Source organism: Cricetulus griseus, chromosome 6 (genome assembly GCF_003668045.3).
Source record: "Cricetulus griseus strain 17A/GY chromosome 6, alternate assembly CriGri-PICRH-1.0, whole genome shotgun sequence".
Lineage (NCBI taxonomy): Eukaryota > Metazoa > Chordata > Mammalia > Rodentia > Cricetidae > Cricetulus > Cricetulus griseus.
Window position 1 is genome coordinate 51822183 of NC_048599.1, and position 144179 is coordinate 51966361.

A 144179-nucleotide genomic window follows, 5' to 3' on the forward strand; every position below is an offset into this window, starting at 1 on the left:
AAACAAACCATGAGTTTTCTTTAAGAAACTTGCGATTCCAATGTTGAGCTTGGGAGTAATGAAGGAATTAAGGTCTACACAGGCCACTTTTAACTGTGTGTCCTTTCTGCAGATCCCAACTCTCATCAAGCTTGTCACTCATATCCCCCAACGAGGGCACCAACCCCTACTTTCAAGACTTCGATATTTCCCCTTCAAAGACCTTTAGGAATTCAAACTGTCTATCAGAATAATTTCTATGCCTCATTATATTAACAGAACACCAGACTAACACCAGTCTGCTATTTTTGCTGATAATTTATGAATGGCCTTCCAAGAATCTTCATAAACATAACACTGAACCTGGGCCAGCCAGATGGCTCAGCTGGGGTTGGTCCCTGGGACTCACGTGGTACAAGTATAGAAATGACTTATACAAATTATTTTCTGACCTCTACATATATGTTGTGTCATGTGTGTGCTCCCCCATGGCCTAAAATAAAAATGTAAAGTAAAAAACCAGTGTCTTCCATCAGAGTCTTCTGTTATCAGTTTGCCTCTGTTGTTGGGACACAAAAATGGGGCAGATACTCAGCTGAAGTCCCACACTGACTGAACATGTCTTCACATACTGCCACTAACCTCATACATTTGGTGCTTTTTGCGCTGTTTTTTAAAACATTTTTTTAGATTTCTTTGTTTTGTTTTATGTGTGTGAGTGCTTTGCCTCACATATGTAAATGCACCATGTGTGTGATGCGCCTGCAGAGGTCAGAAGGCGTAGAGCCACCATGTAGGTACTGGGAACCAAACCCTGGGTCCTCTGCAAGAACCATGAGTGCTCGAGACCTCTGAGACCTCTGAACCATCTCTTCATCCTTTGTTTTGCCTGATTGAAAGGCCTGTTAGGAAACAGCTTTCCTATGCCAATGATGTCAGAGTGTAGAGGTTAAACCTTTGACCGACCAATTATTAGACAACAAAGTCTCAAACTAAGATCACAATTTGATGCACTCAGTCCTAGAATCATTTTAACCTTATTTTTCCTTCTTTCTCTGTTTCTTCTGTCTGTTTAACAAATATCTTTCAAGTTTGTATCACAGATGAAATGGTGGGGCAGCAGAGTGAAAAAAAATTTTTTTTTGAGACAGGGTTTCTCTGTTTAGCTTTGGAGACTGTCCTGGAACTCACTCTGAAGATGAGACCTGCCTCTGCCTCCCGAGTGCTGGGATCAAATATGTCACCACCACCACCCGGCAGCAGAGTATAATATTGAAGAGCACAAATGCAAGATTGTTTTTTACCCCATGTACATGCTCTCTCTCTCTCTCTCTCTCTCTCTCTCTCTCTCTCTCTCTCTCTCTCTCCTCTGTGTGTGTGTGTGTGTGTGTGTGTGTGTGTGTGTGTGTGTGTGTGTATGTGTGTGTGTAGGTCAAGGGTTGATTGGGTGTCTTCCTCAATCACTCTCCACCTTACTTTTTGAGATATAGGATATAGTACTTCATCTAACCTATAGCTCATGGTTTTTGACTGGGATGGCTAGCAAGTGAATTCAAGGGTTCCTCACCTGATTGGCACTGAATATACATCTGTATGATTTCTAATGAATTTTCTATGGGTGCTGGGGATTGCCTCAGATCCTTATGCTTATGCTGCAAACATTTATCAACTGATGCATTGTAACAGAAACTGTGGTCAGCCTACCTAAGCTGCAGTCGCCCTGCCCCTGGTGCCCAGGCCAGCCCACATAAGCACACGCATGAGCGGCAGGTACTTCATCCCAGAGCCAAGCCTGCCTCTACTCCCAGAGACTAAGACACACTGACCAGAGACACCAATGAGGAAAGGACAACACAGTAGAGTCAGCCACCTGAGCCAATAGGACCTTGGGAGGGGGTATAAAGGCAGGTCTAACTTCCTTAATAAATGAGTCTAGTCTGCAGCACACTCTGCTACTTACTGTCTGCTGGTGCCTGAGTCATTGGTGCTGTGTCTTCTCACCCCGTCCCCCAAGGGGTGTCTGAGTAGGGTAACTCTCAACAATCCATCTCTCCAGGCATGTTTGGGTGTTTGGAGTCCTGGTTTTGATGGTTAACAGCCATGTGATCCTAACCAAATGTTTCACTTCAGTTTTGTCAAATAGAGATGATAAGTCTATTTCATAGGGTGGTGTGAGGATTAAAATATTTAGTATATAAGAAATTCTTGGGATATAATTGATCCTCTAAAGTATTAGCTAGGGTTTGTTGCTTAAATTTTTGATGCCCAATGGGAGTTAACTAGGAGGACAGTGGATTGTGGGGAAAAAAAGAACTTTCTAGATAAATGAGTATCTTATTTGAAGTTCCCAAGGCAAGAAAAAGGGCATTAAGAGAAGCAGATAAACTGACAGTGGCTAGTGAGATAGGAAGGACCAAATTATTCTGGGCCTTATAGATCATAAACTGTATAGGGTTTTTATTTTAATCGTGAAAACTAAGAAAATCATTCGAAGGGTTTTAAACAAAAATCTAATTCTCTTTTCTAAAGATAACCTCTGTTACTATGGGAGAGAACAGCTTGAAGGTAGGCAGAGAAAGGCTGGGAGAGCCAGTGAACCAGTAGGTACACTTGACAGGGGGTAATTTACAGTCTTGGATGGTTGGCAGTAGAAGAAAGTGAAATATATAAGGCCAAAGGCTTTGAGTGCTTGTGGGGAGGGACTGTGTGAAATATAAGTGGAGGGAAAATGCCTAGTGGCATTAGTTCCACTCTAGCCTTTGGTTACTGATGGGGCCATTCATTAGGAAGAATACCAGAAGAGGAAGACGTAGGTGAGAAGAGGAGAGGACTCAGTGCTGGGCCATTTAGATGTGGGCTATGGAGGCAGCTCACAAATAGATCTCAGTTTTGAGGAAACTGGATACCTAAGCCTGGAGTTTAAGGCAAAATCAGTCTGTCTGCTCTTCAGTGCACAGAGTCAAAATGGAAGTCCTCTTCCAGTTAAACAAGACAAATTTAGTAAGTGGTGGAAAAGGAATCAATACGTGTTTACATTTCTCCATCTTCCTCTTAGGAGTATTTAGAGGCAAGCAATGACTATTCAGGCCATTCCTGTACTATTTTGTATTAAGAATATGTAGTTTACAGTCAGCTGGGGATAAAGAGTCAGCTGTAATGTACAAGAGATCAGCACCACTGAAGTGACCCTTGCTTTATTGGGACAAATGGTCCTCAGTAGCTAAGGCTGAAAAATCAGCTGTGGTTAAGAAGAAACCAGTACCGCCGGGCGTTGGTGGCACACGCCTTTAATCCCAGCACTCGGGAGGCAGAAGCAGGTGGATCTCTGTGAGTTCGAGACCAGCCTGGTCTACAAGAGCTAGTTCCAGGACAGCCTCCAAAGCCACAGAGAAACCCTGTCTTGAAAAACCAAAAAAAAAAAAAAAAAAAAAAAAAAGAAGAAGAGACCAGTACCACTGAATGAGTCTAGTCTGCAGCATACTCTGCTACTTACTGTCTGCTGGTGCCTGAGTCATTGGTGCTGTGTCTTCTCCAAGGGGTGTCTGAGTAGGGTAACCCTCAACAAGAGGGCATGAAGAAGCTGTGGTCCAGAGGGCTACCAAAGCTGCATCTCAAGATGGCAACCAAATTTGGAAATGCTTGAGAGTCTTCCACATGGTAGCAGTTGTAAAGATAAGAAGGGTTCATAGAGTGGATGAGGTTTGAGTCCCTGAAGAGAGGACTCGAGAGGCCATTGGTAAGGGTGCAGCCTCAGTTGCAGTGGAGCCCCTGGCATATTCAAAATGCCAGGGCTATGGGATGACAGTTAAGAACAAGGGTAGGTGTGTAGTAGTGCTAGCCTGAGCTTATAAAATGAGCTGTGTGTGTGCTTCAAATCTTGGACCCACAGAGGTGGGGCTATCCAAACCCTTTGGCTCTCAGAAGACCATAGTTAAATCCCAGATGCTGACCAAACTATTTACACTGGTGGGCTTGGTTTTTTATTTGCGTTGATTATGACTGTGCCAATTAGCAGTGTTTCTCTGTGTTCTCTGCTTTGGTTCCTGCCTTGAATTCTTGCCCTAACTTCCTTTCATGATGGAATGTAGCCAGAAGATAAAATTAACCTTTTCCTCCCCAAGCTGCTTTTGTTCATGCTCTTAATCACAGAAAACAAAGTAGGATACTAGCTTCAAGAATAGAACTAGTGGTGTGTATAAGAATGGATTTCAGAGTGACTAGCTATCAGAGAAAGCATAGTCACACAATGGCAGTCTGCTGGCCAGAGAACCTGTTGGAACCAGTAGCTCCTCAGTCCAAGAAGCTCGATGCCTCAAAACAACAGGGATGGATTACGAAGTCCCAGACCAAGCCTGAAGCCCTGGGAAGTATGAGTCTGAATTCAAACGCTAAAGAATGTGGCATCTAACTAACATCCATGAGCAATGGCAGCAACAATGAACTTGTCTAAGCACTATCAAGCATGAGCACAGCTGTCAGTCTTTCCTATCCATCCTATGCTGATCTCAGCCTGGCGCCAGGCTTGCTGTTCACTTTGAGAATGACTTTCTTATTCACATCATGGACCCACATGCTAAACATTTATGGAAGAAATATCCTCAGGGACAGAGCAAGAAATGTACTTCCACCAGTTTTATAGTCTCTCAATTCAGTAAAGTTGACAACCAAGTTCAGCCATTACAACATTTTGTGTGGAACGTTTTTTTTTGTTTTGTTTTGTTTTGTTTATTTACACGTTTATTTTCTGGTTGTATGTCTTCCTTAGAGGGTGCCCTAGCTTACTTTCTATTGCTATGCTAACATGCTGACCAAAACTAACTGGGGAGGATAGGCTTACATGTCTCACATGTCCTGATCAGTCTGTCACAGAGGGAAGTCAAGGCAGAAACTCAAGCAGGGGTCATGGGGAATGCTGCTTATTGGCTTGATCTCCATGCCTTCCTTGCTCAGTTTGCTTTCTTATACGACCCATCACCACCTGCCCAGGGGTGGCACTGCCCACAGTGAGCTGGGCTTCTGCACATCAATCATTAATCAAGAAAATGCCCCACAGACTAGCCTAGAGACCAATCAGATGGAGGCATGTTCTCAACTGAGGCACCTTCTTTTCAGATGACTTTAGTTTGTGTCAAGTTGACAAAAATCTAATTAGCACAATAAGGTATCTCTTAAGGCCTTTGGTTAATTAATTTTAATTTATTCTATTTCCAGTACTAAGGATTGAACCCAGGGCCTTGTGCATACAAGGCCAGTCCTCTACCACTAAGCTATATCTCTAGCCTTCTTATGGTTTATCTGAGACTCTGACATTGCTGAGCTCATTCTGTAGCTCTGGCAGGCAGGCAGGCCTTGAACTTGTGACCTTCCTGCCTGGGCTTCCTGAATAGCTGGGACTATAGGGCTGTGTCAACCAGGCCTAGCTAACTTTTAACATCAGATTTTGAAAATTGTAAAGTTCTTTATATGTTTTGTATAATGTCCTTTAATACACATGCCTATAGCAAATCTTTTCTCCCAGTCTGTAACTGTTTCCCTTCTATTGTGTACTCTCAGTTTTTAAGAGTATAAGAGTCTTAAGTTGAAAAGTTTAAGCATCTTTGCTTTGAGTCATTTGAAGTGAGTTTTTGTTTCAAGACAGAGGAAGAGATGTGGTGGCAGAAGTACTTCCTGGGAGCTGAATGCACTTAATTGTGGGAGCGATTGTTTAAGTTTTCATGAGGTCCCAAGTGTCAGAAGCACTCTTGTGTTAAGAATGTCCCACACTAGGCATGTTGGTGCCTCAGCACTTGAGAGGTGAGGAGGAAAAACTGTGAGTTCAAGGCCATCCTAGGTTACATAGTGAGACATCTGTACCTACTTCCAATATTTTAAGGCCAAGGAGGCAAATGCCATATGGCCTAAGCTGCTTGGAAGCCACTATGTAGCTCAAGCAGGCTTCAAACTCAGTTTCCCTAGTGTTAGGATTATAGGCTGAGTGACCACACATTTAAAAGAGGTGTGTGTGTGTGTGTGTGTGTGTGTGTGTGTGTGTGTGTGTGTTATAATACAGGGCCCTCCACAGAATAGTATCTGGTGTGTAACTTTCTTTCCTAGTCCTAGAAGGCCAAAGCTAATGTGAAAATTAGCTGGTAAATTATACATATTGAGATTTTTTACTCTTCTTAGAAAAGAGTAAAACACAACCTTGTGATCCTCCTCTTTCCTTTGCTCCAGTTAAAACAAAATACTTTCCTTGAGGTGGCAGGAATTGCAAGAGTTTGTTCTTGAGCTGTACTGGGAAATGCATACTGGAATTGTATTAGGAAATTCACACCTGAATTGTACTAGGAAATGCATACTGAAAAAGGAATTTTCTTCCTATTTGGGATCCTTTGGGAAGGCTGAGTCCCAGAAATGCCTATAAATAATAGCCAAGCCTAAAGGGAGAATCATCAAAACTTTATATACTCCTACCCTCTCCAACACACATAATCCTTTTAAAAATATTTTTAGCTTTTTAATAAAATATTTATTTTGTATGTGGGTGTTTTGCCTGCATATGTGTCTGTGTACCACTTCCATGCAGTACCCATGGAGGCCAAAAGAGGGCATTGGATTCTCTGGAGCTAGAGTTACTGAGGATTGTGAACTGTCATATGGGTGCTAGGAGTCGAACTTGGGTCGTCTGGAAGAGTAGCCAGTGCTCTTAACCACTAAGCCATCTCTCCAGCCCCCTAGAACACATAATTCTTGATCTTCACCCTTCTCCGTTCCATTGTTATTTTCTCTTAAGCTTTATGAAATGTCCACACAGCCTCCAGGAGACCAAGAAAAGGTCTCTTTATGTAACCTAGGCCAGTCTCTGACTCTTATTCTTCCTGGCTATACTTTCCAGTGCTGGGATTGTAGGGTTAAGTCATATTGCCTAACTAAGTTTCGTTTACTTATTAACTTGTAGAAATTCGTATTCTGGGCATGAGCCTTTTAAAATTTATATATTAACAATTCCTCTTTCATCTTGTAGCTTGCTTTTTAATGTTCTTATTGGTGTCTATTGTAGTTTGAATGGAAAATATCCCCACAAGGCTCTTGTATTTGAACACTTGGTCCTCAGATCATGGCACTGTCTGGGGGAGGTTATGGAACTTGTAGGAAGGGAAAGCTTCCTGGAGGAAGTTTGCCAGTGAAGGTGGGCTTTACAACTTGGTCCCACTTCTTGTTCTCTCTCTGCTTCCTGTGTGTGGGTGAAATAAATTCGTTCTCTACTTCTTGACTGCCAGGGTTGCCTCCTGCTCCTGCTGCCGTGGCTTCCTCATCATGATGGAGGCTATCCCTCCAGAACTGTGAGCCAAAAACCAAAACCAAACCAAAACAAAACCCCTAAGTTGCTTTTGTCAGGGCATTTTATCACAGCAACAGAAATGTAACTAATACAGTGTCTTAGATGAATTGAAAAAAATTATGAACAAAAATTTAGCCGGGCGGTGGTGGCACACGCCTTTAATCCCAGCACTTGGGAGGCAGAGGCAGGCGAATCTCTGTGAGTTCGAGACCAGCCTGGTCTACAAGAGCTAGTTCCAGGACAGCCTCCAAAGCCACAGAGAAACCCTGTCTCGAAAAACCAAAAAAAAATTAATTATTTAATACTTTGAATTGCCACATATATTTTCCCCCTTTATGTTGTGTGTGTGTGTCTCCTATTTAAGAAATCTTTGCATATTGCAAGTCATGAAGAAATACCTTTACACTTTTTTCTAAAGACTTTAGTGGTTTACTTGTGACTTTTTAAATGCCTGAGCTAGAAATTGTAAAAGTAAATTTCTATTCAGATTAGAAACTTACTTTTTTTTTTTTTTTTGAGACAGGATCTTTCTATGCAGTCTGAGCTATCCTGAAGCTTGCTCTGTAGACCAGGCTGGCTTTGATCTACCTACCTCTGCCCCCTTCCCTGACTTAGTTTTTTAAGAAGGGGAATACTGTAGTCTGTAATATGAGTTTTAAAGGAGTCAACCAGCAGCTTTCCACAGCAGGAACACCAGAGAAAATGATTACACAACTCTGCTGCAGTGAAAGTGGTCCCTACTAAAAAGGCCATCCAGCAAGCTATTCAGAAATCACGTTTTGGTTCAATAACTAACAGACTGTAAAAAAGTCAAGTTCAGGGCTTGGGATGTAGCTCAGTTGGCAGAGTGCCTGCCTACTGCTCACAAAGCCCTGGGTTCATCCTCAGCACTGCATAAAACAGATGTGTTCCACATCTGTCATCCGGGCTCTTGGGAGGTTCATAGTGAGTTGGAGAGCAGGCCAGAATGCACGTGACTGTAATTAAATAACTTGCAGGAAAACACTGAGACAATCTCAATTAGAATGTGGGAGTCTTTATCTCCTGTCACAGGAACATGTAGTCTTCCCGAGGCTCATCTTCTGTGGTTTAGATGTGCAATGTCGTCTATAGGCCCATGGGTTTGAATTGATCAGCTGATGACAGTAGTTTAGTATGCTGTGGAACCTTTAGGAGGTGGGGGCCTTGCTGGAGGAAGTGGGTCTCTGTCGGGGGCAGGCTGTGGGGTATTATAGTTGCCCCCACTTCCCGTCTTCTCTGCTTCTTTACTGAGACCTTGATGTGACCATCCCACCTAGGCTATTGCAACCATGCTCTTCCATCATCACGTATCCAGGCTATAAGTGAAAACAAATCTTTGCTCTCTTACTTTGCTTCTTGTTGGGCACTTGTTAACACCAACAACATTGTGCTCTTCCTTCACTGCCAAAGTCCATAAAGATTAATCACATCTGGTGCCTTTGCTTTCTCATTTCTACTTAACTAACTGGCCCAGTTGTTTGCTGTACATCTGTTCTTAGAAAACTGGCCAAAAAGCCAACATGTGATCTTATTTGTCTCTTGTCTCTACCAGTGTATAAAAACTATGCTTTTAATGCTCCCTAGAACCAGCATGTCCAAACTGATTTTTTCCATTCCTTCCAAGCCTTTTCTCTCCTTCCTTATTCTGTTGAGATACTCAGGTTGTCAATAGCGATGCACTCATGTCCATAACATGGGTTCATTTTTGTCTTTCTCTTTTTTTTATTTTTTTCTCTTTTATTTTTATTTTTCCAGTGGTGGTGGTGCTGGGGATGGAATCCAGGGCTTTGCTAGGCAAGTGCTCAGTTAACCACTGCTTCCAAAACAGACTGAACATACCATAACCCAATTGTTACCAGTAATAAACTAACATACTTCCTGGACTGTCTTCCCTATTAAATTTTTAGTCTCAAAAAACAAGTATAAAGAAACTTTAATCTGCCGGGTGTTGGTGACACACACCTTTAATCCCAGCACTCGGGAGGCAGATGCAAAGGATCTCTGTGAGTTCAAGACCAAGCTGGTCCACAAGAGAACAGCAGCCTCCAAAGCCTTAGAGAAACCCTGTCTCAAAAACCAAAAACCAACCAACCAACCAAACAAACAACAAAAAGAACTTAAATCCTTGCAACTCTAGCTGAGGTATTTACAATCTATTAAGTGAGTGCAGGTAGCCCATCGAGGCAGAGAATGACCTGAATTCTTTGATCCTTCTGCCCTCACCTTCCAAATGCTGGAATTACAGGCATGTACCAACATGCTGTTTATAGAAATATCATATTTTTATTGGTCAGTGTATTCATCCATTTTCTATCAATAACAAAATATCTGAAGTTGAGTAGTTTATAAAGAAAATATGTTTATTTATTTGACAGTTTTGGAGCCTGAAGGCACCAAACCGGGAAACCTATGTTTGACCTCCAGTGGGCGGGTGCCTTCTTGGGCTGCAGCACGGCAGAGAAAGGGTAAGGCAAGCAGCTGCATATCGGAAGGAGCACATGTGAAGGGATCCTCAATCTCTAATTACCTTCTCTCTTGGGAGCTACTCAGGGTCCTGGAAGAACTATATTATTTCCTTCTGAGGACAGTGCTCCTTACCTCATCACCTTCAAGTGGGCCCCACCCCTTCAAACTACCTCTCAACATTGCCACACTGGGCTCTAAGGTCCCGCATGGAACTCTGGGAAGACACACTCAAATCATAACAGATGTCAACCATTGAGAAGCTAGAGATAGGGGCTGGAGAGATGGCCGACTGATTAAGAGCATTGGCTGCTCTTCCAGAGGACCCGGGTTCAATTCCCAGCACCCACATGGCAGGTCATAACTGTCTGTAACTCCAGTTTCAGGGAATCTGACACCTATGATAAAAACAAAACCAAAACAAAAGCTAGAGATAAAACCTTGTGTAGGCTAATAAAAAGGTCTTTCTACAGGCTTCTTCATCATTGACACACTAGACTTGGCTTTTCATCAGGTCAAACTGCCACACCTCAAGAGCACAATGTTCCAAAACTAGAGTGCTGGAAACAGGTCCAAGAAAGCAGCCAAAATATCTGCTTTGCACCTGTCTTCAGAAACTGGTAATTTAGGTTTCTGTTAATAAGTACTGCTGCTTGGGAAAGCTGTTCACGTATTTCTTCATCGGTTTGTAAATTGCTTTGTAGAAAAGGAGGATGCTAGTTATTCAGTAACATGGATAGAGCTGTAAGAGAACCAAGACTGGAAAGCAGTCTGCAGGACTCTCAGGCACAAGTTTATGCCTCATCTTTAACACACTCCTGTTTCTGCAGAGACAGCTGGGGAACATCTTGTGCACTGTGGAGAGCTTAACCTTCCAGGACCAAACATGAAATATGTCTTGAGGAGGTCCTTAGGAAACTTCGGGAAACAAAGATCCTTGATTTATAATAAGAGCACTGGAGACTCACAGCTGTGAAAGTGAGACAGATTATTTTGCCACCTTGCATAGCCAGACATCAGGCTAGAATGGCAGGCACACTGATGTAGCCAGCTGGCTACAAGAGGACAGCTTTTAAACCCTAGAGCAAGTCCCTTCCTCCTTTTCCCTACTTGCTGAGTAATCAGTAGGGAATGATCTTGCATGCTATCTAGGTCTTACAGTTCCCTTTATTGCAATACTTGTCCTTTTCTCAACAAAAACTGGGAGTCATCTCTGCATTTTACATCCTGTTTATCTTAAAGCTTATCATGTACAGGATCTTGTCACTATTCTGGCAGGTTTTGCGCCATTTTGATTAGGGTTCTATTGATTTGATGAAACACCATGACCTAAAGCAAATTGGGGAGGAAGGGGTTTATTTCACTCATACATCAATATAATAAATAGCTCCTCATTGAAAGCAGTCATGGTAGGAACTCTGGGAACTGAGAGAGTATTCAGAGTAGCACCTGGAAGCAGGAGCTGCTGCAAAGGCCATGGAGGGGTGCTGCTCAGTGTCTCTCTATGTCTTGACCAATCAACTTTCTTATAGAACCTGAGACCACCAGCTAGGGATAACACCACCCACAGTGGGCTGGGTCTCTTCCCATCAATCATTAATTAAGGAAATGGCCTACAGCCAGATTTTATGGAGCCATTTTCTCAGATAACTCTGGCTTGTGTCAAGTTCACATAAAATTAGCCATCACCCCCCACACCCGGGTGAAAAATTTTCCAGAAAATACTCTTACAGACTTACTCAAGCAAATCTCTTAGCCGATCCTAAAGCCAATGCAGCTGATAACGAAGATTAACCATCAAGTGACTTCATGATTAAATCAGTGCTTACTATTTTGAAAATCCTAGGTGTGGTGGTTTGAGAATATCCCCATAGGCTCAGATGTTTGAATACTTTATATTCAAACTGGGTTAGTTCCCAGTTGATGGCACTGTCTGGGTAGGTTTAAGAGGTGTGGCCTTGCTGGAGGAAGTATATCACTGGGATTGTTTTGACATTTCAAGCCAAGTGACATTCCCAGTTCTTGCTCCCTGCTTCCTGCTTGCAGTTTAAGCTCTAGATTGGCTGCTCCAGTCATCACGCCTGTCTGAGGTGCCTGCTTCCCCACTGTGACGGTCAAGGACCATTATCCTTCTGGAACCTCAGCCTAAATAAATCCTTCTTTCTTTAAGTTGCCTTCATCATGGTGTTTTATCACAAGAAAGTATCTAATACAGTGAGCCTTGGAGGAATTTACTTGCTCTATGTTTTATAAATGAAACAACAAAGTGTAGATAATAGCCCATTTTTTTTCTAACATAGTTTACTAAAAAGTTTAAGCTGATTGTTGGGACTATTCAAAACAAAAAATATCAGTGCTAAGAACATGGCCAGGGCACTGCCAATACCCTCACTCCCCCTCAAAAAACCCCAAACACCCCTCCCAGAAAACAAAACACAGATCTTGCCTCAAATAAGAAAGTTTATTCAGGAACCACAAACACACAGTTCAATATGGTATCAGTTTCATTAAGTTTTTGTAGTAATAGAACAAAGACAGCCATAAATCAAAGCCCTGTCCTTTCCTAGATAGGGTCTCCTGGTGTGTTCTGACTGGCTTGCAACTCATAGAGACCCACCTTCTCCTATCTCCCACAAGCTGAGATTAAAGGCTTGAGTCAGCCTGTTTTTCCACAGCAGCCTTAAACTGGGTGTGGTGATGCACGCCTTTAATCCCAGCACATACCAGACAGAGGCAGGAAGACCTTTGTGAGTTTGAGGCCAGCCAGGGCTACATTAGTGAGACCTTGAGTCAAATAAATCATACACATAGTTGTCTGTCCCTCTTTTATTTTTTTTTAAAGACAGGGTTGTACTGTGTTGCCCTGGGTGTTCTGGAACTCACTCTGTAGACCAGGCTGGGATACACCTGCCTCTGCCTCCTAAGTGCAGTGATCAAAGGCATGAACCAAAGAGTCATCTTTTTTAAAATTATATATAGGGTTCTGCCTGCATGTATGCCTTCAGGCCAGAAGAGGGCACCAGATCTTACAGATGGTTGTGAGCCACCATACGGTTGCTGGAAATTGAGCTCATCAGGACTTCTGGAAGAGCAGCCAGTGCTCATAACCTCTCTCTGAGCCATCTCTCCAGCCCCCACACAGTAGTCTTTAAGACCTTTTATTTTATGTATGTTTTATGAAGTGCATATATGTGTAGTACATGTGTACAGGTTCCCACAGAAGCCAAATCTCCGAGGAAATGGATTTACAGATAATTATGACCTATCCACTATGGATTGTGAGAACCAAACCCAGGTCCTCTATAAGAGCAGCAAGTGGCCCGGCAGTGGTGGCGCACGCCGTTGATCCCGGCACTCGGGAGGCAGAGGCAGGCGGATCTCTGTGAGTTCAAGGCCAGCCTGGTCTACAAAGTGAGTTCCAGGACAGCCTCCAAAGCCACAGAGAAACCCCGTCTCAACAACAACAAACAAAACAAGCAAAGGGAGCAGCAAGTGGTAATAACTGCTGAACCATCTCTCTAGTCCCTCAATGCACTTTTAAAATACACTGGTAGAAACATCTGCTTGTCTGACATTGGTGACGAATATCTTTAATCTTAGCACTCAGGAAGTAGACAGGAGGATTTCTGTGAGTTTGAGGCCAGCCTGGTCTATAGAGTGAGTCCTAGGGCAGTCAGGACAACGCAGAAAAACCCTGTCTGGAAAAACCAAACCATCTGCTTGACAGGTCACAGGAGAGCAGCAGAGTCTAATACAGGTCTCAGGTATTATCTGTACACTCCCAGCTTCTGGGACAGCAGAAGCTAAGGATCTGTTTGTACAGCTCAAAAGGATTTACATTAGGTTACACATAGAGGTAGGTTGTTTAGGGGGCTAAGACAGCAAGGACATTTTGCACAGGGCCTCTTTATTTCTATTTTCCACAATTGAGTTCTACTCAATCACAGATGTGGCTCTGTGGCTCTCTGTTTTCCTGGGGACTTAACAGTACTGCACAAGGTCTCCAATGGAGATAGGTGGTCAGGTGTTGCTTTCACTGACCAGTATTCATTCTTCAGGGCTGGATCAAGGAGCAATTTCCACTTTTAAGTGTCAGTTAATATTTTATTGGACCCTGTGGCATACTTCTTCTTCTTTTTTTTTTTCGAGACAGGGTTTCTCTGTGTAGCTTTGGAGCCTATCCTGGTACTTGCTCTGGAGACCAGGCTGGCCTCGAACTCACAGAGATCTGCCCGCCTCTACCTCCCAAGTGCTGGGATTAAAGGCATGTGCCACCAACGTTTTTTTTTAAATTTTTTACTTTGCTTTTTTTTTTAAAAGATTTATTTATTTATTATGAATACAATATTCTGCCTGCATGTATCCATGCAGGCCAGAAGGGGGCACCAGATCTCATTACAGATGGTTGTGAGCCACCATGTGGTTGCTGGAAATTGAACTCAGGAACTCTGGAAGAACAGACAGTGCTCTTAACCTCTGAGCCATCTCTCCAGCCCAGAAAGTAGTTTCTTACAATGGATTCTGTTTCTGGTGAAGATGCTACAAATACCATCAAAATGATAACACAGGATTTCTTGGTCATTGTGATCAAATATGTGATAAGAGGCAACTTAATGGAGGTGAGGTTTATTTTGGCTACACCTTGGCAGGGAAGGCATGAGAGTGGGAGCCACTCTTGGCTGCAACAGGAATGTGAGGCTACTGGCTCATTTCTAAGCAGATCAGGAAGCACACAGGACAGGAAGCTGGCCCAGGCTATAAATATGAAAGCTTGCTCCACCCACTCAACCAGCACTTCCTCTAGCTAAACCCTGCCTTCTAAATGTTTCACAACATCTCAAAACAGCACACTAGTTGGGGACCAAGTGTTCAAACATTTGAACTTGTGGAAGCATTTTAAATCTAAGTTTTAATACTTGCTAAAGCACAGCAAGGTTCTACGGTGAGCAAAATGGTATCAGAGAGCATTCCATGCTCCTGGGATGGGGGAGGTGGTGGCTCAGTGCTTGCTGTGAAAATATGAGGACCTGGGTTTGGATACCCACATATAAAGCTGAGTCCAGCCCAGAATCCCAGGTAAGGACTTCCAGGCCCATTCTGCCTACTCACCTGCCTATCTATCAGCCACCCCAACCACTGTGCTGCCCAGGTACTATGTAGAGTTTGACACAGATCTCAAGGGCACCGCCAGCAGATCCACTCCACCATTCTGCCTGCCCAGCAGCCACCCCCCACTGTGATGCACCCCGTACTCTATGGAAGATAACCTGGGACTCTAGATTTGGACCACAGCCAGCTTATTACTACACCTACATCAAGATACCTCAGGACCAGGTGACACGCCACGTGCCTGACCCAAGATAAGGACTCCAGTGTGGTCTCCACTTAACCTACCTCCAATGGAGGAAGTTGTGGTATCCTGTGCCCCATACCCACAGAGCACTGCCCACTCCAAATGTGACCCCATCCCCTGCCACGTAGGACTACCTCCAGAAGGCAGCAAAGGCAGCAAGCCCTCTACAGACTTGATGATCAGCAGCAAGAACCTTATAAGCCTACAAGTTTACTCCTGTCTCAGAAGTTACATATATCCCTACCTGAGCTGAGAACACTTCTGATATCCCATTTTCACGTAAACACCGAGGGACCCTAATACTCACTACCAAGATCCTCCGGCTGGACACAGCTTGTCAGGCAGTGGTAACAGCAAACAAAGATCTGAACACCGACTCATGGAAGTCGAGACAAGATCAAGCAACACCGCCAATAACCTGACCCTAGATGCCTAGGTTCCATCTCTACCACACAAACATGAATAACCAAGACAATATGTCTCCTCCAGAAGTGAGTACTTCCATAGTAACGCTCCTGGAGAAAAGTGACTTAGTTAAAGCACAAGGTAATGTTCTCAAAGCAGCAATTATAAGTATGTTCAAGGAACTCAACCAAGATATGAAGAAATGGCCAAGACCAAGGAAACATAAACAAATGAAATATTGAAACAATTCAAAATATGAAAATGGAATTTAATAAAAAGATAGAATTTCTGAAGAAAAGCCAAAATGAAATAAACTCAGAAAGTCAAACAAAGAGATCAAAGAAATGTATTCCCAACAGATTGGATTAGGTGGAAGAGAGAGTATCAGGATGCACAGACAAGGCAGAGGAAATAAGTCTTACAGCAAAGGAAAATGTTAAAAACAAGAAATAAAGCACAATATGTGGGAAATCTGGGACACTATTAAAAAGACCAAATCCCAGCACTCTGGAGGCGGAGGCAGGTGGAGTTCTGAGTTAGAGGCCAGCCTGGTGTACAGATCGAGTTCCAGGACAGTCAGGCACCCAGAGAAACTGTCTCAAAAAAAAAAAAAATCCAAAACAAAACAAAAAACCAAAAAGACTAAATCTATGAATAATAGGTATAGAAGAAGAAGAAATGCAGGTCAAAGATACAGGTATAAGAGGCATACAGGAATACCAAAACCAGAAATGAAACTCTGTCACAAAATGGAAACACTAATTATACAGTACACAGGATACTGCAAATAACAACAGAGACCAAGTACATATAAAGACAGGCATACTAGATTAATGCTTGACTTCAACTGGAGCTTTTAAATCCAGAGGCCTTGGTTCTACAAGTTCTAAGTGACCACAGATGGCAGCCAAGACTACTACACAAGCAAAACTATCAGTTATAATCAAAGGAAAAAGAAGTTTTATGATTAAAAACAGATTTAAGGAATTTACGCCCACTAAGTATAGGATACCAAAAGAACAACTTCGGTCAGAAGAGAGGATTAAACATACCTAAGGAGGCACATACATAATCCCAGAACAGTTAATCATCACAAGCTTAAGAAAACACTACAGCCACACAACATAATAGGAATAAAGAACTGTTCAACAAGTCTTAGTATTAATGGTTTCAATTCTCCAATAAAAAGATAAACTAATAGACTGTATTAGAAAACAGGATCCAGCTAGGCACTTGGGAGGCAGAGGCAGGCAGATCTCTTGTGAGTTTGAGGCCAGTCTGTTCTACAGAGCGAGTTCCAGGACAGGCTCCAAAACTACAGAGAAACCCTGTCTGGGGGGAGAAAACAAAACAAAACAGGATCGATTGTTTTGCTGCCTCCCAGAAAAACACCTCACCATCAACAATAGACACCTCCTTAGGGTAAAAGAACAGAAAAGGCATTCCGAGCAAACGGACCCAAGAAGCAAGCAGGTTCAGCTATTTTAGTATCTGACAAGATAGACTTAGAATACTATTTGTTCCCCTAAGTCCTTTAATGAATCTTTTGAGAGGTAACACACTTTCACATTCTCTCTAAAATAATGTACCCTGTCTTTGTGCCAGGCAATTCACTAGATGCCTGTTCAGAACTAGAGGCCTGTTTAGAATCCTGCCTCTAACACTTCAGTTCTTGGTGATTTAAGGCAAGTTACTCAGCACAATTCATCACTGAAAAAAAAGACAGGTATTGCTGGGCGTTGGTGGCGCACGCCTTTAATTCCAGCACTCAGGAGGCAGAGGCAGGTGTATTTCTGTGAGTTTGAGGCCAGCCTGGTTCCAGATCGAGTGCCAGGACAGGCTCCAAAGCTACACAGAGAAACCCTGTCTCGAAAAACCAAAAACAAAACAACAACAAAAAGGACAGATATTGTTAGCCTTAATAATACCTGTTTCATAGAATTATTTTGAGCACTGAATGAGACACTGTGTTAACAGGATATACATTTAATAAACAGCCGCTAGGGAGCTAGAGAGATGGTTCAGCAGTTAAGAGCACAAGTTGTTCTTCCAGAGGACCAAGGTTCAAGTTCCAGCACCCACATAATAGTTCACAACCATCTATAACTCCAGTTCTAGGAGATCTGATACTACCCTCTTCTGGTCTCCTCTGTTCTCTCCAGGTACCAGGCATGCACAGAGACAAACATGCAGGCAAAATACATACATACATACATACATACATACATACATACATACAGAGAGATAGTAAATTTTTTAAAAATGGCAGCTATATAAAGTTTTGTTTTTGTGTAGTTTTCTGGGTCCATATGGAAGAACATGAGGTATTCTTTTACTAATAAGTTTTCAATATAAAGTACAAAAAATAAATAACATTTAGTGTCTTCTGAAAACTTGATCCTTCAGACTCTCTTCATGACTTACAAAATGATGTGAGAGGCTGGGATGCAACTTGGTTAACAGAGACTCAGTCTGGCACACAGTAGGTCCTGGGATTAATCTCCAGCACTCCATATGTAGTGGGACATGCCTGTTATCTGATTGGGAGGAGGGGATCAGGAATTGTAGGCCATTCTTGGCAAACAAATGCTGGGCAGTGGTGGCACATGCCTTTAATCCTTCACTTGGGAGGCAGAGGTCTCGGAGTCTGGGGCCAGCCTGGTTTACAAAGTGAGACCCTAGAAACCCTAGAAAGCCAGGGCTGTTACACAGACGAACCCTGTTTCAAAAAACCAAAACCAGCTGGGCTTTGGTGACTACCATCTTGAATCTCAGCACTCGGGAGGCAGAGGTAGGCGGATCTCTGCAAGTTCAAGACTGACCTGGTCTACAAGAGCTAGTTCCAGGACAGGCTCCAAAGCCACAGAGAAACCCTGTCTCCACCCCCTTCTTCTCCCCCCCCCCCCAAAACAAAAACAAAGCCAACAAGTAACCAAATAAGTAAAAAGACATATATTTATAAAACAAAAATTAGTAGAAATGGGGAATAAAAAACATACAATAGGCAGGCATGGTTGTACACACCTTTAATCCCAGCACTCGGGAGGCAAAGGCAGGTGGATCTGCCAACCTGATCTACAAAGTAAGTTCCAGGACAACCAAAGTAACCCTGCTTCAAAATAAATAAATAAATAAATAAATAAATAAATAAATAAATGCAACAATACAGCTCTGGATGGTACATTTATAGATATTAATCTATGCTCCATGCTTCTAAATTCTCTTTCTTAAATGTCTTGGCCGGTAACACAAAGAGAAAGGTCTGCAGATTGCAGACTGGCACTAATGGATTAAATTTTTGGTGGCATTGTTCTCGAATAAAGGTAAAACTGAATCTCTCTCTCTCTCTCTTTTTTTTTTGAGACAGGGTTTCTCTGTGTAGCTTTGCAGCCTATCCTGGTACTCCCTCTGGAGACCAGGCTGGCCTCGAACTCACAGAGATCCGCCTGCCTCTGCCTCCCGAGTGCTGGAATTAAATGTGTGCGCCACCAACGCCCAGCTAAAACTGAATCTCTTAAAGTCCAAACAATGGAATGAACATGGGTCTTAGGAGTCACCAAATGGCCACTTAGTGGCCTCTGTCTAGCCTTAAACATAAATGCCGGCTCAAAAACCACACATGGGTCAGTGGGTCAAATTCACAGTCCTTTAGTTTAGCATTCAGAGCTTTCTGGCCTAGACTCAAACTTTTTGTTTGGTAGTGCTATGGATATTCAGGGCTTTGCTACTGACAGGCAAGCACTCTATTGCTAAGCTGTATTCTCAGCCTTCAGAACAACTCCCCTCCCCCTCTACTTTTTTTCGAGACAGGGCCTATCTACATAGCTCTGGCTATCCTAGAATTCACTATATAGACTAGGCTGGCCTTGAACTTAAAGAGATCCACCTGCCTCTGCCTCTCAAGTGCTAGGATTATCCAACTGAAATCTGCTTCATCTAGCAATTTATTTTTAAAACTTTAACTTTGGTTAAAATAATGATGGCTTAATGTCTGGAACCTGAGTGGATAGGTACATCAACCTTTCAATAGCACATTTTATGAAATCAGGTACTGAGATATGCTTTAAATATAATTTATACACTAGATTTTAAATAATAGTGAGAAAAAGAATGTGAAACATTAAACTATTTTTAAATCACATATAACATTGGCATATATTTGATAAGACATTAATTTCACATTTTAATGTAACTACAACAAAATTATATTTAACATATTTCTGCCTGATGGTGGTAGTTTAGGCAATCATACTCAAAGCTTAGACACCACTATTGATTCTTCTCTCCGTCACTCCACACTTAGTGAACAATATCGATTACGTCTAATAACAAGTGTTTTGGGGATCCATCTGCTTTCTCCATCTCTATGGCTACGCCAATGCTCCTCCATTCCTTAAGGCTTTCAACGTCTTCATCTTACCATAGACTTTTCTTTCTTACCCTTCCTTCTCTGCTCTCCTCAAAGTCAGCCACACTGACCTCTTTGTGGCTCTGATTTCACAAACTGCACTGTCTTCTTCCCAGTCAGGGCCCAGTGCAGACACAACCTCAGGTGAGACCACCTCTGGCCAAGAGCCAGCACCTTGTCTGCTTCCTCACAGTTTGGAGAACTACTTTATCTAGTTATGCTGCTTTCGTTTTCCTTGTGAAACTATTTCGGGACATTATCTCTCTTCTTTGTTTTAATTTCTTCCCTTTACCAGAAATGGGAGCAGAAGCCAAGTTCATTGTTGCTAGTTTTATCTTTTCTAGCACACAACAGTATCTGGCAGAATGGGTGGGTGTTTCAACAACAGTGGAATACAACGTAATTGCTGGTTAGACAGGCTCAGAGGTTTTACATAGTCTACAGAAGCTTCACCCTTTCCCAGCACATATCCCTCTCCTTGGTTTGACTTTCAGTGAGCACATTACCATCCTGCAGGTACTCCCCTGACACATTTGACAGTCACCTTTGCCATCTCTTTCCGACCTTCTCATCCAGTCAAGCCAATTCTCCAAATTCTCAATTAGCAGTTGTGATATTCTTCATTTCTACTTGTGACTACCTCAACCCAAGCCATTATTGCCTTCCACATTTCAATATCTCATACCTTGGACCTTTTTTTTTTCTTTTGCTGAATAGTTACGTTACCAGTCAAAAACATCAACTCATTCACGTGAGTTTGAGGCTGTCACTAAACCTCTATAGGCACATCTCTGGGAATGTTTAAAATGTCTTTTTTAATTCAGTCTCCCCACTGCTTGCCTCTTAAACCTTTGCATTACTGTTCCTTTGGCTGGAGGGCCTTCACCAATTCCCTTACTAAAGGCAATTGCTTCTGTGGAGCCATGATTCCTCCTTCCCAGGTTTTTTTTTTTTTTTTTTTTGTGTGTGTGTGTGTGTGTGTGTGTGTGTGTGTGTGGTGTCTCCCTCTGAAATCACACCAAGTTCAGCAGCTTTCCTGCCATCATAATCATTGATGATGTACACTTGTTTATATCCTACAACACGAGGGCAAGATTTTGCAGCCATCATTAAATATTTACTCAAAATGTTAAGGAAAGACATAACAATTAAAAAAAAAAACTGTAATAGCTGGACAAATTGGCATACACTTTAAATCCAACAGGGAGGCAGAGGCAGGTGGATCTCTGAACTCAGTACGGTCTACATTTTGAATTCCAGGAGAGCCACAGTTTCACATAGTGAGACTGTCCAGAAAAAAACAAACAACCACCCCCTCCAAAAAAACAAAATCCCCACAACAATTAAATATTAAATCAAAAGAGATAGAACAAACTACTATGTCCTCCCCATACTATTTACTTGCTTCAGCTACGTCACACTGATTACTAACTTTCACCATATTAGTAAAAAAGGCAAGTGGAGACACAATGGTTACATATTTGAGCACACACACACACACACACACACACACACACACACACACGTGCGCGCACACAATTTGGATCTCATTCAAGTCTTTTTGCGCTTAGGATAAATTGCTGGAAGTGTCTCAGATATTCCCATTCCTAGATACCGGATGCCAAAAGTTCCATGGGGTAGTGCACTTCCTTGTTAAACATACTAAAAGTGTAACTTTGGAAATATCGTGTAAGTTAAAATTTATAAGACTTATTCTTCACAAATTACCACCTCCCAATAAACTCTGGGTATATTAAAAATGAAACTCAACGCCGGGCCTTTAATCTGAGCAATCCAGGAGGCAGAGGCAGGAGGATCTCTGTGAATGCGAGGCCATCCTGGTCTACAAACTGGGCTCCAGGGCTACACAGAGAAACCCTGTCTGGGGGAATAAAAAATCTTGACACGGCAGACACAATGTGTCACTATTACAACATTACAAAAAAAAAAAAAAGAAGCCGCAGAAACATCCTCATCACACATGACCAGTTTACACCAGGTGAAGAGGACACATCTATTGTTCTGCACTGACACCTCAACCAGCGACTCCCGGTCTACCTTACAGGACCACTAGAATGTAAATCCTAGGATCCTAGCTGCCCTTCCGCCTGCCGGGGATCTGCTACAACACCCCACGAGCAAGTTTAAGCTCCGAGCGTCCCGCAGTGCCCGCCTTTCACGTGTCACGCCGGGGAGAAAGGACGCCCAGCGCACACACCCCAGTCCCTACACTTCCCGCCCCACCGCACGGCGCGAACACCCGGCCGCGCACATGGCCTCCGCAGCGCTCACCCCGCTGCCGCGCAGGCGCCGGGCGAGCCGGGACTTGCGGTCGCCCAGTGGATCATTCCGCCGCAGCCTTTGTGTGGCCGAACGCTACAAATGGCTTATTTCCTTTCTCTCTGTTTAAAGTCAAAATCAGACCCTTTCGTCCCTTTCTCCCGCCGGAACGGGGCCGGGGGAGGGTGGCGGCACGCCTGCTCCCGGGGGCAGTGGGGCGGAAACCGGCGCGGGCTGGCGAGGCCGCCGCAGGCATGCTGGGAGCTCGCCCGCCGTGTCCCTCCGCGCCGACGGGGACTTTTCGGTGGGGATTTTGGGCGCCGACCAGACGCGGCATTTTCGGAAAATAGCGCCCTGTGCAGAGAAGCGCTCTGTGTGTGGCGGGGCCGCGTCAGCCCTGCCGGCTCCGAGGCCCCGCGGTCCCCGCACCTCCTCCCGCTGCTCCCCCGCCGCCGCTCCCGAAGCTTTTCCAGGTCAGTGCGGGTCTGTGTAGGGCCCTGTTACCACCGGATGTGGAAGTTGATCTCTTCGCTGGTAAAAAATAATTCCACTTCCCCCGGAACCCAGATCATCCCCGCGATTTCCTGTTTATTGCATTAAGGCGCCGGGTTTCCGGGGCTCCCGGCCCCGCTCGTTTGGCGGGGGTCGGCGGGGTCGGCCTGGGTGTCCGCGCCGCCGCCGCCGCGCTTTGTCCGCCCGGCGCTTGGCTTCTGGGAGGGGCGGCAGACATGGTGGCGGCCGCCGCCCCCTCCTCGGCCAGGCGCCGCGGCCTCCTGCGATCCCTACGGGCCGGGGCTGCGGTGGGCTCGCCATGGTCGTGGGGGTCCGGGCCCATGGGGCGGGCGGCTGGGAGGGCGGCGCGGCCCCCTCCCGCTCCTTTGTCTCGGCGGCCTGAACGCCGGGCCGGGCCCGGGCCGGCCGGGCCGAGCCGACGACAGGCGGGAGGGCCGGGCCGGGCCGCGCTGGGGCTCACGGGGCCGGGGGCGCTCGGGTCTCTGCGGGAGCAGCCGGCCCGGGGCAGGGTAGACGGGGGCGCCCCGAAGGGACGGAGCCTGCCACTCTGAGTGGTCAAGACATTTGCCCCAGAGACTTCGCCGCCGGAACCCACGCGAGCGCGGGTGCGGGAAAGAAGCCGCGAGTTTCGTCGGGCCAGCTCTTGCCTGGGCACGGTTCGGTGTCGAGTGTGCTCTTGTGAACCTCTCCCACCGAGTTGAAGCCGCGTGCCTCGTTTGAGGTGTGCTTCTCCAAAATGAAAGCGAAGGCATGGCACCGGCCTAATTGCCGTGTTTCCCCTTGAAGCTTTTGCTTTTTAGCGAGTTTGGATTGTATCTAGCAGACATGCCTGTTTTAAGCAGGGGCGAGACCACAGAACTTCCGAAAGGGAGCTTCATAACGTGGAAATAATTTTAAGTTCTTTCTCCAGACACTGGTTTGCTGTCTATTCAGGCAAGTTACTTTCTGAAGTGTAGATTTTTTTATCTGGACAAAAACGTTGGTGTACTTTTCCTTGTGAAGTAGTTACCATCCCAAAAGTTAAAAACACACCTAATTTATTATGCAGAAGATAGTTTATCTCAGATATTCACCCAGGTTAGTTTAAATCTGATAGATTTTTGACTCGGGCCTTCAGACTCTATGACTTTGAATTTTAAGAAAACTGATTGCTATTATCCCTGTATTCATTTTCCTTATTTTGTGAAGTCAAAAGTTGTTTTATTTGTTAATTCATGATTTAGGCAAAAGTCATTGTTTTGCATTTTTGCAAATCTTTTTAGTGCCTAAACAGAAAAGAGATTGTTGAAATCTATTTTTGCATGCAGTCTTGTGATATCACACCACACAACCACTGGAAAACACTGTACTTAATGCTTTTATTCTTTTTAAAAAATACGATACCCCGTTTTCACCATGTCAGTACAATCAGGATATTGTACAAGACAAACTTTAAAAAAATATATATATGAATGAGAAAATGATCCCTGTATTTTGGGAGAGAGGGTATGACTCTAAAAGTTGGTAGTTTAGATACCTAAGCATTACAAATACAATTTACCAATAGTCTTCAAATCTCAGGAACGTTTGGAAATGGTCAAAGTACAAGACATTTTGAAGTTCCGGTTCGTGTTTAATGATGTACACAGATAATAAAGCAGATTTATAAGCACAGTAGATGTGCTTGTAAATTTACAGGAGTGTGTAAATTTCTTTCTCAAGTGGACCTTTTAAAGCACAGGCCAGGCGAGCTTCAGACTTGAGTTGAAAGTGAGACCTTTGCTGAAACAAAGCATAAGTGATATGCACATGTAAACCCTTAGCTTCTCTTCTCTTTTGAGTCAGTCTGGGTTTCGTAGGTGTGGGTGATTAATGTGTAAAATTTCAAGTTTAGGCCTCCTGATTTTGGAAGGAAGCTGAGTTTGCAGTGGTTTCTTGTGACCTCTAGTCTGAATCTGTTGGTTGGCTTTTCTCTGCTGTCCCATCAACAGGAAGCATCTGGCCATTCTTCATGTAATTGTCAGAAAGTGCCAGGTACATTTTTAATGTACCTATTCATATAAAAACAACCTGTTCGTGTAATAAAAGATTGGCTGATCGATGGTGGCACACGCCTTTAATCCCAGCACTTGGGAGGCAGAGGCAGGTGGGTCTCTGTGAGTTCAAGGCCAGCCTGGTCTACAGAGCTACTTCCAAGATAGCTAGAGGTGTTACACAGAGAAACCCTGTCTCAAAGAACCAAGAAAAAAAAATTCTAGTTAATTTTACTTGACTTTGATTGTTTTAACCCCTCCCCTGTCATTTAAAAACCCTTAGTGTCTCTTCAGGTATCAGATAAGGCAAACATTACAAACTGAAAATAATGTCACATGAAATTTTAAGTCAGAAATTCATTTTTGAGAGAGTTAGGGGTTTCTTTCAAGTTGCTTTGTGCCAGGAAGTGCACTAATGGGGTTCAACCTTATTTTACTTGGAGATATTAGAGACTGTCAGCATGTTCTTAGACATCTAGGAACTTGTTTATAGAACAACAAATAGGAAAATTTGACATCTGTATACATTATGTAGTGATCAAATTAAAGTCCTTAGCATTTCTGTCTCCTAAAGTATGTGTGTTGAGACCCTTTCAATTCCTCTGCCTAGTTTATAAAATATATAATTGTAAACTATCTTCACTTGAAGTTAGGTAGCTTTCATGACCCCATGGCTTTACAGCTAATAATTATGTTTCTATAACACTAATGTCTCAACTTTGGGTCAATAATAATTAGCATTTTTACTTTTCTGAAGATGTTTGTTTCTTTAACCCTGAAAAGATACATTTAGTGTCAGAAGAAATTAGAATTAGGGGCTATTTGTTTCTTCAGAACATCAGCACTGTAGTGTTGTCCAGAAAGGTTAGTGCGTCTTGCTTATGTTTGTGGCATTGAGTAGAGACTTAGACTGGAAGTAATTTCTCAAATGATAAATCTTTTTTTTTTATTATTAAAGATTTTATTTATTATGTATACAGACTTCTGCCTGCATGCCAGCAGAGGGCACCAGATCTCATTCAAGGTGGTTGTGAGCTACCATGTGGTTGCCGGAAATTGAACTCAGGACCTCTGGAGGAACAGTCAGTGTTCTTAACTGCTGAGCCATCTCTCCAGTCCTTAAAGAGGGTTTTTGTTTTGTTTGTTGTTGTTTTGCTTTTTTGTGACAGGGTTTCTCTGTGGCTTTGGAGGCTGTCCTGAAACTAGCTCTTGTAGATCAGGCTGGTCTTGAACTCTGCTGGGATTAAAGGCGTGCACCACCATGGCCCACCAGATAAATCTAGATTTTATTTTGACATAGTAAAAATGTGAAGAGTATCAGTTGAAACATTGTTGATAACAAGAGCTTTTACAGATTTCTATGTGCCTTAGTTGTCTTTGTATAGTAGGGATCATTCTGGTGCCTGTCGTGGTGATGGGGATTATTAAGTGAGTTAGTGCATATATAAAGTGGTTAGAATGATGCCTTAGGCCAGTGGTTCTCAACCTTCCTAATGTTGTGACCCTTTGATACAGTTCCTCATGTGGTGGTTCCTCAACCATGAAATTATTTTTGTTACTTCATAACTGTAATTTTGTTACTGTTATGAATTGTAATGTAAATATCTGTTTTCTGAAGGTCTTAGGCAACTCCTTGAAAGAGTCATTTGACCCCTGAAGGAGCCAGAACCCCAGGTTGAGAACCACTGCCTTATATAGTTAATAGATCAGTAAGTTTTACTAGCCTTTAAAAACAACAACAACAACAACAAAAAAAAAAAAAACAGGATCTCAGTTTAACTTTCAGTTTGCCCCAAAGTCATCATGCATTCCAGATTGGCCTTGAATTTGTAGTAATCATCCCCTCAGATGCTGGTATTACAGGCATGAGCCACCATGTCCAACATAGTTACCATAGGGTCTCAGCCACACTATTCAGAACTCTTGCAATCAATAATTTTGGAATGTGTGCGTATGCACGTGCACACAAATATATATGCATATGTTTGTATGTATATGCAAAATAATGTTATGTAACCTTTGGGAGGAGTCCAATAGACTATCCTCTTTCAAACAATCTGTTTTAGCTGGAAATAAGTTTTTAGGCTAAATGGGACATGCTAAATGACTTGCTGTCAGTTCTGGTAAGATTGTTTTATTTGCTTGCTTGCTTACTTGTATATGGGTGCAAGAGGGCCATGGCACTTGGAGATAAAAGGACAATTTGGGAGCCATTTCACTCCTTTGTGGCAGAGATGTTTGCGCTGTGGCTGGAGAGATGTCTGGTTGAGAGCACTTGGGGCTCATTCAGAACATTCTAGTTTAGTTCCCAGCACCCATGTCAGGTAGCTCACAACTGCCTGTAATCTAGTTCTAGGAGATCTGACCCCACTCTTGCAAACATTCACGGGATACATACATCCTGTCCTGTGCATCACACATTAGAAAAGACCCTTTACCTACTGAGCCAACCCACTAGACACTGTGATTCTGTTTTTTAAATTAGGCTAAATACACTGATACTGTAATCTTATTATACAATGCAGTATCTTTTTCTAGGAGATTCTTCACTGTCTACTAAAGTTAGGTGTTTCAGTCTCATTACAGTAGAGAGTAGACTACTGCTAATCTGGTAGTATATTATAGTAGTGATTCTTTTAAAAAAAATAAGTGTGGGGGGGTACCTGAGTTGGCTTTCTATCACAGCCCCCTTCCATTTGGTAGATACAGAGAAGTGGTTAATTTTTTTTAAAGATTAATTTATTATGTATACAACATTCAGCTTCCATGTATATCTGCACACCAGAAGAGGGCACCACATTTCATAACAGATGGTTGTGAGCCACCATGTGGTTTCTGGGAATTGAACTCAGGACCTCTGGAAGAGCAGCCACTGCTCTTAATCTCTGAGCCATCTCTCTAGCCCCAAGAAGTGGTTATTTAAGGCCATGAAATTTCAGTATTGGACACTAGACTTAAGGTCAGTCTCTTTCATGATGAAAAACTACCTGCTGGGTGTGGTGACTTACGCCTTTAATCCAAAGCACTGGGGAAGACAGATCTCTTTGAGTTCAAGACCGGCCTGGTCTACAGAGTGAGTTCTAGGACAGCCAGGGCTACACAGAGAAATGTTATCTCAGTGCTCCCCCCCCCAGGAAAAACATCCCCCCCAAAAAACACCCCCCCAAACCACCCAAATATTCATTGGATGTTAGCTGCCTTGCTGTATTTCCCTTGTGTCTTATATCCAAACAGGAAACATTGGTGTATAAATGATTTAAAAGTTTTCCTTTATATTCAAAATGGTTTATGTGAAAATTTTGACCTTTCTTTACCCATGTAACTGATTATTCCCTATTCTCTCATGTCCATTCATAGGGACCCCTAATTTCTTTCCCTTAATATTGTGGTCCGACCGAATGTGTCCTGAAATTCATGTTGACTGGTTTGGGGAGATTAGATGATGAATATAAAACCCTTATGCATGAGATTAGTGAGATTAGTGCCCTTAAAAGAGACTGTAGACAGCCAGTTTGCCCTTTCTATGTGGTGCTGCACACTTTAAATCCTAGCAGTCAGGAGGCAGAGGCAGATGTATCTTGTTAGTTTGAGGCCAGCTTGGTCTACATAGAGAGTTCTAGGACAGCCAGACCTACACAGAGAAACTCTGTCTGGAAAAACAAAAAAGCAAAGCAAAACAAAACAAAATGCTGTTTATACTTTGACCTAGACCTCTGTGATCTTTGTCCTCAAGGACTATGAGAGATACACTTCTCTTATTTGCAAGCCACCCAGTTGATAGTAGTTTGTTTGTGTAGCTCACATTGAGACAATTTTGTCAAGCACTTTTTTTGGCAGGGGGGCGGTGGGGTGGGGAGTGGGGTGGGGAGGGGGAGAGGACAGGGTTTCTGTGTAGGCTTGGTTGTTTGGAACTCTCTGTATACCAGGCTGGCCTCAAACTCAGAGATCCATCTGCATCTGTCTCCCAAGTGCTGGGATTAAAGGCTTGTGCCACCACTGCCCTGCTTTGTCCAGTGTATTTTGGCATTAGTCACTTTCGTATTTACTTTTACTGTGCTCCCTTTATCAGACATTCCCACCACTGATTGCTTCAGTTTGACCATACAAGTCTTAGCACATGTGAGGTCTAGTGGTTAGGATTTCTTGGCCACTTTAAATTGATGGAGAACAATTTCAATAGTCTCATGCTATTTGGGAGTAATTCTGTTAATCTCATGTTAGTTTTTCTCTGATTTCTGCTATTTCTCTAACTGAATTGATACAGTTGACTTCTACTTACTGGAAAAATACAGTAAAAGCTTGTACATTGTTTACTATCACTATGGTGAATTTCAGTTCTGCCATTTTGTACACTTAATGAAAGAGGAATCTTGTTTTTCCAGGAATCTAGCTGCCATATTTAACTTTTTCTTTTCTGGTTATTCCATTATCTATAAAGGTTTATTTCCCTTGCTTTCAAATATACAGTCATAAAATGGGAGAAGAAAATAAACTTCAGAATTTCTTCCAGTGTCTGCCTCATTCCTTATTTCATTACTGTTAAGAGCCTAGGTATAGTTTTTGCCCCAGGTTCTTTTATTATTCCCTCACTGTAATACTGGGTATCATATTCAGACTGCTTAAGAGAACTTCTTTTTGTCAGTAAAATGGACTTTATCTTGATTATATGGAGCTAAGATAGATATGTTGTTTGACATTGTTTAGGAAACTTTTAGATTTGTATTATGTGAATGAGTGTTTTGTCTGCGTGTATGTACATGCATCACTTGCATGTCTGGTTCCTGCAGAGATCAGAAGAGGACATCAGATTCCAGGAACTGGAGTTAATGGATGGCTGTGTACCATCATGAATCGAACCCGTCTTGACTGTCAAGTGCTCTTGACTGCTGAGATAATTACTTCAGCCTCCTGTTGCTTGATTTCATAAAGGCTCTTAAGTTTATTTCTCTTTATTTAATATTCTATTCTTAACTCCTATTGATTATTGTCTGTTTTGTAATTCTGTTACCAGTGTCATTTTCCTGCCAATGATAAAATTCATCTGCTCCCCCACTTTTTTTTTTTTTTTTCCAGATAGCTGTTTTATATGTTGCTGGTGTCTGAGAGTGTGATGGCTCATGCTTTAGTGGAAAGCTAAAGAATGTCCATCACCTGTACACTTATTACTTCCTAGCCTCCTATCCGTTCCCAGTTTTTCTCCTCCTGTCTTGAAGTTGTCTATGATACATACTTTTCTTTTATTATATCCACCAATCACTAGTTTTTCTTAGATTCTCCTTCCTTGACTCCATTCTGCGTATAGCTGGCAGAATAATTTCCCTCACCCAAATCCCATGCTCCTAATGTGAAAGCTCCAGGTTGGGACTCAAGAGATGACTTGGTGGTTAAGAGCACCAGCTGCTCTTCCAGAGGTCATGAATTCAATTCCCAGCAACCACATGGTGGCCCACAGCCATCACTAGTGGAATCCGATGCCCTCTTCTAGCATAAAGCCGTACATGCAGATAGAGCACTCATACATAAAATAAATCTTTAAAAAAGCTAGCCCAAGGACAGAACTTTGCTTTGTCCTTTGTACTCTCCACTGGGCTGTTGACCTTTGCTTTCACCACTGTGCCAGGCAGCTTGAATTGAAATGTTTGAGCAGATCTCCTCTTTGACTAGTGTCCAATAGTCTTCAGTACTCTGCAGGGTGAAGTTAACTTTCTGATGCTCAGACTTTCATACTACATATTGCTTCTTTGACCTTGATAATGATCTTTCCTTTTCTTCTAAAACTTAGATGCTTGTCCCATGCCAGATTCTCGTCAGCTCTCATAGTAATGAGTAAAACAAAACTAGCAGCTGCCTTTTGAGTGAAGGATGTAGTAGTTTCTAGTGTTGGGTGGTAATGAGTATAATAAAAAGGAATGAAGCTAGGCAAAGGGAGAGATGGTGTGTGGCTGTTAGTCACTAAGTGGCCAGAGAAACCCAATACCTGGGTGTCAGAGTGAGGAACATGTTCTGGATTGAGCAAACTCAAGATCCTAAAGAGAGGGAGCATGCTTGGCTTGTTAGAAGATTCACTGAGACCTATCTTTGAATCTATATAGCAACTATCAAAGTAGTTTTCAACTTTTTTTTAAAACTTTGCTGAGCCTCATATATCAAAACAGGTACCATTGAGCTACATTTCCAGTCCCCAAATATAGTGGCCCACACTAGGAAGTATATAACACACAGTGGCTATGCATATGTGTTACTGTGTATTTGTGCAAATGTGTACATGTAACTGCAGATTTTAAAGGAATAGTGGTTCTAACTCATAGAATGATGTGTCATGGATCATGATCTTGAAAATCATGGAAATCTGGTATGTACCTACTTGTCTTAGTTATGGTTTCTATTGCTGTGATGAAACATCATGACCACAGCAATTCTTATAATGGAAAACATTTAATTGGGGCTGGCTTACAGAGGTTTAGTCCATTATTGGCATTTCGGGAAGCATGGCAGCACACTGGCAAACATGATGGAGAGGTAGTTGAGAGTTCTACATCTGGATCTGCAAGCAGCAGGAAGAAACAAGGAGCCACTGGGCGTAGCTTGAGCTTCTGAAACCTCAAAGCCCATCCCCAATGGCACATTTCCTCCAAAAGGCCACACCCACTTCAACAAAGTGACACATCTTCATCCTTTGAAATAATGCCACTCCCTATGTGCCTATGGGGACCATTTTCATTCAAACAGCCAATCTGAACTGTACGCTGTTTTTCATTTTAATCCATATATTCTTTTCATTGCTAGCAGCACATTTTTAAGATTAACCCACACTGCACATAAGGAGTTCAGAGAGGTGATCAGATCACTGTATTGACGTGTTGCTGCACATGGCAATGCCATTATTTTTCATGGTGACATATTCCATTTATAGACTGCAGCTATTTCTTTGGCATGCTGACTTGATTTTTAGGATGTACATCCGATAACTGGATTGATTGATCATTGACTGTTCTCTTTTTAGTTTTTGAGGAATCTCTCAATATTGCTGTTTATGCAGCAGAGCGTATTTCTCTTTAGTCTTGCTAGAACGTATTTATGTATATATTGAGAATAGCTTTTCTAGGTTGAAATGGTCTTTCATTGTGGATCTGTTTTTTTTTGTTTGTTTTTTTTTTTTTTTTTGAGACAAGGTCTCACTATCTATTTCTGGTACTGGTCTGGAACTTGCTTCTTGGAATAGACTGACCTTGAACTTAGAGATCCACCTGCCTCTGCCTTCTGAGTACTGAAATTAAAGGTGTGTGCCACTGTGCCCAGTCTTCATTGTGGTTTTTTGATTAGCAATTTCTTTAAAGGTTAGTGCGCTGAATGATTTTTCTTTCAATATAATTTTTGGTCTTCCTTCCTTCCCTCCTTCCTTCCCTCCCTTTCTCCCTCTCTCCCTCTCTCCCACCCTCCCTCCTTCCTTCCTTCCTCCCTTCCTTCCTTCTTTTCTTCTGCAGAGTCATGCTGAATTTTATTTTATAACACAGATGTGTACACTGGCAAGGTAGGTTTGACTGAATGCTTTTCTAAATGGTACTTTACTTAGTCTCGTATCAATGTCTGATCTTTCTCTGCTAGCATAGCCATAAAATATTACTACACTTTAATTCATAATCTCCAGTCAACATTTTGATGTAAAAGTTCAATTAGAAAGATACGAGTAGCTTTAAGGGGGCATCTGTTAGGACGAAAAATTTTCTTTCTGTTTTGAAAATCCAAAAGAAAAAGAAGGGGTAAAATAAGTCAGCGGTGGTGGCACATGCCTTTACTCCCAGTACTCAGAGGCAGAGTTTGAAACCCTGTCTCAACAGGCAAAAAAAAAAAAAAAAAAAAGTGGTAAAATATATAATAATGTTAAAGTATGAAAGGATTTTTTCTAGCTCTTATATTAATGGCTGAGTTAAGGCTGGACTCAAATGTGGAGTATTTCAAATTACTAAAACTCTAAATTGTAGGAAATCTAAAGTTACAATAAGTCATTTTTATCTTAGTTGCAGTTTTGCTTCTAATGTAAAAATGACAGTTTCCTTCCTTGCTTATTTTGATTTTTTTCCCCTTCTTAAGAATCACTATGCCTATCAATACAATTTGTTATTAAACTCTTAATAATTTATTATGTGCATGGTAGTGATTAAGTTTTAATTTTCATTTCTAAATTTTCAAAGTATTTTAAAAATCATGCAAAAATGAATAAAAGATTTTATTTTCTGTGTGTGTGTGTGTGTGACTGAGTGTTTGTATTTGCGACACGTGTTTTCAGGTGTTTGTGGATTTCAGAAGAGGGCATCATATCCCCTAGAACTGGAGTTAACAGGTGGTTTGTGAGCCATTCATCCAGTATGAGTGCTATGAACTGAACCTAGGAACTCTGCAATGCAGCAAGTGCTTGTAACTGCTGAGCCATCCCCTGTCCCACTGTTAGCCCTTTCTGATGGTTGTTATTTAAAAAAAAAAAAAGACGGATTTTTATTGTTAAATTTGTGTGTGAGTGTGAGATGTATAAGACATTGGATCCCTTGGAGCTCGAGTTAAAGGCACTTGGATCTGCCCAAAATAGGTGCTGGCAACCAAATTTGGGTCCACTGGAAGAGCAATAAATACTCAGTTACCTCTAGCCCCTCCTATTTCTGTTTCTGAGAAATGTCTGTTAGCATCATCTGCCAATTTTTCTATGAGATAATGACTACAGTCTTCCATGTAACGGATTTTTGGCTAAGATTGTGACTTCAGTATTTTTGTGTGAATTTTGTAGTATTGTTTTTTCTTTGATAATACGTAGATTAAAGTTACAATATTTTTGGTAGGGTGGACTAAAATGATGTCTTTTGGTATGTGAAATTGAGGAAATAGCTTAGAATAAGGAAATGATCTTTTTTAAAACATGTTTTTTCAAAAAACATTTTATTCTTGTTCGTTTGTTTTTTTCAAGACAGTGTTTTGTTTCTCCTTGTAGCTTTTGGTGGCTGTCCTAGAACTTGCTCTGTAGATCAGGCTGGCCTCGAACTCACAGATCCACCTGCCTCTGCCTCCTGAGTGCTGGGATTATAAGACTAGAACCACCAGCACCCTGCTAAAAAATGTTATTTTCTGTGTTTTCCTACTGTATGTGTGTGCACCTTGTGTATGCCTGGGACTGGAGGACTACAGAAGAGGTGTCAGGTCCCTTGGCACTGGAGTTACTGATGGTTGTAAGCTGCCAAGTTAGTGCTCAGTACTGAACCAGGGACCTCTGCAAGAATGAGTGCTCTTAACCTCTGAACTATCCAGCCCCTAAGGAAATGATCTTTAATATTTAAAACTGAAATTTACAGATGCTTACAGTAACATAAAAGTTTTATGTAGAATAATTTGGGTGTACCTGTATATGAAGCAAGGAAGTTTAACTTGATGGAGAGAGTCACAGTATGGTGGAAGGCTGCCTTAAACAAAGTGTTTGCCTATAAAATTTGAGCTTTAAAATTTCTCTAAAGGAGTTGTATTTTTGATGTTTTTCCTTTTGTTCTGTGGATTGAACTTGTGGTCTCACACTTGTTAGGTGAGCAGTCTGCCCTTTAGTTAACTCCTCAGCCCTCAGATTTTGATTTTGAGGCACTTGTGTATTCCCTTTGTTGAATTTTTATTTGGCCATAGTGCAGGGCAGATCCCTTAACAGTGATAATTGGCACACGTCTTTAATCCCAACACTCAGGAGGCAGACACAAGAGGATCTCTGTGAGTCTGAGGCTAGCCTGGCCTATGGAGTTCCAGAACAGCCAAGGCTACATAGAAACCTTGTCTCAAAATGCACTAGCGCAAGTACACAGAGGGACAAAATAATAGTGCTAATCTTAACAATTGTAGCCTTTCTTTCAGTACATGCTCTGGCTGTATAACAATAAATGTTTCTGTAACATGAAAAATAAAAGAGCCAGAGAAGGATATTGGGATTCAAACTTCAAGCTGAAGTTCAGAAAAGCAAAGCAGCTGGCCATTAGCTTCTTACCTCTACCTCAGGCTGAATGGGCTGATCCTGTCTCTACAAACTCTCACCAAGCCTCAGACTGTAACCTCTCCTCAGCATGGCTGGAAAATGAATGCCTCCTGCCATATACTGAAGACCTTGCTTCTGTCTTTTAGTGCTGGGATTAAAGGTGTGGTCTGTTACTCTTTTAGACTGATTTAGACAATTCAGTGCATGATCTCATGTATCCCCTAGTGTGCTTGAACTCAGAGGGATTCATCTACCTCTTAATCCTGAGTCCTAGGGTTAAAGGTGTGTACTACCACCTCCTAGCTTCTGGCTGCTGGGATTAAAGGAGTGTGCCAGGCTTCTAGGCTTGTGGCTGACTTGGCTTTCTGAATCTTCAAGCAAGCTTTAAGAAATCATAAATAATATATTACTACACTTGTCAGTGTTCCTTTTCTTTCCAAAACATGCAGTCTGTATTTTTGCTCCACTTGTTTTTTTTTTTGCAATTGATCTCCCTCACTGTTACCAATATCCATAGCATAGACTCAGCTATAAATGGAGTTGGAGCTTTTCTTTTGTCCCAGCCACCCAGTCCCAAATTAACACACAAAAGCTTATATTAACTACAGTGTTTGGCCTATAGTTCAGTCTTATTATTAACTAGCTCTTACACCTTAAATTAGCCCGTTTTTATTAATCTACATTCTGCCAGGGTGCTTCTTGGCTTTACCTGTTCTCTAGCACATTTGTTCCTCTGACGACTGGCTTGCATCTGTCCCTGACTCCGTCATTCTCTCTGTATTTTTTAGTTTGGCTTTCCTGCCTAGCCTTATTCTGCCTTACTAAAAGCCAAAGCAGTTTTTTTTTTTTTTGTTTGTTTGTTTCCAAAGCAGCTTTTTTAGTAACCAATATGGGCAAAACATACTCACAGTGTACAGAAGGATTATCCCACAGCATAACATTTTGTAGTCTTGATGTAGACCTACATCCCTGTTATCAAATCCATGGCAGACATTCAACATTGTGCAGTCTTGGTGTTTTCTCTGCCAAAAATTAGTTCATTTCTTCTTCTTTTTTTTTTTAGATTTATTTATTTATTTATTTAAACAGTATTCTGCCTGCATGCATGCCTGCAGATAAGAAGAAGGCACCAGATCTCATTACAGATGGTTGTGAGCCACCATGTGGTTCCTGGAAATTGAACCCAGGTCCTCTGGAAAAGCAGCCAGTGCTCTTTTTTTTTTTTTTTTTTTTTTTTTTTTCCTGGTTTTTCGAGGCAGGGTTTCTCTGTGTAGCTTTGCAGCCTATCCTGGCACTCCCTCTGGAGACCAGGCTGGCCTCGAACTCACAGAGATCCGCCTGCCTCTGCCTCTGCCTCCCGAGTGCTGGGATTAAAGGTGCAGTACTCTTACCACTGAGCTACTTCTCCAGCCCAGTTCATTACCTTTTAATTTAGCTTCAGGCAGCTTCTTGGGATGTGAGCAAAAAAAAAAAAAAAACAGCTGCCTTTTTTTTTTTTTTTTTTTTTGCCATAAATAGCTCACAAATGTCCTCTAGCAAAGTTGTTGGTATTGTTTTCCTTTGAAACCTCTTACATTGGTCCTAAACAGTCTACACTGCTCTCAGGCTTTTGTGAGAATGGCCCTTTAAATTTTGATTACAACATTCAACTGCTTTTCTAGTTCAAAGTTCCAAAGTCTTCCACATTCCTTGTGTTCCATCTCACCTCATTTGCCCCCCCCATGCATACCCAAACACCCTTATCTACAGCCAGTATCATTTTTATCACATACTTCTCAGCCCCTCCTTCCTCTTGCATTGGGCTCACCTAGGTAATAATCACCTATAAAACCTTTCATGTAGGTCAACACAAATTCTGGGTGTAGATATCTTTGAGGACTATTCAGCCTATATTCTGCAACATATACATATATATATAGTATGACTGAAAGATTACTATTTTTGCTTTTCTCTGAGAAATGGCCTTGTTTAATATTTTACTTAGCCTTCTTATATCCGTCATCATGCTTTCCAGAGTCATTGGAAGTTTCAGCCCTTCTCAGGAGACTTACTGGCCTAGGTTGGAGGTCTCCTTCCTGGAACCACGTCCTATTGCTCCAGCCTAGATTTGCGTTCCATGTCTGGCACAGCTGTTTACTTGAGGTCATCAACTTTTTGAATCCTTTTCCATTGCACTTATTTTGGGCTCTTATTTCCCAAGCCATCTATTCTTTCTGGGTTATTCTGCTTTGGTTAGAACAGATAGTCTAATGTTTCTTAGGAAAAAGGAAAGCATAGGCCTTGCTTTTTTATTTTTAAAGACAAGGTCTTGCTGTGTAGCCCTGAATAACTTCAAGTTGTCTATATAGCCTAGACAGGCTTTGAACTCCTGGTGATTCTTCCCCCACTTCCCCCTCAGCTTCCTACTATGTCTACCTCAAAATGGCTAACTGGGGTTAGGGGTTGGGGGGACGACAAGAGTGAAATTGCATGCAGGGCCTCTATCCTTGAGATCTATCTCCAACTCTCATTTTATTTTTAAGGTAAATGTGTATTATATACTAGATGTGGTTGCACACGTCTGTATTCCCAGCATTGAGAAGGCCAAAGGAGGAGGGTCTGAATATGAGGCCAGCCTTGGCTACATGGAAAGCTTTCTCAAAAGAGAACAGACGGTATGATGATCGTTTTTCCCTTCCAGAAAAAGAATTTCACAGGGAGGAGAGACCACATCCAAATCCTTAGATGACATACTGCCTTCTACTTCAGAAACTTCACTATGTTCTCTTAAGATAGAAGACCAAAAAAAAAAAAAAAAAAAAAAATTAAAAATCTGTAAGTTCAGTTCAAAATGAGTGTACTTGACAAAGACAAATCTTTTTATTTTTGCTTTGTTTGTATGATGGGGACAACTGTAAGATGTGACAAGATTCTTTGGATTATGATTAGTGAAATTGTTTTTATTTTATGTCTAAGAGTGTGTCTGCCTGTATCTGCACCCAGTGTGTACATTGAGGCCAGGGGAAGACGCTAGATCTCTCAGAATTGGAGTTACAGGCTCCTTTGTGAGTACTGGGGACTGAACCCAAGTCCTCTGCAATAGCAACAAGTGCTTTTAACTGTTGAGCCAGCTCTTCAGCCCCTGAGTTCCTTTCTCAATACAGTGTTGACAATTACATACTGATTGCTAAGAATATTTCATTCATAGAGCTATATACATAATAATCTTGCATATTTTTACTATTTAAAAAAGCTTTTCTGTAACCTAGTTTATATTTTATATATAATATATATATTTCATATACATAACATAGTAAATATTTTTAATAAAAGTTTGTTTTTAATTGCATGAGTAATTATGTGTTCATTGTACAAAATAATCGGAAATTTTATAGTTTATTGCCTTAATGTTTTTAGTTCTTTTTTGAGCATTTTTTACACAGTTCAGCATGTTGCATATAAAGTTTAGGGTCATGCTTCTTAAAGCCATTACATACTATTTGTAAATATTTTAAAGTAAAAGTATTAAAGTTATTTAAGTATGTATGTTTGTATAAGCTGTTGTTCTTGAAACCACTAGATGGCACTCAGCATGTATAATTCTTAAGAGTTGAAGTAGCTCTCCATCAGACGTTGATGTTTCTAGGTGGGTCTGAGATGTCTGTCTGTCTGTCTGTTTGTCTCCCACGCTCATATGCATGTATGTGTAGGCCAGAGGTTAAAATCAAGTGTCTTCAGTTGCTGTCTACTTTATTTATTGGAGGCAGAGTCTCTCACTGAACTCATAGCACTCTGAATTTGTGTGGCCTTACCTGCAAGGTGCTGGGTGCTAGGCCACCACATCCGCCTGGTGTTGATGTGGTTCTGGGAGTCTGAACTCTGGTCCCCATGCTTCACAGCAGTCCCATTACCTGTTGAACTATCACCCCCCCCAACCGACCCCCCCCCAGCCTTTTGGTCATTTTCATTGTCTGGCTACAACTGAGTTTCTTTGAGAGTCAGAATTATTGCATTGTGTTTTCAGGTGAGCATAAAAAATGTTTGGTGCATTTTGGTAGTTTTCAGTTTTTAAAGTTTTATTTTTTATTCTTATTTGGACAAGAAAATGAGATCATCTTTGATTTTGGTGATGCTTGATCTCATGCATTTTCTTCCCATTAGACCCATTTCTGCCTTTAAAAATTATAATTCTTTGGGGGCTGCAGAGATGGCTCAGGGGTTAAGAGCACTGGCTGTTCTTCCAGAGGTCCTGAGTTTAATTCCCAGCAGCCACATGGTGGCTCACAACCATCTGTAATGAGATCTGCTGACTTCTTCTGGGCTTCAGCATACATGCAGGCAGAACACTGTATGCATAATAAATAAAAATGAATCTTTGAAAAATAATAATTCATGCCGGGTGTTGGTGGCGGGCGCATGCCTTTAATCCCAGAACTTGGGAGGCAGAGGCAGGTGGATCTGTGAGTTCGAAGCCAGCCTGGTCTACAGAGCGAGTTTCAGGACAGCCCCGAAAGAAAAACCAAAAAAATCCTTTTGTTAAGTTGAAATGAAAATTATAGTTTTGGGGCTAGAGAGATGGCTCAGTGGTTAAGAGTATATACCATTCCAGCAGAAGACGCAGAACACTCGGCAAGAAAACTTCTAGTATTCTTCTTGCCTGGACCATGAAATGCTAGAGCCTTCCCCGCCTTTAATCTCAGATGCTTCCCTACATATACAAAGGGCCTCTAGGGGACAGTGTTGCTACTTTTGAGACCACTGATTTCTTAGTCTAGTGACATGAATCTGTTACATTGTTTATGGTTAAAAAAAAAAAAAAAAAAACCACAATAGCTTCAGTACCCAGGATCATAAATATGAGAGGTTCTGAATAACTGAGACATGGAGAAGTTATGGGGGGATATTTACTCAGATGTTCAGCTATGGGGTAAATCATAAAGTCTGTTCTTTGATACCCTTTGTTTTCTTCCACTCCTGTTTAGTAAGGCAGCATGTCAGACTGTCTCCAGTGTGACATTTACTTAGTAGACAGCTGCACAATGTAATCTGTTTCTTTATAGCTTTTGTTTTTAAATTAGGTAGGCAGAATAGTAACTATAGAAACTGTAAAATTGGAAATTTCCCTATAATCATACTGTTGGTTCATTTGCTGATATTTTAACAACTAATATATACTTATCTGTACATATATACTGTATATTATATATAGTGCTAAAAATATCAGCAAGTGATCCAGTAGTATGATACATATATACCCTAAGGCAGGCTGTGTAGCCCAGATGGCCATGAATTTGTGATCCTTTTATCTACTTGGGTCTCCCAGTTGCTGAGATTACATCCATGTGTAACCATACCTTATTGTATTTTGTGCTTTATGCCCATGTTTTGATATTCATACTATGTCTTTTGGCTTAGCATCACATAAATCTGTGTTGTATAGCTTCAAACTAATTAAACAATTACATCCTGTGGTTTGTTTCTCTAATTGAACTACTTTTCTGCCTTTAGATTGTTTAAAATATAACACATATTTTCCCTTTAGAATAGGTTCATAGAGATAGTAATTTAATCAGTGGGTTTTTGACATTCTTTAATTTTTTAATAAATTTGCTAAATTAAAGTAAAGCTGGTCCACTTTTACTGCTGATGGCATACACGATAGAGCAGTATATGAAAGTGTAAGTTTCAATCACCCTTGACTACAGTAGGAATTACTTTAAAATTATTTTATATCTGTCAGTGCACGGGAAGGGGGGAGCTAGGAGAATAAGAAGGGGAAAGGGGAGGGATACAGAGGACATGAGGGAGCAGAAAGGTTGTGTCAGGGGAAGAAGAGAAAATAACAAAAATGGAGATACCATAATAGAGGGAGACATTTTAGGTTTACAGAGAAATCAGGCACTAGGGAAATGTCTGGAGATCTACAAAGATGACACCAGCTAATAATCTAAGCAACAGAGGAGAGGCTACCTTAAATGCCCTCCCCTGATAATGAAATTGACTGACTTATATGCCACCCGATAGCCCTCATCCAGCAGCTGGTGGAAGTAGAAACACACCAACAGCTAATCACTGAACTGAACTGGAATCTAGATGCAGAGAGGGGCCAGTGAAGAGCAAAGGGGTCCAGAGCAGGCTGGTGAAACCCACAGAAACAGCTGACCTGAACATCGGGGAGCTCTTGGTCCCCAGACTGATAGCTGGGATACCAGCATGGGACTGATCCAGACCCCAGGACCGTGGGTTTCAGTGAGGAAACCTCAGAAATCTATGGGACCTCCTGTTGTTGTTTAGTACTTATCTCTAGCACAGGTGTGGTGCCCATTCCACATAGAGGAATACTCCCTGAGCCACAGGGGTGGGGGTGGTGGATGGGCCTAGGCCCTATCCCAAAGGATATGACAGACTCTGAAGACCCTCCCCATGGAAGACCTCACCCTCCCTGGGGAGCAGAAAGTAACCAACCAAAGGTGGGGACAATGGCAGAAGACTTCTATTATCATGTTTAAAGAGCAAATAGCAATTACTTCCCTTAATCCTAAAGACACTCCATAGCTGCACGTACTACTTGGTCTTCAGGTACTACTTGGCCTTTAGTTGCTACATAGCTGCAGGTATCACCTAGCCTTCAGGGTGAGTGTAAACTCATCTGGGCACAAATCTATTGTTAGATAAGAGCCATTCCCCACCAAGGCCAGGGCATCTTGTAGCTGGTAAGCTAATATCTTAAAGACAATAGGAGTGATTTTGAGCTCTCTGAACTCTGGCAAGATGGATGGATTTCCATATTTGGGTCCAACAGCTCTAAAGCATTTTTAAAATGAGTTGAAATTAAGGAGGACTATACTTACTAGAAACGAAGAGAATTCCATTAGTCTGAGGTTTCAGAATCCCTCTACCCCAGAACCCTTGGGTTCTGCAGACTTGAGTTCAAGTCTGCAGGTGGCATCCCTGAAGATCTTAGCTTCAGTGGACAATGAGTGCTCCAGCTGCATAATTCACTGAACTGCCTGCCAGCTTCTACCCTGGTTTGTTGAGTCAGACTTCTTAAATAATTAAAAGGTTAACATTTGCTAGTCATATTTGGTGCTAAGCATACATCTTCTGTCCTTGATTTTATTTTGTCTTTGCTTGTGTGTTTTTGCTTGTTGAGACAAGGTCTTGCTATGTAGTACCCATATGAACATATTATAACCATATTAATAAATATTTTCAAACTCAAGATTCTCCTGCCTCCATTTCACTAAGTGCTGGGATATATATATATATATATATATATATATATATATATATATATATATGTCACCAAGACTGACTTTTAGTTTTGAATATGTAGAAGTTTCACAGTTACCTATGCATAGAAGAGATAGTATGTGATCAAAGAAAATGAGATAGTCAGGAAATCAGGGTTTGAAAAGGAGTTACTGATAATTTTGTGTTTGACAAAGGATCTACTATCCTGTAAAAAGCAGACAGACTAATTTCAGAATGAGAAAACTCTAGTCTGGTACATTGTAGGTGGGCTCCAGATGTTTCTCTGTCTGACACTGTTGTATGCTGAATGGATTCACCTGGCTGTATAAACACTGTAAAGTGTTGACATTGTAAACAACATTTTAAAATGCTTATCTGAAAGATAAATTTCATTTTGGAGACAGATTTAAGTGAAATTTGGTTCATTTATAGTATAGATACTGTGCTCAATAGTTTGAATTTTCTATACTTCTATAGCAAAGTGATTAGCTTTTCCTTTCTTTTTTAAAGATTATGTTGTCTTTAATAGGAATTACTGCCTTTGAGTGTGATGGTGATGTTTACTGTTAAGCTTCTGCATGGTGTCTAGGAAAGACCTTTATTAAAGGTCAGAAGTTCAGTGTGTGTGCCAGGATTGAAGACCTTGGGTTACTGAGAAAAATGGGAGGGGGGAGAGGGAAAGAAAATTAGAAGGTCAAAGGTAAAGGAAATGTTGCAAATGTCACATGCAAACAAGCAAAAACACATGAAGAAAAATCCATAAAAATTCTACAGCTGCATATGTTAGTTTTCTCATTCTTCACCACAGGGTATGTTATGAATCCTTTTATTGTTGCACATAGAATAATGCCTAAGAAATCTCATCTGTGCACACCACAGATGTGTACATGGCTTTCTGTGTTATTCCTGTGTTTGGCATGGATGATCGCATGTTCTACTAAAACATCAGATAATTTGGTGTAGTTCTTTCCAGAAGTTAGCTTTTCTTATAGCTATCTCTTTTGTACCTTCTCACATGTCTTCTTCTAAGTATAGCATTTTTGTTTTTATCCCTTCCTGGAAGAAATAACCTTTTCAAGCCATGTCATTGTTTTGCCTGCTCTTCTTGAGTGACAGCTATTCACGAAAGTCACTCCTGCCCCATGGTTCATTTCTCCTTTATGACTTTTTACCTTGTGAGTGTATTCTTTTTTAGACAAATTTGAATCCCAGTTGCATCTTTTTCTTATTAAATCTTAAAAGATTCCCCCAGAGAACTACAGTTTTCCCTGTTCTCTTTCCATAGCATTTTCTACAGTATCACAGACTAAGCTCTGGATCAGAAACATTCTCACTCCTCAGACTGACCATCCCTGGAATATGAGCTCCTGTGACCAGTTCAAGTCTGTGTTCACCTATGGATTCCTGTCTTGGTCTTTTCTGACACATACATCTGTCTGTCTTTCCTGCCTCCCTCTTTTTCCTTCCTCCTTTGACTGGGACATTAGTCTTTAGAGAATTCTTGAATGCAAGATAAATCTTTTTGTAGATTCTTTTTTGTTGTTTTGTTTTTTGAGAAAAGGTTTCACTGTGCAGCTTTGGATGTCCTGGAACTTGCTCTGGAGACCAGGCTGGCCTCAAACTTACAGAGATCCACCTGCCTCTGCCTCCCGAGTGCTGGGATTAAAGGTGTGCACAACCACTGTCTGGCTTCTTTGTAGTCTTAGACATATGTCCTGCTCATAAGATCAACTTTCTTTTTAGTACTTGCATGGAATGTGAACTGTGCCCCTTTCTGGAAGACTTTTAAGTGTGTACTGTTTGCACCAGTTTCGAAGACATTTGTTTTAGAATTTGAGCACACTTACTATTTTGGAAAAGGTTGGGTAGATTAGCTTGTATCAGTAACAGGACAATATCTTGTACTTTATTTAACTTTACTTTTATAAAAATGTTACCAGGCTGCAATAAAAATAGATATCACTTTTAATTCTTAGGCTCACTGTACCTGCTGCTTTATATCATCTATCATTTACTGGCCATATATGAAGAATTTAAACCAGTTTTACTCAGGTAAAAACTTAGTGAGAAAAGAAATATATTTCAAGAATCAAAACATAAATTGCTTTGTGTGATCATTATTTTTAGATTAACCATAGCACATTTGAAGGAATAACTGAGAATGGATTTAGGAATGAGGGGGAAGTCATTTCATAGTATATAATGGCGATTCTGATATCACTTCATGTGTTTCATTTAGATGTCCCTGGTAGATTTGGGGAAGAAGCTTTTAGAAGCGGCACGAGCAGGTCAAGATGACGAAGTTCGTATTTTGATGGCAAATGGAGCTCCTTTTACGACAGACTGGGTAAAGAGTGATTTTTTTATGTTGTAGAGTTGATTTATTTCTTCTTCCTCTTTTGCTTCTCCTCCCTTTTTCCCAGATAAAAATTTAGCCAGTATGTATGCTTATAAATGATGTAATATACACATACTCACTTTTGGGATGGTATTTGTTCAAATTTTATAATTAAAGCTACCTTTCAAAAAGATTTATTTTTATAATTTTTAATTTGTTTATGTGTCTGGGTATGTTCATGTGAGTGCAGGTGCCTGTGAAGTCAGAGGGGTTGCATCCCCTGGAGTGAGTTACAGGCAGTTGTTAATTACCAGACATGGGTGCTACCAACTGAACTTGGGACCTTTGCAAGAGAAGTACAGAAGTACATGCTCTTAATGGCTGAGCCTTTTCTCCAGCCCCTAATTAAGCTGTCTTTTAAATGAATGCATTGCTCATATTATTTTCTTGATTATAGACAGTCTTATCCGATCAATATCTATGAATAAAGGTTGTTTATTTTAAAGACTTTGGACTATACTAGTTTGGTGTGACTATATATAGTTTGGATTCAATTCAGATATACTGTAACTAACAGGGAGGGAATTGATAATTTACGAAGTAATGAAGATGGGAGTTATAACTGCTCCTGAAAAAAAAAGTTTGCATTTCAGTTGCTGCTTGTGAAATTGTAAGAAATGTGACCAGGGAGGCAGAGGCATGTGGATCTGCATAGTGAATTCCAAGGATAGCCAGAGCTTCCTGTAAGACCTTGTCTTTAGAAAGAAAGATGTGAGCAAATAGGAAGAAAGGAAAGGAAACAGTATCTTGCAGTATATAAGGTAGTGTGGAGAAGGCAGAAGACATACATGTTCATTTCTGAGGGTAAGGCAAAAGGGATGGTCTTAGGAGCATAGAGGGTTAGAGATCTGCACTAGCTGTGTTGCTGATAACAACAGAAAATTCTGATTTTTAATTGTATTCCTTGTTCTTTTTAAAATTTTCATGTAAAACAAATTCTTTTTGTTTGTTTTGGAAAATTTCATACAAACATTAACTCTTGCATACCTGTCATCCAACTTCAAAAACCACAAAATTATGTTAAATCTTGTTCCTCCATTAACTTTCTTTGTTTTATTTTAAAGCAAATCCCAGGAATTGATCTATAAGTAGTTTAGCATTTGTCTGTATCACTTAAGACTCTTTCACTAAAGATTTTCAAGGAAATCTTGAGTGCTTTGCTAAGAACAAAGAGTGAACCCAAAACATTGAATATAAGCTGGAATCCAGAGAATTCATTCTCTAAGAACCAGTTGCTGCATTTTATATTTCCTTGTTGGTTTCCTCAGCTCACTTTGTCCTCATACTGAAGACAAAGGTCTGGGAGTGCTCCAAGGGCTAACTCTGGGGGACAATTTCAAGAACTGCACTTGGGACATTCAGGCTATCTCAGAATTCCATCTCTCCCTATCTTCTCCCTGCTCTTGTTGTGGGGCACTGCAAATAAGTGACCTGATGTTAACTGGCATTGGGGGAGCTCAGGGAAAGTTTATTGAAGAGAATTTGGAATCACAAGCCATGTCTTATGGTGATGTTTTATTTGTGATCTAACAATAAAACTTGCCTGAAGATCAAAGGGCAGAGCTAGCCGCACTAGTTAACCATAGACACCAGGCAGTGGTGGCATACACCTTTAATCCCAGTGCTCGGGGGAGGCAGAGGCAGAGGCAGAGGCAGGCTGATCTCTGTGAGTTCAAGGCTACCCTGGGCTACATGAGACTGATCTAGTCTAAAAGAGAAACAGAGCCAGGTGGTGGTGGTTCACACCTTTAATCCCAGCACTATGGATGTGGAGGAGACAGGAATGATATGGCTAGGTAGAGAGAGGAATATGAGGCAGGAGGAGACAGAAGCTCTTGACATTCAAGTCTGAGGTTCCATAGAGACAGCATTAGTTATGAGGATTCACAGGGACAGGATTGCCCCTTTGGTCTGAGGATTCAGTAGAGGTAAAAGGTATCTCTTGTGGCTGACTCTTCTTTTTTTTCGATGCAAAAGCAATAAGTCTTTTATTGTCGTTGTTTAACGAGCTAACCCCATGTTAGCTTGGGCCTTTCATCCATCCACAATGGCGGATGGTTGGGTAAAGACTCCGAGAAGCCATGGGATAGAGATCTTATAGTGTAGCGTAAGGGGAGTGTCTAGGGGTACACACATTGGATTGGTGTGCCTCCAGGCTTAGAGGACTTGTCCTGTGTTGATTGGCCAACTGGTTGTTATGGCCCATAGGCCCTCCCAGGGCGATTGCTATGCTCTGCACATCATTGCTGTGCACTTGTCCATAAAGCACACCCAGAGCCATAAGGCATAGCACCACCAACTAACTTCTGATTGGTTCCTTGCCATGAGGCCGGCATCTGACTTGCTAGTGACCAAGGCAAGGTCAGGCAAGCACGTGTTAGGCTGTTATGGCTGCCTAAATGGGGATGGCTGGCTCTTTTACTTCTTTCATCTTTCAGCATTTATCCCAATATCAGATTCTGGGTTTTTATTATTAAGAGCAATCAGAATTCAAGATACAATGTCCTGTTCATTTGAAGCCTGAATTCACAATAACCTGTGTATCTGAGAAACTATAGGCTGAGGACTATATGTAAAGTTTCTTTGCACTAGGCTAAGGTTCTTTCACCTATGTCCTTGGCAGAAGCAACTGCACATCTCCTAGAGGAACCTACTTTTTTAAATCCCAGCTTTATATCTCGCAAGGAAAGTAAGTAGTCAAGTATTAACACTCAAACACAAAGCAGCTTGAATGCCTTACTGAAAGAACCTGACAGCAGAAACAGCCCTGCTGAGGACTGTAGATGAAGAAAGAATTCAGCAACAAGTTAGAGACAACTGTAGACAACTTAGAACCGATGGTAGGAAACCCAGGGTGTAATGTAGATACACTGTAGAAAATGGGATATCACGAGTTGTGAGAGATACCATGACCATGACCTACAAAATGAGTGTGGGTTAATGTTATCCACAGTAACAAAGCTAGAAATAGCTCAGCACTCGTCAGTATTAGTAGACCCTCAAAACAAGTGTGGATCAAGGTGAAGAAGTTTAAAGTGCAGTTGCCTAGAATCTTGGGCTAGTGCCCACAAATTTATAGCAAGTCAACTTGTTGAAAATGTATGCTTTTGAGGCTGGAGAGCTATCTCTGGTTAAAAACACTTGTTGCCCTTAAGGAGAACCTGGGATCATTGCTCATCACTTACATGACAGCTCATGACTGCCTGAAACTCCAGTTCCAGAGGATTCTTCTGAACTCCACAGGCATTGCATTCCTACGGTGCACAGACACACATGCAGACACTCATACACATAGGAAAGCAATTTGTTTTTAAAGAAAATGCATAATAGATATGTCATCATGATGATGTAGTATATCAAGGCAGAAGGATTATAAACAAGGATTAGTGTTCAAAGGATGCATATAAGGAGGCCCTGTGGGTCAGAGACAGACAGACAGACAGACAGACCGACAGACAGACAAACAGACAGACAGACAGACAGACAGACAGACAGACAGACAGACAGACAGATGCCCAGGAGTACTTCACCAAGATAAAGTTAGAATGGCCAATAAACATGAAATGGTGTTCAAATTCGCCAGTGAATGAAAAGTAAAGTCAGAAGCTATTTGGCACATCTACTAGGTTAGCAAAGTGATGTCTGGAGTGCTAGCCTTGGTGAGGAAATGGTACCAAGGTGAATTGATGCAGCCGTTTTGGAGGACAGTTTGACAGTGTTTAGTAAATTTTAATATGTATATGCCATTTGTATCAGTTGAGCTTCGAGAATGTAGAATAAACTCTTCTTTATGTGCTTGAGATAATAGAAGCCTCTCTGTAGCAGAATTGTTTATAATAAAACAGTGTTCATCATTTGGTTAGTTGAATTAGTTCCAGCTTTTTCATAGAGTAGAATATTGTAGGGAAAGTTAGTGTGCTACATTTATGCCCATTAACATGAATGCATCTTGTAAACATAATATTAGCAATAGACAAATCAGAAGTACACGTGGTAGGAGTCTAGTAAAGTTCGAAACAGGAAGAACCAAATGTTCCATTTAAGGATTTGTAATTGATAGAAATTAAAACAATGCTTGTCAAAAAATTCTGAGTAGGGTCTGGGGAGATGGCTTAGTAGGTAAAATGCTTGCCATGAAAGCATGAGGATCTTGGTTTGGATCCCTAGAACTCACACTACATACACACACATGCATACCAAAACCAGTTTTGTTTTGAGTAGCATTTATGGGAAGGGCTTGTGATCAGGGAACAACATGTAGGAGGATTTAAAATTACTAGAAAGGTTTTCCTTCCAGACTCTGGTGTTGGCTTTACAGACATTTAACTATTCTTGAAATGATGTGTAAGTATGCATGTTACATGTGAACCAAAAAGGAAAAAGTCTCTGGGATAACAACAGAAATCCAGAGTGGACCTCACTCAGTACCTCACTGAGGAAATCTCAGTGGTTGTTCAACAGACTGTTAAAGGCTTTCATTAAATATAGAATTTGAGGGCAGAAAAAGGCCAGTTACATGAAAATACAACGAAGCATGAAAAAAAGGATTGATCTGTGAGGGTCTGTTAAAGCCTCTATAAAATAATTTTTTTGTTGTTGTTGTAATCAAATAATTATTTCTAAGGTTTGCTTTGTATTATGTCACTTTTGTAACATTGAACAAATTGGTGACCTCTCTACTTTAGGCGCCTTTACTGGCATATCAAGGTAGTAATAGTATCTGTGCTGTAAACCAATAACCGGATGTCTTAGAACAATATGGTCCATAGAAAGTAATTTGAAAGCTAAGGTGATGGGCTGGAGAGATGGCTCAGTGGTTGAGTATACTTGTCCTTGCAGGGGACCTGGGTTCAATTCCTTGTACCCACTTGGTGACTCACAGCTTTCTATAACCTCAGTTCTAGGGGTTATGTCATAGTCATGCATTTAGACAAAACATTCATACACATAAAGTAATATTAATAAATCTAAAACAAACTTAAAAACTAAACAGTTGCTGTCTAACAGTGGCAGCCTAGCAAATTTCATGTTCTGGTGGCATATCTCTTTTAACATCTTGACTGGCAATCAGTTAGTGGGCTTTTTTGTGCATGCGTAATGTAACATAGAGTACATCTATAATGTAACCTAAACTTCACCTACTAAGAGACATGCCTCTGATACAAGGCTCTTCTTCATTCTCAGGTCATAATTACCTCTCGTTTTGAACACAATTAATTCAAGTTGTTTTTCTGCTAGTAACAAAGAGCTAGGCATGGTATAATCCCAGCATTTAGGATGGGATGTCAAGTTTGAGGCCTTGTCTAAAAGTAGAGAAAGGGAGAGGAGGAGCAAGAAGAAGAGAATTTTAATTAAAGGAACCATTGGCTTTTCTACACTAATACATGTATGGGACCTCTTGAGGGCTTCTGTGAACATAAGCCTGAGTTGAGTCATTTCTTTTGATGCTTGAATTACTATGTACACAATGTAATATACGTCACTGTTTAAAAATATAGTTTTGTATGTTAAAAAGCAACTAAAAGCTGCAATTTTTTTTTCTGTATGTACACATGTATGTGTGTGTTCCTATTTTATAGCTGGGAACTTCTCCACTTCATCTGGCCGCACAGTATGGGCATTACTCTACCACAGAGGTACTCCTCCGAGCCGGTGTAAGTAGGGATGCCAGGACCAAAGTGGACCGGACACCACTGCACATGGCAGCTTCTGAGGGCCATGCCAGCATAGTAGAGGTTTTGCTTAAGGTATGTCTTTTCTTTTGAACTTAGATTTTGAATCCAAACCCCATACAAACTTTGTAGGATGAGAAAGGGGAAGAGTTTTATTAAGTACCTACTTTTTGTTTTATCTTTGATAGGGCATTTATTAGAGATGTGTATAAGTGTCAAATGAATACTGCCTTCAGGTTTTCTTTGAAGGGGGAAAACCGTCCTGTAGGTGTATTCTCAGTTAATTGTCAACCATTGAAAGTCAGTCCTTTGGGTGAAAAACTTCCTTCATACTTCAGAATCCTATGCAGGGAAGATTAGTCTTGGATAGTTAGCAAGCAGATTAACAATTAAATTATCTTCAGTCATCTCAGTGTCAAAGGGTCACACAGAAGATCCTGAGGCAGAGTGACAGCCTTTATTCTTGACCCCTTTCATCCTAGCCTGTAGATGAACCCATCTGAAAGAAATGTAAGGAAGTCTAGAGTACAAATTATATGTAATCCTAGGTATTTTTAAAGTCACATTAAAAAGTGAAAACTCATTTTAATATTTAATTAACTCAGTGCATTTAAAACATCATTTCAACATGAGAGCAGAATGGAGATCATTGCTGAGATGTTTCATATTCTGTTTGTTATTGAACTCCAGCCTTACTTATACAGAGCACACCTGCACCCTGACTGGCTGAAGTTTGCTCAGTAGCTAGCCACACCTTGCCTGGCATATCAGGCCCTGCCTTAGACAGCTTCCTTCTGATTTCTTAGGTCCTGCTTGTTTTGAAAGCAAAGGGTATATTTAATTATGAGGGATGAGAGGATCATCCACCATAAACCATTAACGAGTTCTGGAGAAAGTCAGCGCTGCCCTTCACCTGTAAGGCTCTCCAGCCCTTTGTGCCCCTAACCAAGTAACTGAATACATAATTGTCTTATTTCAAGAAATTAGAAGGAAAGTAGCTGGGAAAACCAGCATGTTAGTAAAATGATTGAATCACAGATAAGTGATGATTAATAACAAATATTTAATTCCCCCCCCCAAAAAAAATAATGGTGCCTTTTCTTGCTTAGAAGCATTGTGGCTGATATTTTCATATCAGGGATTCTTTACATTTCATATCTTGAAATATTACTGATTTTGAAATATTTTTTAGCATGGTGCTGACGTCAATGCAAAGGATATGTTAAAGATGACAGCTCTGCATTGGGCGACAGAACATAATCATCAAGAGGTGGTGGAACTTTTAATCAAATATGGTGCTGATGTACACACGCAGAGTAAATTTTGTAAAACTGCATTTGATATTTCAATAGACAATGGAAATGAAGATTTAGCAGAGATATTACAGGTAACTTGGCTTTGAGTTTAAGAAACATGAAAGGCAGCTTGCAGATGGGTGCTCTTTGTCTTGTAGCTTCTCCTGTTGGATTCAGTTCTTTTGAATGGCCTTGTTCTCTCTACTTCCTCTCTGTTCATTATTGTTCGTACTCTAGAAGGTTAGATGAGGCGCTAACCTTCTGTGCTTTCAGTTTCTGAATTCCCTTTCTAGTCATTTTTATTATTTTGTTGCACATTTGGATATCATTTTATCAAAATAATTGTAAACTACTTCATTAAGACTTGGTAACTAATGTCCCTTAGATGAGTGATGCAGTCTGTTTTTTTTAAATCTTTTTTTTGTTTGTTTGCTTAAAAAATTAAAAGGTATTGTGTGTGCGTGATGTGTGGGGCAGGTGTGTGTGTGTGGGTTAGAGAATAACTGTGGAGTCACTTCCATCTTCACGTGGGTTCTGGGGACTGAACTAAGGTTTTCAAGCTTCTGTGGAAGCTCCTTTATCCACTGAACCATCCTGATCCCCATCTTTATTTTAAACCTACTTTGTCTAACATTAATGTGTTTATATTTTTTAAAATGTAAGTTGGGATCTAGAAAAATTGTATGTTTCTCCATCAGGGTTTTCATTTGTTTGAGCTTAGATGCCCAGGAATAAGAATGGAAAGGTTCACTTTAGTTTATGGGATGAGCTGATTGACAGCTTGGTTTTGACCCCTTTTCCTTTCATCCCTTTTCTAATGGTGCAGCTTTTGGGAATTTTCCCAGGCAGCCCCCTCCTCCTGAAGCTGTCTTTTCCCTCAGCATCTCAAATATGGCTGAAGCTTTCAATGGCAAAAACTGTAAATACCAAAGCAGACACATCTGACTGAAAGTGACAAAACTTTGCCAAGGTTTTGTGATATAGTCTATTCTGGTTTCTTTCTTTTTTTTCACCCCCTGTAAAAAACAAAACAACTATTTGTAGACATAGTTGTGTTTGGCTTTTCTGGTAATCAGGATTACTTCTTTCTTGTCCTCTTGTTCTGTTCTCAGTAGAACTCTCTAGATTACCTGACTTCATTGAACTTATACAACTTACTTATAAAATGTGCTATATGCCAGGAGATAATGTTTTATATTGACTCATCATTTTTTATATCTAGGAATACAATTTAAGGGTTGAGATTTAAAGATTGAGAACAATTAAATGGGAAGGCCATACTTTTTTAATATGTCATGTTATATATTGCCTAATGTAGAAATGAGTTAAATAATTCTACAGAGCAATAGACTATTTTTAATTACATACTTTCTCTGTGTTCTGAAAGAATTTCTCCTCTAGTGAGGTTTGCTCTCACTCAACAGAAGGCCTTAGGATATAAGCTCATACCTATACTTAGAACTTCACTCTCAGAGCTTCATTAACAAGTCTCTGAGAGAGACTATGTCTTCATCTGTATATGTATATACTACATTGGGAGCCTGTCCCAGATGTGCTACCTCTGATTCTGAAAATATTGTGATAATTTGTTCCCTAGATTGCTATGCAGAACCAAATCAATACCAACCCGGAGAGTCCTGACACTGTGACAATACACACTGCCACACCACAGTTCATCATTGGACCTGGAGGGGTGGTGAACCTAACAGGTCTGGTATCTTCAGAAAATTCATCCAAGGCAACAGGTATTGAGATGCATGTGGGACAGCTGTTAGGATGCTAAACATTAATACACATTCATCAATTTAAGGAAGCACTGTTGGAGAATGAGGGTAAGAGTAACATCCACTCTCCTGGTCTCCTTGTTATTTAAAAAAAAAAAAAAAATTCTGAGATAAATGAATCTAAAGAAAGGCAGTCTTACACATGCATGACAATACTACCTTTCCAAAACCGATGCCACCCAGTGTCAGTTAAGACTTGGGGAAGAAGTAGAAGATGAGCAGAATGCCTTGGGTTAAGCACCTTAAAATTTCAATTCTGTTTTCTTTTCTCCTAGATGAAACAGGAGTATCTGCTGTTCAGTTTGGGAACTCCTCTACGTCAGTATTAGCTACATTAGCTGCCTTAGCTGAAGCGTCTGCCCCATTGTCCAATTCTTCAGAAACTCCAGGTTAGAAAACAAGTCAGACCTGTATACTGAGTGCTTCAAGTTCAACTTGATCCTTTCATAGTTTACTTTGTCACGGTTTTCCTTTGTGGTTAGTACTGTTTGAATCCTGTTCAGAAACCTCTCTATAGTTTATTAGAATGTTTTGTTTTCTTCAAGAGTCTTCACTTAAAATTTGTGTTTACTTTTGCAGTTTGTTCAGAATTGGTTGGCTGCATTTCTTGTACTTGCTTATTTCTTACTAATTTAAGTTGCTAGTTCTGATTTTTATTTTTGTATCAGCCACCAGTGTGACTCAATATCCTGATCCCATCTTTGTTAAAAATAAATAAATAAGGAAAGGTACCCGTCTGAGTGCTTTCAGAGGCCAGGAAGGTAACATAGAGGGCTGGGGTGGGATAAAAGTGTGCTCAGCTAATGGGAAGGAGAATAGGGCATCCATTGCTTGGCTCTCCGGAAGTGCAGTCAAGTGTCCTATCTCAGATCCTGTGTTTACATGGGAAGCTTGAGGTGGGGAGGAAGCTATATGTCTCTCTCTCTCTCTCTCTCTCTCTCTCTCTCTCTCTCTCTCTCTTTCTCTCTTATTAAATAAGGCATGGTCTGTACTCCTGTAATTCCAGCATCCCAGGCTGAGGCAGGGGAAATCACAAGTTCTCTTTCACCCTGCGCTACATAGTAAGATACTATCTCAAGGAAACAAAAGAGAAAAACTAGAGAATAAATGCATTAAATAAAACTAAATTTTATTGAAAAGTAAACGTGTGGTTCATATAAAACATTTGCTTGCCCAGTTTGGCCCTTGGGTTTGTTTTTTTTTTTTTTAATTTTTATGTATTTATTTTTCCCATTTGTGACTTTTGTTTAAATAGAGTAGACAAATATAAATTTGTATTTTTATAAATTCAACTTTGGCAATCTTACATAAGAATGTTAGAAAAATGTTAATGACTGAAAATGTGTATAAAAATACTGTTAAAAGAGTTAGCTGTGCCTTGTGTGCTGGACATGGTGGCACCCAACTTTAATCTGAGCACTCAGGAGGCAGATGGATCTCTGTGAGTTCCATCCAGGCTATCCAGGACTGCATAGTGAGACCCTGACTCAAAGGGGTGGGGTGGGATGGGGTTATATTTAGATGATGACATGAAGTATTGGCAGATAGTTGGTTCCAACATGATTTGACTTTATATTCTCTTCAGATTGCCTTTTGTAATAGTTGTTATGTAAATGAATTATTTTTCTTTAATTTCAAAATTTTAGGAAAGTCTTGAAGTAGTCAGATACCATAGTGCCTACTCAAGAGCTGAGACAGAATGGCTACTTCAGAGCCAGCCTTATTTTAAAACAACAACAACAAAAAAAGACATGTACACCCCACCCCCTAACATTAAGAAATGTTATTCTAACTGTAGTTTAAATTATCATATTTGCTTGTAAGAGTAAAGAACAGGCTGGGCGGTGGTGGCGCACGCCTTTGATCCCAGCACTCAGGAGGCAGAGGCAGGAGGATCTCTGTGAGTTCGAGACCAGTCTGGTCTACAAGAGCTAGTTCCAGGAAGCCTTCAAAGCCACAGAGAAACCCTGTCTAGGAGAGAGAGAGAGAGAGAGAGAGAGAGAGAGAGAGAGGGAGAGAGAGAGAGAGAGAGAGAGAGAGAGAGAGAGAGAGAGATCTTTAATTCATTATCTTATTAATCTAATAATGATAGTTTACTGACTGTATATTCTATGGGTGAGATGCTGTGATGTTTTTACCTAGGGTGTCATTGAGTCTTAACCAGAAAGATTTAAGGTAGACATAAATGAATTTTCACTTGGAAAGAGAAAATTCCCCTTTTCTTTGGCTAATTAGTAGTGATAAACATACATGTGTTCTCTTACTTCTTGGCTGGTCTTAAGATTTTTCTGAATTAGCACCTACAGGAATCACCATTTGACATGCTGCATTTTTAGCTTGTGCTTAGATTTGCAGAAGCCATCAAAGATAGCTAGTTTCAGGGCTCTGGTAGCAGCTTAGTGGGAGAGCATGTGTTCATTGTTCGTGAGGCACTGGGTTTGATTTTCATAACCAATAAAAAGAAGGGAAGAAAAAAAAAACTAGAAAACTTTATTTCATTGATGGTTTACATTTTGATATTTTATTTCAATGCTCTAATCATAATGAAGATTTGGGTGAGTTGGGGGAGGGGAGATATTAAGAGTGTGGATGGAGCAAAGATTTAGGTGGTTATGTCACTGAGATGCATGCCATTAAAGAAATTCAGTCAGGAGTCAGTTGGCACATGCTCAGTTATTTTAGGTAGAACGTTTAATGTAAAAATAGCTTGAATAAGAGCCTTGGGGCCAGGTGGTGGTGGTGCATGCCTTTAGTCCCAGCACTTGGGAGGCAGAGGCAGAGGCAGAGGCAGAGGGAGAGGTAGAGGCAGAGGCAGAGACAGGCGGATCTCTGTGAGTTCGAGACCAGCCTGGTCTACAAGAGCTAGTGGGACACCCTGTTTTACGTCAATAAGGTAGACAGCTATAGAGGAAGACATCTGACAACCTGCTTTGGACTCTTCCTTGGCTTGCCTACACACACACACACACACACACACACACACACTACACCTGCACACACACAAACACACACACACACACACACACACACACACACACTTGCCTTGGACTCTTCCTTGGCTTGCCTACACACACATACACACACATTCACCACACACGTCCCACCCCCAATAGCTGTTCATAAAAGTTTTATTTTGGAACTCTAGCCTGTAGCCCTGCAAGTTTTCTTTGCTTAGTTGTATTTTTCTCCATGGCCCAATTATATAATACCTTGTTTAAGTATAAATCTATGATTTCCCTTCTTTTTGTATTTAAAATTTGTAATTGCTAGATGTATTTGAAAGATACAAAGTGTCCAGTGATGACTGAAAATTCTTTCTCAAAATGAATTTTGTACCAGTAAACTTTTATACATTATGCTTTTGGTCTGTTCCAAAATAGGGTAATGAAACTTACTTACTTAGTCTTAGGGGATAAGTTACTGGGTCATGTGAGTCTGTTTGGTTTTACTTTTCTTTGTTCTTAATTTCAGATTACATTATAGGATTCTACCTTCAAAATGTTACATTTTTCTGTAATGTAGTTTCTGTTTCATGTAGATATTTCTACATAAAAGTGTTCAGTCTTGGTAGTTTTCAAGGAATGTTTTCTTGCAGACCTTATTTCAACTTATGGCATGGTAATTCAACCTTAAAGGCACGGTCATTGTTTGCCTCTCCTCATTACAGCCCAACTTTTATATTAGATCAATGAATATTTATGATATTACAGTTACTTTTTATTAAGCTAATTTGTATACACATGCACACACTTTGTATCTACAACCTTCTAAAGTTTTAAGTTTTTTTTTCTTACATGTTCAAACATTTGGCTATTAGATTGTTCTCAGAGTTTGGGATGTGTACTTTGTCTTTTATAATTGTTTTCCTTTTAATTTTTTCGTAAGTACTCTACCACCATGAACTTAAAAGAGCTTTTTTTTTTTTTCTTAAAAGAGCTTTTTAGATGAAAGGTAGGAACTATTATTTTAATGACAGTCATTGCTAACAGTGCAAAGATAAAAGTTCTTGAGTTGAGCCTTGGTTGTGTATGATCTCAGAAGTATCTTACATATGCTGAAGCTTTTAAATAGTGCTACCAGTGAGCCTTTCTTTTTCATATGGATATTTTAAAAAAAAATCAAAGCACTATAGTTAGTGCATTGAAAACTTTAATAGTTACTCTATTGAATATATTGCTATTGTGTGCTCTCTATTTTGTTTTGTGACTGATTTCCTGAAATTGTCTTACATGCTTGGTAACAAAGCATAATTATTGCTTAGGGCAAACAAAGTAACAAGAATACTCAAAGCAAAAGTTTGTTTGCATTTTGAGATATTGTGGGTTTCTTCTGTGACTCTTTGGCCAAATAACACTGTCGCCAGCTTGAAGGCAAGCCTTTTTTCAGATATGGCTTGAAAACCAGCTATTGACAGATACATGAAGTCTCTCACTTCATGCTAGTAATCTTTGATGTAGTACTTTGGAAACATTTCAGTATCCTGATCACCAAAGCATTTCCCCAGTGTGGTTGGTACCTACTTGCTTGAGTCAACTATTATCCTAACGATTTCTTAGTCTTCCTTTTTCTGTGTCAGTTGTCATTCTTCTGTCAAAAACTTTCCCCTTTTCACCCCCTTTTAAATGTGCTATTACAGAGTTATAAAAACGTTCACTCAGGTGAAATCATTGTTCAGTTCATAAGAGGAAGGCAGATAGATAGTACATGTGTTTTTCATTGCTTACAACTGTTTTTGTTACTTTCATCCATGCTTTACACATAGTTTTTAGTAACTTTATTGTATTCCCATTGTATAATGACCACAGTTTATTTACTGCCAATCTGTATTTGGTTATTTCTAGTTTTACTTTATAGCTATCTCTCTAAAGCTGTTAGGAATGTCAATGAGCACACATTTTTTGGGGGGATCAGTGTAGGATTGCCTGTGGGACAGGATTTTTGACAATATTAACTTGTGATTTTTTTTTTTTTTTAACTTAGGCAAGGCCAAGGGCAAAGTTTGTAACTGTCAGAAATCTCTGAGCACCTCTTAGACATTGTTGAGAGCATATTTTGGGGCTTGGTTATACAAAAGTTGGATTACACATTGCCATATAGTGCCAGCTCTGTTTCTGCAAGTGACTTTGGTCACTTGGTCCAAGAGGGACTCCTGTTTGTTCTACATATCCCTTGATACATAAATGTGTCTAAAGTATAATCATAAAGTTCTCATTTAAATTGTGTAATTTTATTAAGAAGCTATAACCTTTGTTAATACCATCAATGATCTTATATTGTACTTTGTGTAAAGAAGATACAGAGAAGTGAAAAAGAAGATTATTAAAATATAGTCATCAAAAGGTGGTTGGAACTCAATTATAAATTGTGAGACTTGAAGTAAACTGTGTACATAGCTGTCTATATCACCATTGGTGATGACATTTAAAAACCAGGTAAAACTTGTCCTGTCTGAAAGACACGGACAAAGAAAAGATGAATTTCTGTTCATAGTCAATGATTGTTATTTTCTTTCCCCCCTCTAGTAGTGGCCACAGAGGAGGTGGTTACTGCAGAATCTGTGGATGGTGCAATTCAGCAAGTAGTTAGCTCAGGGGGTCAGCAAGTCATCACGATAGTTACCGATGGAATCCAGCTTGGAAACTTGCACTCCATTCCAACTAGTGGGATGGGCCAGCCGATCATTGTGACCATGCCTGATGGACAGCAAGGTTAGTACTGATGTCTGTGTGAAGTCTGTTTGCATTCAGTACTCAGGACACTGTGTTTAAAAAGCACTTTTATGAACTGAATTTTACTCATACAGCTTTTTACAATGGACATAATTCCCTGATTTTGTTTTCTTAGGCTGGTATCAAAATTAGCTTACTTTGAGCCCTTAGTAGGTGGAGTTACTCTCAAAATATTCTGTTTGAAATATGAACTTTAAATATTGCTACAAACAATACACAGATAATCCAGAATCAGCATTAAACAAGTTTTTAGACCATTTTATGCAATTCAGAAATCACAAGAACTTAAAAAATATACCACGTAAGAAACAAACTACTAAAAGAACAAATTGAGGGTGTGGCCCAGATCACTGGTGTGTGTAGAGCTTGAGAAGTGTGGGGAGCTGGGAAGCAGAGCTCTGGAAGTGTGGAGACAGAAATGCAAGATGATGTTCCTACTGTCAAGACAGCAGGGGTCTTGTCTGTAAGACCAGAATCCTGTACTGCACCCATGTCCAAGCCACAAAATGTTGAATAGAACTGGAGAGAATTGTGCTCCACGGTATGCAAATGGGAGCTATATTATCTTTCTAGTGATACTTATGGTTATGGCTAGCCATATTCCTAGAAACAGCCTAAAAGATGGAACTGTTGTTTTAAAAAGTGTTTGGGTGCACAAATGAGCATCTTAGCCTAAGATGCTAACATAATAAAACAGCCAAGATATGGTTGGTCACTGGTGGGTAATCAGTAAACTTGTTTTTGATTTAAGTGAATTTCCAAAAACAAAAAAAGGAAGCAAATGTTGATCGTATTCCAAGTTTGAGTTTGGAAAAGAAAGCACATTAAAAATGAGCCTGAGGAATGAGATAGGTAGGCATTTGCAAGCCGGGAATACACCAACCTGCTGATAACAAGGATGACTGTGGGGTGCTATTGTCTTGGTACAGCAGTACGGTACAGCTATGGAAGCCATGACCCAGTGTCTTCTACCCACCAGCACAGAACCACAGAAAGAATGTTTCAAAGCCAGAGGCATTTCTTGGAGAACAACAAAGCATTATGTACATGCTTTGTGAAAGAGTTAGTATGAACATAAACAGAATTTGCTATATGGTGTTTCATTATATGCATGAAATGAATATACCCATCAAAGTAGGCTACAGGTGGGCAAACGAGACTCAGGCATCCTGTTCCTGTGTGTGTGCATGCTGTTCCTGGACACACACACACACACACACACACACACACACACACACACACACACACACACAGCTTCTGAAGGGGATTCCTCCCTCACTGGCTCTAGGACAACTTCCTAGAGAGGTCTTCTACCTTCTTCTTGTCCTAGGATAGACTGAGAATCTGCCGTTGCATGTGAATCCTAGGGATGTTCCCAGAAGACATACCAGTATTGGTATCTTATGAGTCTTCTTGGGGCCTTGGGAGTGTGTGTGGTCTCTCAAGCAGTAACGGACTGATGAAGGTTTGAATTGGGTGCTGTGATCCCACATAAGGTCACGAGGAAGGCTGAAATGGGAAGTGTGATAGCACACTTTCGCAGCTCCCCCACTCTCCCAGTCTCAAGGCAGTGTGTCAATACTAGCTGTTATCAGAGAGGGAGAAAAGGGCATGTGGGCACCAGCTGTTTGATAATGGTGGATGAACAGACACTACCTTGAAGTGTTTGGGAACCAGGGGCAATCTCATTATAAATGTGGCAAACTTATCACTTGCCACTTTGGCTTCTGTGGGAAGTTCTCCACCAAGTTAGATGACTTGGCAATGATAGGGAAAAAAAGTCGAGTTATATTTCCTGTTAATAGCAAGAAGACTTCAAAGCTGTGGAACCACTTTTCTGTTTGCCTGCAAAGTCTACTAGCATGGTGTGCTTGTACTGTGGTCAGACTGTCTATATGGACAAGAGATCACATGCTTGGGTACCAGCTACTTCCTGAGATATCCTTAGTTCCTCAGACACATACTGAAGACCAGCATCTCAGAGACCATGCTACACTTTGGAGTACATGTCATCAGAACTTTTTTCCTCGGGGACCCTGCTGAAGAATTTTATAGCTTTTACCCCATTGTAAAAACAAACAAAACAACTCACAGCCTTGTAGCTGACCCGTTGCCCTTGCCTTTCAGTTCATATTCTTTGTAGGCAGTGTTTGCTATAATAGGTTGCCTGAGTTCTTGATTCCTTCTGGCATGGCTATTCCAGGTATGAGCTATATATGGCAGTGCGGAACCAATAATTATGGAGGGATCTGACTGTGGTGTGGTCTGTTTCATCTGTGGAATATGGATAAGTAGCTGGACCTATAGTATTGATGGTGGATATCAATACTATGCTGAAGTCAGTACCTGACTCACTGGATAACCTTTATATCCATGGTCTAACTTCATTGCATGTACTATCAGAGTTAAGTACTTTAGCTGTTTTATAGATTGATTCTGACAGTGACAGAATTCAGAGGCAATTAGACTGTTGGGAAGCCTAGGTGACCTCCATTAGTGTCCCAGTTGGCATCATGGTCACTGACCATCTGAATAGAGGGGAGATGTAGAATAAGGGCAGCGCTCAAGCATGGTGTAAATGCTTCAGTTACAGGAAGCCCTGATTGGGAACAAGACCATCCCAAGCCAGGTAGTGTCGAATAGTATGTGGAAGCTATGCCAGCAAGTTCACTAGGCATCAAAAGAACGTCTCAGTGAAAAACGAGAGCACTTAGCAAGGTGTTCATTGAAAGAACTGGTTGACTAGTAGGTGACTATGCAGTCTGCTCCACACATCGAGACCCTTTGATATGGTGTGCTGGGAGGTGAGCACTCTATCTGCACTGAGCTAGATTGTCCCCATGAGCTATATCTTCATCAAGAAAGTTTAGATTTTCTTTGGAGAAAGATGGTGGATATCAATACTATGCTGAAGTAACTGAAGGAAGCCATAGCAAGCCGCCTGTTCACCACCTTCCATGAGCCCAGGCAAGGCTTTGCCATACATCCTGCTGGACCCTTGCTACAGAGGCTTACAATTTACAGAGGGGTCAGAGCAGTACCTGCAAAACTTTCTCCAGAAGCTAAAAATACACAACTATAAACTGTTTCAAGGTAGAGGATAGAAATTATCTTTTTACTGGATTAGAGAGAAGATATGAATATTTCTGTAGGGTTTTTATTCAATTGTAGAAGAACCATAAAGCCAAATCCTGCTAACATTGCTTTAAGTGAAACAAAATGGTCTTTGTGGCTGTTGAACAAAATCTATAAATAAGAAAAGGTGGCAACCAGGCTACATAAAGTAGGCTCCAAAGTATATCAATGAGTAGAGAAGAGTATTTTAGAAGCTAAAAATTGATGACAACAGAGGTGAAGAATTTGGAAAGGAAACTGAACTTAGGTATGCATGGAGTGTTGATTATGTGGTTAATTGGTCATGAGAAAGTTCCCATTTCAGGTTTTAGGTGGTCAGTTAATTCAACAATATCTCAGCTCAGTATTGTTAGTGCTTTAGAATCCACGGCTATTTGTTACTCAGTGGCATGTGTGCAGCAATCTGCTGATGAGTGTCCATGCCTCTGACTTAGCATCTCTCTAGAATGGACTGCAGAAGCTAGGCAATGACACTGTCTGCCTCCCTTGATCAAATTCCAGCTCAGGCAGTTTTAGAGGAGAATGGATTAACGTTCTTGTTGGCTGTTGTGTGTGGGTTTTTCTTGTTGAGGCAGGGCTCTCATATAGCTGACTCTGCCCTCAAACTTAGTGTAGCTGAGGCTGGCCCTAACTTCCTGATCTCCCTATATCCATGTATCGGAGTCCAGTTTTATACTAGGACTCCCACACCCAGCTGCTCCCCCTCCCTCACCATGATAGAAAAGATTGAGCTAACAGGGCTATTTTAGATCCCCAAAGACATCATCATGAAAAGAGCAGTTGCCAGATTTTTTTGCTTTCATTTGTAAAAACTGGTGTTCATTTTCTCACTCCAAATCAATTAGTTAAGTATTCTGGGTAGGATAGATCTTTCATTTACCTATAGAAAAGTTGCTGCTTTGGTAAAGTATGCTCAGTCTACGTTTCTAGGGACTATGCTTTAGTATGTTTATAAATTTATAGTAATCTTGATTTCTGAAATTAACCTTTTTGTTAAAAAAGCAAAAGGCCCAAAAGGTGACTTGGGGCTTATAGTAGGAACATGGTGGCAACATTTAAGAGCTTCACTGTGACATTTCCTTCCCTTACTTTTTTTTCCCGTTTGGAAACCACAAAGATTTACAAGGTAGATGAAGCAACAGCTACATTTTTAGTGAAACCAAAAGACTGAAAACATAAAAGTTCCACATTTAAAGTGCTGTCAGGCCAGGTAGTATGGTGGCACATGCCTTTAATAATCCTTGTACTCGGGTAGAGGCAGGTAGATCTCTCTGAGTTCAAAGCTAACCTGGTCTACACAGCAAGCTCCAAGCTAGCCAATACTACACAGTGAAACCTTATGGTAAAAGAGGGCGGTCAGGGGTGGAGGGGAATGATCTGGTGGGATGCATCTGTGACCCTATCGTTTAGATGAGTGTGGGGAACAGACACAGGCATATGAATCCCTGAAACTCATTGACCAGCCAGCCTAGTTGTGTCACTAAGGTCTACAGAGTTGTCCTCTGGCCTTCTCTCTCTCTCTCTCTCTCTCTCTCTCTCTCTCTCTCTCTCTCTCTGTCTGTCTCTCTCTCAAAATTTTTTCTTTTGAGACAGGGTTACTCTATGTAGCTCTGGGCTACACTATGTAGCCCAGACTGGCCTCGTAGAGAGATCCGCCTGCCTCTGCCTCCTGGGTGCTGGAAGTAAAGGCAAGTCCCACTACGCCTGGCTGACACTAACACTTTTTTTTTTTTTTTTTTAAAGTTTAAGGTGGAGAATGAACAAAGAAGACAAATGATGTCGGTCAGAAATTGAGTAGCTTAAATAATAAACATTAATTTCTCATGGTTCTGAAAGTTGAGGTCCAGCATCAAGTGTCAACAGATTTCATTTCTTTGGCTTATATACAGATGGATGCCTTCTAGCTGTGCTTTTACATGAGAGATTTCACTTTGTGTTGTCTGTGTCCTGTCTCTTAAAAGGATACAGAAATAGAGCAACTCATGTGACTTCATTTTACCTTGATTACATTTCAGGCTCTACTTCCCAACACAATCATATTTTAAATTAGCAAAGGTTAGGATTTTTACATTCAGATAGGAGGGTAGGAGGGATGAGGTTTAATCCACGACAAAGATCATTTTTCTGTAACTAGCCAAATGGATTCTAAAGTCCATGTTGATGGAGTTCAAGGAGGAGGACTCTGAAAGAAAAATATTAAACTTTTAAATTCTCCATAATTTAAAATATATGACATTCATTGTATATGTCCAACGATACAGGACTTCTCCATTCTTGAGTTGTTATAAACGTGATAGGAATAAAATGAAATAGCACTCTGTTGGCATACCTAATATTTAAAATACTTATGTGAGCATGGACCTACATGTATTGTGTGGAGTACATGCATGCAGTGCCTACGGAGGCCAGAAAAAGGCATCAAATCCCTTGGAACTGGAGTTACAGCCAGTTGGGAGCTGCCATGTGGGTGCTGGGAACTGAACCTTAGTTTCCCTGGAAGAGCAACCAGTGCTCTTAACTGCTAAGCCATCTTTCCAGTCCCATTTCTAATTTTTTAAATTACTGTGCATTGTACTAAATTTATATTAGTTCCACTATTTTTAAATTTTTTTATGACAATTTTTAACGTTTTGACAAAGTTTTGAAAAGCATTTACCTTTATTTACTTGTTGGGAAGAGAATGTGTGCAGCATAGCAAACATATGGAAGTCAGCACAGATTGAGAGAGTCCATTCTCTTCTTCCACCTTGTGGATCCCAGACATTGAATTCAGGTCGACAGGCTTGGTGGCAAGTGCCTTTACCTGTAGAGCCATAATGCTGGCCATGCTTTGACAATCAATCAGTCAATCAATCAATCAATATTTTTGAGTCAGGGTCTCACTATGTAGACCAGGCTGACTCTGAACTCACAGAGAGCCACCTACCTCTGCCTCCTAAGTGCCCCACTGTGCCCCACTTGGACAAAAAGTTTCAACATTCTTAGAAAACACCTGTAATTTTCCCTATGACTTAAAAACTAAAAATTTTTCTTCCTGGCTATCAAATATGTTAGCCAGGGTACGTACCTGTATGCTTATGTTTATATGAAAACATCAAAAATGTTTGATTTTATTTTATTTTATTTTTTTTTTTTGGTTTATCAAGGCGGGGTTTCTTTATTAACAGCTCTGGTTGTCTTGGAACTCCCTTCGTAGACCAGGCTGTCCTCAAACTCACAGAAATTCTCCTGTCTCTGACTTCCAAATGCTCGGATCAAAGGTGTGTGCTACCACTGCATGGTGTGGAAACATCAAAAATGTAAACAGTGCCCACTAATCCAATAGGGAAGCAGTTATGAACAGTGTTTACAATTGTGTGTATTCAGGCAGAGTATTAGCAGGCATTAGAAAGCTCTGTGCTGGAGTGGAGAGATGGCTCAGAGGTTAAGAGCACTGGCTGCTCTTCCAGAGGTCCTAAGTTCAATTCCCAGCAACCACATGGTGGCTCACAACCATCTGTTATGAGATCTGGTGTCCTCTTCTGGTGTGCAGATATACATGGAAGCAGAATGTTGTATACATAAAAAAATAAATAAAATCTTAAAAAAAAAAGAAAGCTCTGTGCCAAGAAAAAGATACTCTAAACAGAGTTAGTAAAGCAGATGCAGAGTGATGTATGATTGAATGAATGTATTTATGTATGCTTTCCATGCGTATTTGTTGTTTTACATGAATTACTTATTTTAAGAATTATGCACAAGAAACTTCTGAAAGTAATTATGTTAGCAGGAGCCTGAGACCTCTTAAAATATGCGTCTTTAATATTATTTTGACCTCTCAGCTGTATGAATGAGTATGTTATGTATAAAATTGCCATCAGTAGTCACTTCAGTAAGTGGGCCTCAGTGAGAATTTAAAGGTGAATAATAGGGACACCTTCATACAAGAGCAGTGTTTGGAAATAACCGAGGCTGCTTGCTGCAGGCAGGTAATACCAATAGCATCAAAACTTTATCTCCTAGTTGTCTGGTGTGACGTAACGTGTCCATCTTTTTCATTTTAGTGTTGACAGTGCCAGCAACAGACATTGCTGAGGAGACTGTCATCAGTGAAGAGCCACCAGCTAAGAGGCAGTGTACGGAGATAATGGAGAGCCGGGTGGAGTCTGCAGAAATTGAAGTAAGGAGCCTTTTACCCGGTGTGTTTTGCTGCAGCCATCCAAAATGAATTGTTTCTTTTTATCATTATTATTATTTGTCATTTATATTTATTACTGGCCATGTTTTGATAAAGAATGAAAGTGAATAGTGTCGTCATTTTGTTTAACTTTTTGGCCTCATGCATATGGCAAGCCCTCAATAAATAAATGATGAATGAATGAATAAGTGAAGAATTTGTTTGTAACAAAGTGTATTATGCTGGTAACACTAGGATTGTCTTTGGTTCTTGTATACCATTCTTCATTCAAGTCACTAAAGGAAGATATTCTTTTAGACTGAAAATTTTTTTCTTTCAAGAATGCTTCACCCTGATTGGCCTGGAAATCCCCTTACCGAAAGTTGATATTTGCTAAACGGATTATGTTTCTAAGTGTGAAAGATAACTGATTATTTTACTAGTACATCCTTTGAGGAAATTGAGTTAATTTAGACTATTGATAACATCTAGCCTTTTTCCTCTCCCAAACTCATTTGTTGGTGTAACAAATCATAATCTCTTAAATTTGTCTTAGATGACTATAAATAAAATTCCATCTACCAAATTTATAATATCTCACACAAAACATGATTCTTACATAACTTTGAAAAGCAAATGCAATAGAAACAGCTTTGAACTATAAACTGCTCCAGTTCTTGACCTATCACCTTTAAGTCTGGGTTTTATTTTCTCCCAGTTTTCATGAGCATGGGTAAAAATGCACCCTCTTTACTTTCAGTGCATCTGATGTGTCTAAAGTTGATTGTTTAGCTGTTCTTGTCAAAGGCTCTGGTTATAGGGCAGGGGGTTGTTTTGTTTGGTAAATGAATGGCAACACAATCTTATTAAAGACAGCTAGAATATATTCTCATGTATTTAAACAGCAGGCAGGTACATTCTCACACAAGTATTGAACTGAACAGAGTCTAGTTATGAGTAAAGCCTGTCTTAAAAACACACACAAGTACACAACACACACAAAAGAATCTGGCTGATGGCTTAGCCAGGATGTCTAGTAAAAGTTTAAGTCTTAACTATGGAGTATGATGTTTTATTTCCCAAAATAAAGTGACACCTATAGGACAGTTCTGATTCATAAACTAAAAACTTACTTCACTAAACAGCATCTTATTTCTTTCCTCACTTTTGTGTGTGTGTGGTATATGTGTGCATGCATGTGGGGCTAGAGGTTGATTTTGGGTGTCTTAGTCACTCTCTTCCTTGTTTTTATTTTTTCTTTTTTAAAAATTACCTTTGTTTTATGTGCATGAATATTTTGCTTGTATGTATGTGTACCATGTGTGTTCCTGGTGTCTGTAGAGGCTAGGGTCATTGGATACCCTGAAACTGTGAGCCACCATGAGAGTGCTGGGAACAGAACCTAAGTTTTCTGCAAGAGCAGAAAATGCACTTAACCTATTATTCATCTCCCCAGCTTCCACCTTGTGCTTTTGAGACAGGGTCCCTCACTGAGCCTGGAGCTCACCAGTTCAGCTAGACTGGGATATGGGTTGAGGGGAGCAACAAGCGTCATGGGTCCTCCTGTCTCTGCCCCTCAGCACTTGTGATTACAAGTGTGCACCATGCCAGCTTTTTACATGGGTCCTTGAGATCCAAACTCAGGTTCTCATGGTTGCACAGCAAACGCATTACTGGCTGAGCATCTCCTCACTCCTAAGGTTCTCTTTGTTATCCTTTTCTGATTGTTAGATGGTCTCTTTGGAGCATAGAAAATGAAAAAAAAACATTACTTTGTTTCTATTATATAATAAAACATTTAAATTATTTGAATGCCATTAAATGTAAGTTTATTTAACAGTTTATTTATTTGGTTTTTTGAGACAGGTTTTCTCTGTGCAGCCCTAGCTGTCCTGGAACTCACTGTATAGACCAGGCTAGCCTTGAACTCACAAAGATCCACTTGCCTCTGCTTCTCAAGTGCTGGATTAAAGGTGTGCACCACCACTACCACCACTAACAGTTTATTAAACAATAGTGATTTTAGCCTGTCCCTTTATTAATGACTAGCAGGCCTGTTTCCTACCAAGTCCAGTCTGCTCCCTTTTCTAGTCTTCCAGAGATGAGAGGATATAATTCCAGGTAAACAAGAGAGTAGGAATTAAGATGCACTAATTAAGTGGAGCCAAGAAGTAAGCTTTAGGGAGATTGGGAGGTAGAGGCATCTGGAGTCACGAGATAAGGATTCGACACCCAGTGTTCGTGTCAGGCCAAGTAACTTTTCCTATAACACATGAAGTCACTCTTTTACATGTATATTCTTTGATAGCAATAGAACTATCTTAGGAAAAAACATTTATGCAGCTAGCTTAGATGACATTTTGGCCAAACTTTAACCCCAAAAGCTTTTGTGAAACTGATTCTCAGGTGGGGAGATTCTTAACCTAAGGGATATTTGGTAATGTTTAGAAACAGTTTTGGTTGTCACAACTGTGGGTAGAGGCTGGGTTGGCACCCTGTGATACCCAGGACAGCATTAAGAATTTATGTCATTCAGTGGGGTGGTGGTGGCGAATGCCTTTAATCCCAACACTTGGGAGGCAGAGGCAGGTGGATTTCTGTGAGTTCGAAGCCAGCCTGGTCTTCAAAGAGAGTTCCAGGACAGTCTCCAAACCTACAGAGAAACCTTGTCTTGAAAAAAAACAAAAAAGAATTTATGTCATTCAAGCATATTAATAATGCTTAGATTAAAAAAGATAAACATAAAAGTTAACTCATGCACAATTTTTACAGGGCTTTCTCTGTTTTGTGCTCACAGTTGACAGAGTGACTGGCTATAAGAATTTTCTTTTATCTTTTTTCTTTTTTTTTTTTTTGGTTGATTGAGACAGGGTTTCTCTGTAGCTTTGTAGACCAGGCTGACCTTGAACTCACAGAGTTCTGCCTTACAAAGGCCTGCCTCTGCCTCCCAAGTGCTGGGGTTAAAGGCCTGTGCCACCACAGCCCCGCTAAGAGCTACATTTATAAAAATCAACATTTATCTCATTTGGACGGTTGATTTTTATGTGCAAGCAAATAGCTCAGATAGATACCTGGCCTAGCTTTTCTCCTTAAAAAAACTGGGACTTGAGGCTAAAGGAAAAGCTCAGCAGTTAAGAGCACTGGCTGTTCCTGCAGAGGACCTGAGTTCACTTTCTAACACCTGCAAACAGCTCACAACTGTTTCAGGGGATCTGACACCTCTAGTCTTCATAGGCACCTTTACTCAAGTGCATACCCCCCCCACATACACACACACACAAATAAAAATGATTAAAAAGTAAAAATTTAGGGGCTGGAGAGATGGCTCAGAGGTTAAGAGCACTGACTGCTCTTCCAGAGGCCCTGAGTTCAATTCCCAGCAACCACATGGTGGCTCACACCCATCCATTATGAGATCTAGTGCCCTCTTCTGGTGTGCAGATATACATGGAAGCAGAATGTTGCATACATAATAAATAAATAAAATCTTAAAAAAAATAAATCTTTAATACCTGCCAAGGGAGATACCATAATCATGAAGTTATTTTTCCCCAAAGCAAGGCTCATCCACTATGGTGTGGATGTGCTACCTCCCGTAATTTCTCCAAATGTGGAAAACTTGGCATAATTTGTGGTAGTGGGGGACTGCATTTTCATGCTCAAACTCCCTGTAACTCCAGCTCCAGGGGATCTGACAGCTTCTGGCCACATAGATTCTTGCACTCACATGCATACAATCCTACACAGACACTTAAGTACCACATAATTAAAAATAAAGCGCTGTGGTGTGTGTGTGTGTGTGTGTGTGTGTGTGTGTGTGTGTGTGTGTGTGTGTGTGTGTGTGTGTGTGTGTATTGTGTGTTGGGCTGGCAAGGTGTTTCAGCAAGTAATGATTGCCATGCAAGCCTGGTGACTGAGTTTGATCCTTGAAACCCATGTAAAGGTAAAAGGAGAGACTCAGCTCTACAAAGTAGTCCTCTGACCTCCACACATTGCAAACATACTCATTGTACACACACAGTAATAGTAATAACAGTAAGTTAAAATTTTAAAATAAACCTAATTTTTAGTTAGGAATATGGGCTTGGACTTAACTGTAGGTTTGAATTTTCTGATATTTTGAGTGTGTGACTGTGGCCTTCTTGCCATTTCAAGCCATGACCTCTGCATCAAGAAGACAGAAAGTGAACAGCACCAGCAGTTGATTGCTTTGGATATTAAGTGAAAGAAAAGCCTGGTTTGGCAGTGCACACCTTCAGTCCCCTCTTGTGAGTTTGAGCCTAGCCTGGTCTACATAGTAAACTCCAGGCCAGCCAGAGCTACATAGTGAGACTCTGTCTCAAAGAAAGAAAAAGATGAAATGGGGACAAATACAGGATGAGTACAATGGTTAACATACAGTAAATTCTCAGTGATATTTATTAACAAGATTATGCTAAAATATCTGTTGAGGTAGATGATAAACTATTATAATTGTATCTTTCAGTTTATAATAGCTAGAACAAATACATAAATTTGAGTATTAGAAATTTATATATTAAAATGGTCAAATTGTCCATGCTATTTCTTTTAAGGCAGAATTAGAGAATCACCTTTGAAAATAAAGAGAGCTGAAATCTCCTGTTGTCTTAGGTTGTGGCCTAATGTACTGATTCAGGGTTATGGTGTATCTTGTTGCTGTCAATGTTGATTATTGCTAGAGTTTCGTTTTCTTAGAGGTCTGTGATGTTAGACTTCTTTTCCTGCAGTGCTGGAATTTGAACCCAGAGCTTCCTGCATGCTGAGCAGCTACAACCCATCCCTAGAACATCACATATTAACTGATTAAGTTATTGTTTCATGAAATTATCAAAGTTGGAGGTTGGAGAGATGGCTCAGTAGTTAAGAGCACTGGCTCCATTGTCAGAGGATCCAAGTTCAGTTCCCTGCACCAACATGGCAGCTCACAATAATCTGTAACTCCAGTTCCAGGAGATCTGATGCCCTCTTCAGGCCTCCATAGGAACTGCACACTTATGGTGCACAGGCACACATGCAGGCAAAAAACCTGTACCAGTTTACACAGAGTAACACAGTAATATATCAAAATTGGGTCAACAAGATGGCTCAGCAGGTAGAGGTACTCACTGTGCAAGCCTGGCACCTTGGGTTTGATCCCAAGTCTGTGTAACGGTAGAAGGAAAAAACTGACGCCAGAAAGTTTTCCCTGATCACATATGTGCCATAGCACATGAGTACACACAAGCTCACAATAAATTTTAAAAAATATAAAAATCAGTGTGGCTTTACTATAAAATATTAAATCCACAGGATTAACATTTATACTTAAATAAAAATCTCAACTGTCAGCCTGTTGTACTATTAATGTGTGAAACACTGCTATGTAAAGAAACTGTCTTTCTTAAAGTATGTTTAGTTACTATGCATCAGAAACAAAGGTCTCTGGTAAAATAACATTTTCCATTTCTCAGACTTTTATTTGCTTTGAAAACTGAGATGGCAAACAATTTCTCATTCCATACTCCTACATTTTTGAGAAGTCAAAGGTACAACACCAAAAGTCTGTGTATTAATCATATATTCAGCATATCCAACAAATATTAAGGTTCTTTATCTTTACATTTTACAGATTTAGACAAAAAAACAATGCAGCTGAAGTGAGTTTCTTATTTGGCCTAGTAGGTGAGAGGGAGTTATTTGTATTAAAATGTATTTTACTTACTGTTCAGTGGTTGAATACTTGCCTAGACTAGAATGTGTGGGGTCCCATGTTTGAGCCCCAGCTTCGTGGTGTGTGTGTGTGTGTGTGTGTGTGTGTGTGTGTGTGTGTGTCTGAAGTGAGATAAGGAAGATAGGATTAAGCCATTTCACTTTTACACTATTTGTCTCAGTCCTTTGCTTTTGTCTTCTGCAGTGATGGTAAACTCCTTGCAAATGCCAGATGTTAATAAATAGCTAATATTAGATGATCCCTTACAGTCAGTTTGTTGTAATACTTCCTATGTAATCGGGAATTTTATATATATTCAAAACCTTGACTGTCAAAATAAGACAAAAAAGATCTTATTTCTTTTTTCTTTTAAGATTTTATTTATTATGTATACAACATTCTGCTTCCATGTATATCTGCACACCAGAAGAGGGCACCAGATCTCATAACAGATGGTTATGAGCCACCATGTGGTTGCTGGGAATTGAACTCAGGACCTCTGGAAGGGCAGTCAGTGCTCTTAACCTCTGAGCCATCTCTCTAGGCCCCAAGATCTTATTTCTTAATGCATGGAAACTTAAAAAAAAATTTTATCTTATCCTTTTTTTAGTTATGTGTATGTGTGTAGCCATAGTGCTGGTGCCTGGAGAGCTCAGGCATCAGTGCCTCCTGGAACTGGAGGGAAACTATGGAACGTGTCTTGAGTTTGCCTGCTGTCCTTGGACTAGGGCTGTGCTAACCTCTGTGTCATTCCAGTTGTAGTGTCTGTGTTGCCAGGGCAAGCTAAGCCTGCTCCTCCCAGAACTAGGTCTTACTCCTAGGCAAACACAACCAAGCCCTGACCCTTCACCCCTACCCCTGATCATTGGCAAGCTCAAAGTCCTACACAGGTCACAGCCAGTTCCAATGTTGATTGCTTCCCTGAGGCTTGATTCTTAGGTGTTTCCAACTTCCATCTTTCTGGATGCCGCCTTTTCTAGCATTATGGAAAGGTCTAAGTGAAGGGAAGCAGCAATGTAAGGTGTTAGGGTAGAGACTGGGTATTGCTGGAACTGGAAATAAAGGGCATTCCTTTAATGGACTTCTCCGTCACTCCCATATCTGGTGGACCCATAGGAATCTGAAAAATATTAAATCTAACTTCATTCTTAGTATAGGACCGTGGGTGGGATCATGGGGTGAAAGTTGATGTGGGGGAGGGGAACTGCTTGTTACTCCTGGTAGGAGCAACTGAGCAGTACAGCAGAGGCAGTCATTGGGTGCTTAAAATGAGCTGGTGTCAGACTTTGCAGATCTCCCATGGAAGGCCTCGCCCTCCCTGGGGAGCAGAAAGGGATCGGGATAGGGGGTTAGTGGGGGGCAGGAGAAGGCACTGGGATTGACATGTAACACAAGCTTGTTCTAATTTAAATAAAAAAAAAATGAGCTGGGGTCGGGAGGCAGTGGCTATATAGGAGGAGACCCTCAGACTGTCCTTAAGGACCTCCCTCGCCTTCTCCCACAGGGCATGTGTGCTGCTCAGTGTAAACCTGGCCTTTTCTATAACTCATAGTTATGTTCTGGCCCCTCCCTCACTAGCAGATCATAGATCTTTGTGATGAGGTTAACTCATTCCTAAGACAGGAAACTTCCCTGAGCCGAGCTCGGGCTGTGTGGATTAGGTTTTCTTCATGTGCTTACTACAGGTATACACAAGGGTTCTTTGAAGTGTTGGTCTCTTTTTCCTTGATAATAGAGGTTCCGTGAAGAGAAGAAATAAGTAAACTTATTTTCATTGTACTGGGTTTGTTTATACTGGCTCTTAATAACTGAGCATTTAAATTTTCATACCTGTTTAACAGTAGAAGGTTGTTATGGACTGCCCACTGTATAACTTTGCAAGTCCAGACCAACAGCCATTATGATGGAGTTTAGGTGTTTTGCTTGGTGGTGTAGAAGAGCGTGGGTTGTTTTGAAATTAGTAACATCTGAAACCCATAAACCCAATTCTCACGGTGTTTTTTGGAAGGTTACGTCATTGCTGAGCATTACTATTCTCATTGAGAAAGCAAGTAATGGAATTGCCTTTGCTCAGGCGTGTGATAGGTGCCCAGCTGTGTGACTGTGGTCTGAGTAGAGATAAGGGGTAGTCTTATATAATTTCCTTTTAAGTCTTCTAGTACTTTCTTCAGGACATACAGAAGTACAGTGCACATTTTGTGTTCATCCTATTCTTATAAATTAGAAATAATTTTCTTGGAATTAGAGAATAATCTCCATCTTATAATACAGAGAACAAAACTGGGGGTTTACTTGTGAATTGGTTGAAAAGGTAAAAAAAAAAGTCTTAGAGGTTTCAGGACGCAGCTGCTGTGGCCACTGCACCGTGTTTTGTTTGTCTGTCTTTTTTTCTGTTTTTTTTTTTTTTTTTTTTGAAGGATACATGATTATGTTAATATATTTGTGTAAAAATTGAAAACACAACTTTCTTTTCTAAATTAGGAGAGAGAAGCACTTCAGAAACAGCTGGATGAGGCAAACCGTGAGGCGCAGAAATACCGACAGCAGCTGCTCAAGAAGGAGCAAGAGGCAGAAGCTTACCGGCAGAAGCTAGAGGCCATGACACGCCTCCAGACCAACAAAGAAGCTGTCTAGCCACCGAGAACAGGAGTTTGATTTTACCTTTTGTCCAGAATGAATGCAGTCTTGAACTGTACACAGTAAGGACACAGCCATGGAATACCGGATAATAGAAAATACTACAGATTGATAATGGGACTTAAGCCATGAGCTCTGAATTCTTGTAATATAAAAAACTTTAGAACTTGTGAAATGTATTTAAAACTGAATTCTGTAAATAGTTTTTTGGTTGTTTCTTTTTTTACAGTTACAAATGAGTTGATAAAAGATTGTTGAGGAGATCCAAAAAAAAAAAAAAAAACCACAGTAAGGCACTGTTACAAGTAATTCTTGATTTGGGTACAGACTTCATTTCTCAGAAACAGAAGTGGTTGTTGTCAGTTAGACCAAATGTGTAATAATTATGGTGGACTGATGCTGGAAATAACTCTGCAAAGAGATTTCTCCCAGGAACTTTTGTACAGCTTTTAAGTTGTCTCAGGTTCTCTGAAAACATTTTTTAGGAAGCAGAAATTTTATATTTGTTCAATTTCAGCTACATGCAAGTAGATTTACATGTATATGAAGCAAATATTTTTAAAATTTTGTTTGTACATATTCTGCATGTTTTATGATTTTAAAACGCATCACTTGCTTAGATATGTTTCCCACAAAGACGATGAAAGTTACCGAGAAATATAAAAGGCACCACTGTCATTCTGTTGGTCACCGAAAGTTAGTAAGCTAGCAATGATTTTACTGGCAACCGTGACAATGTTCTTGGAAGGAGCAGCTTGCAAGAGAATTTGAATCTGCAAAAAATGTATGCTTTTTGGAAAATTCCATTGTGGGGACGTGAGACTGTATTCTGTGCCTTCCATCATGATTTCCACATGAGCACTTTGAGGCGCTGGATTTTAAGATAATGTTTTTGGCAAACTCAGTGCATTTGGGTTTCTGAAATATTTCATGGACTTAACTCCCCCCCCCCCAAGAAATTATTCTTATGGAAAATTGCTTTTGTATGTAGAACAGGAACTTTTTGTACTCAGTGATGCTATAGATACGTCTAATGTAACTTTCGATATTCCCTGTAAAAGTTCCAGGCCTGTGTTGCAACTCAGTCTCATCACAATGTTGTCAGTTCCACAGTGTGTGGACATTCGACAGACTATTCCATTCTTTTTTGTAAAGTGTAACTTCAAGCTCTTTATTTTTTTTTGTTTGTTTTATTGCTTTATGAAAATGTTTAACCCCAAAACTACTCTAGATTATCTGTATAAAGAACCAATTACCTTCAAGACTGTACTCTGGCCTCCTTTTCTATTTTACAATTAAATAACTTTCCACATATGCTCAGTGCAGACTTGTGTTTTGACTGAAATTCTTCACACATTAAAATGTGGATGATAGAGTTTGGTGGTGGAGCAGGTCAGTGCTTTTAGACTCTGGTTCAAATCCTGACATACATATAATCTGAGCTACATTGTGCCGTATGAAAACAATTAGAGGCTTCATGCCTTAATAACCCCAGAGTAATTCCTTGGGAATGTGATGGTTCTCTCACCCAGGTTATCCTTACAGAAGGTAATGTAATAAAAGGCTCTGGAGCCTCAGTCTGATCTTTTGCTTTTCTGGAGAGCAGAGCTTGAAGCCCCTTGACAGATGTGAAAACACTGTAAGGAAGAGAATTCCTTTCAGTGTTTTCACTAAATTTGACATTAAGTTTATTCATTTGAAATGTAGCCTCACTTCTAGTCTGTTCTCCACCTCATGAATGCTGGCGGCCTTCCCACCTCAGCCTGCTTAGTTCTGAAGACATAAGGGCATGCCACTACACGTGTGTAGGTGGGAGTTTTCTTGTCCAGACTGCCTGCTCCCAAATAGCTGGTAGCCTCTGCCCAAATAATCAGAGACGTAATATCAATTATAAATGCTTGGCTGATAGCTCAGGCTTGTTACTAGCTAACTCTTACACTTAAATGTAGCCCATGTTTCTTTTCTGTGCTTTGCCATGTGACTCATGGCTTGTTACCTCATTTTCTATACCTGCTTTATCGGCTGGCTGGTGTCTCCTCTGACTCCACCCTTTTTCCCAGCATCCTCAGTTTGATTGCCCCACTTATATTTCCTGCCTGGCTATCAGCCAATCAACGCTTTATTAAACCAATGCAAGTGACAAATCTTTACAGGGTACAAAAGGATTACTATTCCACAGCACACTCGGCTTTGACAGAGATCTCTCTCTGTGTTGACCAAGCTAGTGTTGAACTTTTGAATTCAGTTGATCCTCCTCCAAGTAGCTGAGATGACAGGTGTATCCCTCCACCGTCTTTACATAAATGTTAAACGATCTACTGGGCCTATAACTCAGGGGTGGAATGCCTACCTAATATACAAGAGGCCCTGGGCTCAGTCTCCAGCATGACAAAAGCAAAATGCATAATGCTGAGTAAAAAATTGAAAGCCACGTTTCATCATCGTGAAGCTGCTTGCTCTGCAGTCATAATTCACTGGAGAACGTGCGGTTTGGGTTTGTGTAGTAATTAATGTTAAGCAGAAATCTGGTGCACATTTAATTCCTTGGCAGGCTTGGGACAGAGGGGCCACTGTACTTAGGGAGTGGCCAGGACAGTTTTGGTCCCAGATCAGATTTGCTCTGAAAAGCTTCAAGGTGGTGACAGAAAAACACATTTTCAAGCTGATGTGTGCTGCTTCTACTCCCAGCCTTAGGTTCTGCTGGAGAGAGTATGGTACAGTATGTAATTCTCATCTCCAGTGATAATAGCAAGCAATTGGTGTGAGGAAACAATGGGTTGTGGTATATCAGGGTTCCAGCAGCTTTGAGATGTTCACTGTCTTCAGAGTCTCCATCTTCATCTGGTTCACTGTGCTGAGAAAGCAACACTTAAGACGATAATCTAATGGAAACAAGGTGCCCCCCCACCGCTTTTTTTTCTTTTACTTTTAACAATTTTCAGGTGGGTTGGGAAAGCCTCAGTGTTGTTCTGAAGACTGAAGTAACTGACAAAATATGGAATAAAAAAAATTTCAGAAATCTACAGTTGTTTCCAGTAAATGATAATGGGGTTGCAATTAGCTGTTGTCTGGTTGCCATGCACTGGCTCTTCCCACTGGTGTAAACAAGTGCCTGAGACCAGCCTTTCTCTGCAGGAGTCTATGCAGTAATGAAGCCATTGAGTGCAGGGGCCTAATACGTTCTGTTTCATTTTCACCTTTTGCTGTGAACCCAGAATGGGGTTTGTGGGGTTTTTTTATTGTTTTTGTTTGTTTGTTTGTTTTTGTATTCTCTAGATACTGAGTTCATTGGACTTCTCCAGCACTTGAGCTCGTGCGTGCGTGCGTGCGTGCGTGCGTGCGTGCGTGCGTGCGTGCGTGTGTGTGTGTGTGTAGGGGGAGGCCAAGTGACCATGCAGCCTGAGCCTCCCACCTGCATCACCATGCTTGGCTTCACAGTGTGTCTAGTGGCTGGACCTTTAGGGTTACTCTGTGTGCTTTCAGAAAGTCTCATTTGAGGGTTATCATCTGTATGGCCTGCCTTTCTCAGCTGATCTTCATTTGTTGCTCTCTAGTAACATTTGTGTTTTCCAAAAACCTAAGATGCTGGTTGTCTGTCTCTTGGGCTTACTTATGTCAGTCTTCTATGGTGTAAATGGCAGATGCCTCAAGCTCTTCTCTTACTCTGGGCTGGCTTGCTGTGTGTGTGTGCATACGCATGTTCTTGCAGGATGTTTGCACGTGTGTGGAGACCAGAGTTCTTTATTGCCTAAGCCTTCCACATGCCTCAGGTTGCTGTGTTTCTTGGTGGTGGGGGGCGAGGTGGGAGAGTTTTTCTTCACAGTAGAACAAAATTCCTGGGAATGGACAAAAGAGGAAATGGAGGAACAAATTCCAGTCTGCAATAAAAAGGTTTTTATGTAAACATTTGTTTAAAACCTGGGCTTAGCCAGGCGTTGGTGGCGCACGCCTTTAGTCCCAGCACTCGGGAGGCAGAGGCAGGAGGATCTCTGTGAGTTCGAGGCCAGCCTGGTCTCCAGAGTGAGTGCCAGGATAGGCTCCGAAGCTACACAGAGAAACCCTGTCTCGAAAAAACAAAAAAAAAAACCTGGGCTTAATGGGAAGTCTGTGCCAGGACATGTTCACTATCATATCACATATCATATGACGACAGGAAGAAATCCTTGGTCATAACAGACAGTGATGCAGTGACAGAAATGGAGATGGGTGCTTTTTCTCTGTGTGTTACTCACAGTTTGAATTATGTTGTGATTTTTAATACCTGGAAGACCTTGACACTTGACTCAAAAATACAATAAGAAGAAAAACATTTTCAGATAAAACCACAAAGCAGTTCTAGGAGCCCTTGTGTCATATGGACAGATTCCCAAAGCATTAGTATTTGGGCTTCTATAACAAACAGGAAAAAAATTGTTTTTTTATTCAACTGGTACCTACTGAATAAATAACCCTTTCGTCCTGTCAAATCGACTCAGGAATGGATTCACTAATAGATTTGTCAGCTCATTAAGTAATATTTACTGTACTTGGATCTCATTATAGATAACTAATCTGGTGTAGTTTTAAGCCATGCTTGCTGTTTGTTTTTTCCCGTGTTAAATGGGAACACCTGATGCACATAGACTTACTTTGACGCAAGCACTCCTGGTTTGCTCTCACATTGTGCTCTAGACAGCCTTGAAAAGCATGGTATTATCACTAGAGGTGTGCTAGTTCCAAATTACAACTTGAATACCAATATTTTGTGACTTTTTAAAACAAATTTCTCATATGCACAGATCATAGGAGTGGTCTTGTGTCTTCTCATTTGACACTTTAAATTTCTTTGAAAATACTTTACATAAATGAAAATGATAACAAAATATGGAACGTAATCTAGATCCAGTTCCTAGGGACTTTCACTTTTTAGATAAATGTCACTTTGGAAAACAAACAAAAATCCCTTTTGCTTTCCTGGAAAAAAAAAAAAAAAGAGCTTTGTTGTGTTGACTTTTGGAGGGGGACAGGAACAATCATCTATTTGCCCTAAATAGGACACCACCAGCAGACCAAAGAGATGGTCCCATGGAAGTCTTACTTAGTGAACCAATGAGTTTATTGGCATTACTAATAGGTGTTAGTTACTGCATCACCAAAAAGCCCACCCAGCATGGATGAGGACTTTCCAAAGCTGTGTGCGTAGAGATGTGGGAACAACTTGAGTTAGCTGCCCCTGAGGGTCTCTGAGATTCTTGTAACTTGATGAGAGCTTTGTAGGCCTGCATCACCTTAGTTGTCTTAAGTCAGTGGGGCATGTTTCAACCAGGAGGAGATAGTCACACAATAGCCTGCTTTTTTGCAAGTGCTGTCCCCTGTATTTTGTTATTTGCTCACTTGGTTTTTTTATCTGAATAGTTTTGATCTCATATGCGCAGTTAATATATGAGGTATTTTATTCCTTTAAAACAAGCACTATTATATAACACAACCCCATCCTTACCATTGGTTATGTGGATCACCATTTTGAATGCTGTGGATTATTTAAATACCTTGACTGCTCTGTGAGAACGATTTTCTTAGGCACTTTAGCACACCAGTTAAAGCATTGCTTTTCTATTGCTATTTTTCAGGTTTGCTCTAGCCTTCCCATTTCAATCATAACACTAAAGGATTAGATGTAAACTACAAATCTCTATAGGAAAATACTGTCTTTTTGCATTTTTATTAATTTGTTTTTTACATTCCAATCCCAGTTTCCTCCTCCCTCCTCTCCCCTCTCTCCCACTCCTGTCCTCTAGGAAGTCTACTAAGTCTGTCCCATCATCTAGTTGAGGCAAAACCAAGGCACCCCACATCTCTGTGTCTAGGCTGGACAAGGTATCTCTTCAAATAGAATGGGCTCTACTAAGTCAGTTTGTGCATTACTGTTAGATCTTGGACCCACTGCCAGTGGCCTTATTGTCCCAGTTACACCATTGTCCCCTATTTATTAAGGGAGTCTAGTTTGGTCTTACGCAGGTTCCTCATTTGTCAGACCTGAGTCAGTGATCTCTCACTAGCTCAGGTCAGCTGATGCTGTGGGTTTCCCCATCATGGTCTTGAATCCTTTGTTCATATTATCGCTCCTCCCTCACTTTGATTGTACTCCAGGAGTTTGGCTAAATGGTTAGTTGTAGATTTCTGCATCTGCTTCCATCTGAATCTGGAAGAGGGTTCAAGCTTCTCTGGGGTTATGGATTATAGGCTGAGTAGCTTTTGCTTTATGTCTGGTATCTGCTTATGAGTGAGTACATACTATATTTGTCTTTCTCACTTAGGATTTTTTTTTCTAGTTTTGTCCATTTGCCTGTGAATTTTAGGATGTCATTGTTTCTTACGGCTGAATAGTACTCCATTGTGTAGGAAAATACTGACTTTTAAGAAAGCCACACTTGAGTGGAACTATAGTCTCATTTAAAAAAAAAAATCTTAGACTTCCTGTGAATTGCCTTTATTTCCAAACATTTTTACCCAGTGTTTTAGTGATGAGTAAGGGGAGGCAGTTGCCAAAAGAATGACTCTGCTTCTAGGTAGAGATAAACCACATGCCATGAGTCCAGCTCAGAAAACGTAGCTTTTACTTTTTCTCCTTTTCTGCTTTTTCTTTTGCTTTTTGAGGCAGGGTTTCTTTATGTAGCCCTGACTGTCCTGGAACTCTGTAGACCAGGCTGGCCTTGAACTCACAGAGATCTTCCTGCTTCTGCCTCCCGAGTCCTGGGATGAAAGGCGTGTGCTACCACCGCCCAGCCTTCTGTCCTTTTCTGATGGTGGCCAGAGACTAAGTATGCTTCTGTTGGTACTTTGGGCTTCCTCACTCTTTTCTCTAAAGTTCCTCCCTGTTGGGTCACAAAGCAGGCCCCTAAGATGGCGGCATAGCTACCAACACCCTGGAACAGTTGTAAGCTGGGGCAGGTGGCCACGAGGAAACAAACCTAACAAACATCACACATTGATACATTATGCACTATGTTTATTATCTTTCTAGGAATAAACTGAACATCCATTTCTTGTTTTGCTTTGATGAAAACTTCAAAGCACACAGAAGAAACTAAACACAAAGCTCTTACCCAAATCTGACGAATCTTAGGCTTGCCCTGTCTGTTTTCCATTCCTTTAAGAGGTGGTGGATGCTACTAATGTGGCTGTCATCTCAGATCCCAGAGTGTGAGTGCTTAGCCTTACAAGTCCACTCCAACTTCAGACACAGATTGCCAGTAAGGAGTTCACTACTTGTGTTTGTGACCTACATGCTATAGACCGGATTCCCACATCCTTCTTGGGTTTAACTAATTTGCCAGGATGGCTCATACAACTAGAGCAAACACACTTCCCATTGATCAAAAGGATATGATGCAGGGTATAGTCAACAGCCAGGTGAAGAGTGATACATGGGGTATAGAGCTGCCTTCCCTGGGTGTTATCCCCATGTATCAAGTATCACCATGTGCTCAACGACTCCAAATTCTTCAAATAAATTGTCCCAGAGGTACTGGTTTTTGTTTTTTTTTAAAGGGGAAGTGGGAACTGGGGTTCAAACTTGGCGTCTTGTGCATGCTAGATAAGCAATCTGCCACTTAGGGGTGCAACTCGGTGGCACACCTCACTTAAGCTCCAGCTCTTTCTGCTTTTCCTCCTGAGAATCCTGTGAATTCTGTTGTCGTAGGTACAGATGATGTTTTAGACTGAGACTCGCTGTTTTGTTCAGGTTGGGCTTAAACCCTTGGGTTCAAACATCTTCAGAGCAGAGCCTCTGAGGAATAAAGGGTCCTCAGATAAAAGAAACAAAAAACTCTTAGTATTGAGAAGCCCCAAGGATTTTTGATGCTTTGTGTCAGTGTTGGGGTTCAGGACAAACACACCACACAGAATGTGATTTCAGGAGAAGAGAATTTGCTGCCCCTAATAGGCTTCCTTTGTGCTATTCTGAGTAGCCAAGGGCATAGGAGTAACTCTCCAAAGCTGTCCTGTCGTAGAAGACATTCAGGAAGAAACCTTTGTTAGGAAAACTGCTCGCTTCAGGAAGAGGAGGGCTCCAGATAAGCGTCATCACCAGAAAGATTTTCATCTGACACAGGACAGTGTTTCTTTCCCCTTTGAGAACATGTGTGTCCTGCACTCTGCTGTACCGAGTCCCTGCTCTGGTCTGCAGCTCTGCTTGCTGTGGAAGCCTCTGTCAGCTGAAGGGCTTCTATACTTGCTGTCCATTAAACAGGTTTTTCTCCTGTTTGCCTGTCTGTTAGCTTAGATTGTAGCCCAGGTAAAGAACCCAGAACAAGTGCTATGTAGTAATAGAAAAATGTATCCTTTGTAGCCATTGCCAGCTCCTGCCTGTTGTTGATCCCTCCTGAGCTCAGCCTGGCTAGCTATGGGCTTCTTCCCTCACTGTCTCTGACTGATGTTTGTGGGGCTGCAGTCAGGACCAGCTGATCAGCCTCAGGTCTGCTCCTGAGTGGTGGTGTATGGATGAGGGAAAGGCAAACTATAGATGTTAAAGGAAAGATGGAGACAGGATAGTGTCAGGAGGGCGGGTTCAGTCCATTCTGAATGCCTTTACTTTATTCATTCACCAATCTTAGGTATTCAACCAAAGGAGGGGACAATGACAGAAGACTTCTATTATCATGTATAAAGGGCAAATAGCAACTACTTTCCCTTAGTCCTGAAGACACTCTTCCCTTAATCCTGCACTCTAGCTACACGTACTACTTGGCTTTTAGGCACTTCATAGCTGCAAGTATGACCTAGCCTTCAGGGTCAGAGTAAACCTGCCTGGGCTCAAGTTTATTGTTATTTGGATAGGAGCCCTTCACCACTGAGGCCATGGCATCCGGTAGCCATTAAGCTAATGTCTTAGAGACAACAGGAGTGAGTTGAGCTCTCTGAACTTACAGCGGGACAGAATGGATTTCCAAATACAGGTCTCGACAATTCCCCCTTCTTTTTTTTTTTTTTCTAAGTCTTGGCTTTTTTTTTTTTTTAGATTTATTTATTTATTATGTATACAACATTTCGCTTCCATGTATACCTGCACACCAGAAGAGGGCACAAGATCTCATAAGGGATGGTTGTGAGCCACCATGTGGTTGCTGGGAATTGAACTTAGGACCTCTGGAAGAGCAGTCGATGCTCTTAACCTCTGAGCCACCTTTCCAGCCCCCAATTCCCCCTTCTTAAATTAATAAAATAATATCTGTGCTTCTGCAACAGGACAGATGACTGTGCCTGTCTTAGGTTGCCTCCTTTAACCTACCAGTGCTTACCTGTCCTTGGACCACACATTCTGTCATATATGACCTGCCTTAGGTTTCCTGGAGGCAAGAAGATCTTATGGGCCCTTGGCCATCAGCTTCTGTAACAAAGAAAAGTAGGTAGTGTGTTGGACCCCCCGAAAACTCAAGTATTCGGGGTCCCAGGCCAGGTTCGCGGTCACCCCAATCACCAGGCGGATTTGAGAGCTTGCTGCAAACTGCACGAGGCTTTATTGTAATTTAACGAGCTAACCCCATGTTAGCTCGGGTCTTTCACCCACCCGCCATGGCGGATGGCTAGAAAAGAAGGTTCCTTGGGTCTCCCAAAAGATCTTATAGGGCAGCGTAAGGGGAGTGTCTAGGGGTACGCACAGGCTTACGCACAGACTCACGATTGGTGTGCTTCCAGGCTTGGAGGTCTTGCCCTGTGTTGATTGGTCAACTGGTTGTTATGGCCCATAGGCCCTCCCAGGGTGGTTGCTATGCTCTCTACGTCATTGTCGTGCGCTTGTCCGTAAAGCACACCCAGGGTCGTAAAGCATAGCGCCACCAGCTAACTTCTGATTGGTTCCTTGTCACAAGACAGGCATCTGACCTCTAAGTGACTAAGGTTCCTTGTCACGAGACAGGCATCTGACCTCTAAGTGACCAAGGCAGGTTTATGGCAAGCACGTGTTCGGCTGTTGTGGCTGCCGAAAGGGAAGCCGGTTCCTTCAAGTGGTGCATAGCTCAATTCCATGCTGACTTTTCAACCAGAGCTCACAAGCAAGCTTGATAGTGCTAAGCAACATGTCATGTGGGCTTTTATGTCTACAACAATCTCCTGCAAAAGGAGAGGATGAATCAAATTAAAATGGCCTTTTGAAATTGGTGTGGGATGTCTTGAGTGCCTTTAGCTATATCAAAGTCTAAATTTGCCTTTCTAATCATTGTACCTAAAGACTCATAAGCATCAAATCAAATTCCTGTCAGAATGAGCTCTGACCTCTTACATCCATAAACACTTATATAGCACCACTAAGGTTACAAACATTAATAATTCCAGTATGATTAGTAACAATAGACATGCAAATAGACTGGGTTACAATTCTCATAATTTCAATTCAATCAAAGGACAATAAAATGTTCTCATGGCTGGTGGCATATGAATAATTCCACAATTCTGAATGTTTTGCTTTTCCCTATCTAAAGACCAAAGCACAAAAATAGGTCTGAGATATCACAGTCCTTGAATGTTAACTGCAAACTTTTGTCCATGTCCTGTTCAAATACTGACGAGGGGCTCTTACCACACATCACATCCATAATAGTGCTTAATTGTTCTAATGAGTCCTTTTTCCCCAAAGAGAAAACTGTTTCAAGGTGCGACTACTAGTCATCCAGTCCTTGGACGTCTCTAGGATGAGAACTCACAGGTCTGGGAAGTCAATGCAGCAGGCTTGTTGAGAAACTGGAAATCTTGAACTGACTATTTTGTTCTTTCTGGGACTGTAGAATTGATAACTTCAGGGGGTCAGGAACACAGGTTCAGTGGGTCTCACTTGAACTGGCTTGGGCAGGCTCCCGAGGTCTCAGGTCTGGGTTTCCTCTGCTCCACGCATCTCACCAAATGGTTTGACAGCTACTGGGGCCTCCATTTCTTTCTGTGAGAAAGCACAAACATGCCCTTGACCCCATATTAGGACAGGACTGGGCCCTTTCCATTGCCTGGTGCATGGATCTTTCCACTTGACTTGAGTGAAAGTCACCCGAGTTCCATCATACCAGAATCTGTCTGTGGCAGATTGCTCATGGGCATCCACATTTAAACAATTTAAAATAAAGAGTGCACGATTTAATGCATTATGTGGAGACAGGGGGCACAACTCTCCTCTCCTTATTTTTAGAAGTTGCGTTTTCAAGGAGCTATGAGCAAGCTCCACAATTCCTTGTCCTTGAGGACTATAAGGAATGCCTGTTTTGTGATCAATTTTTCATTGGGAACAAAATTGCTGAAATGCTTTACTAGTATATCCAGATCCATTGTCTGTTTTTTTTTTTTTTATGACTTTTGAAACTCCCATGTAAGCAAAACGTTTTAAACAGTGACTTATTACATGCTTAGTGGCTTCTTCAGTTTGTTCAGTGGCCATTAAGAAGCCTAAATACGTATCAACTGTCATGTGCATGTATTTTAACTTGCCAAATTCTGCAATATGAGTAACATCCATTTGCCATCAATGATTAGGGAGTAGGCCTCGAGGATTTACTCCTAAATTAGTTACAGGTAATATTGTGGGCACACATCACATTGTTTGACTATTTGACGAGCAGTTTCTCTAGTTAAACCAAATTGTTTTCTTAGACCTTTGTTATTCTGATGATGAAAGTTATTCAACTGCTGAGCTAGTTCTACCTGAGATAAATTGACCATTTTTGTCAACCTATCCGCTGACTCATTCCCTTCAGCCAGTGGGCTGGAAAGGTTTGAATGAGCTCTTGTATGGCCCACAAAGAAAGTATGGTGACTTTCTTTGATGAATGGTATTCTGAATTTGTTCAAACGGTATTCTAACCTGGTCATTATTAGTTCCAATGCACAGAACCATCTCTATTACTTAAAGAGCTTTAAAATCATAATGACTATCAGTATACAAATTAAATGAATCATTCATTAGAAGCTGAAAAACTATTGCAACAGCTTGTAACTCAAGTCTCTGAGCTGAAGCTGGAGCTGTTTGTTCTACATATTCTTTGCCATCAATAACATAGGCTGCTCTTCCATTAGAAGAACCATCAGTAACAACTAGCATAGCATTTTTTTTTTTTTACAGAATTACTCCTTACAATTTTAGGGAATATAAACAGATGCATTAGTGCAAAGTGTAATAGTCTATGAGCTGGAAGCTGATTATTGATTTTTCCCAAAAATTGAGCAAAAAAACCGATCACCCATGAATCACTGTTTTGAAACACCAATCAACTTTGTTGTTTGGTATAGGGAACATGTATTACACTTGGTTCCCTACCAAAACAACTCCCAGATTCCATATGGCATCTCTATACCATACTAGCTACTGCTTCAAAATAAGGATTTAACACTTTGGCTGGGGAAACAGGTAAGTGCAACCATAATAATGGTCCCCCTTGCCACAAGACAGAAGTTGGACTATGCTGTGTGGGAAGCACATAAGCCTCCCATGGTTTTGCATAGTCACTATAGCATATCTGCTGATGCTGGATTGCATTCTCCAGCTAGCTGTAGGAGAACTTGTCTTCCCTCTTTAGTTAGCTGTCTTTACAAATTGGGATCACTATTTCCTTCCAGGGTATTGCTTAAAGGTTTCAAATCACCAGTAGGTGCTTTTAAAAAAGGACGTAACCATTGACTATTTCCCAATAACTTCTGAAAATCATTCAAAGATTACAAGCTATCTTTTCTAATTTCTAATTTTTGAGACTTAATTTCTTTAGGATATAACATATGTCTCAATAACTTTTGAAAATTATTTAAAGTTTGTAAGTAGTCTTTTCTTATGCAACCTGTAAAGCTTTCATTAGCTGACACGGTCTCATTTGCATCATCACAGACACCTTTCTAGGCAAGGCCTAACAGGGCCGCAGTTCCCTGAGGCTTTTCCTCCATAACCTTTCTCAAATCATGCATTAATTTCCATCCTCTATATTTCCTTTTTAAACCCTACATAAAGATAAGAGAATTTCTGTATCCTCTCCTGTGCTAAACTCTATCCATACAGATTCCTTGGCTCTCAGGCCATGCTGGCTTTGGCCATTTTCCCACCTAGCGGCTCTGAGGGCCAGCTGTGGGAGGCACAGATTGCCAACCCTTTTCTGTTTAAGACACTGTCTGACTTGATGCCCCCTTTAACTATATCCATAGCAATTCAAGTATGTCCTTTTGTTAGGATTCCCGAATTCTCAATCACATTTCACACACGCATGTGGCTACACCACACAGCATATGCATACATCTTTCAGTCCTCCTTTTCCCTAGATTATAATTAGTTTGTTGAAATGAAACTTCTTTAACTGAAATCTCTTGTAGTACAGCAGCTATAACTAACCCTTGAGTTTATGAGCATCCAAAATCTGAACAAGTTTAAACTCATCTATGTCACCTTTTCTTTTCTATAAGGTCCTAAAACAGTTTCTGACTTTCTGCATTAATTAGCATTTTCCATACACTTGGTTGCACATCGGCCACGGCAGCAGCTCTCAATGCTGTGGGCTTCTAGGCATGGGCTTCCTGTCAGGGACTAGGCAGGCACTCTGGAGGCCTACTCTGGCCTTTGCCCTCTGGCCTGGACTGGCCTGTGCAGGTCATCTGTGGCTGCAGCTGCTTGAAAAGTCAAAGGCCACCATTGTAATAACTCTGAGTTCTTGGCACCTGAAGGTCCTGCTGACCTAGCACATATGTGGGGCTGAACCTTTGCTTCCCCAAGCCCCGGAGCAGCTCTGAGACATCTGTGGTGGTGACTTCTGCGAGGGGGAAGGATCCTTACAAAACTTTCAAATTCTAAAAATTCCTGTATTTGCTTCTGCTTTACTCCAGCTCTCCTGGCTATTAAAATATACCCAAGTAAATATACAATCATCTGACAATAATTTTCTGTCTCATATTTCCAATTTTATACATTTTTACTCTCAAGGTTAACTCACTCACTTCTTCATCATCTGGCTAATATTTCTCTCTTTCCCATCTGCAATTACACACATTTTCACTTTAAGGTTAACTAACCACACTTCACTTCTTTGTCATCTGACTAATATTTTCCTGTTTCATATCTGCAATTATATACATTTTTACTCCTGACTCACTGCACTTTACTTCTTCTTTTCCAAGCTCTCTCTTCACACTTGTACGCCTTTGGTGTCTGTTCCTTTTTGGTGTCCATCACTTCAGTACACACCTCCCTCCCCCAGTCCTCAGCCCCGTGTTGGTTACCCTATGTTGTGGACTGGTGTTTGTGGGGCTGCAGTTGGGACCAGTTGATTATCCCAGAGTCCGCTCCTGAGTGGGGGAGTGTGGATGAGGGAAAGACTAGCTATAGACATTAAAGACAGAGACATAGGATAGTTTCAGGAGGACGGATTCAGTCCATACTGAATGCCTTTACTTTATTCATTCACCAATCTGAAGGACTTAAAAATTAACAAAGAAATAAAATAAGAAGGTTTAAAAAAAAAAAAAGGGCTGGAGAGATGGCTCAGAGGTTAAGAGCACCGACTGCTCTTCCAGAGGTCCTGAGTTCAATTCCCAGCAACCACATGGTGGCTCACAACCATTTGTTATGAGATCTGGTGCCCTCTTCTGGTGTGTGGATATACATAGAAGCAGAGTGTTGTATACATAATAAATAAAATCTTAAAAAAAAAAAAAAAAAAAAAACTCCCAAACTAAAAAGCAGGGTGGCCTAACAAGGCCACAATGACTGGAGTCCCTGGAATTTCCTAGCCAGTCGCCATAACTCCCTTACAAGGCCAAAAGTTAGCCTAACTAAATACCAAGAATTTCCAAAGGGCCACCCTCCCATGGGGTCGTGAAGATAAGAGCAGACTATCCCACCAGTTAATGTAACAACAATTGACAAAAGAGAGCCCCTGAGAAACCAAAAAGATAGCTGCAATTACCGGTTCATTCCATGGGAAGTTGACCCAACTGGTGAGGCAGGAGACCGACCATCTGGCCCCAAAAATAAGAGACCTTCAAAGGACTTGTGATGTTAGACCCCCGGAAAACTCAGGTGTCCGGGGTCCCAGGTCACGACCTCAGTCACCCCAATCACCAGGCAGATTCAAGAGCTTGCTGCAAACTGCATGAGGCTTTATTGTTTTTTAACGAGCTAACCCCATGTTAGCTCGGGTCTTTCACCCACCCGCCATGGCGGATGGCTCGAAAAAGACAGCTCCAACTGGTTGCAGAGAGAGATCTTGTAGGGCAGTGTAAGGGGCGTGTCTAGGGGTGCGCACAGGCTCACTATTGGTGTGCCTCCAGGCTTGGAGGGCTTGCCCTGTATTGATTGGCCACTGGTTGTTATGGCCCATAGGCCCTCCCAGGGTGGTTGCTATGCTCTGTGCGTCATTGCTGTGCGCTTGTCCATAAAGTACACCCAGGGTCATAAAGCATAGCGCCACCAGCTAACTTCTGACTGGTTCCTTGTCATGAGGCAGGCAGCTAACCTCTAGTGACTAAGACAAGGTCATGGCAAGCACGAGTTACTGTCATGGCTGCCAAAAGGAAAGCTGGTCCCTTCATTCCCCTATTTTTTTTTTTTTTAATTCCAATCATGGAATTACTGTCTCTTTGGCGCCCCCATCAGGGAGTGAGAGATATTGGCATCCCCATGCCAGGGAGTCCCTCCTGACTTAGCATTTTAACCAGGGAAAATGGGCGGCGAATTCTTTCCCAAGCTACTTCCTGCTGACTTTGGGAGGAAATTAGGGACCCCAGAAGGTTGAAATGCTAGTCAAAAGCAAAAAAAAAAAAAAAAAAAAAAAAAAAAGAATTTAAGCAATGGGGAATCCATCAGGAGTTTCTGGTTAGCAGACTCTGTTGCAGAGACAGGGGGTGTCCACATCAGCTGGACTGGTTCACATCCACAGCAAGTCCAGGGCTCGCAGTCTACTTAGAACAGCCTGTATTCAGCAACAGATACTCAGATGTCTGCCAGAAGCAGAAACCTGTTTAAGACATGTTTAAACTAGGAACAGAGGTTAAAACTTATTTACTGAAGCCCACAGTGCCGAAAAAGCAGATATCTGGATATCTGTTCAAACAGCAGGAACATATTTATAACTTTGAGTCCTAGCAAAAACTACAGATTTGGGCTATAAGCATGTACATTTTTACTCTGTCCAGAGAGCCAGGTATGGATTGGACAGAGGTGCTTTTGGCCTGAGGAAAAGCCCTTTAAGTTTGTACTTAGATGACAACCAAAATAAACCTAAAAACCTTGAGCTTATGCCTGAACAGTAGATAGTCACTATTTTATCAGCTAACATGCTGACTATAGTCTATAGTGGATCTGACTGTCTGATGCTGCCAAGTTGACAACCATTAATATTTCATAGATCTGAGAAGGGTATATTTTATCTGAATCTACTAAAAAGTGACAGAAGCCAGTTAGAAGCCAGTCCATATACAGTTAGCCATACCCAAGTTTCTCCATTACCACTGGAGGCAGGTGTCTCAAAGACCAGCAATCTTTGCCAGGCCTATAAGGTGAGAGGTTTTATTTTTTTTCTCTCTTTCTCTCTGTGGAAGAGGGACATGGAAAAGACTGACCTTGTTTTGTCTAGGCAAAGGGGGTGCAATCAATTTTCCAGTGTCCAGGAGCTTTGTCCACAGTCTCAGCCAAGTCCTGGCAAGTGGCAGGTATCACATCTGAGCATCTTGCTCACTGGTCCAGGTGCAGGAACAGGGGTGCCTCATAATCTTCTTTGGAGACTTTGGGTCATTGTCAGGATCTGGCAATCTGTCTGATATTATAAACTTTAAAGGTAACAATTTAAATGCCATATTCTGAAGATCTCTGAAGCATTAGAGGTCTGTTTGTCTGTTTTAGTTACTTGCCTTAAGCACTCAAGAAGCATACAGGTGGCTAGGTAAGGTCTTATTTCTGTAATTAATTTTCAGCCTGACTGTAACTGGTTTTAACTTAGTAAAATATTTGAAACTTAGCACAGCTGAATTTAAAACTACATAGAGTTACCTTATAGTCCTTAAACAGTAGCTACATGTACATATTTTAGCTGCTTGCTCAAATAAGACAGGGTTTTTCTGTGGCTTTGGACTCTGTCCTGGAATTCGATCTGCCGGACCAGGCAGGCCTTGAACTCACAAAAATCCATCCGCCTCTGCCTCCCGAGTGCTGGGATTAAAGGTGTGTGCCACCAATGCCCTAAACTTAAATTCCGAAAACATAAACTGTAACATCTTATAATAGATTAGCAGCTTTTATAAAACAAGAACTTTACATTGTCAGGCTTTGCTTAAAAATGATTCTAAATTGAAGCTTTTTAAGTACAAACATTAATAAAAACAAACATTTAAAAAAAAAACTGGTTTTAAAAAGAAATTTAAATTCCCTTAATGTCTTTTTTTAATATATAGAAGCATTAACATTTTAAATCTTAACTGAAAAACTTGTTTCTAAGATGGTACCTCTAATTTCCATGCTGTCACCTTTAGTCAAGATGGCGGTTTAAGTATCTTTTTTCAACTTCAGCCAAACGGCTACCAGTCAGCCATGTGACCAGTTTGCCATGTGGTTGGCTACAAAATGGCGGTAACTTGCATCATTTACTTAGGTACATGCTTGTAACAGAACTTAGGTTATACTAGGAAACAAAACATTTTAAAACAAGTATACATAAATTACTTGAGAAATAAACAGGACTTTTTAAACAGAATTAGCTTAATATGGTTAAAATTTTAACTTATCATTTTTTTTAAATCTACTATTTGTAGACATGAGAAACCATAACAAACAGCTTATATTTTTTTCTTTTAACAACCTTTTCTCTGACCTTCTATGACTTGCTTTAACCCTCTATAATTTTTTATATACCCTTGGTTTACTCCTCCGATTTTCTTAGACATTCTTAGACAAATTTTTCTTTCCCTTTTTATGGCCTTAGTACATTCTCATTTCGCAGTGAACATAAAAATTTTTACCAAAGTCCTTTTCATAAGGCCGTTTTTTTTTTTTTTTTTTTTTTTTTTTGAAGTCCGGATCAGGCCAGATAAGTTCATACACCCCAGCTCCACGTGCTCAGGGAAGAGGCCTGGGGTGGGGGTGCTGCTGGTATCTCCAGACCCTTGGCCAATGCAGGAGTGGGAAAAAGACACCCCGTGAGGCCCCCCTGCATATCATGTGTGTGGAGCACAGAGAAGGCCGGGCAGCCAGGCAGATGGTGACCTGGCAGCCATGTTCCCTCAGAGCAGGGAAACTCCCGCGGCAAGCCAGGACCCATGGCAGGACGGCAGCTGAGGCAGAGAGAGCCCCACTTCGCATACCTCACAGACCTCCAGGTGGGGATAGAAAAACTCACCTACATCGGCCAGGCTCACGAGTGCCTGCGGCTAACGAGTGCTGCAGCAATGGTTAGAGTTCAGAGCAGCAGCTTCAAGAGGACTCTGCCGCAGCACATTCTAACCCTAGCCCGTGGTGCATGGCAGAGAAAGTCCTGTCCCGCACCACGTGCTCATGGCAGCAAGGAACGACCCCTGACCTATGCATGCCATATGTGTGGGGAGTAAGGACAGAAAGAGTTGTTGGACATAGACTAGGGTCCTATTTGGAATTTCAGATGGCTAGCCCCATGGAGATCAACTTGGTTCGAAACCAAGTCTCCCCTACAGATTTCGGAAGGCTGCCGCCGAACCTCCACCCTAAACAATTCTTGTAGGCCTACTTACAGATTTTGCCAGAAACCCCAACATAGGACCTCCACATCCATAAAATTAACAGAAATAGTAAAATTGACACACAAGCAGGTGGTTAGGGCGTGGACTGCAACAGATCAGATAACTGATAACAAACCTGTTGCTCAACTATTCAGTCACCCAGCCCATTCCAATCCTCCAGGCTTAACAGACACCAACAGCAAAAACAGGACAGACATCAGACAGGACAAACCTCGCGGCAAAGAAATGGTGCCCCAAACCAAAATTACAAACAACCCTTGGACTTTCGTCCAGGGCAGAACCAAGGGTTCCAGAAACACCTCTGTTTTCTGGGCATGTCTGCTTTCCCTATGGTCCAAATCAAACAACCCTCGGACTTTCGTCCAGGGAGGGATCTCTGGGTCTCAAAATACGTCTGTTTCCCCCGGAGGTCCAAATTCCAAATACCAGTACAAATTCATGAGTCCTGCGCAGGCTCAGATCAAATTCAAGTCATGGTACCAAACTAACAAAACAGCAAGAGACATAACAAGCAAACATATAACATTGAACATATAAGTTGTGAGCTCAAATCATGTGCTCACAACCTGAGGTCTGTGAGGTATGCGAAGTGGGGCTCTCTCTGCCTCAGCTGCCGTCCTGCCATGGGTCCTGGCTTGCCGCGGGAGTTTCCCTGCTCTGAGGGAACATGGCTGCCAGGTCACCATGTGAGGGGTGGTCGCAAATCCCGGACGAGCCCCCAAATGTTAGACCCCCGGAAAACTCAGGTATCCGGGGTCCCAGGTCATGACCGAGGTCACCCCAATCACCAGGCAGATTCAAGAGCTTGCTGCAAACTGCATGAGGCTTTATTGTTTTTTAACGAGCTAACCCCATGTTAGCTCGGGTCTTTCACCCACCAGCCATGGCGGATGGCTCGAAAAAGACAGCTCCAACTGGTTGCAGAGAGAGATCTTGTAGGGCCGTGTAAGGGGAGTGTATAGGGGTACGCACAGGCTCACTATTGGTGTGCCTCCAGGCTTGGAGGGCTTGCCCTGTATTGATTGGCCAACTGGTTGTTATGGCCCATAGGCCCTCCCAGGGTGGTTGCTATGCTCTGTGCGTCATTGCTGTGCGCTTGTCTGAAAAGCACAGCCAGAGTCGTAAAGCATAGCGCCACCAGCTAACTTCTGATTGGTTCCTTGTCACGAGGCAGGCAGCTAACCTCTAGTGACTAAGACAAGGTCATGGCAAGCACAAGTTACTGTCATGGCTGCCAAAATGGGGAGCTGGTCCCTTCAGTGACTCCGGTTATGTACCCGAACCCTCTTCCCTCCCCAAAACCTTGTGATTTCTTCCTACAAAAGAGACCTGCCTTTGAGGAACGGGGCTTCCTTGGTCTGTTGGACTGGGAGGCCCGTTGGCGCAAACGTCCCACAATAAACTTACCTCTTGTTTTTACATCAACTGGACTGGACATTGAGTTTTTTTGGGGAAACCGTCCGATGTGTAGAGGCTCCTCAATCTGAGGGTCTTACAATCTTATGCATTCAACCAAAGGCGGGGATGATGACAGAAGCCTTCTATTATCATGTATAAAGGGCAAATTGCAATTACTTCCCTTAATCCTGAAGGTACTCTAGCTACACGTACTACTTGGCCTTCAGGCACTTCATAGCTGCATGTATGACCTAGGCTTCAGGGTGAGGGTAAACCTGCCTTGGCCCAAGTCTATTATTTGGATAGGAGCCCTTCGCCACTGAGGCCAGGGCATCCTGTAGCCATTAAGCTAATGTCTTAAGGACAATGGGAGTGAGTTGAGCAGGATGGAATGGATTTCCATGTGCAGTCCTGACCCCTCACCTCCTAGAGAAGCCAGAGCAAGAGCAACTGATTATCTGTGCCCCTTGCTGTGTGCCCTGGCCTGCGGGACTCTGGTAATTCGTGAGTCCGAGGTGGATCAAGCCTGAAAATAATGGGCGAGAAAGAAGGAGCAAGACCAAGCGATTTTTCTCTTGTCAAGGTCTGACTTTATTGAAACCAAGGGGCTTTTAAAGAAAAAGGGGGAAGCAGAGAAGGAGGAGGTGGGGGGAGGAATGAATGTTAATTGCTCTCAGGCCAGGGCAGGTATCCGGAATTTCCTGTGTTTATCTCAAGCACTAACCTAAGGAAGTGGGGGGGGAGGAATAGGTGTTAATTGCTTCTCAGACCAGGTCCCAGAACCTAAGGGGTCGCCAGGCTTGTGTATATAAGGACTTTGGATCTAACCAAGACTGGCCTCTGACAGTTGTGAATGTCCTTGACTTTATTCTGGTCCCTGAGCTAGGTCCTTTGTCTGATCCAGGGGTTCCAGTTTCTGCGAGGGTGGGGACAGAAATGATGGAGGGCTCTTTCAGCTTGTCTACCTGGAGCTGCTTGTGGGCTTGGGTTGGTAGGTGCCCTGACTGGTCTAAAAACAATTTCCTCTGAATCTGTTGATCTAAGTTCTAATCAAGAAGGACTGGGAGAAGAGAGGCTGAAATTAAGCTTGCCGGGAGGGACTTTATGGGGCGGGGCTAAGATAGGGGAATGGAGAACTCTTTAAATAGGAGGGCTGTCAGGGAGTACACAGCACAGAGGAGTAGCGAATAAGAAGCCACGCTGATTGATAGCTGCCTTCCACAGTCTCCTCAGTCTGTCTGCCAGGAGCAAGCCAAGGGAGATGATGGAGCCCCATGAATACCGAGCTAGAGGTGAGTGGTGGGTGCCCTGTGAGACTTCACTGGTGGAAAGGCTGCAGGAACTGCTACTGGGGGCAGGTGAATGTTGCCATTGCCTTGAGAGGCCTGGTTTCAGCACTGTTTCTTCTGAATGATCCCCCATTCTCTGTGCCTCACCTACCCACATCCATGTATGCTGCCTTTGTCTTGCATTTCCTCTCTACCTCCCCACAAAGTAGACTATTTGTGTTTGTGATCCACTCAGTTACCTTATGAAATAGAAAAAAGTCCCAAATATTTAACAGCACAAACTCTCTTAATATTCCTTTCTCTGCATGAAGTAGTTCTTTTAGTGTTCACTCCCTAAGTACTCTCCAAGTGCCCACTTGTGTACAGGCTTTCTCAAAAAAGGAAAAGCAAACAGTTACCCTGTTTTCAGGCCTGACTGTCTTCAGAGGGGGGATGGGTAATTACTTAAAGGGAATTTTTAGGATGACAACTCTAGCAAAGCCACTTGTGCCTTTGATTACTTTGGTCCAGCTTCTTCCATTTAGTACACATTAACTTAAAATTTCTTTTAAAAGCCTATGTGACAAAAGAGAATTTTGAGTGTCTATAATTTTGTAATATTCTCGTCTCCACTACTGGGGCATTGCCTGAAATTTCTTGGCTGTAAGGTGATAGATATCCTGTTTTAAATCTAACCATTCCTCTCTTCTCCCCTAGTGACAAGTGGCTATCAACCTTTTCAGACAGTGTATATTAGTCTCACACTGCCTTTCAACTGTGCTTAGCTGACAGCGAGTGAACGAGTGAGTGAGGGTCCTTATCCTGAGGTGGAACAAACATTCCTTTGGGACTATCCCTGGATGAGTGGCAGCTCTATGTCTGCTGGCTGAAGGAATCAAGTCCCTTGACTCCTCAGTTTTGTCTAGGCCAGTTTCTGTGTGTAGAAACTTCACATGAGCTGACATAGGGAGACTAGTCAGGCTCCTTTTCATCTCTGCTCCTTTTCTCCTTTGTAGGAAGGAGAGGAGGGGAGCTTAGTGAGGGCTTCCAGTTGTTCACAGCAGATGCACAGCACAAGGGTGGGGGAAAGTGAGTGAACTGAGAGTGTGCCTCTGAAGACTGAGACCCCTGAACAAATGAAAGGGAAAAAAGAATAACTTCCCTTCACCAATGCTCCCTTATCTATTCTTCAATCATTTGGTACATTATTTGATAATGAAAGGCTTGTTAAGAGCCCCAAGGAACAGCATCAGGGAGCTGTGGGCCACACATCTCTGGGGGCCAGGATGGCCCCTGGTTGTGCTTTCGGCATGTTCCATGTACCTCAGAAATTGTATATGACATTTGTGTGTGTGTGACAATTTACAGTTTCAGTCACACTCAAAAGATGGTGCCAAGTACAAAAAAAAGATGAGAGTGTTGACTTAATGAGTCTAGTAAGATGTTTTCTCCTCTTGTTAGAGCTGGGTGTAAAAGCTTCTATCTGTGTTGACAACACAGTACATGTGACTGTGTGTGAGTGTGTAAATGTGTTAGTGTGTGCACATTTGTGTGGATGTGTGAGTGCATGAGCAAGCTAGTGTGAGAGTATATGTATGAGTGTATGCATGTGTGTGATAGTGTGTGTGTGTGTGTGTGTGTGTGTGTGTGTGTGTGTGTGTGTGTGTGTTTGTGTGTGTGTGTGTAACCAGTTTGGGGTTCAAAAAGCTACTGAGTTTCTGCATAATGAATTATAGCTATCTGTTTCTGGGAAGAAAACAACAGGAGAGTAGGCCATACCATCAAGGAAGGGGAAAGAAAAGAAATGTTTCACTTTGGAGCTAAAGTATTGTGCTTGGCAGATTCCCCCCTTTGTTCATCTGTTTTCTCACAGGCTCTTTCCATGAGCGACTCATACCCTCCCCATCATTGACCTGTTGGGGATCAGGTCTATCTGGCCCATGAATCTAGCTCCTTTCACCAAACCTTTTGATTGGGGCAAGAGGGATAGGCATGAATAGGCCAAGGAAATGTGACCTGGTTCCTCTGCTTCTGTCCAGGGAAAGAGATGGTGGATTATATCTGCCAGTACCTGAGTACTGTGCGGGAGAGGCAGGTGACTCCAGATGTGCAGCCTGGGTACCTGCGAGCCCAGCTACCAGTGAGTGCTCCAGAGGAACCCGACAGCTGGGACAGCATCTTTGAGGACATTGAACGAATCATCATGCCTGGGGTGAGATATAGTAACTGCAGGGCTGATTCCAGATCTCAGGGTACACAGGGATGGACGGTATCCTAAGAAACCCTCACTTGAGTCAGTGTGGCAGGACAATGCATCCCTTATGAACTTGTCATCCAACATTACAGCCCATCTTCTAGGAATGGGAGTACTATGGCTTTGCCTGGAAGTAGGTTTCTCATGCCAGTGTTGGCCTATAGTGACGGTGTGTGGATGGGGGAGAAACAGCAGCACCTCCCTACCCCTAGAAGTGTGGCTAGCTAATGAGATGGATGGGGACATGAAGACTGGTTTGAAGAAAAGGGACAACAGTGGAGCAAGGAAGGAGAGCAGAGGCCACTGACAGTGCTTGTATCCCAATAGACAGGGCCAGGGACTCGCCTTATCCAAGTTTCTGAAATCTTAACAAATGGATGGACCAAACAGAGAATACCAGTCCCCAGGGAACACCCTAGCTGGCAAGTTGGAAGGCAGCTTCGAGCCCCATCAGCTGTTACTTCCTCTGCGGTCAATTTCACCAGGGAGGTCTAGTGTTGAGCTGCTTCTTAGGGACAGTAAAGAGCTGTCTGGAATTACTAATATCCCCCATGATGGAGGAGGGAACAGCCTTTAGTGATGGTGGCTTGGGCAGGTACCAGATGGAAGCTGGCTGATGCATGAGACTTGAGCTGGAACTCACTGCCCTGGACCGTGAGGGCATCCCTAGTCACTGGGAATGAATACTTCTGCTGAGGTGTCCCTGCTAATATTTCCCTTGTCCTACACTGGTGATGCACTAGCCCATGATGAGCTGTTTCATTTAATCCTTCTAGTGACCCATTTGACAGACAAGGAAACTGAGGCTCAGAGAAATTTATGCCTCAGGTCCTGTGCGGCAGATCCGGGATTTCAGCGTGAGCCATCTAACCCTTTGTTTTCTCCCCATACTCTATGGCAAGTGACTAGGCCCCTCAAACTGGGACTGGCCCCTGCAACACTCATTCCATAAACCCACTGTACCCCAAGTCTCTCTGCTTGGAACATTCCAAGCTGATCTGTGTGTCTAAAAGCTCCTTCCAGTGTTAACTTGAGGTTTGCTCCCATCGGTCTCCCAAAAACTTTGGTCTTAGTTGTAACAGATGTGTCTAGAAGCTAAGGTGAGAAAATGCTGAAACTCCGGAAAGGTCAAGTTAGCCATGTAGTCTGTTCTGCAAGCGTCTTTGGAAAATGTCAGTGTGAGTGCAGCTTTCCCGAAAGGCCTAGTTCCTTGATAAGATTATCTCACCCATTTCATTCTGCGATGCTGTCACCCCAGGGACTAACTGTCATTAGGAGTGAGACCAAGAGCAACTGTTCGTTGAGTGAAGGAGGCACCACAGTTTCCGGGGGTGTGGCCAAGGAGGCTTATTTCTGAACTTGGAGGTCTGTCTGCTTTGATAAGGGCTCTTCTGGCTTATCTCATCTGATTATTTTACAAGAACTGATAACTGCATCTTGATAGAGTCAGGGGATGGACCCTTCCCTAGTTTCCAACTACTGTCTCTAAGCACAATTAGAACGAGGGCCCAATCATCCATCTCATCTTTGAGGCCGTGCTAGCCCTCTAAGAGCCAGTCAGGAAGCAGCTGGCTCTTTGCATTCTTATTGAAAATTGTATGGTTTTTCCTTCCTGCCATTTCCTAGACACTGAGAGGAGAAAGTTTCATTTTGTTTTAATTGTAATCTTGGCAAGAAAGTAAGAGTGAAAAAGCAAGCAATCAAGCAAGCAAGCAAGCAAGCTTAGTGGGGAAAGGACCTTGCTGGCAAGCCTGAGAACCTTCAATCTCTGGGACCCACATGGTGGAAGGAAAGAACTAACTACCTCAGACCTCCATAGGCACACACACACACAGACACACAGACACACACATAGATATGCACCCACAGATACACAAACATTCACACACAGATACACCACACACACACACACACACACACACACAGAGAGAGAGAGAGAGAGAGAGAGAGAGAGAGAGACAGAGACAGAGACAGAGACAGATAAAGAAAGAAAAACACACAAACACAGTTTAAAATTAAAAAGGAAGAATATAAGAGACTGACAGAAACCCAATGAGGGAAGGCAGGGTACCACTCTGCTTGGGTGTTTGGGTGGATTCTGAAGCAGGTAGCCTTGGGGACTTGATGATGCTTGGGACTTCGAGATGCTACCTCTCTCTGACAGTTCCATTTCACATCAATAAAACAGGGATGAGGCTTGGACCTCCCACATGGGGATGCTGTGAAAATTAAATAGATAAGAGAAAGCACTGAAGGTGGAGGATATTGGAACCACCCACTAGTCTCCCACTTGTGGAGAATTGAAGGAAAAGGTTTGTGGACTGAGAGTCAAGTCAGGATACATGGTATGTCCATTACCATTGTGGTTAGTTCCCTATTAATATCACCACTTTCCAACTGGCTGGCTTCTTGTTCATGTTCGTCTAACTGTCCTAGGATTTATAAAGGCCTGAGGTGTATAAATGTTTTGAGACCACCTTTAAGAAAACTTAAAAATAGATCTCAAAGTTGACTGAGGAAAACATGGGGATTTGGAGCTTAAGTTCCCAGACTTCACAGTGCATCAGCAAAGAGTTGAATGACAGCCAGAGTAGCCATGGATCCTGCACCTTTGGACTTCACTCTAACTCTCCTGTGTGCATGGTGTGTGTCAGAGCGCACACTATACAGAGGTTGCAAGAATTTGTTCACACAAAATAGAACAGTGCACCAAGATACTCTCCAGTGAGTTGTCTGTAGGGGACATGTTCACACTCAGGGTTGTTCTGACTCAGGGATCAAAGTGGACTATAATACACACTCACACTCAGGGTTGTTCCCACTCAGGGATCTAAGTGGGCTATAACAGCTGAGAAAGGGCTTGTGAAGAAAAACAGGTAGTTTTCGAAGAATCAGGAGGTTTTGAAGGACCCTGTCTTATGAGAAGTCAGGGAACACAGCCTCACTCAGAGACAAAATGTAGGTGGAAACAGGGCAGTAGTGTGAACAGTCACTGAGTGTGAGCTACCGAGTATGTGATTCCCTATAGGCGGGGCCCTCCCCAGCTGTTCAGCTCCTTATATCTCTGACCATGGGCCCAGGGTTAGCCTAGAGTTTACTTCCCATAACCTGGGCTAGTATCTCTTCTCTGGCCTTACTCTCCTGACTCCACCCCCATAGGGAAGCCAAGGGCATCTTAGAACAAATCTGACTGACTCCCAACAGGAGCTCTCTTCCCAGAGACCTCACTCACTGATCCACAACAATAGAAGTTTTGGCAAGAACTGTGAGGAAACGGCTGTTAGCTCTTCCGCCTTACGGTTTCTGCTTCCTTTTATTTTCTGGCAGGGAATCAGTGTGGGGCTAATGCGAGAGTCCAACATCCGTGTTACCGTAGCAGTCTTCCGTTCTTAAAGTTCCTTTCTGATATGTGCGAAGTCCTCGACTGCTGAGCTAGCTCAGTCCGGATACGTGGAGAGGAAGAACAGCGATGAACACTGATTCTTATGAACTGTGTTACTTATCTCTCTGAAAAGCCTCTCCCCATTTTTAGATTTGCTTCTTCTCGCCAGAGAGCTTCTCTAGAGGAAGAGAGAGCTTTCTGGACATGTCATTTGGTGCCAGCTGCGTACATGTGCGTGTTCTCTGTCTCTAGGTGGTACACTGGCAGAGCCCCCACATGCACGCCTACTACCCGGCCCTTACCTCTTGGCCATCCCTGCTAGGAGATATGCTGGCCGATGCCATTAACTGCTTAGGATTCACATGGGTAAGTAGAAAAGGCTGTAACTGCTGATACCTGGGGACACAGGTACCATCTCAGGACAGATGTATTCTGCTCTTTATCTCTGAAATGGGTGAGGAAATATTAATAATGGAGTATTAATTGAAAATAAAAAACATTAAATATTACAATGGCTGTATTATTTAAATTTGGGCTTTATATAAATTATCTCATCTAATCCTATGGAATCACGAGTACTGGCCCCATTTTATAGTTGAGGAAATTGAGGTTTTAGTAAGTTATCTTGCTAAATTCACAGAGCTTATTCAGAGTCAGATGAGATTTGAACTGAGATCTGGTTACTTCTACAGTTTGTGACCTTAACAGGGCACTTGGATGCCTGTTGGGTCACAACTTCCCCTGGGCTCTTGTCTCTGAAGAGTTAGAGATATGCTGCAGGACTTCCCTTAACCTCTATTTAGCTGTGAGTAGTGCCAGAAGCCTTCTGGAACATCCTTATCTCTTACGCTTGAACTTTTGTAGCGCACCAGAGGCTGGGGAGAGCCCAAGTAGGGCTGTTATCTAGGGAAAGAACACAGTAATTTCTTAGTAAAAACTTTCCTTTGGGTTCTAGAATATCAGCTGGGTGTTTTTAGAGACTCGAAGAGCCAGATTTAAGCCAGTCATTCCCCGGCATTGAGGGCAGCATGGATCCAAAGCCCCGATTCCTTCCCCTTTTGACAAAGGAGGATAGGATGGGTGGGGGGAATGTGTGCACAGCGGGGATCCTGGCCTTGACCCCTCCTCTACACACATTCCCATGGATACTAAGGCCCAGATGCTGGCATTTCTGGGGCTGGTGGGGCCACTTCGGTGCCCTGGATCAGTGAACATGAAAGTCCTTTCCTTCTTGCAGGCTTCCAGTCCAGCATGCACAGAGCTGGAGATGAGCGTCATGGACTGGCTAGCGAAGATGCTGGGGCTTCCCGAGCACTTCTTGCACCACCATCCCAGCAGCCAGGGGGGAGGCGTCTTGCAGGTGCCTGTGATGACAACACTCTATCTCACACTGGGGCTGAGCACAAAAAGCAAAGGCAAATCCTTCCCCACAGTCCTGTTCTCCATGGAGTGTGCCTTAAGTCACCCCATCGCCACCGTCATCACCACCATATCCCGCACCATCAGTGTAGCTTGCCCCTCTACCACCGTCACCGCACATTTTCTTCACCAATTCCTTTGTCTGAAATAGATGAATTCAGCATCTGGATATTACAGGACTCTCACAATCATGTCTGGAGAATATTACCAGCCAACCTCCTCTATCTTAACGGACAGCCCTTTCATGTGGATGCTCTTCATTTGGTAGACAGAAATGAGTTTCCAGAGGGACAACGTTAGCTCAAGTTGTTAAGAACCACTGAAAACAAAACCCGACCCAAATCACCAGCCCCTGTACAAGCCAGCACTTTCTCCATCCTTGTGGAATCAAACTCCATTTCTATTCTGGAAAAAAATGGAGCTCTCCCCTCCTCTTTTCTCTTGTCTTCTCTCCCCCCATCTTTTTCTTTTTCTCTCATTCTATTTGTGCTGGTGATCAAACACAGGTCTGAGTGTAGGGTAAACATGGCCTCTACTATGGAGATGTACTTCTGGCCCAAGCTTGTTTTTCATTCTTTTTAATTATTTTACACGGTAAGCAAACCTACCACAAGAAATGGGACATTCTCTTGCTTGTTTCTGGAACAATATTTTCCTTGTTTCTGTGGTCATTCTGAAAGATACTGCTATTATGTGCAAACTTACTTTCAGAATGCAGAATAGGTATGTGAGTCAGGGAGGAAGAAGACCCTTTGCGAAGGGCCACCTCTTTACTAATAGCAATCTCTCTCTCTCTCTCTCTCTCTCTCTCTCTCTCTCTCTCTCTCTCTCTCACACACACACACACACACACACACACACACACACACACCTACATGGAAACAAACCCGGGGAACTGGACATAAAGATGCTGACACAGTTGGTAATCTCTCCACTCCAGAGCACTGTCAGTGAATCCACTTTGATTGCCCTGCTGGCTGCAAGGAAGAACAAAATCCTAGAAATGAAACGGTTTGAGCCTGAAGCTGATGAGTCTTCTCTGAATGCTCGTCTCGTTGCCTATGCCTCGGACCAGGTAAGTTGCCTCGTACCTGTGTGGTTTTCATCTACACCTGTGAATTCTGGGCTTCAGGGAAGTTCAAGCCTGGGGGCTGAGTCCAGAAACCATAAGGAACGCCGATTTCAAGCATGGGCATTCAATTCCTTCAGTCCTGCTCTTCAGCCATTCCTAGTCATTGCTAATCTCATGCCCTTTTGTGGACTGTTTTCCATGACCCATGTAGGCTCACTCCTCAGTGGAGAAGGCTGGCTTGATTTCCCTTGTGAAGATGAGATTTCTACCTGTGGACGACAACTTCTCACTCAGAGGAGAAGCTCTTCAGAGAGCCATCGAGGAAGACAAGCAGCGGGGCTTGGTGCCCATCTTTGTAAGTCAGAATGTATCTTTAAGATCAGTGTGCTAGAATGTGGATGTTGGTAAGCAAGGGATTTTGACAGAATCCTGGAAAGTAATGTGCTGCAAACAGAAGCAGAAAAACCGTTAAATTTAGTGTTTTACAAATTAGGTGTCCTTCCTTCCTTCCTTCCTTCCTTCCTTCCTTCCTTCCTTCCTCCCTCCCTCCCTCCTTTCTTCCCTCCCTCCCTCCCTCCCTTCCTCCCTTCCCCTCTCTCTCTCTCTCTCTCTCTCTCTCTCTCTCTCTCTCTCTCTCTCCAGGGTTTCTCTGTGTAGCCCTGGTATCCCAGAACTCACTTTGTAGACCAGGCTGGCCTCTGTCTCCCAAGTGCTGGCACTAAAGGCATGCACCACCATACCTAGCTTGAGATGTTATTTCATGTTGTGTTACAAAATAAACTTTTCGGTTTATAAGCTGGTGCTAAAAAGAAATGGAAAATATCCAATTGCATATATACACCTAGAGTATATATTGTTTAGTGACACTTTCATTTTTGTTTTTTGAGATAGGGTCTCACTATTCAGACCAGGCTGGCCTTGAACTCATAGAGACCTATCTGCCTCTGCCTCTTGAGTGCTAGGATTAAAGGTGTGCACCACCACCCCTAATGAAACTTTCATTTTAAATGTACAGGTATGTGGAATAGGTTGCTGTGTAAAGTAGATTTCTTACTGCAATTTATGATAAAATAGAGTGTAAATGTTCTGGGTGGGGGCATGCAGATGGCAGCTGATGTCAGGGAGAAAGTCTTTGTTCAATGTGTCATGTGACCATTTATCTCCCTCTAGGTCTGTGCAACATTAGGGACTACTGGGGTCTGTGCCTTTGACAGGCTGTCAGAGCTAGGCCCCATCTGTAAGTATCTTTGCTTATTGGCTAGGGAGATGAGGGGTAATGGTTGAAATATTTACAAGAACAAGAACCTGAAACCAGCTCCACTGAATTATTCTCATTGGTCAGTTTAGTGATGAAGGAGGGAGGGAAATCATTAAAGCTCACAAGAGTTATTCCCCAGCAGGTCAAGGTCACTGGGCTTTTCCTAGTGCTGAGATAAAAGCTAGAAATGCTGTATTTTGTGTCCTAGGAAACATCAGTCTGTTCTCCATTGCTGTAACAAATAATGAAATAATATTTAATTGTTATATTATACAAAAGTATAATTTTAAGAGGCTTCACCTCTTAAAGCACCCCCCCCCATAGTCACTCCATGGAACAAACTTTTAACACATTAGGGGACAAGGAACATCTAAACTGTGGAAGAATCTCAAACTGTGGAAGAGCCTCACATTCGCTCACTTGTAATGTTGAAATTTATCCAAAGCAGGCTCTATTTAAAAGACAAGATCTATATAAAAATAAGGAGCAGCAATGCCTCCTTCAGCTCCGCCTTATGCCAATGCCGGGTCATCTCACCTCCATCACCCTTGCTGACTCCTTTAGCAGGGTGCACCATCCCTTTCCGGGTCTTCTCTTGGCAGCCTGCCATGGCGGTGGCTGGGTGAGCAGTGCCTTTTGGTTGACTGGCAGGAGCTCTTTCATGCTTCCCCACTAGCAGATGGCATTTGCTTTCTCAGGTGCCAGTGAGGGGCTATGGCTCCATGTGGATGCTGCTTATGCTGGGACAGCCTTTCTGTGCCCTGAGCTCCGGGAATTCCTGAAGGGCATCGAGTATGCTGACTCATTCACCTTTAATCCTTCCAAGTGGATGATGGTACACTTTGACTGTACTGGGTTCTGGTGAGTCTCGCTCTGAGCATGTGGAAATGCCTTGCTTCCTTAGAGAGACCTCAGCCACCACTAATATCTACTTGAAAACCCACAGGGTCAAGGACAAGTACAAGCTGCAGCAGACCTTCAGTGTGAACCCCGTCTACCTCAGACACGCCAACTCCGGGGCCACCACAGACTTCATGGTGAGTTTCCAGGAATGGGCAGCCTGTGGCTTCTAAGATGGGGACTCTTGACTGACCCCTGAGGTTTTGCATGGCCAATCTTTTCAGAGGCAGCAAGCTGTGAGTTCATCAAATAGTTTGCCACTGCATACCCTTGTTTCAAGTTGTGTACAAGCACACAGAATGAAATACAGAAAATGAAACAAAACAACCCCCCCCCCAAAAAAAAAGAAAAAAAAACCTAGGGGAAAAATTCACAATTCTTGAATCTTTATGGCTTTTTTTCCTCCTGGAAGTATTCTTTTTGCCACAGGTAGATCAGCTCCTGTTGGTTGAAGTTTCTGTCCCACCAGCCAACTCCCAAATAACCATACAGAGACTTATAAATGCTTGGCCGATAGCTTAGGCTTGTTATTAACTAGCTCTTACAACTTAAATGAACCCATATTTAATAATTTACATGCTGCCACATGGCCTATAGCTTGTTACCTCAACTTCTGCACTTCCTCTTTCCTGTGCACCTGGCTGACAACCCCGCCCTTTTTCTTCCCAGTGTTCTCTCAGTCTGGCTTTCCTGTCTAACCTCTTCCTGCCTAGCTATTGGCCAGTTAGCTCTTTATTAAACCAATGAGAACAACACATCTTCACAGTGTACAGAAGGACTATTCCACAGCAAGCTTCTTGTCATCTTTAACTGTTTTTGTTGGTTGGTTGGTTGGTTGGTTTTGCTTACTATTCAGGAGAGTGTGAACCATTTCCTCAGGTGGGAAAGAGGCTCCTTGTTAAATTGCTTTCATGTCACTATCTTTGATGTAGACCATTCAGGAGCTCTGTAGGGAGGGTGCCTCCCGCCTTGCAGGCTGCCTGCATCTCAACTCTTTCAGGCTTGGGCTCTCAGCACATACCATGTGTTAGGAAAGCAAGTTCTTAAGATTTACTCTTCAGTTTGAAGATGAGCCCCTTGTTTTAGGTGGGTTTGGGATGTACATAACATTCTGCTTGTCACATGGCTAGTAAAAGGTTTGGAAGGAGATCAAAGTATGCTTGGCTTGGCATTCTGTGAATCAGTAGCCATTTGGGAAACTATTGAATGTCTTTGAGCCTCAGGAACATGGCACTGACTTCACAGGGGTTTGTGAGGCTCCCATGGGAACATACAAGTCAATCACTTAGCACAGTGACTGGCAAATGCTCAATAATTAGTATGCCCAAATTCCAGAAAGGTCTTCTCATAAGTTGCAGGAGTTTGCTATTGCAACATGGCCAATCACACGAGCTCCAAGGCTCGATTGTCCGTGCTGGAAGCATGCAGAAGCATGCTCTGACTGGCCTGAGTGGCCCTGGACAAACGGCTTGTACTCTGTCTAGGTTTCTCTCTGTGTGAATGGAGACAGGAGCAGTTCTGCCCTCTAAGCGCACTGTGAGAACTGAATGAATTAATACAGTGAAATGCTGGCAGCAAGGCCTGGCGACCTTGGTGAAGAGCTTCGTTTTCCTCCTTAGATAGCCCAAGTGCTTTCTCCTTTATTTAATTCTATAGTAGAGGCCTCATCACCATTGATTACACTGGTGATCCTTCTGTGAAGTCATTTCCTTGAGGTTAGGAGGGCTTTGAGGTTGTAGACGGTAAGCTTACAGTGTGTGTATGTGGGTGTGGGTTGGGGGTAGACCTTCTACAGGGGAATAAAGATAGATGGCCTCTCTTGCCCTTTCTGATGGGTCTTCCAAAAATTTAAGTTAAAAAAACATAATTAAATGCTATAACTGCCAGTCAATCAATCCTGCCAGTAAAATGATGCCTATGATTCTAGAAGTTTAGTCAGACTTGGGAGTTTGGATTCTGACTCTACTTCCCAAGTGCTGGGATCACAGGGGAATGCTATCATGCCCAGTTTATGCAATGCTGGGATCAAATCAGGACCTCATGCACACTAAGCAAGCACTCTAATCACTGGGTCCCTGCCAGGTTCTTGAAGGTCTGCTGTTATTTTTGTGATTCTAGCAGCCTGAGTGTAGTCCCCCACCCCTCTTTTTTGAGACAGGGTTTCTCTATGTAGCTTTGGAGCCTATCCTGGAACTCCCTCTGTAGACCAGGCTGGCCTTGTACTCTGTCAGAGATCTGCCTGCCTCTGCCTCCCGAGTGCTGGGATTAAAGGTGTGCACCACCAACGCCCGGCGTCTGAGTGTATTTTAAAGTACTTGGGGAGGTGCTCATGATTCAGTTAAGTCCCAGTGTGGTTTGAGGGCCACTAATAATGTTTCCTGAGAACTAGTTGAATCTTGAGAATGACTTTCTCTTGGCTGCTTTGGGAAACTTCCATCGTGGCATCACTGTGGGATCAAGTGGGTTTATTTTTCAAATCTATGAGGAAACTTCTCCAGAGGAATGAGGCTGTGCTCTCTGTCACAGTTCTTAGGTTCTCAGAGCTGTTCCAAGCTTCTTTGCACCCAAGTGGTTACAGTTTTGAGTAGAAGCCAAGCCCAATTCTGAGAGGACCCAGGTGCATTACAGTGTTCCAGGTGTTTAATTGGGGGGGGGGGCTCTGGAACCATCTGGAATCAGGGTCGCTGTCTCTGCTATCAGCAAAGCTCCCCCGATCTTCATTTTATACCTCTCCAATGGCAGATAGTACCAACATCAGGAAGACCCATGAAACCTTGAGGAGACACACAGGATGCTGGGAGACACCTCCAGTTAAGGAAGTTCCATGCCAGTCTTTATGAGTCCAAACTTCCCAACCCAGCAGAAATTGGTTAGGACAGTCTCTGGGCCCATATGGTTTGGTTTTAGCAGAGTGATAAGAACAGGAACGGACATTGTGAGGAGACCACAGCTGAAATGCTCCCTACATCTTCCTAGTAATTTTCCAGTCAAACAAGGTGGTTAGTTTACCATAATCTAGAAACTGGCAAGCTTTAGAGGGAGCATACAGCACTCACTCATTATCCTGCTGAATATCTCTAGGACCAGGGTAGGGCAGGCTGTGGCAAGGATTTTGTCCTTTCCTAAGGTTTTGATGCCCTCTGCTGGCTGACAAAGTCTTTGAGCTGGCCTTTCACTGTTTCACTGGAAAGTTTCTCTTGGAAATCAAAGGCTTCTTTCTTTCTTTCTTTCTTTCTTTCTTTCTTTCTTTCTTTCTTTCTTTCCTTCATTCCCCCTCTCTCACCCTCACTCTCTCTTTCTTTCGGTCTCTCTGTGTCTCTGTGTAGCCCTGGCTGTCAGGAACTTGATAAGCAGACCAGGCTGGCCTCAAACTCACAATGATCTGCCTGCCTCTGCCTCTTCAGTGCTGGGATTAAAGGTGTGTGTTACCATGCCTGGGAATTTAGTACTGTTTTGAAGGACATACAGTGTCCTTGATACGGGGGTAATATCCCAGCTGTGTCTAGCCTGGAAAACTAGAGTGAACTATAAAGATAATGAGTACATCAGTGAAGACTTGGCAAAACTCCATGGAGAGAGGCAGATGAATGTTCACCAGGGTGACTAATTTTAGGGAGTCAAGTTGTGGTGGAGGCTCTCTGATGTTTGAGGGAGAGCTTGGGAGAAGCCATGTTGCTTGTTAGAATGATTGCAAATGTCTCCCGAACTGTTTGCTCTGTTTTCAGATCTGAGACATTGGATGGGGAATTTTCAGATCTCTGGTAACTGTAACTTTGAACTTTAAGCTCTGTTGAATTTGGTAGCAGACAAATAGCAGTTTCAGCCTGAGGCAGAGGTTCATATGCTCATTTGCAATCTGGATGCCTGAGGGGTGCATCTGGAGCTAGGAGAATCTCACAGGCAAAAGCCAGAAGGTGGCAGCGAGGTAAAGTGAGGACCATCTTGATGCCAGACCAGACAGATGTCATTTGTAACTCACATGAGATAGCCCTGCCAAAGTTACACAGTGTAAGGGGCAGGCAGAACTGGAGGGAAGCCCAGGTCTCCCAGGCCCCAGAGTCTGAGCTCTTAATTACTGTACTTGAAGCTACTTAACTATCCATGTTGACAAGAACAGACATAGAATTTTAATTTCTGCTAGTCAAGGAACCTGCCTCTAGGCTGGGATGAAATACTTAAAGCAGCAGTTCAAGTGAGGCATCATAGACTTGATTTCCATTTGTCCCGCTCCATCTCTGGAGTACCACCGGGATAACTTGTCTTGGTTTGCTCCTTAGCGACATCTTTGGGAGTCATGGCGACACCTTGAGTCCCAGGAGGGCAGGGCAGGCGACACATAATGCTAAGAGTGCCCAAGGGACCGGGTACCTTGCTTCTAACCATGAGCTCTGTGTTATTTGTTTCTAGCACTGGCAGATCCCCCTGAGTCGGCGCTTTCGCTCCATTAAGCTCTGGTTCGTGATTCGGTCCTTCGGGGTGAAGAATCTTCAAGCACATGTCAGACACGTATGTTGTGTGAGGGCCACGGGACTGAGCCCATGCTGTTTTGCGTTTTCATGGGAAGGAAGCCTTGTTGCGGTTTTACACATCTGCCCAAGGGATCCTCGGTGTCTGGCTCAGGTGGTAGGGCCTATGGAGGGGCTTCTGGGATCTGATTATTGGTTATCTAGAAGAGCCCTGAGCAGCTCGTAATCCCAGTGGACTGTCTGATTTGCAGCTCGAGTTGTTTATCTTCTAAACAGTCAACACTAAGCACAGCTTCCTTTGGTTTTTTTGCATTCCTTGTTCTGTCACTTCCGTGAGGGTCTCACCTTTCCTGTTGCCTGGTCTTTGAGAACTGAGGAGTCCGGGCTCAAAAGCCTAGTTTGCAGAAAAAGAAAGTGAAAGTAGGTCAAAGGGCAGCGTGTGAGGTAAAAGTAGTGCCATTATCTTTTTTCCTGGGGAGATACCCTGATTGTCACAGCTGGTTGAAAATTATGGTCACTATTACAGTAATGCCTGAAACAAAGCTTTCCCTATACCCCCAACCATGCTTTGTGCTGGCAGATATTTACTGAGGCCTAGTGGTACATTTTTTCTAGTTCAATTTAATTACTACACAATTATTGAGTAGTAAAGAGACTCAGAGTTAAGTGACTTGGACACTCTTGTTATTCATGGAGAAGACACTCAGCTGAGAACTCAGGCCAGCAGTATTTCTCAACAGCAGAGTTGACTCAAAGACGATTTTTCTTCCAATCACTGGGTCTATCTTTGCCTTTTTCACCTTTTTCCCATGGAAAGTCCTTATTTCCCCAATAAACAAGAACAAAGTAATATGGTGAAGGTAGTATCTGGACTGCCAACGAGCAGTTGCCACCTAGCATCCTCCTGCCCTTCCTCCGTCTTCAGACTCATGATTGGAGGGTAGTGGATGGGAATGGAGGCGATGAAGGTGATGGGAGTTTTTTTGCCTACAGTTTGGGATTGGGTATTCAACTGGTCAACTTTCCCTAACACTGCCTTTGGCTCGCCCTTGGATTCCCATCACTTCCCTACTAATTTTTTACCACACCAACCCACACCCCAGGTCTGCTTTATTCTCATTATCAGCCTGCACCTTAGCTTGGGCATTTCACAGACACATCCAAACTCCAACCCCAGTCTACAGATGCGCCCCACCCTGCCCTTCTTCTTTCCAAATGGTGTCAAGTTCTACTTCCCCGGAAGTGTCTCTGGGCACCGCCCCCCTCCTTCTGCCTCTGTAGCATCTCCAGGGACATCTGGTCAAGCATATTTGAAGGACCTGGAGCAAAGCCCTGGGGTGATGAGCACTGAGTTAAGATGAAGCTGTTTGGCATGAGCTAATTTATCTCTTGAAGTTGCTTGTGACTAAACCATTACTTGCATAGTACTTAAAAGAGCCTATACCTCTCCCTCTCCCTCCCTCCCCCCCCCTCTCTCTCTCTCTCTCTCTCTCTCTGTGTGTGTGTGTGTGTGTGTGTGTGTGTGTGGTGTGTGTGTGTGTCTCTGTCTCTGATAGTTTTGAGGGAGTGTCGAAGATCAGGTGAGACTCACAAATGGTAATGACCTTGCTCAAGAGTGAAAGTCCTGGGACTTTATCGAAACATTTCCAGTTCAAGCCCCCTTTTCTTTATAGTTCTTGCTGCCCTTAACTGTGCCGAGCTCTTCAAGCCAGTTCATATGAAGCCAAGTTTTGCATCTCTGTGCTATTGACTAGTGCTTTAGAGATTTGAATTTTAGTTTTACTCTTGTTTGACCCTGGACAGATTAATCTTTCTGTATTGGCCTTCTTGGACCTACAAAATGATGTGGTAATACCATTTTCAGAGGTTAAAAGAGACGATACACAATTAAGTATTCCTCCACTTCTAGGTTTTAATTTTCATTTTAAAGGTGTAGCTCAGGCTGGCCCCAAACTTGTGATCCTCTTTAGCACTTGTCTACGGATCTCACCATGATTGGGTGTTTTTTCTTCTAATGACAGTGAGTTGTCCTTATCCATTTCCCATCACCTGTAAGTGACTGCAAAACCTTTGTAAACAGTCAGATGGTCTTTTTTTTTTTTTTTTTTTTTTTTGGTGGTCCTTACCATCTCTGTTGTAGCTACTGAACCCTGTTGTTTTTAACACAATGACACTATGTGAACTCAGGGCACTGGATGTTTTCCAGGAAACATTATTTCAAAAATGAGAGGTTCCATGTGGCTGTCGTGACTCCCTGGGGAATGGTGTTCCCACACAGATTGACAGCACTGTTCTCATCACATCCAGGTGGTGTCTGCAGTGAACACTGTTGCACAAATCCTAATTGGTCTTAATAATAAAAATTTGGAATCAGCTATCAGGGGGTGAAAGCTGAAGGATCAGAGAAGCAGAGCAGCCAACCACTAGAGAGTTCTTACCTGTACCAATGCTCAGAGCAAAGGGGTAATCTTGTCCCTATGAATCCTCAGACTGCTCTGAGCTTCTCTCTTCTCCTGCCTTATATTCATCTCTCGCCCAGCCATTATCGATCCTGTCTCCACCTCCCTAGTGCTGGGATTAAAGGCATGTGATCACAAGTGCTGGGATCACCTTTGTGTGAGCTCTGTTTCTCTTTCAGATAGATTCAATCTCATGGAGCCTAGGGTGGCCTTGAACTCACAAAGATCCATCTGTCTCTGTCTCCTGAGTGCTGTGATTAAAGGTATGTGCCACCACTGACTGGCCTTTATGGCTAACTAGTGGCTTAGCTTTGCACTCTGATCTTCAGGAAAGCTTTATTTGCTATAGCATTGTAACATGAAAAATAAAAACTCAGAGATAGATATTAGGGTTCAAGATGATGGTCAGATAAACAAAACAGCCACGCCATTAGTTCTTACCTCTACCCAGGTTGAAGCAATCCTGCTCTCAGTGTGGCTGGAGACCAAAATGCCCCAGACTGAATATCTGCTCCTATCTTATATACCTCAAGTGCCGGGATTAAAGGCTTGTGATCCTAAGTGCTGAGATCACCCTTGTGTGAGCTGTTTCTCTTTTAAACTGGATCAATTTCATGTAGCTCAGTGTGGCCTTGAACTAACTCTGCCTCCTGAGTGCTGGGACTAAAGGTGTGTGCCACAATGCCTGGCCCAGTTGAGCCTTTTGAGGCAGGACTATGGCTCAGCCAACACAGTCTGCTGTGCTTTCCTTTGGGCACTGAGGTGGACCCTTGCTGGCTTTCATGGCCAGAGGAAAAAAGCTGAGAAACTGGAACGGGAGGCTGATTGCTGAGTTATAAAGCACATGGCTTTTGAGTTCTGGGACTAATTCGACAGAAAACTTTGAGACCCAAGGTCTCTGGGTGGGTGTGATATGACAGAAACTGGAACAGTAGAGGGTTTCCAGCTCAAATATGGGCGAGACCAAATGGGGGAAGACTGGCAGGCAGAGGCCATACAGGTCACTGGTCTAAGTTGTTGAACGGTATCAAAGTAGATGCAGTTTGTTTTTTGTTAAAAAAAACCTGTGGTTTAACTGTTTTTAACCACAGTTCCTTATGTTTTCAATTCCAGGGTACAGAAATGGCTAAATACTTTGAATCTCTGGTCAGAAATGACCCTTTCTTTGAAATCCCTGCTAAGAGGCACCTTGGTTTGGTGGTTTTCCGTCTGAAGGTAATGCACTCTTCCACAGCTCCCTGAGAAGGGCACTTCCGTTTCAGAGTTGAGTGGGAATTGAGTCTCTTAGACCAGTAGATGCTGAGCTTCTGGGAGTGCCTACTCGTGGCATGATGTAGACTCCCGTTCTCTTTGTTCTTCATATAGGGTCCCAATTGTCTCACAGAGAGTGTGTTAAAGGAAATAGCCAAAGGTGGCCAGCTCTTCCTTATCCCTGCCACTATCCATGACAAGCTGATCATCCGTTTCACAGTGACATCCCAGTTTACCACTAAGGAGGACATCCTGAGAGATTGGAACCTCATCCGAGAGGCTGCCACCCTCGTTTTGAGCCAGCATTGTACTTCCCAGCCAAGCCCTCGGGCCAAGAACCTCATCCTGCCCACGAGAGGCTCCAGGGACCTGCCCAGTGGGCTATCCCTGGATTCTGTCAATGAGGGAGGAGATGATCCAGCTCAGGCCCGGAAGATCATCAAGCAGCCCCAGCAGCTGGGGGCTAGTCTGATGAGTAGGGAAGGTGGCTGTGATCTTGAGACCCTGCTGGATCCACTTGATGACTGCTTCTCCGAAGAGGCCCCAGATTCCACCAAGCACAAGCTGTCATCCTTCCTGTTCAGTTACTTGTCGGTACAGAAGAAGAAGAAGACAGTGCGATCCCTCAGCTGCAACAGTGTGCCGGTGAGCACTCAGAAGTCGCTCCCCGAGGATGGATCAGTGAAGAGCGGGGGCTCTTTCCGGGCCAGAATCTTTTCTAGCTTTCCAGAAGAAATGATGATGATGAAGAAAAGCGCCTTCAAAAAACTCATCAAGTTCTACAGCGTCCCCAGTTTCCCCGAATGCAGCTCTCAGTGTGCCCTCCAGCTGCCCTGCTGCCCCCTGCAGGCCATGGTGTAGTCTTTAATCAGAGCACAAGACTGTGCTTCAGGGAGTTCGGGAACCCCTCAAAATTGTGTGCAGTTTGTGTGCTTAGGTGTGTGTGTGTGTGTGCATCTTGAGGGGAGCAAGTCCATAATTTTGATCATAGCCTCAAGGGGGTCCATGCCTCACAATGGACTTTAATTGGAGAGTTTCAGCCTGAATGCTCCAGAGTGTGGCAGTGGCCTGTCAGACAGAAGGGGCTAAGAGGGTGGAATCATAACTGTTAGGCTTGTAACATGAAATGCAACCAGAAATAAATTGTGCTTATATCTGAAATAAAGCAGAGTCCCATTTAATTGACACCCAAAACACTGATGACTAAGCAAGCAATATGCTGGAGTTTTAACGCCTGTGACTGATTTTCCTTTTCAGAAGGCTGAAGATTTTAATTTAATTACGAGAAAATAGAATTGGAGGATCCCTTGGTATCAAGTAAGGAAGGTGGATTGTTATTTGAGATAGGGGTTTATAATATAGCCCTGGCTGGCCTCAAACTCACTAAGATCTGCCTGTCTCTGCCTCTCGAGTACTGGAATTAAAGGTGTGAACCACCATGCCAGCACCAGCAGTTTGTATTTTTAAAGCATCGATTCTCAGTTAACACCATGACTTCCACTTTGTTCATGTAAAGATGTGTGTCCTCATTCACAAACTGCCTTGCAATTACCTACGGAGGAGTCTTCAAAACAAAACAACAACAAAGCCCACGGGTTCATGGGGTTGGATACACATTTCATTGGTTGACAGTATACACTGCTCTTGTTCAAGACCCAAGTTCAAGTCCCAGTAACCATGTCAGGAGGTTTACAATTGCCTTTAATGCTAACTCCAGGGACTGGTTTCCTTTGGCACACACACACACACACACACACACACACACACACACACACACACACACTTTAAATGAAATATATCTTAAAAGAAGATTGATTCCTAGATGGGCTAGTTGCTATGGAGTGGCCCTGGGCTTTGGGGTGTGTTAGACACCCCAGGTGATACTAATGTACATCAATTTGGGGGACCACTGTTAAGCTCACTAGTTTCTGAAAGGTGTCAATGTGTTACCTGATGAATTCAAGGCACAGGCAAGTTTGGGAACCCTGCTGAGCCAGAGCTTCTTAGGTTGAGCCTGGGTATGAATCAACAGGAGGGCTGGACATTGCTGAGCCCACTCCCAGGGCTTTGACTCTGGGTCTAGGGTGGGACCTGAAGCTTTGTGTTAAGAAGCTCCCAGGTGCTGCTGGTGCTGCCAGTGCAGAAGTACTGGTCTGCAGTGTTCTCTCCAGTGCACCGGTTCTCAGTGGCAGCGGAGTAATGTCAGTGAGCACTGTGACTCCTTCTACTCTGCAGCTTCCTCTCTCTCCCCTTCTCTTAGCCCCCTCACCATCTCACCTCTCCCTCAGACCCACTGCCCCTCCGTTTCCCTTCAGAAAAGAGCAGGCCTCCCAGGGATATCAATCAACACCACATAAGATGCAATGAGACTAGGCATAGACCCTCATATCAAGGCTGGACAAGACAACCCAGTTGGAGGAAAACGGTCCCAAGAACAGACAAAAGGGTCAGAGATACCCCCTGTCCCATTGTTGGGAATCCCAGAAGAACACCAAACTACACAACCTAACATGTATGCAGAGACCCTAGTGTAGACCCATGAAGGCTCCATGGTTGCTGATTCAGTCTCTGTGAGCCTCTATGATTCTGTGGACCATGTTCTTGTGATGTTCTTGATCCCTCTGGCTCCGACAATCCTTCCTCCCCGTCTTCCTCAGGATTCCCTGAGCTCCCAGCTCTGCCTAGTGTTTGACTGTGGGTCTCTGCATCTGTTCCCCTCAGCTGCCAGAGGAAGCCTCTCCCATGAGGACCTTTTAACAGAGAGGTTTGACAAGATGCTTTAAAGGGTTGCATTTAGTTCTTCTATAGTGTACCACACCTGCAGATATCTTAGAGATAAACATAATGAAGAACAGGTACATGGGGCTGGAGTGATGGTTCAGAGGTTAGGAGCACTGGCTGCTCTGACAGAGGTCCTGAGTTCAATTCCGGTGGCTCACAGCCATCCGCCATGAGATCTGGTGCCCTCTTCTGACATACAGGCATACATGCAGGCAGAACATGATACATATAAAATTAATCTAAAAAAAAAAAAAAAAAAAGGACAAGGTACATCCTGACGCTGGCCTTTCTCGGGTCTGCACTTTGAACCACTTATTTGTAAGAGTTGAGCCTCAGAATGAGAATTCAGCTCTGAGGATCTGAGTTACGTTAGGTGAGCACAAAGATGCATTGTCCAGGGGCCTCTTTCTCCATCTGAATTGTTCTCCACATTTGTATGACTACTGAAATTGAGATGCTGATTCCAACTGTGGTGTGTGGGGCCCAGGACTTGGGTGATTATGTGTTCAGGTATGAGATGTGGGTCATTTAATGAGCCCCTCTTCCTCGACAGAGCAGGCAACACTTAATTACTGCCTTACTGTGTACAGGAAGATGAGTCACTGGTGAGAGATATATACAGTCTTCTGTGTTCATGGAGCTTATAGCTTTATGGTGCATGAAATCTGAGCCAAAGGAAGCTAACAATGTGAGTGGAACACAGCACTAACCACACATGCACCACCATCTGATGTTTTATATGTCCAAAAGCCTGCAGCCAAGCCTGCTACCCTAGAACCCTGTTGGCTATCAGCCTCCCTTAGAACAGTGCAGGATGCTGGGAGTGACACTGCCTTTCTTGTTAGGTGTCTCATGATAGAGTCCATGCAGCCCACCAGCCATCATGATAATTATTGACAAAGAGTTGTAACATACGGTGAAGACTCTGACCTTTCTTCCAGGGTCTTTCCAGACATCTGTCCTTCAGGATCTGATCTGCTTTTCCAGAGTCTTAGGTCACAGTGGTGTTAAGAGCACCTCCTAGTTCATAAGTCCCCCACTAGGTGCTTTAATATAGACATGGGGCAAGAAACATGTTTATTAAATCATCTCCATTTCTATACTGATTCGCTTTGGCTTCTATTTCAGAATTGGCACTTCCTGGTTTCATCCCCACATTATCTGGGTTTATGTAGCAACCATCTATATACTGATTACAAACATCTACCTACTGAATGATGTTATAAATATTAGCTTAAGTTAAAAACACCCACTTGTGCTTTCAAATGAAGGTAGTGCCGCTATTTCTATGGACACATTTTTTTTCCAAAAAACCCTTCTTGTTAGTGTATGTAAATTACATATAACACTGGTTTCATTATGCCATTTTACACATATGTGTATGTTCATGGGTGCAGTGGTCATATCATGTCTGGAAGGCTGTTCTACCATATTCCATCCCTCACCGTGGCTTTTACATTCTTTCTGCTCTTTCTTCCACCGTGTTCCCTGAGTCCTGAAGAGGGTGAGGTAGACCCTATAGGTGTGGGAGGCACAGAGATTCTTGTGCTCACAGATAAGCACCAGGGAAACCAGAAATGTTAACCACGCAGGGCTGTCTCTTCAAAGGGAGAGATATTTAACCTGTTTTCTACCCAGAAGGCTGAGAGCAGAGGTGGTTAATAGCCTGGTGACCTTTGTGTTATCTGTATGACTGGGACCACATTAGATCCTTAAGATGTGAACTCATCTTTGTTTTTGGTTGTGAGCCTAGCCTTTAACGGCTGAGCCATCTCTCCAGCCCTAGAACCCATCTTTATGGAAGATGTCACACGTACTTTTACAAAGTGTTTTGATGTAGTCATGACTTAAGCTGTATCATGCACATGGGGTTGTGTTATATCAAGAAACTTTTGCCCCCAAATTGTGCTGTACTTAAATATACCTAAACTGAACTGCTCAGTGTCAGACTCTTGAAGTTTGAACTTAGTTTCCCAGCTATCAGACTGGGGTCCATGAGCTTCCCTTGTTCAGGTCAGCTGTTTCTGTGAGTTTCACCAGCCTGGCAAAGACCAGTCTTTAAAACTGGTTCTCTCTCATTAGTAATGGCTTATCCATGTAAACCCAGAGACTGAAGTTATTACCTGGTACCTCTGTCCACACAGTGGAGTAGTACTTGGCCTGAGTGGGGGATTCTGGGAGAAGTGGGAGGCTGAGGAGGCTCAGCTAACAAGGGTCTGAGGACATCAGCTCTTACTTTTTAACTGGGTAATCTAAATCTAAAGCATGGGTCAGGGCAGGTCCATGACCCTACATCTCCCAGTTGGAAACTCATCCCACTCTCCAGTCAGTCTCCTAAGCATTAGTCTGTCCAAAGATATGAAGTCATTGGCCCAGGAGAGTTTGGGGCTTTTTAAGGAGCTCTTTGTCCCTATGCTGAGCTGCCTTCCTCCTCAGTGCAACTCCTTTATTTGCCACAGGCCCCAGCTGTGACGGTCAGAGATGTAGGGTCCCAGGTACGTGTGAGCCTGGGACGGCCCTTGGACAGCCAGGCTTTTCTATCATTACGGTTTTTTTTTTTTTTTTTGAGATGCTTCAAAGTTTCAAAATATTGGGGGTGATCACAACAAAAGGATCTGGATTTCTAGCTGGGCATAGTGGTGCATGCTTGTGATCCCAGCAATCAGGGGACTAAGGCAGGTGGATGATAAAACCAAGGATGACTTGGGCTACACAGTGAGAACCTGCCTCAAAATCTGTCTGTATTTTGTTTTCTGAGTAACCTAGAGGAGTTTGTCAGAATCCTACCCACATTTCTGTATGACAAGCTGAGTAGCGGCTGTCCCCATGTTCGCTGCTTCCACGGGTGATATGCTTCCTTCCCTACAGCTTCTACATGAATCCTGAGGGCAAATGTCCTTGTAACCCTTGATGTAGCAGAAAAATACTTACTGAACATATTTTAAGTGTAGAACTTGGATACACCAGGCTTAGGCACCAGTGGTGGTTTGAGTGAGAATGACAAAAAGCTCACTCCTTTCCTAGTTAGTTCTCTGCCTCAGGCTTATAGATCAGATGTCAGCGCTCAGCTGCTGCTCCAGCACCATGCCTGCCTGGCCTGCTGACATGCTCCCACACGATGGTTATAGACCCTTTGGAACTGTGAGCCTCCAAATTAAATGCTTTCTTCTATGAGTTGTCTTGGCCAGCAGCAGAAAAGTAACCGGGACAGCCCATTTAAGCACCAAGCTGACATTTCTACCTTTGGTTACTGCCTATACAGTGGCTAGGATGATTATGGGAGGGGACTGGAGCTGGATTCCCATTGTGTGTGTGTGTGTGTGTGTGTGTGTGTGTGTGTGTGTGTGTGTGTGTGTGTGTGTTTTAAAAAGATTTGTTTATTTTGTATGCAATGTTCTGTCTGCATGTATGCCTGCAGGCCAGAAGAGGGCACCGCATCTCATTATAGATGGCTGTGAGCCACCATGTGGTTTCTTGGAATTGAAGCCAGGACCACTGGAAGAACAGCCAGTGCTCTTAACCTCCGAGACACCTCTCCAGCCCCTCATTGTGTTGTTTATTGCTGGTCTACCCTCCCTCCCCTTTGTCACTTTTTACTAAGATGAGCAGGACACCTGTGGCCAATGGCACTCTCTGTTTTGGAATAACAGATGTGGAATTTTCACTTAGAATAGAGAAAGAAACACAAGAGACAGCAATGTTTCATATGTTAGTGTTAATATAGTTTATTATGTATTTAAAAAAATAAGGCCCTTTCTCCAAAAAGCTTAGTTTGCAAGGACAAATGGCAGACTCACATTGGAAAATAATTGTTTCTAAATCTTTTTACTTGCAAAGTTCAGATGTAATTAAAAAAAACTGTCCCTCTTTTAGTGAATAATTTCCTAAAAAAAATTGCACCTTATAATCTTCAATCAAATTAAAGTTGGATTATATCAAATGGCTGTGCTAGGTCTATTGAGTTCCTTTCTGGAAATGTTATGAGCTAGTCACATGGGATATTCAGAGCTTTAGAGATTTATTGCTTATGGCGTTATAAATGTCCTCAGTCATGGGTACATATGTTTTTGCTGTTTCGTCCATGAAATACAAGGCATCTTTGATGACTGTGGGATTAAAGCCCTCTTCCATCAGGGTCACTTTGCGGTGTTTAAAAGTTCCAGTGATCTCAATGGTATCCTGAAAAAAAAAATTAGACACAATCTATGCGTCAGTTGTACTTCCAGTGGGATGAAGGGCTAGGGTGGAGTTGTTGGAAATTGGCAGTGTGCTGGCTGCCTTCCTTTGTCACGAGAGCTGATGAATATGTATTTCCACTGCTACTTGCAGAGGCTCTACATGGGGGGCCTATGTGAGGGGATTGAATATCAGATATCCTACACATCACCTATATACATTATGATTCATAACAGTAGCAAAATTACAGTTATGAAGTAACAATGAGGAGCTGTCTCAAAGGGTCACAAGAAGGTTAAGAACCACTGACTTAGAAGCCCCATGTGGAATGAAGAGCTGCCAACAGTGTGCAGACTCTGAGTAGAGGGGACACCGGTAAGGTGGGCTCTCCTGGCTGAGGGCAGAAGCAGGAGAAGGGTCATTTATACACAAGGGATTCTGTTTTCCCAGTCTGTCTGTCTGTCGGTTAGACTAAAGACTCCCTTTAATGTTATGAGACACATCTGAAGATATTTCATGTTTCTGTCTTTACCATCTATGTGCAAAGCAAATGCCAGCCCTTTATGAACATCAACAGAAGTAGCCTTACCCACTCAACACTACCCAGGACCCTAAGACTTTGTCAAGTCTTCAGTTACATAACCACAGGGCTCAAGGTACTTAATGGGAGGACTGGACAACTCCAGCGACAGTCTGACACTTCCAAGTTACTGACGATGCTCAGTTAAAATGTCCCCTATAGAAAGGGGGTAGGGCCTCAGCAGATTTTGTGTTCTTTAGAATTGGAAACAACAGGGCTGTGGATGTATCTCAGTGGCAGAGTGCTTGCCTGGTACGAGCAAGGTGCTGCATGCTAGCTGTAGCACGGGAAACAAGAAAAGGAAACCCGAAACAGGAGGGTTAGATAATTTCTATTCAAAAGTGTCTTTGACACTTCATCAAACACTGACTTTGTTAGTTGTCTGCTAAGGCTACAGGTAAACGAATTGGCCTGTCATTTTAGTGGGGAAGAGATTGGAATGGGATTTCTGGTATTTTCTTGTCCTTACTGAACTACAGAATTTCTTCCTGAACTCTGTCCTGTGAGTGTGCTAAAAATGTGTGAATGCAGTCACCATGGCAGGAGGCGGTGGTTCCCTAAGAAAGTGCCTGGGAGAGAACCGAACTTGGTCAGTCTTCTCACCTGTATTCGCAGGAACCGAGGCCTCGCGTAGTTCGGCAGGTACTCCGAGATGTGCTGAAAGAGCTTCTTTCCGTTGAACTCAGAGTTTTCTTTCATCTTGATTGAGGCCATCCCAATTCGACCCTCATGACCTGGAAAAAAGAGTGAGAAAACATTAGCTGGTAATTTCATTCACGAGGCTCTGCCAGGTCAAAGAACTATGGACCTCGACATCAATAAACATTACGTTTCTTTTGAATAGTTCTATTTTTTATTTCAAACATATATGCCCACATTATTCTATGATAAATGCAGGATTACTGGAAATGTTAACTAATAGCTAAGTAATAAAACTAATAATAGATGTATGTAGACTCTTTAATAGTTACCATGACCTATACTCGGTGTATTCTCATTTAACCACAGCAACAACCTTGTGAAGAGGGCAGATGTTACCCCACCATTTCAAGGAGGAAGAAGCTAAGATTTAAAGGCGTATAACAACTTGTCTAAGGTCATACAACAGGGACCAGGCAGCATTGGAGACTAATCCCGGCAGCTCTGCTTTGACTTTTGTGCTTGTGGCCATCACTGCTCTTCTTAGTGAGCTACACAGAGCTGAGGATGACAATGACCGAACTGGTAGCTAAAGAGCATTTTTTCTTTTTTCTTTTGGTTTGTCTGTTTCATTTTTTTTAAATGTTTTTCAAAACAGGGTTTCTCTGTGTAGCTTTGTAGACCTGGCTGGCCTCGAACTCACAGAGATCCGCTTGCCTCTGCCTCCGGTGTGCTGGGATTAAAGTCATTTGTCACCAACGCCTGCCCTGTTTCATTTTTTTTGCTTCAGCAAAAAGTCTTGCTCCACTGTCATGAATCACTGAGCTGGGTTTGCAATGTTGGGTCTGTTGTGCTGTGGGCACAAATACTGCCTTTGAGACTTATTTGTTCACTCAAAGTTCCCAACAGCTTTCCTTCCTTGTATTTCAGAGGTGTGGGGCAGGCAGCAGGATGAAGACAGGCCCTGGGGGTGAGCTGTTGTGCGTCCCTCCATTCATGTCCAGTTCTCTCAAGGGAGTACACTGCACAGAGAAAACTGATCTCCATGGCAGGGCTGTTAGTGGAGAGGTGATTGGAACAATTACTATTGTTTGCTTGTGAGGACAGTGGTAATTAGGTATTAATATATTTTCAACCTGATCCAGCACACCCAGGGGAATCTGGGTCCACTTCCCTGAACTACTTAGCTGTAATCAGAGAGGAAGGAGCCGTCCTTGGTCACCTGGGCCCCAGCGTTTGAAATCTCTCCCATGGTGATGGTGTGTTTACCCACTGCGCTAAAGAAGGCAAAAAAAAAAAAAAAGGGACATTTAAAACAGAGGTGCTTGCTCATTCAGTTCTCCTCTGACCTGAAGGAGGAGGGCAGGGTACCAGACTCCTTTTAAAAAGGGGTCCCTCATACCTGCCCCAGGAAATCAAACATCCACAGTAGAATTAGGGGAAGCTGGTGTCTCGGGTAGATTCTGCACTGCCTGGCTCTCTGACTCCTTGCTTTGGTAGCGACAATGCCTGACCCAGAGGAAGGTGGGCCTGTTAGGCCCCAGGCCACTGCATTGAATCCTAGATGTTGCCTTTGAATAATTCAGTTCTCAGAAGAAGGTTTAGGTTAGGGCCAAAGATCAGACCTGGTCCATTCGTGGGAGCTGTATTGTCTAAGGCAGCACCCACTGCCCACATACGGTTCCTAAATCTAAGAATCAATTATAATTACGTGACATGAAAAATTAATTTTTCAGTTGTACCACTAATATTTTAAGCACTGAGCAGCCATGCTGTGACTGTTGGCTACTCCACTGGATATTTTCATCAACACAGAAAGGTTTACTGAAAACCGGAAGTTCTAGAGAGTACCGGGACTGTTCTTGTGAGCTGCCTCCATTCTAAGCCCCAAACTAGATGTTCTTCCCTGGTGCAAAGGTGACAGCTGAGGCTCACAGTCATTTCCAATGCATGCATTCCTGACTTGAGAAGGGCCTGCTGCGTTTCCAGGTTTAGGTTAGCTGTCTCCTATGGCTAGGATGTCAGATGGCAAAGAGAGTGACACAGATTATGGGGCTGTGCGGGACTGTAGAGTTCATCTCTAATCTTTCACTGCTGTGAGAATTCAGAATTCTCAGATGGAAGATGGACCAGCATCTTTTTACACGTTTATGTGCCCAGCTGGTGGCCACCCAATTCTGGAAAGCAGCCCATTTGACCGCTGATCCCTTTGGCTATGGGGGTTCCAGGTTGATGTCCTCTTCCCGAGCATTTCAAACCGTTTCAGTGGGCTACTGAGCAACACTCAACAAAGCTGCTCCTCGTTCTGACTGTCCAGGGAGAACCTCTTCCTTCTGCTACGCAGTGACTGCCAATCCTAACTGACAGACTTGGCAGGTTCTACATCCCAATTCTCGAAGTTCTACTGCCTTAGCTCTGGGACTTGCAGATTTACAGATTTCCCAGGTGACTGGAGATTGGTCACATTTTGAGAAAGGCTTCAGAGCCTTTCATACTTCAGTGGATTTTTATTTTTTATTGTTGTTTGTTCCTTTTTTTTTAAAGATAGGATCTCACTATATAGTCCAGCTGGTCTGGGACTCACTACATAGCTCTGGCTGACCTTGACGTGACTAATGCTTCAGCCTATTTCGGGCTGAGACCACAGTTGTGCACCATCATGCCTGTATTTCTTTTAATTGTGTAAAATATGAAATTCATCATTTTCACCACTTTAGTGGTGCATTCACAATGTTGTCCAATCACCATACATTTTAGGATATTTTCACGGTGTCTGAATCAGATGTGAATTTTGTGTGTATGTGTTGTGGGGGGAGGAGCTGGGGATCAAACTCAGAGCCTGTGAGCACACACTGGGCAAGCACTCTGCCACCGAGCTGCACCCCTAGCCTAGTGTTTTTATTTATTTTTATTTTCTATTTTCTTTGGTTTTTCGAGACAGGGTTTCTCTGTGTAGCTTTGGAGCCTATCCTGGCACTCGCTCTGGAGACCAGGCTGGCCTCGAACTCACAGAGATCCACTTGCCTCTGCCTCCCGAGTGCTGGGACTAAAGGCATGTGCCACCAACGCCCGGCTTAACCTAGTGTTTTTAAGAGTCCCTAGAGAGATTTTAAAAAGTACTGCTTCCTGGGCCTGCCCTTTCAGCAGATCTGCGGAGACCTGACACATTTCAGTTTTAGCAAATTTTCTGGTCTTATGACTTTGCTTATCTGAGACTCTGCTATGATACTGGGATACTGGGCTTTCAGTCCACCTTCCAGATTTTCTCAGCTACTTAAGAAAAGCTACTTTAAGATTTAGCGCTTAGAAGCATACCCACCACTCTAAGAGGGGCCTATAACAGCCTCGGGCATCATGGTCTCTGACAGCCCTGACTTGGACACTTGGGTTACCTCAGCTGAGGGGTCTGCTGCATTTCCTTCCAGACCAATTGTCAAGACTCTGTGCCCTGAGACGTGGCTATGCTTTCTATCACAGCATTGTTGTCATAGGGAACGATCATAGGGAAACAGGCAAGAAAAATACCCACCCTTTGGCTGATGGGAATGTAAATCAGTCCAACTACTATGGACATCAGTATGGCGGCTTTCTGAGCAAAACTAAGAGCAGATCTAACTTGTGACCCAGCTAGTCCACTCCTGGGTGTTTAGCCAAAGGACCCCATCTCATCCCAGAGATTCTTGCACATCAGCGTGATTATAGCACAGTCACAACAGCTAAGGTATGAAAACAGCCCAAGTGAATAAGAAAATGTGATATATACGCACAATGGAATGTTTTTCAGCCCTACTGAAGACTGGGGTTAGGTCATCTGTAGGGAGATGGGCAAAACTGTAGATAATTATGCTAAGTGAATTAAATCAGTTTCAAAAGTGCAAATATCATGTATTTTTCCTTATTTGTTGTTCTTAGAATATATATATATATATATATATATATATATATATATATATATTCATGTGTGCATATATGACATGGAAACAGAAATCTGGGTGGCAGACAGATGAGAAAAGGGAGAAATGGGATATAGGGAGGATATGCTCTACATGTAATATATAATTGCATGGAAATAAAAAAGCTTTCACAAAAATAAATAATCAATGTAGCAAAGTAACCAACTTACAGTAGACTCAGGAACTCCCTGCCCTGCTAGAGTAAGCAGTAGAATGTTGAGTCACTCTTATACAAGCCAGCTACAAAGACTCTCAGACCAGACTATCTGCCTGGAAGAAGCAGAAGCCAGCTGGCCTACCTGGAAGAGGTTTAGACAAACCGAGGCACTTGCAAAGGACCCTCTCCAGCCTGTTGAGCTGCCTGCAGGCTGTGCAGTGTGCTCCAGGTTTCCAGCTTGGTATGCTGTCACCATGCTGGGCTGGGCTGTGGTGATGCAACTCTCTTTGAGTCATTTCTGCTCCTATAAGCAGCCTCTTCCCCATATTCCTATAATCAACCCCAATAAAACTCATTGGTTCACCAAATTGGATTTGGGTGGCATCTGAATTTTGGCACCTTATATTTGGGCATTGACTTGGAGAATTTAATCCTAATATCTACAATTAAAATGACTGATACTTCTGGCAACTTTAGTATACACTTGACAAATATATTTGTATTTATGAAACTAAAATAAATTAATCCTGACAATTTCAACTGTAAGGCAAGTGTTATTTCCAATTTGAGGGACTTGTGAAATCGCCAACTGGTCCTGGAGCCAGGCTTCTCCCCATCCTGCTGGCAGAGGCAGATCTGTGGACACCTCAGTGACTCCACTCTGTGATGTTTCTGAAATTCAGGGTCTGGTCTAGTCTTAGGAACCTGCTTTTGCACAAGAAGAGGCTGAACAAAATTTGCCTCTTCCCAGTTTTCTTTCTAGAAACTGTAATTGTTCCTACTCGCACCTACTTCAGAGGCAACACAGCACTTTGCAGCCCTCAAGCTCTCCCAGTATGCTAAATAGAGACCTGCAAAGTAGGAAACCTCCCTTGCCCAAGAACCCTAAATTAAGCAGCAGCTAAAACATAGAGGCATACCAACATCAGATGCACTGAATTACTTTGACAGTGGAGTATAGAACAGAGAGAAACGTCCTAACCTCTGATGGTTGACAGTGGCTTCACTCTCCAGGCAGTGGAAGAAAGCAAGACAAACTTTGGCCTGCTGTTATGATTCTGTTCAGTGCCTGAATGTGTCATATAGATTCATGGTGCCTTCTACATACCTGGCACGGGCACTCCATAGACGTTCACTTCCTCAACAAAATCAACCAGTCCTACTATGTCAGCGACTTCAGTGGTAGCTACGTTCTCTCCTTTCCACCTGGGAGAAAAGGAAGGATTAGCTGAGACCATGCTTGCTTTCTAGCTAGTGTTTCTTTTAGACCTTGGTGAAGTGTCTGGTATTCCCATACTGGTCCCCTAAAACCCCCAGCTCACTTGTAGCATTCTGTTGGTGTCAAAAGGGTATAGCCCTAGATAATAGAATGTGGAATTTCATTCTTGTCACACAAAACATAGCAGATATCATTGTGTGCAAATGTGAAATCTAGAGTTGGCTAAGAAATTTACTGGATGTTAGAAATAAATCTCAACTTCTTTTAGCTTTGTGTAGGTCTCACACTTTTTTCCCTTTAACATCTTATTTAGTTCAGTTAATGAATTTCTATTTAGCAAAATTTCATAGTTGTATTTCCAGTTCTCACAATAGCAAAGCTTTTAGTTAAAAAGAAAAAGAAGTCACACTTTTATTACATAAAGATTGTAATGTTAAGGCCTAGCCAGGTGCTATTTTTAATTTAATTAATTAGTAGGGGTTTTATAAAAATGTCCTTTAGGTCTCTCAAAAGTATCTCTGTGTGTGTGTGTGTGTGTGTGTGTGCCTTCATGTACGCATGCATGTGTGTGTATGTTTTGTGTAAATGTGCATAAGCATGTGTGTATGTGTGTGGAGAGGCCAGAGGAGAACCTTGAGTGTTTGTCTTCAGGCACTGTCCATTCTTTTAAATTAAAAGACAATATCTTACACTAGCATGGAGCTCAACAAGTTTGCTAGGGTGGCTGACTGGCCAGCAGGCTCAGGGATCTGCCTGTTTCTGCCTCCCTAGGGTTAGATTACAAATATGCAGCATCAAGTCCAGCTTTGTAAATGTGGGTTCTGAGGACTGAACTCTGGTCCTGGTGCTTGCCAGGCAAGTACTGCATTAGCCATCTCCCCAGCTTCCTGAAGTAACTTCTTAGTGAGGGTGGCATAAAATTCCAGGGCCAGAGAATATTCGGGATGGAGTAAGTGCTGAAGATCGTACAAACTCTCAAGAGATGGGTGAAAGGCTGATTAACTTATGGCACTTCCCAAACAAAATCTGTTGCTCTTGTAAGCAAAAAAAAAAAAAAAAAAAAAAAAAAAAGAATTAAAAGGTCATACCAGTGGCCACAACTGTGTTGGGTCTGGCTCTCACCCTGCCTTGACCTTTTCACTGCAGTCAGCCAAGGTTCGTGATTTCTGGAGTCACTCACACAAAGTGATTTGCATCAGACACTGAATTCAGTGCTGTCTGGGGAGTTCCCATCTCAGGGAATTCACACAGGTGGGCTGCTTCTGCCATGAGCTGGAGGACTGAGCCATTGTTGGAGATTCATGTCACCATTTACCAAATGACTTCCACATGTTCTTGTGCTAGCCTGGGGATTTTGTGAGAAGCCATTTGGTAGAGATGGAGGACAGAAGGAAGGGAGGGGGAAAAAGGCTCTGAATCTCACACCTCTTCAACCAGATCAACTTCACATTAATTTGCACTTGTTTTTAATCTAAAAGCAAAAAGCTGTCTGATTGGAAATATGTGAAAATCCCTGCTATCCTAAGAGCATTCACTAAATATGTAGGACATGCAGAACAGCTGGATGGACTTTGGGCTCTGTAAACAAGGAAGAGGCGTCCTGCCTTTACGTTTATTTGTAGAGAGAAGCTTCATAGTTCACTCCTTATTCTCCCGGAGAATAAGGAGACAAATGGCATGCAAGAGACAGGAGGAACTGAAGCATCTCAGGAAAGTGGCATCTGATTCCAACTCAGGAAGAGGCCAAAGTGTGCATGTATTTGTTTTGGGCTTAATAATCCAGAGAAACCAACCGGAATGTATCTCCAACTCTGTCATGAAAATAGACGAAATTTTCCCGGTCGATCATTAGGAGGTCTCCACTGTTGAAATAGAGGTCTCCTTTCTTAAAGACATCCCGGAGTTTTTTCTTCTCTGTCTGAGATTTCCCTCCAGCATAGCCATTGAACGGTGTAAGCTGTGTGATTTTGCAAATCAAGAGCCCGACCTCACCTGACACAGAAGAGAGTAAATTGTTATTTATTTTTGTGACGAGATGAGCACATTTTTATCATGAGCCTTATAACTGATGGCAGACAACCTGCGGACAAGAAGCCTGCTGTGGGAAGCATCACTTTTTATATCCATAGTCATATATACCACGCTGTGGTTTAAATGTGGCATGCTCCCCATAGGCCTGTGTGTTGAACTTGATCCTCTGCTGGTGATGCTTATTTGGAAGGCTGTGGACCCTGTATGACGTAGTGGCTCACTGTAGGATACCATTTCCTGTCTGTTCTCTGCTTTCTTACTGCAGATGCAATGTGACTGCCTTATAGTCGTGCCATTACACCTTCAGCAGCGTGAAGGGCTATGTCTTTTCAACTATGAGCCAGGACAAGTGCTTCCTCGCCTATGATGCTTCCTGTTGTTGTTTGACCACAGCAGCAAGAAAAGGAACAGACACAGACCATATCTGAGTGCATACATGTCACGGACACGTATTTCTAAACTTTATAGTCTGCATGGCCACCCAGCTGTAATTAATTATCTTATTGCTAATCTTTTACATAATAATGATTCCTATACATAACTAGACAAATGCATAGTGAGTAAAAGCATAAACAAAAGGTCTGCCTAAAGCTTTCCAGCCATAGCTGTCTAGATTACCTTACATGCAAGGTGTTGGACTGGCTTAAAATAATTATGTGTTATGGTAAGCCAATGCCTTCTGTAATTTATATATATTTTTAGAATATGTCAATAAAAAATCTTCCCCCCAGCTGGGCGGTGGTGGCACACGCCTTTAATCCCACCACTCGGGAGGCAGAGGCAGGCGGATCTCTGTGAGTTCGAGACCAGCCTGGTCTACAAGAGCTAGTTCCAGGACAGCCTCCAATGCCACAAAGAAACCCTGTCTGAAAAAACCAAAAAAAAAAAAAAAAAATCTTCCCCCCACTAATTTTAATAAAATTTACAGCTGGTAATACTATGTTAGTTCTTAAATGTTGCTTAGTCAGGATAATTTTGTGTACAGTTAATTGCTCAAAAAGTCCATAGTACCTTTAGGGACTTTGATGCAATATCCATTTGCGTCACGGACGGGTTCGTCTTTCTCCACATCATATTTAATCAGCTCATATGTTACAACTTTCTGCCAAAATTAAAAAATATCATTTGAGTATGTCAACTGAGCTTTGCAGTCTTCCTATGATTACTTTATTACATGTACCACACATATCTTCAGTGCAAAGCATGGGTGGAATTTTGCATCTGTAATTACCACCCAGATCCAGATAGAAAACATTTTCATTTTACTTTCATTTCGTTTACAGTTGCTCTCTGCCCCTTCTATGTAGTCAACCACCATTCTGACTTTTATCACTACCTATTAATTTCAAATCTGATAAGTAAGTGAGAGCTTGCTGTCTTATTTTAGTGACTATGTCTGTGAACGTTAGCCCACATTGCTGCTCTTCTCAGTGGTATTGCTGTCGATGGTACCAGAGACAGAGCTCAGAACTTGCACAAGCTATACAAGGGACCCACCTCTGAGCTTCATCTCCAACCTTATTGGAGATGAAGAGCCCTTTTTTATTTACCACCTTATTCTGTTAATGTATATTTTTAATGGGTACTTGGATTATTTCTAATTTTTGTCTATTATTAGGAAAAGTATCATACATATCTTTTGGTGGACAGATTACAAATGGATTTAAAGTCATATGTGATAGTGTATTAATATGTTACCATCAGATGGCTGGTACCCTCATCCTCAGGACTTGTTACTCATCATATTTAAGAATCAAAGCAAAAATTATTTCAGGCATGATTATAAAGTTATTAAAGGCTATAATAGCTAGGCGTGGTGGTACATACCTGTAACCCCAGCTACATTGTGTGTGTGTGTGTGTGTGTGTGTGTGTGTGTGTGTGTAGGGGTGCTGAAGCAGGAAGATCACAAGTTGGAGCTAGTATGGCAAACCTTAGTAAGAGTTTATCCTATTATAAAAGTTTTTAAAAGGGCTGGGCTGTAGCTTAGTGGTAAATGCTTGTTTAGCATGTGAAAGGCTTTGGGTTCAATCCCTGTCCTACAAAACTAAAACCAAACTTAAAGCACAGATACCCCAACTCTATCTTAATACACAGGTTGATGGTGCAAGAATTATACCATCATAATGATAAGCATATTATTTTCCCCACTCAAGAAAATCAGCAAGTACAAGTGTCCAGATATAACTGCTAGCCATGTTTACAATGCCAGCTTCAAATTCAACTTCATTAAAATCAAGTGGTGCTGGGTGGTGGTGGTTCACGCCTTTAGTCCTGTGCTTGGGAGGCAGAAGCTGGCTGATCTCTGAGTTCGAGGGCCAGCCTGGTCTACATAATGAGTTAAAGAACAGCCAGAGCTACAAAGATACCTTGTCTCAAACAAAACAAAACAAAACCCCAAGTGGTATTTTTGGACAATGTACATTGATTTAATTTATAAGAAATTTATAATAATGTCAATATTTTTGTGGTTGTAGTTAATGCTTCTTTCCACATTAACTGCTGGGACACCTTAATACTTTAAAAACTTTTTTTTTTCTGAGGTGTGTGTGTGTGTGTGTGTGTGTGTGTGTGTGTGTAGCTTTGGAGCACTGAGATTAAAGGCGTGCACCACCACCACCACCACCACCACCACCACCTGGCTTTCTTTTTCTTTTTAAAGAAATTTGTTTAGTGTAGAAAACCTGATAATAAAAACATGACAACCAAAGGATGAGAAAGTAAAGAGCTAGTTGTGTATATGTGCATGTGTAAGTGAAAGCTTGGTAGAAAACAAATTTCCATTAAAATCCTCTTTCTGAGGTCAATAGTAGCAACACTGCCGGCTGGCTTGTGTTTAGCCTTGATCTCCATGGCTGGGCTAGTTCACGATGGCTTGACACTAACATCCCGGCCTATAGCAGTGTGGTTTGGTAGGATTGTTCATGGTGGTGCAAACACTTGCTCTGCTCAGAATGGTGTTACTTGCAAGGAAGCTGTTGCTATGAGTGATGAACTGAATCCAAAAGTTTGCTTTATTGACATTTAAATATTTACACATAGCTAGAAGTTACCACACTGGACAGCACGGGTCTAGAGGTCAGGGAGTGAGCTGCACAGCGTGGGCTTGGTGCCATGGTTGGAGAGGGCCCTTGGACTTGGGAATGCCTGTGCTCACACCAGAGTATAAGAAATGGAAGGCTTAATGCCCAAGATTATTACACAACAGGAACTTTGCATAAATAACTCAGCAAGTCTCTCCCCTTATGAACACTGAGTTTGGGATAGAAGGTGGACTCAGTCTTTTCATCACTGTTTTAAGATGTTGAAACTGAGGCCTAAGGGATGTAAGTAGCTTCCTGGGGCCACTCAGCTAGGATATGGTGGCACTGGGGTCTGCCCTTCAGAGACAGAGCACTTCATATATATGGACTATTCCATTGGTCAATCCCCGGGAACAAAGGCTGTCTCAGAGCTCTGCTATTTCCCTGTTAGAGGTGTGATGACAGCACTGCTCAGGCCAATGGAGTGTCAGTATCCACTGGTTATCCTTAGGATGACTAGCTGACCACCAAGCAAACAGACCTTCAGGGTCCCCGGGCATTTAATAAAACAACCGAGAGAGGGAAGAGAAATAAGACACATCTTTCTGGTGGACCTATGAGGAGAACACACATGTCTACCAGAACATCCCAGTTCTCTTGAAGGTCTGGGATGCTGCTCTTAACTTGGAAGTTTTTAAAAGCACCAAGGGCCTTATCTCAGAACAATTGGATCCAGAGCCAGGAAGTTGGGAACCTATACCCAGATATATAAAAAACTCCCTTTGTGATTTTTATGCACACCTCAATTAAAGGGAAAACTTTGTTTCACAGTGTACAATAAATTTACGGAAAGGTAACCTTCAGGGTTTTCTCCCCCATGGACAAGTATGAATGAAGGGAGGGTGACTTCATACAGGCTTCAAACGTTAAAAGTAATGAGTTGCTGTGAGTATGAGATGACCTCAAAAAGGCCATCATCATAGAGAATGGGCAGGTATCTCTTGGTGAGACTGATAGGGCATGGTTCAAGGACTCCATTCTGAAAGCCAGCTACACTTGAGTTCATTTTTCAGTGTACTTAACTCTTTGTAGGTAGTTGGCTCTTCCAACAGCACCAATTTTTCTTGGATAATTCAGGAATCCAATATTGCCTTCAGTGGAAGCGTAGAACTCATAAATGTGGATGTCCCCAAATCGCTTGATGAACTCTCTCCACACATCTCCCCGTAAGCCATTTCCCAGGGCTATTTTCACTTTGTGGTCACGGTCATTTGGTTTCTGTGGTAACGGGACAGGAAGCAGACAGAACGTTAACATTTCTGAGAGCTGGGGTTTATGTATTCATTGTATTCAGATTCTATGCATTTAATTTATGCTGGTAGTTGCCCTGATTTTATTTCATATTTGTGTTGTTACAAATTCATCTTAGTCTATCACTCACAGACATAACTCCCTCTTTCTGCAACATGAGTGGCATAGTCTCACAGGTGGGTGCTGATTTAATATTTAAAAAAGGTTAGTTTTTCATTTTGATTTGAGGCAAGATGAAACAACCAGATGAACCAGGTAATGCCAACATTTAATTTGTATCCAGTACAAAATGTCAATAGTTTTCTTATGGCTCTGGTGAGTGCCAGTGAATTTCCAGAAGGAATGTGCTCATGGAAAACTCTCAGAAAAGAACATATTTGGGTACCAGTAGGATTCTGGGTGTTTCTGTTGGTAAAGCAACAGCTTTCATGTGGCAGTGAAGAAAACTGGGAACCCAGCTGACATGGGGCAGGGTGGAGGGTATTTCCCATAAACCAATGAAGAACAACAACATTAGTCCAGATCTTTCTTTACTTCCTAGGCTGAGAAAGGACTTTGGAATATAGCCTGGGGATAAGGGTTGAGAGGGAAGAGAGGAAGAGAAAGGAGGGAGGAGACTGCTGGTTTCCTATAAGGGGAAAGGCTGGAGCAACTAGAAGGCAAATCAAAACAAACTTTGAATTGGTTCCACGGAGAAGGAGCTAGAAGCTCAGGAAACTGCCAGTATGGATGGATTTGATTTTTACGTAGCTTGATTGGTCAAAGGACTTAGGTGGTGAAGGTCACCATGGCTTTTCTAGCTGGAGAGGTAGACAGAAATTGTCACTGAAGAAAGATGGTCCCTTGAGCAATCTTTCTGAGGAGAATGTACGGAGAGGGGCCAGAGTCCTCAAGTCAAAGTTAGCTGAGGGTTTTTGAACCTGTGTAAGTCCCTGGCAATCTGACTGCTGAGGGATATAATATCTTCATCATCTCACAGGTCACTGTGTTTTCTTTCACAATTACCTAGGACCTGTCAGGCAGTAGAGAGTGAGTCTGTTTGTCAGGGCCAGTTCTGGTGTTATCATTAATTATAGGGTTCTCCTGCCCCCAAAATATTCTCCTCAGAAAGGACGGGCAGATTTCCAGAGTTCCTTTCCTGCTCCTTTCATGGGAATCTCTGAGACTTGAGCATTCCAATATTTGAAAAAATACTTATTTTCACTTAAGGGCCACCTGATCTTGGTGCTCACCAATCCCCAGGCCGGTGAGACATTTCACAGAGGCCTTTCCACGTGTGAATTCAAGGCCTTCTGCTGGTTACATGTGCTGCCCACACCCTGTTCTCCACCCATGTACTTTGTTCACTTCCTGGTCTAATAGCCTTGTCTGTGTCTCTCTTTTGTCAAATGCATCCTCCTTGGAGACCAAACCTGTCTCTGAATCCTCCACAGGGCTTAGGCCTGTGTTTTACATACATAATCTGTGGTTAAACAAGTAACCTCCACCGGGGAATGCTCAGCAGCCCATGGCTGGGGCTTCCACACAAGGCAGAGGACTTAAGGGTGCAGGTGCTAGGTGAGTGGGCACCTGGCCAGCCTCACAGGTGCAGCAGGACACCTGTGGGTGGCGGGTAGCTGGGTTTATAATCATAATACCGTGGGTTCAGTTTTCACAGGGTCTTGTTACACTGGCAGAAGGGATTGAGGTTTGAAGGGTAGAAATGTTTCTGAACACAAATGAGGTCTGGAAACTTGTAAGAAGCCAATTTTTACTTCTTTTTGCTTGTTAGCTGAGAGTGAAGTGTGACTCACACTCTTCCTTCCCCTGGGGACAAGGTACTTCTTCACCACCAAAGCCATTTTCCTAAAGAATTGTCTTGTGGGTCATTTTCTCCATCATTTCCCTATTTTGCCTTCTACATCAGAGCTGAACTGAGACATGCAAACACACCTGGGTTTCAGTGACTAAAGAAAGGTAAGAGGTCAGAGTGTACTGGGAGGAATGCAGAGAACCAGAAAATTAAAGCAAGCAGAATATTTTCACTGAGGGCTTGACTATGTATCCGCATTTGGTCTGGTCATCTTACTGCAGTTTCTAAAGCCAGTCAGACAAGACAGGCCAGGAAGTATTTATCTCATATTTCAATTGAGGGAAATTGAGGAGCCTTGGGAAGCATGTAGTAAAAAGCACAGAGTTACAAAGACAGCAAAAGAGTTGTTTCAAGAATCAAATACACATCTATCTGTCTTCAGACAGCACTTTTAAGAGGCAGGAGTATCAGAGGTTCAATGTCATCCTCAGGCTGTTTACAGAGTGTGAGGCCAGAGGCCAGCTTAGGATACACGAGGTCCTGTCTTTAAAAAAAAAAAAGGAAGGAAGAGAAGAATAAAGTGAAAGAAAGAGAGAAAAAGAGTATGCAGCATAAAAATCAATTCGTACTGAAAGGGCTTTTGAATGAAGCATACTGTGCTCATTCCGTTTCTCTGTCCCAACCTTTTGCCCTTAGCTAGCTGCTTTGAGACAGATACTTCTAACTCCTAGTGTTTTTTCTATTCTCCACCTTTCTAACTTTAATGCTTACATTTCTAACTCCTGATTCATCAAATTTTACTCCCAAGTAGCTTGGGTTACAGGCCTGTGCAACACGGCCCAGTTTGAAAATATTGCTATTGTAAAATTGATTGATAATACAGCTTGGTATAGAATTCTAGATGGACAATAACTTTTGTTTACAATTCTGAAGTCATCACAGCATTGTCTTCTTGCTTGCAGGGGTGCTGCTGTCAGAATGCAACTGCTCTTAGAGAATGAATCTCTCTCCACTTAAATTTTATCATGTTACTTGCCTCTTAGGTTTTACCTTTCTTGAGTCCCCTCCATCTTTCAGATTTCTGTACTATGTAGTTCAAGGTTGCAATATCTCTTAGCTTTAAAAAATATTTATTTATTTGATATGTGTGAGTGTTTTGCCTGCATATATGTATGAGCACCAAGTGCATACCTGGTGATGGATGAGGCCAGAAGAAGATGTCAGAACCCATGGAACTGGAGTTATGGATGGTTGTGATCCACTACGTGGATGCTGGGAACCAAACTCTGGTCCAAATGGTCTTAACTACATAATTCTCTGTCCAGCCCTCTCTTGGTTTTTTAGATAATGCAACTGTGTTTTTTCCCCCTTGGTTTTCTTGTCTTTGTGTCAGATCCAAAAGGTGAAAGGTCATTATCTTCAAAAACTCCTGAGTCCATGTTCTTAACATCCACTGTGTTGTACATAGGGAGGCTGTGGTGATATCTTGCTTGTACAAATAAAGCTTGTCTGAAGACCAGAGGATAGAGCTTGCTACTAGCTAACCATAGAAGGTCTGGAGGCCTGTACAGACAGACAGGAAGGGAGATGGCTGATCAGAAAGAGGATATAAGTGGGAAGAAACAGGAACTTGCTCTCTTTTCCCATAGGAAGCTAACGAGGTAGAGGTAGGTGGCTTTGGCTTGCTCCTTCTTCTCTCTGATTTCTCAGCCTTTTCTTTTATATCTGACTCTGCGTTTTTATTATTTAGACCCATTAAAAACTCCCTTCATGCAAGAGGCCTTTCTCCTTCCTGTGACCCCTCCTTAGTGCAGCCCCAAACCCTATCTAAAAGTGCAATCTTCCACCTCATCCTTCCATGTGAGGCTCTCTAGTCACAATCTGTCATGTTCATATTTAAGATAAAGCACAATGAAGCCTCTCCCTGCCTCATGGGCGACAGGCTCAGCTCACCTGCAGAGCCGTTTGCATTTCTAACAGTCAGCTTCACCACTCTGTTCCAGATAACCAGAAGCTGCCTTTCTCCGCATGGTGGGAGAACTTTGTGCACCTGTCATAGCTCATTGCCTCTGGCAAACCTTCCTGATTCTCCTCTCTTCCTTCTTTCTTCGGCTTTGCCTCTGTTTTCTTTGCACCTAGTGCTGGCACACACCAGTCTGGCCTGTTTCTGCCAGAATTCAGGTGATTCAGAAAGGAAATCTCAGGCTGGAAGAGACCCGAGAGCTCATCACATGCCAAGAGCAAGGGAAGAAATCTCTAGGGAGGTAAGGCGAGTCTCTCCACCAGTGTTCTGCTCATCTCAACTCCCCTTCCAAACACCTCGACTTTTACTTGTGGCTCCTGGAACTCTTCCCTTTGCTGTCCTTGGCCACACCCCAGCAGATACACAAAATCTTATCTAGAACCCTCTGCCATCACTTAGTTCCTGACTAGAGGACCAAAATACTCAGCTTTAGCAACATCTTGCATTAATATATACTTTTTTTTTTTTTTTCCTAAAGGAGGGAGTTGGAGGGATGGCTCTGCCTTAGGGAGCACTAACTGTTATTGTAGAGGACCTAGGTTTGGTTCCCAGCACTTGCATGATGGCTCACAGCCATCTGTAACTCCAGCTCTAGGGGATCCACCTTCCCATTCTGACCTCTGCTGTCATCAGGCATACATGTGACGCACAGACATACATACAGGCAAAACACCCATACACATTAAATAAATACCTATAAACAGGGAAATTTTTAAAAATAGTTTTCCCTTAAAGGATACCATTTTTAGGCAACTTCGTAAACAACACAGGAGTGGGACCAACTTTCCCACTGAAGACATGATGCAGAGTGACCTTTTCATTATAAATGAGTGCTCTGCAGGGCAAGACCCAGATGTTACTAGGAAAATGGGCAGAATAGATAGAGAAGGTCCAGCTACACAACCTTAAAACCACTTCAGTCAATAATAGCCTTGCTATCCTGTGCCTCCTTAAAAGCCAGATGAGAGGGACAGATTAATGTGCTAAGAGAAGAAGTTCTCGTTTCTTCTGTGTACGAGGGGTAGACTCACTGTCATATGCATACTAGCAGGCTCAGAGAACAATGATAATGATGGTCATAGTTGTCACCTGTTACACATTTACTAGAGACAGATGCTTCACTCCGTGCTTTCTGTTCACAATCTCATTTTGTAGTCAGACTCTACACAAGGAAAAGTAGTATTGTGTCAGCGTTGGCCACTGGGGAGCTGGTGTTTTGAAGGGTTGACTATAACGCTCAAATGGTCGAGGCAGGGTACGGGCCTGAAGACTCCAGGGTCCTTGCTCTGATGTAGTATTTCCCTGGGAGCCCAATCTGAGCCAGTGACCTGAAGAATTGTTCCTGGGGTCCCACTCTTCCATGTCCTCTGCTCTCCCAGAAAAGCAACTGAACATGGTCAAGAAGACAGAAGGCAGCCATAGCAGCCTCAACTTTGCTGTGCTGGCCCTAGGGTCTCCCGATGAGCCATGCTGAAGAGAGCCATTTGGTTTACCTGGTCAGTTCTCTGGCTGCTGGTGTTGTCAGGCTCTCTAAGGACAGCTTATTATTCTCAGTGGCTCTGAGGGTAAGGCAGTCCTGGCCACATTGATCCAGAGTTCTTTTCTGAGAAGTTCTTTCAATTCTATCTTTTATTTTAATTATTTTTGGTACATGTGGTGTTTTCACATGTAAACAGGTACCAAGATGACCTTTTCCAACCTCCCCGCCAAGTGCAGAACTTGGGCCATCTAGAATGACCCATGATTTGTGAAATTTCTTCACCGAGGGATTTTTTGAGATAACTTGGTTCATTCCTTAGACTTTCTTACAAGGAGACAGGCAGCACTCGGGGGCAACCCACAGCATCTAGACCCAGTCCTAGACACAGATTATACCTCAGGGCATACGGTATATTTTGAAAGTGTAAGATCCATCATTGTTTCCCAGCATTTGAGATAACATTAAGAGAAAAGAGGGACAATCCGAGCATGTGTCTGTTTACAGCTGACGAGCATAAACATGACACACAAGTGTGTTTATTTTCTCCAGTTAAAGGAGACCTTTAAAACAAACAGAAGAACACAATCTCCCAGGAGACTTCTAATTGATAAGGCAGATAGATGCCTTTACAGCAGAGAAGGAATGCCAAGCAGAAAGGCCCCAGGCATGTTTCTAGGTTATAAGAGATGGATATGTCATCATGAGAACCAGGTGAGTTACTAATGTAGGAAACGCTGTGAGGGAAAAGGTTCTGCTTTAGCCCATAGATAGTTATGACCTTTATGCATCTGCTGAATGTTCAAAAAAAAAAATTACAACAAGTATGCCAAGCCTGAACATTTTGGAAGAAAAACATTTACTTCCCTCAATTCAAGTAAACATTTTTTCCCTCCCCAGAGCAAGAACTTAGAGGTTCAGTCAGCAAAATTTGTTGGCGCCTGGGATGCTGGTTTCTCACCCCCACGCTGAGGAGCAGTGAATAAAGCCTTTGCATGGAATTTCACTGTGGGGAAGGAAGACAGACAACAATCTGATTGGTGAGAAGGTGTGATAAGTGCCATGAGATCAGGAGGGGCAAGATGGATTATTGGTAGGAGGGGCTCCCAGTGAGCTGGCACCTGGGCTCAGATGGCTGAGTGGCATGAGGAGAGGAAGTCTGGTGGGGGAGGGGAGGCTCTTTTTCTTCTTTCCTTGCCACATAGCACCTGGTATGTAAGTTGAATGTAACAGACGCTTACCAATAGTGATTAATCAACTCGGCGGTCTTTTGAGTTTGCTTGTTTGTTGATTGAATAGCTTAAAGGAATTAAAATCTGGTGGATTGTACTGTACCATCTAGTCAGACTTGCCTGCTTGGGGACATTTGTCAATATCTACAGACATTGTAATTGTCATGGACTGGCAGAATGGGAAGCCACTAAACATCTTAAGAATGAAGGTCAGAGAAGCCACTAAATGTCTTGATGGCATAGAATAAGTCCACACAGCCAAAAATTAGCAGGCTCCAAACAACAGCAGTGGTACTGTTAAGAAACTCTGATCAGGTCCCAAGGCAGCTACCAGCGACTGCACAGCGGGAGTTCTCGTGAGCAACCCTGTCAAGGTCTCTGGATAGCTCCAGGCAGGGTAGACCTAAGACCCTTGGAGATACCTTGAAACAGATTTGATTTACTTGTTTCAAGGCTGGGAGTAGATTTATCCATTAAACAGCATCAAGTAAAAGTTTTCTAAACAGCTTTGGTGGAAGAGAGGGTAAGGGAGGTTGAGGAGACAAAACTATTAAAAAGTTACAGAGCCCAGGGAAGACAGGAAGCAAGAAACACAAGTGCACCGGGCGTTGGTGGTGCATGCCTTTAATCCCAGCACTTGGGAGGCAGAGGCAGGTGGATTACTGTGAGTTCGAGGCCAGAGGTCTCCAGAGCGAGTACCAGGATAGGCTCCAAAGCTACACAGAGAAACCCTGTCTCAAAAAACCAAAGAGAGAGAGAGAGAGAGAGAGAGAGAGAGAGAGAGAGAGAGAGAGAGAGAGATAGAGAGAGAGAGAGCCAGAAACACAGCTAGGAGAAGGAATGAGTGACTTTTGCTGGAGTGGCTCAAATAGGTTAACATATGACCTTTTCACAAGCAGGAAAGAAAGAGGAGGGCCTGGGAAGGGGAAGGTGTGAAAACATGTAACAAGACAGAGAATAAAAACTGCAATAAAATTAGCAGTCACTGTTCGCCATCAAAGTCTTTCTAAATGTTAAGTGTGCCTCAGTGTGTCGTCATAACAGACAGCTGTCATCTAAACTGAGAACTGAGATAGCTGTGTCAGCAGAAGCCCGGCACAATCCCAGGACGCTCAAACATCTCATCGACTTTTGAACAGATATTAAAACACAGGGAGTGTTACCTGGGGCGTGTTGCACAGGTACCGAAGCAGCTCACCGATGTACTGGATGGCAGTGGCATTGTATTTCCTGCAGTCGTCCCAAAACTGGCTGGCTGAAAACTTGCTCCGAAGAGCAAGAGTAGCCCCTATTAAAAAAAAAAAAAAAGCACATCAGGGAAGGATTGGAGAAATTTAAAAATGAATGGAATCCAACAGGTGTGGAGTGCCTCTTACATTTAATGCAAAGCATAATGGAGACTTGTTTTCACCCTTGTGACCCTCCCATCTGTGGAAGAGGGGAGGAAGCATGGGAAATCATTCTAATACAATCCAGGTGCCCAAATGAGGGTTATTCGATGGAGGAGAGGAAGAAGGATCTGAGGAAGGGAGGGATAAGCAGAGAGAGAGAGAGAGAGAGAGAGAGAGAGAGAGAGAGAGAGAGAGAGGCCACCACAGTCCATGACCATATTACCTTGTGTGGCAATGCATGTGACTAGGCTAAGGGTCCGAAGGTGAGAAAGTTTTCCCAGACTATCTCCTTACCCAATTGTAAAGTTATCTAAAGAGGAGAGAAAATAAAGGTGGCTCGGGGGTGGGGGGAGTTGGAGGGTATGACTTGAAGATGAAAGACCATGAGTCAAGGCATTCAGGCAGCCTCTAACAGTGGAGAAGACCAGGACCCATATCTTTAGCATGCGGAAGGAGAGCAGCCCAGCCAGAGACTGCTGTTTTTAGGGCTTCTGACTCGTAGAACAGTGAGAAAACAAACCCGTGTTGCTGGAAGCCACTGAGAGTCTGGTAATACATTGCAGTAGCCACAGGAATCCCATACCTATTTTCCATGTTGTTCCCTTACTTTTACTCCTAAATATTCCAATGACTAGTACCAAGAAGAGACTCTTAAAAAATATTTTTCTCTCCTTTTGCCTGTGATTGTGGTGCTGAAGGTACTTATCGGTCTGCTTCGGAGACCTCTGAAACACTCTGCTCTTGAAGATGCAGTAATATACCCATGCCCAGCCATGCTTTGCTCCTGAAGGACAGGGCTGATGCCAGGCAAAGTAGTTCAGAGCTGATGAGTCAGTTGATGAGGGAAAGAAATAGATGCTTGGACCATGAGTTTTAGTTCAAGCTGCTATAAAAAGTGATCATGGCTGGGCTAGCTTACACTAAAAACAACAACTTCTCCAAGTTTTGGAGGCCATGAGGTTCAAAAGCAAGGCATCAGCAAATCCAGTGTCTGGCAAGGGCATTCTTTTTGTCTGGGAATGGCCATCATCTCTCCATGCCTGCTTAAAAGGGGAGGGCAGAGTCAGTGAGGAGATTCTCTACTCTGTCTGCTTACCAGGGCACCAATCCAATGTTCAAAAGCTCCACAGACACGGCCTAACACTTCCAAAGGCCTTGCCTTTAACACTATCCCACCAGGGCTCAGAATCACAAACATGTACATATTATATACACATGTATGTATATGTATATATGTTATTATATGTGCCATATAGTTTATTTCAAATAAATAGAGGTTTATATAAAAATAAAACGTCACATGGGAGAAAAGTCATTTATTTCAGTGAAAGAATAGAGACTAGTTTTCTCAAAGAGGGCGACAGGGGATTGAACCTTTATGGGTAAAAGCAACATAAACTCTCCTGAAGGGATACATAATGCTGACTCCTATATTGCAATCGATGCCAAAGTGAATACTGTCTCTGGTAGACAGGCAAGTAGCCAGATGTAGCCAGATTTGCTTTTCTTTATGAGCAGATGTGAATGCATGTCAATTCTGGATGCCTGGTGAGAGAAACAGAACTTACCAGCCACGATGCATCCGTGGAGGCCAATCATAAGTGCTGCACTGTGGTACAGAGGCATAGTGGTATAGATTACATCATGGGCCTTAATCCCACTCGCCAGGGAAAGGCCAGTTCCATACCACAGGCGCTGGTGATTGATGGTTGCAGCTTTTGGGAGACCTTTACAAAGACATAGGAGAAGGCATCAGTGAGCTAGGCCGGCCATTCATAGTGTGGGAGAGAGATCTGTATATAAAGTTCCCTCTCATCATGCTGGAAGAATTGCTTGAAGGTAGGGTAGGGGAGGAGGAGCAGTCAGACTACAGGTGTATATATATATATATATATATTTTAATTCTCAAAAACACCCAAAAGCAAATATTTTAGATTTTGTGGGGTCATATGGTCATTGTTGTGCTGACCCATATTTGCCAGTGTGCTGAAAGCAACCATGCACATACATACAGGCTTAATGGCGGCCATGTTTTAAGAACACCTGGAGACTGTATTGGTTCTCAAGGCAC

The 144179-nt window shown here is 42.4% G+C and overlaps 3 protein-coding genes and 1 non-coding gene across 11 annotated transcripts in view; 3 read left to right on the forward strand and 1 right to left on the reverse strand.

The window, feature by feature from the left end:
- Positions 1-22486: 22486 nt before the first annotated feature.
- Positions 22487-75824, forward strand: Gabpb1 (GA binding protein transcription factor subunit beta 1). Of its 6 annotated transcripts, XM_027421923.2 has the most exons (10): positions 22495-22703; positions 43962-44037; positions 44225-44332; positions 49963-50130; positions 51248-51442; positions 52948-53095; positions 53410-53523; positions 58657-58842; positions 66042-66157; positions 74346-75824. In XM_027421923.2, exons 3-10 carry the CDS (start codon positions 44225-44227, stop codon positions 74496-74498), a joined length of 1188 nt encoding a protein of 395 aa, XP_027277724.1. In that variant the 5' UTR covers positions 22495-22703; positions 43962-44037; the 3' UTR covers positions 74499-75824. The 6 variants fall into 6 exon arrangements, with proteins under 6 accessions (XP_027277728.1, XP_027277725.1, XP_027277724.1 ...); XM_027421927.2 differs by lacking the exon at positions 43962-44037 and having other exon boundaries at positions 22487-22703; positions 66042-66176; XM_027421924.2 differs by lacking the exon at positions 43962-44037 and having other exon boundaries at positions 22491-22703; positions 58660-58842.
- On the forward strand, positions 69659-69824 carry LOC113834097. Its single transcript, XR_003486652.1, has one exon. It is a non-coding gene; the product is annotated as a U1 spliceosomal RNA (small nuclear RNA).
- A 20032-nt stretch (positions 75825-95856) lies between the features above and the next one.
- Hdc (histidine decarboxylase) lies at positions 95857-115467 on the forward strand. 2 transcript variants are annotated; one of them, XM_027421928.2, is made up of 12 exons: positions 95857-95887; positions 97903-98075; positions 101752-101865; positions 102737-102859; positions 103859-103993; positions 104202-104345; positions 105161-105227; positions 105947-106109; positions 106195-106285; positions 110556-110654; positions 114187-114288; positions 114439-115467. In XM_027421928.2, the coding sequence occupies exons 1-12, from the start codon at positions 95857-95859 to the stop codon at positions 115183-115185; spliced, it is 1989 nt and encodes a 662-aa protein (XP_027277729.1). In that variant the 3' UTR covers positions 115186-115467. The 2 variants fall into 2 exon arrangements, with proteins under 2 accessions (XP_027277729.1, XP_035302651.1); XM_035446760.1 differs by lacking the exon at positions 110556-110654.
- A 5640-nt stretch (positions 115468-121107) lies between these two features.
- The window catches only part of Slc27a2 (solute carrier family 27 member 2), a 38806-nt gene continuing 15734 nt past the window's right edge, over positions 121108-144179 (reverse strand). The window contains exons 3-10 of one of the 2 annotated variants that reach the window (XM_027421929.2): positions 143677-143835; positions 141881-142005; positions 133966-134160; positions 130872-130962; positions 129623-129821; positions 127719-127816; positions 122465-122595; positions 121108-121284 (exon numbers count right to left, since the gene is read on the reverse strand). In XM_027421929.2, the coding sequence (XP_027277730.1) occupies positions 121108-121284; positions 122465-122595; positions 127719-127816; positions 129623-129821; positions 130872-130962; positions 133966-134160; positions 141881-142005; positions 143677-143835 (1175 nt within the window). The remainder of the gene's footprint in view (positions 121285-122464; positions 122596-127718; positions 127817-129622; positions 129822-130871; positions 130963-133965; positions 134161-141880; positions 142006-143676; positions 143836-144179) is intronic. The other variant, XM_035445995.1, reaches the window with a different exon arrangement.

What these genes read in the sequence shown, in the direction of transcription:
- Gabpb1 (XM_027421923.2), top strand. Translation starts at nt 44,225, where the DNA reads ATGTCCCTGGTAGATTTGGGGAAGAAGCTTTTAGAAGCGGCACGAGCA. An exon ending in CAATTCTTCAGAAACTCCAG is followed by an intron (nt 53,524 to 58,656) that starts GTTAGAAAACAA and finishes TCCCCCCTCTAG; the next exon opens with TAGTGGCCACAGAGGAGGTG. An exon ending in TGGAGTCTGCAGAAATTGAA is followed by an intron (nt 66,158 to 74,345) that starts GTAAGGAGCCTT and finishes TTTCTAAATTAG; the next exon opens with GAGAGAGAAGCACTTCAGAA.
- Hdc (XM_027421928.2), top strand. Translation starts at nt 95,857, where the DNA reads ATGATGGAGCCCCATGAATACCGAGCTAGAG. An exon ending in AACGAATCATCATGCCTGGG is followed by an intron (nt 98,076 to 101,751) that starts GTGAGATATAGT and finishes CTCTGTCTCTAG; the next exon opens with GTGGTACACTGGCAGAGCCC. An exon ending in GGGCCACCACAGACTTCATG is followed by an intron (nt 106,286 to 110,555) that starts GTGAGTTTCCAG and finishes ATTTGTTTCTAG; the next exon opens with CACTGGCAGATCCCCCTGAG.